Source organism: Salvia splendens, chromosome 20 (assembly GCF_004379255.2).
Source record: "Salvia splendens isolate huo1 chromosome 20, SspV2, whole genome shotgun sequence".
Taxonomy (NCBI): Eukaryota; Viridiplantae; Streptophyta; class Magnoliopsida; order Lamiales; family Lamiaceae; genus Salvia; species Salvia splendens.
Genome location: NC_056051.1, coordinates 17,517,893 through 17,662,071, shown reverse-complemented (window position 1 = coordinate 17,662,071; position 144,179 = coordinate 17,517,893). Strand labels below are relative to the sequence as shown.

Sequence of the window (144,179 nt, the reverse complement as noted above, 5' to 3'; positions counted from 1 at the left end):
TGGAGAGCTTCAAATCAAATCTATATATAAAGCGGTGAGAGCCCACACTCACATGCACTTCTTAACCACTCTCTTCAATTATTACCTCCTTAAGCTTATTCTATCTATAATTCTCCAACACACAGAAAATATCAATTTCCTGCAAAAACTAACAAGTCATGGGAAATTGCATTGAGCCGCAGCAAGAAACAGAGAATCGTGACGAAGAAATGGCGGGAAAATCGGAGAAGGTGAGAGTAAAGATAGTGTTAACTAAGGAGGAGCTGGAATGGCTGATGGTTGAGCTGCAGCAGACACAAGGTAAGAAAATTGAGGATGTTTTGGAAGAGATAAGGAGAAGTAGAGAGAGAAGCAGTGTGGGTTGGAAGCCATCTTTGGATTGCATCATTGAGGAGGAGATGGTATGAACTTTTTTTGCTCCATCTCTACTTTTTTTAGTGTCTTGGTTATTTGGCATGTGCATTGGGAGTTTTATTGTGGCAAACATGTATTGGAGAGAGCCATATTTGTAAGTAAGGATCTATATATGTGTATATTTGCTTTAGTTAATTACTTATGGTGTGCTATAAGTTATATTAATTTACTCTTGGTTAGAACCATCTGCCATTAATTGTCAGATTTGATATGTGTTTTAAGAAATGTACTAGAAAACAAGTTCAAAAATTTTAATGGAATATGAGTCTTACTTTTACATTATTAGTTTTGTAATAAATGAGTTATGGAATGTGGGGTTCGTTACTGAAAATGGACAAGGAGAGATTATTTAAAATGTTTGAATAAGAGCATCTGCAACGGTGGAGGGACGACGTCCGTCCGTCCGTGCCAGCGGCACGGAAGACGTCGTCCGCCGCTGGCACGGCGCTGCTCGATGCATCGAGCACGTCCGTGCCAGCGAGCAGGCGACGTGACAGCGTATGATTGGCCAACGGCATATCCGTTGAAAAAAAAATTTTATTATTTTTTTTTTAAATCGAAAATAATACCAAAAATAAAAAAAATATTTTCTCAATCCCAAAAAATGCCCGTTTTTCTGTATTTTTTTTATTTCCCCAAAATCATCTATAAATACACACATTCATCATACATTTTTCACATCAAATCATCTCTCATTCATCTCTCATTCATATTTTTCATGCAACTTATCTACACCTTCATCTCTCACTCAAAGCCTCAAATGGATTTCACCCATCTCATTGCGGAAGCCGAGCGCGAAGAACAAGAATACTACGAACAACATCGCGCCACTTATGAAGCTTATGTCGCAGCGAATACCCCCGCCCCTCCTCCTCAACCAACTAGGTCAACTCGCCGCTACACCCATCGTGACCAGGAGGGAGCCCACGAAAAGCTCGTTGCCGACTATTTTGCCGACCCGCCGCGGTTTCCGGCAGATTACTTCAGGCGCCGTTTTCGCATGTCAAAGCTCTTGTTTATGCGTATTGTCAACACATTGTCCGCTCGTGTTGAATTCTTCCAAAAGGTCCAGATGCAGCCGGTCGGCAAAGTATCTCGGCGTTGCAGAAGTGTACATGTGCCATCCGACAACTAGCTACTGGGCAGACGGCAGACCTCTTCGACGAGTATTTGCATGTCGGTGAGTCCACTGGAATCCTTTGTCTTAAAAATTTTTGCGAGGGCGTTCGTGCAGCTTTCGGTGATGAATTCCTTCGGGCACCCACCACCGATGATTGTCAACGGTTGCTTCGTCTTCACGAATCAGTCCATGGCTTTCCCGGAATGCTTGGCAGCATTGACTGCATGTATTGGAGGTGGAAGAATTGTCCGACTGCTTGGAGGGGGCAACACTTAAGCAGCCACAAAGGCGGCGGCCTAACACTTATCCTTGAAGCGGTCGCCGACTACCGCCTATGGATTTGACATGCATATTTCGGCATTGCCGGATCCAACAACGACTTGAACGTGCTCTATTCTTCACCCCTCTTCAATGATGTGTTGAATGGTGTAGCACCGGCGATCGACTTCACCGTCAACGGAAATACATACCACATGGGTTACTATCTCGCCGATGGTATCTACCCAAGGTGGTCGACTTTCGTGAAGAAGCTCTGCAACCCGCAAGACCCGAGACGGGTTCTTTTTGCTCAGCGTCAAGAGTCCGCGCGGAAAGACGTCAAAAGAGCCTTTGGGGTCCTTCAAGCCCGATTCAATATTGTGAAGATCCTGGCTCGGCTGTGGTACTTGAACAATATCGCCGACATCATGTACACGTGTATTATCTTACATAACATAATTATAGCCGATGAAGGATCGAGGGCGGCTAGCTTCTACGACGAGGATGAAGCCGGAAGCTCAAGCACGAGGTCTCCCCCACACCGAGGTGTGCATACGACAGTGGGTGAGAGGATCGAAACAAGGCACACAATGCACGATACCCGAACCCACGTTGAGCTACAAGAAGACCTAATCAAACACATGTGGGTGAAATTCGGCAACACGTAGTGGGTTTTTTTAATTTTACGAATTTAATTATGTAATTTTTAATTTTTAGGATTTTAATTATGTAATTTTTAATTTTTAGGATTTTAATTATGTCTTTTTTATTTTATTTGTAATCTGTAATATTATTTTGGTTTTTTTAATGAATTTTAATATTATGGAAATGTTTTTATTTAAATTGAATTGTGCTCGTCCTTGCGGAAGAGCACAGCTGTGGGTGTTGTGCTCTTCCCTAAGAACAGGCAGAAAAAGTGGGGCCAGGCCCACAACCGTGCTCGCTGGCAAGAGCACGTTTGTGGGTGCTCTAATGTTCAAGAGCACGTTTGTGGGTGCTCTAATGTTCGAACTTGTAGTAAACACAACCCTTTAAATTTCTTACGCTGGTTTAGAGTCAAGATTTAGACTTTTATCGGAGGTTGTATATGAGTATTGGCTGGGAAGTCGGCGACAGAGTTTACCTTCATATATGAGAGAACAAACCTCGTATCACTATTCTCAAAAGCCAGGGATTTATATTTAGTTTGAAGTTGAATAAATATCTAAATCTCCAAATTTGTGCAAGAAATTAGGTCATACCAATATACGGCAAATAGACAGTTTAGTGTTAAATAAAATTTCCAACAAAAATCCAAAAGATGGAGATTTAAATAGCTATTTATGCATCTGATTACAATGATCAATTAATTGTTATTTATAGTATTTTTTTATATAAACTATACCCATATAAATACACGACCATCCGTTTATTTTAGTAAAGATTTACAATTTGCCCTTCCCCTCCTTTTTTTGTGTACTAGTTAAGAGCATCTCCCGTGGTTGCCCGTCCCACTCGGACATCCATTAGGACTTCCCAAAAATACATCCTGCCACGTCACTAGGACTTCCCATCCCACTGCCACGTCACTAGGACTTCCCCTGCATAATCCGCCCTTCCCATCGCCCTTCCCACTAGGACTTCCAGCAATAAAATAAATCACAATTATTTAACGGAATTATAATTTTGACACGGAATACGGGAAAATTATGTAATACATAGATGTCCGACTCGGACATACGGAAAAATTACATAATAAAAGGAAAAATTACATAATGAAAGGGAAAAAAGAAAAAAATCAAAAAAAAAAAAACCGGACGTCCGACCAAACGTCCGACCACCCCCCCCCCCCCCCCCCCCACAATGGCGCCCGTCGACTCGGACGTCCCGCGGATATCCGAGGACGTGCAACGTCCTACCTGCATGGGCGTATCCGACCTTATTTTCCACAATGGCGGACGTCCGGTCGCCCGTCGCCGACGTCCGAGCCGGACGTCCGCCGCTGGAGATGCTCTAACAATGAAGTATAATTACAAAAGTAATTCATAACGAGAACACAAAACGTTACCGATGCATCCAGTAAATATTCTTTCCCTTCGTCATTAGGAGTCCCATTTTTTGGCGGCACAAGTTTTAAGAAATGTTAAGAAAAATGAGTGAAAAAAAGTTAGTGTAATAAGGGTCCCACTTGTGTATAATAGTTTTAAATGAAATGTGAATGAAATGGGTTATTGGAAGGTGAGACCACATTACCATTTATGGTAAAAGTGAACTGTGACTCCTATTAACGTACAAACTAAAATGGAACAACATGACTTCTATTCGCGGACGGAGGGAGTAGCTTTTATTTTCTAACTTTTGTGGAATCCTGAGTAGGGCTTCGGTGCGGTACTGAAAATTACGGTATGAAAAATACCGAAATTTACATAAAAAGAATTTTAAAAAATTTCCATGAAATGTGGTATTACATTTTCGGATGCAAGTGTTCTAGTAGGCTTTGGATTATATATTTTGTTTGCTAAAGGATCTGCTCTCATGCCATTTTAGCTAGTTGGATGCACCTTTCATTAAGTTTAATATAAATATAAGAAGTTTCTTTTTATATGTGATCACACGGTTAATTAAGTTGCTAAGAAACAAAGTTATTTTCCCGATGATTAAACTAAACTGGAATTTTGAGAAGAAGCTCCTTCTCTAGTGGCGCGGTTCACGGACTGAAGGGTGGTGTAAGCGATTTTCCTTTCTACTGGACAAATGTATGAATAGCTGACTAAAGTTGCTCGATGAAGATGTTACAATCCAAGAAACAAAAGTTTCTGTCCCCTTTCTGTGTTCGTTTCGCTTTGAGCCTCTCGGCCGAGGGAGGTGTGTTGTGTGATGATAGTTGATTTTTATTTTATTTTGTGATGCAGTAGGTTTAGAGTTTTGGAGCAAAATAGCTGGAATATTCATACCATATAGGGGTGGTTCGGTACAACATATCGTATATCATACCGAAAGTTACAGTATTGTTAGATTCTGGATTACAAGAGATAAATATTAGCCGGGGCGTAATACAACCCAAAAGAAGGAACAAAGAAAATAAACTGAAACAAAATTACAAAGTAGAATTTGAAACAGAAAACTGTGAACATTGTTTAGCCGAGTCAAGGAGTCCTCTTTCCGCAAGACGAGATATGTCCCGGTAGTGCTCTCGGATTGACGTTTCGTCCCCAAAGATAAAACGGCTACGTCTAAGCAGCACCGCTATCAGCAGAGCTCCGGCGAACTGGATGGAGGAGAGCAGAGCTTTCGACAGAAAAACAATGCAGAGAGGGAGAGAGCTTATGATGCAGAATGCTTGTGAATTGGTGTAGGAATGCAAGGAATGACTAGCCTATTTATAGGCTCAGTCCACTGCAGGGGTCAACCAGCCAAGATGGCGGTCATCATTGCGAGGTAGTAACCGCCGACCGTTACATGGCGTTACGAGAGCTGGAGAGGCTGACCCTAGACGGACGTATCGGGACACGCTGCGCGTCTAGGTTCGTTCACGACTTGGACTTTATCACGTGTCAGCCATGGAGGCTTTACCGCGTCATAATGACGAGGTGTCATCTAGATTGGCTCGCTGACGTGGAAATGTTGGTGCTCTAAAAAGAACTAGACCAACCAGCCTTGGGTCGAACCCAAGCACCGAGACCCACGACCAGACCCAAAGAACAGTCCAAAGACCATCCAAAAACCAATTGCCAAGATCTGAGTCCAAGGACACAGACACGGGCACGAGCACGGGATCGGGCTCGAGGCTCGCGGCGGGGCGGGCGGCGGCGCGCGCGTGTGGGCTCTACAGCCCATCTTAGTCCACTAGAATTATTACATGTAATAATCCTTCTTATTAAATACTACTTGTTTAATAAGCTTGTTACTTTCGATGTGGGATAATTAACTCACTTAATTAATCCCATGACTTCTCTCATAGCTCAATTAAATAGCTCGTAATTTTGCACGACTTTAATCCATTATTTCTCACTCACCGGGAATCGGATTTGAGAAAATGAATATACCACAGTCATCTACTCCGAACGTAGATCGACGCTATATCGTTTAATTTCATAAAATTAAATGTCTCGTTGGAAATATTATTGGTCAATGTCCCTTGACCGGGCATACGATTTCAACAGGTATGACAAAACACCATACCGATACCGTTTTTTTTCGGTATACCGGAAATTCGGTAAGGTAGTTTTTGTTATCGTTACCATACCGTGTTTTCGGTATACCGTACTTTTGCGGTATACCGAACTGTGGTACGACATACCGTTATACCGGAAAAAATCTATTATACCCAAAATATTCAAAAAAACAATTCTATATTTTATTTTTGTATAATAGAGAATTCTATTTTTAAATTTTAGTATAAACATAACATAAATACATAGAGTTTGTTTATATCTATATATATATATATATATATATATAATAATCAATCGGTATACTAGTATACCACGGTATACCGAACTGTAGGTATATATCGACTATTCAGTATGACGGTACATACCGGTATACCGTGATATAGGAAATCTAATACCGTTATCGTACCAAATCTTTGATACCGTACCGAAAACTACGGTATACCGAAAAATCGGTATTTTCGATATTTTTTCGATACGATAAGTCCGGTATTCCGGTATTTCGATATAATTCCCCACCCCTAAATTACCATATACATAGAAGCTGGAACAAAATAAAAGCATTTAATGAAATGCAAAGAAACAATAGCTAGCAACCAATTAAAGATAAATCATACTAACACAAAATCAATTGACCTTGGGGTACTTGAATACAAATGAACTGATAAAACTATCTTTTCCCATTAAATAATGTGAATAAATACACAAAAAAAGAATATCATGTATCTTTGTTGGTGTGAGTCAAGTGATTAGCCACATCCTTCAAATCAAGAATATTTCCATGCTTATATTTGGATAGTAATCGAATAGCTTCTTCTTTCGTTATCAAAATCTTCACTTGATGCGAAGATTTACTATCCCCGTCATTTTGAAGCAACGCCTTCGCTTCAAACTGCACTCTCTTCGTCGTCGTCTTCTTGCTCACACCATCTTCAAAATCCATTTCAGTAGTCAAGAAATTAGAAACCTGTATTGGGAAATATCAACAAGATAAAATGTTTATGCACACAGACACATATTTATATACACGAGTCCAGTCTGTCTTTAGAAAAATGTCCTTAATTAGATAAATATTGTTCACATTTACGAGCTTAATCATGCCACCGACAATGGACTGCGTGTTATATTATATACTCCACTTAATTATTTTACAAGATTTAACTATTTAAATACAATATGTTTTGCATGGGTCTGAATTTGAACATGTGGAAACCACAGCCGGAGTTTGAAATCGAGTAGTGGTAATATCAAATTTGTCGGAAACTAAGAAGTATGGATCGAGTAATATTTAATACTAACTCGTTTTCGCTTAATTTGTTTAGTGAAGTAGGTGTATTGGAGGGATAATATAAGAACTGATTTCTCTTTTACCTAAATCCACATTTTGGTGGTGGTTATTATTTATAAATCAAGTCCTTGGTGCAAGGGAAATTAATTAATACGGCGTGCGCAGCAGGAAGGGGCAGGGCCGGATGCCAAGCGGCGCCTATTGCATGCCGAGCGGGTGCCGTCTGGAATAAAAGGGCAAATCATGAGGTGCGAGGAAAGAAGAAGGGAGGAGCAAGGAAGAAAACGGTATGATGGAATTGAATAAGGAGAGAATAGAATAATGATGATTCCATTTCATTCTTGTATTTGGTGAATGTAAGGAATACATATGGAATAGAATGGAATTGTGTAGTGTGTAGTGTGGATTTCTTTTTAATAATTAAAAATTCTAAATTTTAATTTTGTTATAAAATTTAAAATTATTAAATTGAGTGATATTGAATTTAAATATAATAAAATATGTAGTAGAATTTTGTTAAAATCCAAATTAAGAAAAAAAGGAGAATGGGATTGGAATGACCATTCCTTAGCTAAATGGATGGAATGGCTATTCCCATGCGGAATGGAATGGTCATTCCAAATGGAACGGGGATTCCTAAGAAAAAAGTTTACCAAGCAAAGGAATAGAATGGAGATAGGAATGTCATTCAATTCCACCAAAGGCGTTGTTTGTTTCCATTTTATTTCTTTTTATTTCATTTTAAAATAGCTAATGAACTGTGGAAACAAAAAATCATAGTACTATGTAAGATGGTAAAGTTGGAGGCGATTTTTGAGGGCTGAATTTTAGGGATATTTTCCATGTATATTAATTTAACTAGATTGGCAACACGGATGTTGAGGTAACAGAGAATCCATGTTACAAGCATCTCGTCCCCCGTCCGTTGCACGACGAAGTGGTAGAGGGGTACGTTGTTCTTCACACACCTCCCCCTCCTCGGCCAATTAGGTGTTGTTGTGAAGCTCACTTGCAGACCTACAAGTGAGCTTCATTTTTAGACCATTTTATAATTGTTTTTTAAAAGTAGTGTGGCATTGAATAAGTAAGGCACAATTTGACATTGACCCTCAAAATCTATTAAGAACACAACAAGAAGCCTTTCAAGTTTATTTTAACCTAGTTGAGGGTTAAGCACATCGACATGTGGACATGTGGTATAGAGTTTAGTTCGGCCTCGAAATGCACCAAGCACAACTAGGTGGGTCAATATTCAGCAAGTGGCTATGCTGGATGATGAGCCCAAAGTTGCAAAGGTGCCTAATTGGAACGAAGGCGAAGGAGGTTAAAGGCAAGCGATGATGTGGAACTTCGAGCAGTGTGGCCCCAGTACCTTAGGAAATGGCTAAAGTGATTAGAGGTGTTTATTTTCCTTTTCGAATAAAGCATTAGACATAGACACGAGCAGTGGCGAAGCCACGTTGGAGCCAGGCCTGAACCCCTCATCAATTTCAAATTTTGCGTGTATATTATATATCCAAACATAGCTTTATAAATTATTTCAATAGTGCAGCGGGTTGGAGCTGGTGTCTCGTGACCCAGATGTCCTCTGACTTCGAACCCCTTTGGCGACTTTTTTTCTTTTCTTTCTATTTTACATTAATTTTTTATTTTCCCTACTAATTATGTTAATTTTAAATCTCTTTCAGTAATTGTTTTTTCCATAATTATAAAAAATAATAACTATTTTATTCTATTTGTTATCATTATACTCTCGTTATATTTTATATTTTACATAGATCTATACCTACATACATTATAAAAAAATTCGTTTCCATCCATTATACTTACATTAAAATTGAAAATATTGATTATTTTGAACTTCTGACCGTCAACGAAATCGAAAATATCCTATAACTATTAAGAATGACCTGGGCACATCATCAAAATTGTGGTTTTGCCATTGGATACGACCACATGATTGAGCAACAATTGGAATCTTATTGAAAGTTTATTAAGAGACTTGAAAATGATTTGGGTCATAAAAAATGGAAGGAAAGAAGTAGAAGGAGCCCTCTAGCTACATGTGTACTGGAATCGCATCCACAAAAAAAATGTATATTTGATTCATTCTCCCTCTTTCTTTTCATTTAATCCTTGTTCTTGAACCCTACATGCATATAGTGAGTGTACGAATCATAGATCGAAAAGTTTTATTGGTGGGAATTTGTGTTTGCATGAGAACTTGGATGAATATGCGATTTTTGAATGAGTTTGTGTGGAGTTTGTTTTGAATCCTTGGTGAATAATGTGAGTTTATGTGAGAGCATGATTGTGATAAACTTTTAAGCATGATTGTGTGTTATAAGCATGAAAAAAATTGTGTTTGGATGATTGAGGAAGAAACCTATTTTCAAAATTCTTAAGCCTGAAATCTGTGATGTTTGGACAGTGGATTCCGACGTGTGTTTGACCAACCAAACGATTGAATTTTGACACGAAATTTTAACTGAGTAAATTTAAGGTGTTTTCTGTGTTGTGTGTGAATTTCAGCCCTTGTTGATGAAAGATGAATATTTAATAAATATTTGAAGTTGACTGCGCAAATCTTAAAGCCTAACACAATTAAACATGCTCAAACACAGTACGAAATGGAATAAAGTCTTGAGGCATGGTTTAAAAAAAATATAGCAGCGGAACTAAGGTTTAAAGAGAGTCGAGGATAACGCCTATGTATGAAGACACAACGCATCCTAAGTTCTTGGGCCAACTCAATATCCTCCGCAACATCCCGCTCAACCTGCACATAAAGAAAAAGAATATGCATGGCTGAGTACTTGTTGTACTCAATGGGCTCATGCCGAAAACATTTTAATATAGTTATGTCATCCATACCAGTGATCTCTAGTTTTATATGTAGTAAGAAATATCACGAGAACACAAAAATATTTCAAAGTCTGGCCAGACAATTTATCTCCCCACTTTTCTCATCAATCACAATCATCATATCACAGTGCGACGAAAGTGTGGCCACACTATTCGCCCACGAGACCGGCCGACTAGCAAGGACGGCTCACGATCCCACCAGTGTACACAGTCTGATAGGGTTTGCGGCCCTACTCAGACCCGAATTCGTTTCACAACACAACCATATAGCCTAACGGAGCAAGCTCAGACGAACTAGGCATCAGGCAACAATCTCACAAACAAAATAACATGGCATGACTTGTAACACCCGTACTTTTAAGTACTAAATTAAAGTATGTCATGAAATAATTAATAAAATTATTTCGGGTACTATGTTTCTCGTTAATGTGCTTTGGAATGGGGTGTTGTTTTTAATGTGAAAAAGGAAATGTACTTTTTTTATTTAATTAAGAACTTTGGGAGACATGTTGAAGGTCTCGTTGAAAAGAATGATGACGATAGTGCTATGTTTAATAAAGACCCGTGAATTTTAATTATCGAAGGAAAGTACAAAAATATAAAGTATGATTTTGTTTTGGACTTTGCAAATTTAATTAGAGTCCAAATAACTAGTTACAAAAAGGGCTTGGGCCTAACTATTTTAGAATCCAACCAAATAATAATCCTAAAATGGGCTTACCATAACTTGAGCCCAACATCATTGAATTGGAGCCCAATTTCTCTCCAAACAAATGGGAACAAGCCCCACATCCCTTTTTCTTCCATCCCCTTCTTCCCTCTCGGCCGATCACCCCCTCCTTTGGAGACTCTCCACTTTTCATCTTCTCCACTCTCCATCTTCCACCATTACTCCTACAAATCAAGAGTCACCCACCACTTCTTCATTAACCTCTTCTCTAACTCCTCACAATTTACACTTCACAAAAAAAAGAGAGAGAGAGAGAGGGAGAGAACTAACGAGAGAGAGCCGAGAGAAAAGGGGAGAAGAAGGAGTTGCTTCCACTTTGATTCAACCACCACCAAGTTCAAATTCTTGAGGTATAATCTCTCTTCCATCCACAGAGCATGAATTGTTGTATGTATATATTACCTACATCATTTCATAATTCTTCCATAAGGCCATCCACTACGCTGTCTCTATACCGTCCCTTAAACCGTCTCTTAACTACTATTTGAGCACTATTTGAGGGCCCCACTGTCCTTTTTTCCTCCATCCCTTAACTAAGGGACGGAACCTGCAACGCTCCGTCTCTTAACCGTCTCTATACCGTCCCTTAATTACTATTCATTCAATTTCATTTAGAATTTTTTTTCTACCAAATTCAATTTAAACAAACACACTTTATTAAAAACCACACTTTATTAAAAAACACACAAACTAAATAAACACACAAAATAAAAAAAGACACAAAATAAAAAAACACACAAAATAAAAAAAACTACTCCGCCGGCGAATCATCCTCTGGAGGCGGTCGAGGTTTAGGGGGTGTCGGAAGGTCAAGTTGTGCTGCCATAGCAATAATTCCGTTCCACCAGGCCGTGAATTGGGCGTACGAGAAGTGGGAAGTGTCCGCCATTGTGGCGGTCATGTACGCCACCATAAGTGTGTCCGAGCCTCCCCGCGAGCCCGAGGCCGGCTGGCTTGATTCGCCTCGGCCATTCCTTGCTCTAGCCGCTTTCGCCGCCTTCGTCCCTTGCGGCCGACGGCGCCCACGCGCGGATCCTCCAGCATCGCCGACCGTACCCGCAAACTCTCGGGATTCAGCCTCAGGTTGGCTGATGCCATCGGTGTCACCACCAGACGCACCACCAGACGAGTATTGGCCACTCGCCGTATGCTTCGTGCGCTTCGAGGTTGAGCCCGAGCTGGAGCGGAAACCTCCGGCCCACCGTTCCTCGTCCTTGACGGCCTGCCAAACATCAACAAATCTGAATTGATGACCCTCGTCCTGGTAGTAGGCGCGCAAAGCGGACGTCAAAATGTTGGTGGTCGTGGCGCCGCTTTGGTAGCGCGCCTCTTCAGTCGAGTAGATGCCGCAGAATTTTTTGATCTGTCGGTCGACTCGGTCAAAGTGAGAGCGGAGCATTTTAACTTTGCGCTTGCGGGAGCCTTTCGGCTTTATCTGGTGGTAGACCTCGCAGACCTTTTCCCAGAAACACTTCCGGGTTTGTTGATTCCCGACGATGGGATCGTACGAGACCGTGATCCAGGCGTTGTACACCGCCATCGTTTCGAAGTTGTTGTACGGATGCCGGCCAAGATCCTCTTCTTCTTCTTCTTCCTCCTCGTCCTCGCCCGCCTGGGGTTGTACACCGCCAGTGCCACCTCCACCGCCTCGGCCACCTCCACCGCCAGTGCCACCTCCACCGCCACCGCCACCGCCAGTGCCACCGGGAAAATCCTCCCGGATCTGGGATAATCCCTGCGTATACCGCGTGGCGGAGGGACGGACATATGCATCAAGGTCAAAATTGGGTGGTTGGTACCCCCCGGCATCGCCGAACCCTGAGTCCCAGGGGTTGACGAACCGGAACCGCCATGGTCTCCCAATCGCCGAACGCGTTGAGATCCCACCCGCCGGAGCTGGAACCGCTGTAGTTGCCGTCGCCGTCGCCGGACATCTTGAGTTAGTTTATGAAAATTTGAGAGAAAATTTGAGAGAAAATTTAGATGATAGGAAGAATAGATGTGTAGTTGTGTGTGAAATGAGGATGAGTTTAGGAGTATTTATAGAGTAAAAAAATTAATAAAAAATCAAAAAAATTATAAAAAAAAACAAAAAACCGTATTATTACCGTTACAAATTATTTTTTTATTTAAATTTGATTTTTTTTTAAAAAAAAATATTTATTGCGTCAGCACGTGACGACGCCCACTCGCGGGCCGGCGAGTGGGCGTCACGCACGACGCCGGGTTGCTCCACGTCGCCTCGGCGCGTGGCGAGACAGCCCGTCTCGTGGCTCGCCGGGACGAGACGCGGGACGAGATGGAGGCTGCAACGCGTCGCGCCGGCGTCCCGTCTCGCCGGGACGAGATGCAAGACGCCGGCGAGACCCGTAGTGGATGGTCTAATCAACTCAAGCAATTTAACAATCAACTAAACCGAACGAGCGCCGTATGTAATCGAAAGACTCAAAGAACGTAACTTGATTATAAAATTTCACCCTGCGAGTTGAATCGGGGTGGTTCGGAGTGTTGTCGGGGAAGGGATGTCGCCGGCGGGGGCTGGCGGAATAGACAGCAGCGGTTCCCGACGGCTCGGCGGCAGCGGCGACCCCAGCGCTCCCCGGAGACTCCAGCGACGGCTGTCGGTGAGCAGCAGCCCACCGGTGGCGCACAACAGTAGTTTCCCTCCGCCGTGGCAGCAGCAGCGGCGTCGCGGCGAGGCAACAGCGACATCGCTACTCCTTGGCGAGACAGCAGCGGCATCGTGACGACGACGATGGGACAGCCGGCGAGTTGGAGGAAACCGACGGGAATGTGGGAATCGGCTCTGTTGCAGCCGAGAGTGAGAAAGAGAAGGATAGAGAGGGAGAGAATGGTGAAGGAGGAAGAATGTATGGTTGGGCCATTCTTTTGGGCTCAACTTTTATTTGTTTGGACTCTAAAGAAAAAATTGAGAAAAATAAGAATGGGCATTTTTTTTAAATATTAAGGAGTTTTGTTTGGGTGCAACTTTTTCTTGGGCCAAGTTAATTAAATCTTTGGGCCGATGTTTAATCGTGACGAAAGTATTTAATGCCGGAATTTTTTTTCTTTTTTGAAGAATGAATAATTTTATCCTAAGTATGAAATAATATATTTTTTCAACGATAAATAGTAACGAAAAAAAAATTAATTATGCGCCTAATTAATTTTCAAAAATTTTCCCGACATCAAGGGAAATACGAGGAGCCAATGGAGGAAAGAACGAGCGTAAGCGGCCGACCGGCGTCGCACGGGACACCTTGGGCGGCCGCCGAATAATCGAAAATGCACGAAAAACCGAGGAAACGAATTAAAAGATTTTAATTGGAGTGCATGTATTCCAAATATTTTCGTTACCGAGATTTGATGTGAACTTTATGTATTTTCCGAAAAGGTGGTTCGCACGGCCGCTAAAGTCGGAACGAGAAGCTACTTAAGGAAAACTCTAAGCTTTTGAGGTGGGCTTTATTACTTAAACTCCTTTATTTGCAATGATATGTAAATGGTGAGATAAGGGTGGTTTAACTGTTATGTCATGCCGTATTTTATGTTTTGAATTGGCTATCTGATTGTCTACTAGGATAATGTCCTACTAGACTTTGATGGTTAACGAATTCGGGTCTGACTAGGGAGTGAGTCCCTACTCGGACTAGTGCACTGATGGGGATCGTGAGCCGTCCTTTGTGGTCGGCCGGTCCAATGATCGAGTTTGTGGCCACATTCTCGTTTCACCTGATGGTTCAGATATGGTATAATGATGGAGGATGATGATGATGGGCTGCGCAGCCATGTTTTACGATGGAAATGATTTTAGTGTTTCTCGGCATTTTTTTTTAAAGTAAAACCCGAGTTTCACTCAATGATGGCTTGACATAACTTTATTGATGAAATGTATTTTTGGGCACGAGTTCACTGAGTGCATCAAGTACTCAGCCCCTGCATATGTTTTCCCTATGTGCAGGTTGAGCGTGGACGGGAGACGGAGGATGTTGAGCATTGGACGGAGACCATATTCAATAAATGTTCTAGTTGCTATTGTGTCTTCATACATAGTAGTAGCTAACTCTCAAATGCTTCCGCTACGTTAAGTTTTAGAACTCTGATGTTATCTTTATTATGTTGGACAATTTTTCCTACGAACTTTGTTGCTTCGTTATTTCAGACTATAATTTGGTAATAAAGTTCATCTTTTGATCTACATATCGTACCCCTTGATTGTTTTCCCCTTTCTTCCCCGCTTCTTTATTCCCCCATTAGTCGCGACTCACCGTACTTTCTATTCCTAGGAAGTGCGGTCGTGACATGACATAACAAGTTAAGCCACCCTTATATACCACATCGTATTTTCGGAAAATAAAGAGATTTGAAAAAGAAAGCCCACCTCGTTTGCTTAAACAATTCAATATCCACTTAAGGAAACCCTCGTTCCTTGTGCTCACGTACTCACAATAACCCTTGCCAAACCACAATACAAATCAGCCTCCCATCAATTCACATTATCATGCATGTCCTATCGTTCCTTTTATCATTCTCTTAAATTTACCCATCCCAAACATTCATCAACATAAGGAGAACATGTCATAATATTTCTCAACGTGTCACACATAATCACGTCATAGGATACATTCCTAAATCATACATGCATCATATAATTCACTCAAACTTGGCAACAAGTGATATTTCCACATAACAACAAATCTGGCAGAACTGCGCGGTTGGTTTGTAAAAATCACCAAAAATCCATACGACCTCATATGAGACTAAGATTTGGTCACAACACAGAAGACACATTCAAGTTCATCTAGTTAAAATTCCACACCAAAATCACGTCATTTGGTCAGTCAAAACAATAATGTAACTCTCTGGTCGGAACACAAAAATTCTGGCAGCACTGTCAGTTCCATTGAAAAATTTACCAAGAATTCATCCGATATCCAATGAGGCTGAAATTTTCACAAAACTCAAAAGACACTTCAAATTTCATCTAGTTCAAAATTCACATAAAAAAGAGGTCATTTGGTCGGTCAAATAGAAAACGAAACTTTCTGGGCGTGAATATAAGTTTCTGGCAGATTTGCGCAGTCAACTTCAAATATTTATTAAAAATTCATCTTTCATCAACAAGGGCTGAAATTCACACACAACACAGAAAACACCTTAAATTTTACTCATTTAAATTTCGTGTCAAAATTCAATCGTTTGGTTGGTCAAACACACGTCGGAATCCACTGTCCGAACATCACAGATTTCAGGCTTAAGAATTTCGAAAATAGGTTTCTTCCTCAATCATCCAAACACAATTTTTTTCATGCTTATAACACACAATCATGCTTAAAAGTTTATCACAATCATGCTCTCACATAAACTCACATTATTCACCAAGGATTCAAAACAAACTCCACATAAACTCATTCAAAAATCGCATATTCATCCAAGTTCTCATGCAAACACAAATTCCCACCAATAAAACTTTGCGATCTATGATTCCTACACTCACTATATGCATGTAGGGTTCAAGAACAAGGATTAAATGAAAAGAAAGAGGGTGAATGAATCAAATATAACTTTCTTGATAAAAACGAATCGGTAGAAACAAGAATTGATGGATTCGTTGGATACTCTTGAAAAATCAACTCCAACGGATGCAAGAACAAGGATGAATGGTGGATTTTTGGAGAGAATATGGAGAGGGAGAGGAGAGGCGTGTGAGAGAGAGGGAGAGAGGGGGTGGACGGCTATGGTAGGAAGAAAAATGGGGGCTAGGGTTTAGTTTACGTGATTTTATAGTTCTAGGTTAAATCCAAAATTTAATTAATTGTGGGGAAATAAAATAGGGGCCAATAATTAAAATCCCACAATTAAAAGAAGCATAATTTTCGAAAATTATGGCTGGGAATTAACAAGGAATTATTTGGTATTTACTTGGAGAGAAATAGATCCATAATTTAGGAAATAAAGCAATGGATATTCTATAAACAAGGGGACAAAATAAATTAAATCTCCAAGTAGGAAAATAATGAGGGAGGGCGAAAATTTTGATGATGTGCACAAGGAAATTATTTAAATCCTCAATTAAATAGAATAGGATTTAAATTTGATAATTTCTTTATAGGAAAAGACTCCCATAAAATAGGCAACAATTAAATAAACTTCCACAAGGAAATTAAGCAAAAAAAAAGTGTGGGATGGAGACACAATTGAAGGAAAATATTCACATCCCCAATTAATTAGACATAGGCATTAATTTGGGTATTTATTTGAATAAAAGAAATTCCACAAAATAGGAAACCAATATTTTATCCTCTACCAATAGGGGGCCGAAAATTGGCTTAATTAGCCACAAGGAAATAATTCAACTCTTAACTTAATTTGGGGTGAGGGAATAAAATGTGGCAAGATTTAATTGGATTTAAAATAACTAAGGAAATCAACAAGGTACCAATTAAATCAAAGGAACTAATTCATCCTCCTAATTAAAATAGAGAATATTCGAAACTCACAAAAACGATTGGTTAGAGTTCGAATTTCGTGTATCACAATTTAGGGATAATTTGATTTGGATTTAATTTGGATGAATATCCCAAAACAATTAATTAAATCCAAGAAAGAATAAAATTTCCAATAAATGGGAGGGGCCGACAATAGCCACTTTACTTGGCTAGAACTAAATGCATGATTTTATTTAAATTGATCCCCCACATAAAAAAATATAAAGCACTTCATTCTAAAACATCCATGACAATTTATTCCACATAATCAAACTCAATCCCGTAGCAATAATTTAATTCCATAAATGAAATTTTCAATCGACATATTAAAATAAAAGTCGCAAAAATTTGGGATGTTACGCATCACGTCAATTCATGTATGAATACAAAAGAATTGAGCATGGAGTTTACTATAATGCAAAAATTGCATTTTTTTTGCTATCAAAGAAAATACAAGAGGTAACAATAAATTAAAAATCTGAACACAATTAAAAAAAAAGGCAGAACACACGCACAAAAAAAAAGCAGAACACATTCGCCAATCGATTTAATCTGGAGTTTTAAACAAAAATTAAATATTTTTTAAATGCTAGATTGAATTTTCTTTGTCGCTCAAAGTTCCGATTCTGATCGTTAACTATGGCTACGTGAGTTGGGAGTAGCAGAGAATCGGCCATTTGCTAATTGTAGCAGGCGAATTGGCGACTCAAGTTTAAAGAGATCCAAGTATTTTCTTCTTTTCGCAGCTACTAATCAGAAAAACGATCGCCGATTCACTCAATTTTTCGTTTTCAGCTCCGATTTTGATCGAGAAACAGTTCGATTGTCCGAGGCGAAGGAGACTGGTGACTGACCAGGTAGCCTGATTTTCAATTTGATGTGATTTCCTCGGCATTTTTGTTTCGAATTCAGTATTGCAGCGGTTTTAGCGCATGATTCAGATCCGCTCCATGAGTTTCTAGTGTTTGTGAGTAATTGGTTGATGAATTAGAATCTCCTTTTTAGTTTTTGATCTCGCAAAATGGCGTCATCTGACAAGCAAAGCGCTTTGGATTACATCAATCAGATGTTCCCCACAGGTCCGCACATCTTTCTCTGTATCTGTTACTGTGATTTTTTTTATATATTTATTTTGGTTTGGCATAAGCTGTAGTTGGAAGCATTTGTTCAAAATTATCGAGTTAATGGAGATATTTCAGGAGTTGATTTATGAGTGGGAATTTTACTCTTTTTGGCTTCTGGAAGTAGGAATGATTGGAAACTTAGAAAGAGTTAATTCCAGCTCGTATCGTTTTGCTACTTCTTCCTGTGGCATTTTAGCAGAGAAAAGTCCACTTATGATGCCATTGTTTTGGAAAAGGGTGTTTAGAAACAGAAGTAGAATAAGAGCAACTTTTCATTGTTATCAGACAGGTTGAGTTTGCATTGAACTTAGTTCAGCTGATGATGTGGAATCTGGTTGTCATGCAGAGGCCTCTCTATCTGGTGTTGAGCCCCTTATGCAGAAAATACACAGTGAAATCCGTAGAGTGGATGCTGAGATTTTGGCCGCTGTTCGTCAGCAGGTTGGTATCTTTTCTAATTGGTGTTGTGTCCAGTTATTGCTGAAATACTGGTGGATATGGCACTCTTAGACTGTAATTGGATCTTTGGTTTTAGAGGTTACTTTCGCCTGCTTGGACTGGAATATATGGAATCAGTTGAGAGAGTTGTGGCGTGATAAAGTGAATGGAGAATATGTTATAGGGGATTATAAGATTTAAGGCTTGGGCAGGGAAAGGAAGCTCACTCAAGATCTGATCTTTTGTGAATAGTAGTTATAACTATTAATCCAATGTAGCTATAGTACTATCTCAGTTAATTAACTAAATAATGCTAGGTGTCGGAGAATAAAATTCTGGGTTTATTCTATCATGGTAGTGCTAGCCCTTTGCTGCAGGGCATTCATTTTAGTAAAGATGATATGGTTAGTGAACATAAAACTAGAAAAGGCCACTGGTAGCTTTAAAGTTGTTGATGTAAATGTATTACCAAATACAACCCAGACTACACACATCAAAACCTTCCATACTTGCACTTCTAGGTGGTTTCATATGAATGTCAAAAGAAAAATGGTCATCTTTCTTTTGTTGTATTCACCATATGTTTCATTCTGTTTGAAGCGGAACAATTGACTCTGAGGAAATTGTTTGCTTTATTTATTTAAGAGTTAAACACTCTTGCTGTTTTATACCGATGTCTTGCTTATCAAGAAATAAATTGTTTCTTCTCAACAATCTTAATCTATTGACATAATTATGATGTCTATATAATAGAGTAATTCAGGGAGCAAGGCCCGGGAGGACCTTGCAGCGGCTACTCATGCTGTTCAGGTTCGTCCATTACTTTAATTAGTTACTTAATTGACATGGCCGATTTTTTTATTTTCTTAGCACAAATACCCTCTTCTATCTGCTTATCATATTTCTCAAAAACATTATCTTCTCTCTTGCTGCCATTGACTAATTGGATTTATCATTTGAACTTAGGAACTCTTGTACAAAATGCAAGAAATAAAATCTAAAGCAGAGCAAAGTGAAACAATGGTTCAGGAAATATGCCGTGACATCAAGAAACTGGATTTTGCAAAGAAGCATATAACTACTACAATTACTGCACTTCATCGTCTCACTATGCTAGGTAAAGTTTTTAGTCTTGATTATTTTGGAGGGGAGTTTGTCCGTTTGATTCGTATTCCATTCAATCTTGTTTTATTTGGGTTTGAGCTGTAGTCCTATGAATCTTGTTGTGTAAGTTTGTAACTGTAAAGTTCTATTGTATATGAGATGCATTATAGCTTGCTGCTTGCCTACACAACTCTCTTATTAATGCTCATGCAAGCGCTATTTTTAATAATTCATGTTAAAAATTATATTTGGTTAAAATTTTGGTAAGACATTCTATCCGTTATCATCAGTATATCAGTATTTTTGTTTTCTCTATGGTTTCACTGCATCAAAGACAATATGATTTTTGAAAGAGATGGTATGGTTTGATTAATGTTTCCTATTTACTCTTTTTCTTTTTCCTGATGATGTACTGGTAGTTAGGAGATCCTTGATAACATGGATGAGGAACTTGTGGCCTAGTAGTTCACATCCACTTTAACCTGTGAATCAAGAAAGGATTTAACTTTCTAATTGTAGAGAACAAGGCAGGACATAACTCTATGTATAAATGCCGAGGGAGTGGATGGTTTGGGAATTCGTGAATCAAGATAAATATGTTTTTGGGAGATGGAGCAGATGGGAACTAACTTGTTTTTTTGTCACCGTCCCTTGCTTTCTGTGTAAATTTGCTACTCCCAGTCGTTTTTTGAACTACTTTTGTTGAAAATATGGTATTCTCAATACTTATATATCATTTTCCTATATATGGCTCATTGGATGTCTGAGAACTAATTGAAAGTTAACAATATATTAGTGAAGTGATGGTAGTTTCCCAATGAGCTCGTGAAGAAGTCTAAATTGTACATTTAATTGAGGTCACTACTTATGGTTGAAACTTGGAGCTACCTGTTGACTTCTTTGTTAACTATCTATCTTTTTTGGTACTGTAACATTTAATAGGGTCTGTACCACTTTATTTACTCCTCTTTTAAATGGAATCTGAATCCTGAGAAATCATTTCTTCATTGTCTCTTTTTTGACAGTATCTGCTGTAGAACAACTTCAAGCTATGGCTTCTAAAAGACAGTACAAGGAGGCAGCTGCACAACTTGAGGTATTACATGGTGTGCGCATGCTGCAGTTTTTCTTTGTTTACAGTTGATATATTTTCTGAGCTACATTGGTCGCTGCTCGAAGTTAAACTAATTGTTTCTTGCATTAGAAATATTGATTATTATCTTATAAAAACCATACTAATACATTCAGTTACATTTACTTCGAGGTATATGTTATAATTGTTGTGGGGATGTTGATATAATCACAGTTATCCTGATTTTTCTTTCCCATAATTACATGAGTTGGGTATGGATTTCAGGCTGTCAACCAGTTATGCAGTCATTTTGAGGCTTATAGAGATTTCCAGAAGATCACGGAGCTAAGAGAAAAGTTCAAGAGCATCAAACAAATTTTGAAGTCTCATGTGTTCTCAGATTTCTCTAGGTGTGTTAATGATGAAGTCTGGAAATTGACCTGAGACAAAATGCTTTCTATTTGCTGCAGTCAATGGTATTGCTGCATTATGATTGTAAGGAGCACTAAGTGGCTGCTTATGAATCTCTTCTTCTCCTTGATCCATTCTTTTCAGTTGGAGGGGTTTAGGTAGATTCAGAACTTGGAAGATCTAGGGAAAAGATGATCACGGTCACCGTTTTTTTTTGTGAACACATGTCAAATAATATATAGATCTTGCTTTGAGTTTCTAGTTGCTTTTCTGATCATACACTTGAGTTCAGTTTTATTACATCAGGAGTACAAGTTTCTTTGCTCTGACTTACTTTTCAACCTTTCTTTTCCTCTACTTTTTGTACAGCTTAGGTACAGGAAAAGAGACCGAGGAATCTAATTTACTCCAGCAGTTATCTGACGCATGCCTGGTTGTTGATGCCCTTGAACCATCAGTTAGAGAAGAGTTAGTAAAGAATTTCTGTAGTAGAGAGCTTACTTCATACCAGCAAATTTTTGAGGGTGCAGGTTTGTCTTATTGCTTTATATTTTGATTTTTGTTATTGCTTCCCAATTTTTCATGTAGTTGACTTTGATAAGTTGGGACTTGAAACTTGGCTTAATATGTCAGAACTGGCAAAGTTGGATAAAACAGAAAGACGATATGCTTGGATCAAACGCCGCTTACGAACCAATGAGGAGATTTGGAAAATTTTCCCCTCTTCATGGCATGTCTCTTATCTGCTTTGCATCCAGTTCTGCAAGTTGACGAGGTTGGTGAATTATCTCACTTTTGAACTCCCATGCGAAACATATGATTGTGAGTTTTAGCATTGTTTTTAGATAAACTGTTCTCCTAAGTTTACATCCTTGTTTGACCGATGCGATGGACATCCATTTCGAGGACCTGGTTTTTAAAAATTTTGAGATTTGAAAGTGTAGTAGCATAGCGTAAGTATAATTTTGATTTCATTATCCTGTAGGACCTTTTTTTGTTGTTTCTCATTGAATCTGCCATTCTGTTGCTAGTAGAGACACTCCTAATGGGTGTTTCTTCATAATGTTGCAGTTGTCATATTTGTGTTTATAGTTATTATATAAAACTTGGTAAAAATGAATTTGTTCGATGGTTTTATCTGGATCGCTCAGGAGATAACAGTAACAAGATATCATAAACTTCATGACTAATTTTACATCATGATGAAGTTCTTTATGGGATGAGCAGGACACAACTGGTAGACATCCTCAACAATCTGAAAGAAAAACCAGATGTTGGAACACTGTTGCTGGTAAAGTTCTTTTGTACCTTGCATCCTGAAGTAATCCAAAAATTAATAAATATGCCACCACGGTACAGAAGTGCTAGTTTCAATCTTTTGCCCAGTGGTGATTTCCTTGCCTAACATCAAATGATGTATTCCATTTGGTGTTCAGTTGATCATGCTTGTATGCTCTTATGCTACATTATATGTTCCCATATCCTTGCACCCCTAAATCGATCAAATATTAGCTTCTCAAGCACATTCTTAATTGTACAACCAAATAAGTTCTACTATCTACTTTGATATTCATTCTCTCATATACCTTAAGAGTTGCAACAGTAATGCTTCTAATTGATTGGTGAATGTAGGCTTTACAGCGGACTTTGGAGTTTGAGGAAGAACTTGCAGAGAAATTCGGTGGCGGAAGTCGCAACAAGGAATCAGGAAGCGACACTGGGGAAGATACAACTGAGAGTAGCAGTCAGACTATTTCAGACATTCGAAAGAAATATGAGAAAAAGCTTACTGCTCATCATGGAAGTGAGGGTGAGGTATGGATGAATTCAATGTGACTTAGTCCATGAGTTGATATATTCTAATAGTGAAAAATTGATATCCCACGCCATGTTACTCCTGCCTAACTTAGTTATTTGTCTAACTAGGACCAAGATGGCCACAAAGATCTGTCTGTGCCTGATGCTGGGGTAACTTTTTTTATCTGAATTTTCTTACGAGTTACTACATGTGATTAAAAATAGAGTTTCGGTTTTATGGTCAGAAACAAGCATTTCCCCATCATCCATCTTGTATCGATTTGCTTACTTCACATTTAGTTGCCCCATTGATTGAGTAGGCAAACAAAAGATTCTGTTCTTGCATTTTGTGCTTAATTATATTGCAGGTTTTAGGGTTGACTTTATTTTTAGCTTTTCAAAACCTGCATGAAGTTGCAGCTTATCAGTATAACAACTCCATTAGCTGTTTCATTTATGAGAGGTTCACTTTCATGAATTTAGCAACTAATCAAAGTCTTACCTTGAATGTTATTGATTTACCTGGCAGTTCAATTTTAGAGGGATCATTTCATCATGCTTTGAACCTTACTTGGCGGTCTATGTTGAATTGGAGGAAAGAACTCTTATGGAGCATTTGGAGAAACTTGTCCAGGTTTGGGTCACTCTGATTCTCTATTGGTGTTTAACTTTTAGGTCGTTCTACGTTTTTTCTGTGACTAACAAGTATTTGCATCTTATATTACAGGAAGAAACATGGGAAATTGAAGAGGGGAGTCAAACTAATATTTTATCAAGCAGTATGCAGGTATACCTAAAGAGACTTAGAATGAATTGTTAAATAGCGATGATTTGTTAGAATTAAAAAAAAAAATTCCTTAATGCATATGCTTCTGCCTTGTTCATTTCTAACTCTCGTACTAATTAGTCTAAGCAATATCAACTAAAATGGAAAGTTATATGCAATATATATCGCTCTTCAAAATTCATGAAACCAATAAAAATATGAAGTAGCACCCTGGAAGTGTCTATTTGCCTGATTCATTTTTTATGCAATTTTATATGCCTACCTTGTTCTAACTATTTAATTAACATTGCACGTCACTGTCTGTTAAAATCAGTTATTCTTTTACATTTCTAGCAATCATTTGCTTATTTTTGCATTTATTCAACACTTATTGGAGCATGCTTAATCCTAAATCCTTATTCACTGTGTTGTGAAGGTGTTTTTGATCATCAGAAGGACGTTAAAGAGATGCAGCGCTCTGACAAAAAAGCAGACATTGTTTAATTTATTCAAGGTTTGTTTAGTTCACAATGGTATATGCACATGCCTAAACGATGAGGATATTTTTTGTGATTTTTCATTAAAGGAACTATTTTACACGTACTCCGACTACATTTTCCTGTAAATAGGTATTCCAAAGAATTCTTAAAGCGTATGCTACAAAGCTTTTCTTAAGATTGCCGAAGGGTGGTACAGGACTTGTAGCAGCTGCTACAGGAATGGATGGTCAAATCAAGGTACATGTTCATTGATTTTTTTTTTGTGTCCGTGTGTTTTTTACTTTTAAGTATCTTTGTTATGTTTATTTGAATGCATCTTCATTGTGTTCAACTGACCAACCTTTTATCACAGACATCTGACAAGGATGAACGTTTGATCTGCTATATAGTCAACACAGCTGAATATTGTCACACAACGGTTAGTTTTGAAATGCTTCATTTATCTGCAAACCAAATGCATTTAGTAGTTAGATGCAATAAGCCAATAATCTTTAGGATGCAGAAGATTAAAATGGTGGGTTTAATTTAGAATGTTGGTAAGTAATGTAGCTGTTAGGAGTAAAGGCTGTCGATCCTGTGCGAGCACGAGATGTGCTCGACGAATTGTCGCAACAGCGAACTCACACACCAACTGTTTGATAAAATGCCACAGTGAAATAACAAGAACTTTTGGGAATTGAACTCTCGGCTTTATTGAAACTGGAATGAAAAGAACAATAGCAAAGATAAAACGAATCCTCACGCAGGAGGCCTACGATATGAAATCGTCCTAAACCTGATCTCTCCAAGATGATCTATATTTCTAAGAGAACTCCTATATATAACTACATGGAAATTCAAATAAAACAATTAAAACAAATCTGCAAAACAGAAGCTGCCGAGATATTGCCGAGATATTTGTGCCTTGTCATATCTTCCAATTCTTCCAAATCTCTCTTGCTAATCTTCCGGATTTGCTGGCCAAACCACCTCCCGATCTCCTCTCCTGTAAACCCGCCAGTTCGTATCAGTAGCCTGCTTGTTACTGTTTTAGAGCCATGACTTTGATATTCTTGTACTTCAATTTTTTATATCTTATCGACTGGAGTTATATAAATGAAAAATGTCAATTCTGTTGCCATCCGCATCACTGATAAAAAAACCTGAATAGTATAATATGTCTCTAAAGAACTTTGGATCGTCAAATTGCTGCTGTTTCAATAGAGAATTGTGGTACACCAAATGCTATAACTGCTAGTTTCTAGCAAAATAGCAGCAGATTCTGCTGCGGAATTCAGGCCTTCACTGAAAAATGAGAAGTTGCATCAATAATTTAAGTGTCATTACATACAAATTACATTACTTTCTCAGATACAAGTTAAATTGAGCATCATGTTTGACTTAATTGGTGGTTGATTAAGAGATTTATACCCAGTGAACATACATGTCTTCTGCAAATATAGCAAGTTAAATTGAGTATCATGTTTGACTCTAATTGGTGGTTGATGAACAAATTTGTATCTAGTGAACCGACATGTCTTCTGCAGATATAGCTTGTTTGTGTTCTTTTTTGCTTCTTTTTTTTAATCTCTCTTATCCAAGGCTAAGTTCCTTTTTTTGCACACATATCAGTCAGGTGAATTGGCTGAAAATGTATCCAAAATAGTTGATCCCCAGTATGCTGATAGCATCGACATGTCCGAAGTGCAGGTGGAAAAAATCTTCATATACCTTGTTTACTGTTTCTACCTTGCGACCGAAGCCCCCTTCTCTTAGTTTTGCTGTATTCTGCAGGACGAGTTCTCAGCAGTTATAACAAAAGCATTGATAACTCTTGTGCATGGTATAGAAACAAAGTTTGACTCTGAAATGGCAGCGATGGCACGTGTTCCTTGGGGCACACTTGAAAGTGTTGGCGACCAATCGGGGTAAGATGCCTTGATAAATATATGATCGCTGAATGTTTTTGCATAGGTTAACTTACGTATTTTCCTGCAGATATGTGAATGGCATAAATACAATTCTGACTTCAAGCATTCCTGTGCTTGGAAGGCTTCTTTCTCCTATATATTTCCAGTTCTTCCTTGATAAGGTGAATGAGTAATGCCTAAATTGATTCTCTCTCTCTTACTCTTTAGTTGGAGGATAATACTTGAAGGTGTTTCCTATTATTTTCAGTATGCGCAATTGAGTTCCTAAAGGATAATTACTAACATCAGCTTGTGATAATATAACTATAGTCAATGAAATTTTCTATGTAGTAATTTTTATACGGATTAACTTTTTTCTCCTTTCAAACAAGCACATAAATTTTAGTCTTTAAATGTTTATTCTTCTGCAACAGCCATTATTTAAAGCTAATCCTATCTAACCTCTGCAGCTTGCATCATCGCTTGGTCCGCGCTTCTATCTCAATATCTTCAAATGCAAGCAAATCTCCGAAACAGGAGCTCAACAAGTACATAATCCTTTTACTACTTCGTAGATTTTTTTATGAGTTTTTCTGATGGGACGGGTTTAGTTAAAAAGGTCTTTATTCAGAATGATAATTATCTGAATACTTTTGTGCTAGTGTGACCATATCAAAACTGTAGAACTTTTCTTTAGTGAAAAATAAACTTAGCTATTAACTCTTTGGATTTATACTGTTTTTACGTATTGTAATCAGATGCTTCTGGATACACAAGCTGTCAAAACAATCCTTCTGGAAATTCCTTCCCTTGGAAAACAGGTATTATACCGACAACTTTCCTTCTTAAGGTTTTTATACCGTGCCTTCATTTTTGAACTGTCCTGCTTGCTACTCGGAGCAGGTATCTGCTGCTTCTGGATACTCGAAATTTGTGAGCCGTGAAATGAGCAAAGCTGAAGCACTGTTGAAAGTAAGATTTCCCTTTGACACTGAACTTTGTGACTTTAATAAGGTGCTCTTAAACACCATGCTTAGTTTAATGTTCTTTAAATGATCCACAGGTCATATTGTCCCCCATTGACTCTGTGGCCGATACATATTGTGCTCTACTGCCCGAGGGTACTCCTTCCGAGTTCCAACGAATTCTGGATCTTAAGGTTGCTGTTTCCCTATCTTTGGATTCTTGAATTTCATTTTTATTTCAGTATTCATCTTTGAGTAAAAATTCTAAATATTTTCTTATTTTGGAAATGATTTCTTTATGCTTACATGCTATAGATATTACTTCATAAATTTTCAGGGCCTCAAAAGGACTGACCAGCAAAGCATACTAGACGACTACAACAAGCGTGGGGCAGGGACGTATCAGCAATCCATTAAAACAGTCGTTCCATCAGCACCTAACACTGTGGTGGCACCTAATCAACCCACACCTGCTGGGATCATTCCATTGAAGGAAGAGATTGTGGCAAGGGCTGCTGCTCTGGGGAGAGGGGCTGCCACGACTGGAATCCGCAGAATCCTAGCATTAACCGAGTCAACTACCAAAGATCGCAAGGATGGACCTCTGAGGAAACTTTTCATTGGATGAAAGCATAAAGAAGTCAAATGATTTGGCCTACTCTGGTTAGGATACACTCCTTCCTCTTGAGTATTGCATCGATCATTCAAACTTTTTCATCGTCCCCCTTCCCCAACCGTATACATAACCTCTTCCACCTGTGGATGTTTTCCTTTTCTTGGAGATATTATGTTGTGTAGAGCTTCCTAGTTAGTCTGGGCTTTTTTTGGGAACCTTTGGAAAAAGATTTTGATGATATATTCCTGTAGTAAATACAAGGACTCTTCTGCCTCTCTTTCTGTTACTACTAAGTACTAAAAGCTATTCGAATAGAATTTGTATGTATGTCTATCTAGATTCTTTATGTTTCAATACAACATTAAATCATTTCATGTGTTTTATTTCCCAGAAAAAGGCAAGAAAGTGGCTGTTTTCTTGAACAACCACTCTTTTGATACCACATTTTGGCTATCTTTATGGCCTGCTATGGATCAATATCCCTACGTTATGTTATAAATTAATACTCCCTCCGTCCACGAAAAATATGATACATTGTGAATGACACGAGTTTTAATATAGAATTGGTAAAGTAAGAGAGAAGGGAAAAAAAATAAGAGAAAAGTTGTTGAAAACTTTCCTTTTTTTAAATATACTCTATTTTTTGTCGACAACTAAAAAGGACAAATATGCTCTATTTTTCGGGGACGTAAGGAGTATTTAAAAGTAGGAGAAACATTTCATTACATTTTAAAAGTTTGTACTGAGTAAAAGTGATATTTAATTGTGAATGCAAGAAAGATTAAAATATGTTTCGTCCACTACTACCCAGAATATTAGTGAATGGAAGGAAAATGTAATAAGGATTAGGAAATTAAATTTTGTAAATAATGCTAGTATTTTACATTTAATACATCCCCTAATAATATAGTAACACATTTGATTCGCATAGAATTTAAGAAAACGGTTCACTATGTTGAAAAAATTTTATTATTTGGGTAAATAAGAGGTGTATACAATATTGCAATATAAATAGATTGTGAAGTAATGTTCTAAAATGAAAACTGATAATATTGGGGGATTTCAGATATAGTTGTATACTTGTATATTACTCCCTCTGTCCACTTCGATTGTCCATGATTTATAAAAGCATTTATTTAATTCTATTTTTAATATATAGACCTCATATTCCACCAACTTTTTACACTCATGAGTCGCAATCCAATACTACATTCATTTAAAAAAATAGACTAATTTTACTATTTTAGAATGCACACCAAAATTGGATCAATTTTAAATATGGAAAGTTTAAACAAATACTACCCAACCATCATTCTAAATATGGACCCCGCAATCTACTAATATTATTTTCACCACCTTTTTCCATCTCTCTTACTTTAATAATTACGTATTAAACTCGTGTCATTTACAATTTTGTCTATTTTTTGTTGATGGAGATAGTACAAAACTAATACTTTAACTTCCACTCACTTACCCTCTTTATTTTTCTTCACAATGTCAAATACTTTCTTAAAACACATGCCGAGTCAAAGGACTATTTAAATGGTGGACGGAAGGAGTATTATGGAATCGTATGAAGCAGTAGGTAGAAGTTATTCGTGTAGAAATTTATTAATCGTTGTGATTTTCTTTATTCTTTCTACTTATTTTTGTAAATTTTCACAAAAAAGTATTCTATAAGTTCCATTTTCAGAGGAAAATATAGCGATAGGTAGGGGCCGATATAATCCCTATATTATAGAATAGTGTTAGTTTGAGTGGGATGAAAGGAAATGATTAATAATAAGCATATTAGTTAAATTCAATGCATTGATATTAAATTCAAATTTGGCGTGCTCTGCATCTATCATGAGTTCATGACTATCTGCTGTTAGTAAGAGATTTCAGCTTAATTTTTATTAAATCATCGACAAACAGTAAAACAGCAGTATGATGGTGGTGAAAACTATATAGTATATTATCTCTACCTATAAATCTAGTGATCTTTATCGTATAATTGTTTTGAAAATGTGTTTGTAAATTACACCTTGGATCTTGTACTTATATAATCTTAGCTAGGGCTGGCAAATCGTGCGGATTGGGTCGTTATCGGGTCAACCTGATAATGACCCAACCCAATAAGGCCTAACCTGAACTCGACCTGTTAAGGAAACTGTAAATCCGAACACGAACCCGACCTGCTACCTTCAAATCCGAACACGACCCGCACCCGACACGAATCCGTTATCGACACGATATAATTTGGGTTGACACGACACGATAACAACCCGAACCTGATATTACACGATTAAAACCTAATATTATACGATTAAACCTTAATTTTTAACCTAATTTACACAATTAAAATTCGTTTTATACCATTTAAACCTAATTTATAAGAAATTAAAACATTAAAATAATATATATTTTTTTAAATAATAATAAAAATAATAATATTATTTCTTAATGGGTTACCCGCATCCGACCCGCATCTGACCCGAACCCAACCCGAAATTATCGGGTTCTTAATGGGTCAACCCGATAAGGACACGGATCCAATAAGACTTGACCCCAACCCAATAATTTCGTGCGGATTCGTGTCGGATTATCGTGTCGTGTCGAAAATTGCCAGCCCTTATCTTAGCCTATATGATTTAGTGAGTAAACTATAATATACTCCCTCTATTTTAGGAGTTCCGTTTTTTCATTTTAGGCGGTCCGTGAATAGGAGTCTTGGTTCACTCTTCGCATAAATACTAATAGGGTCTCACATTCCACAAACTCATTCTACTCACATTTCATTTTAAAATAATATATATTATATACAAGTGGGACTTATATTCCACTAACTATTTTCCATTAACTTTTTTTAATATTTCTCAAAACTCATGTCGTGAAGAAATGTGACTCTTAATAGCGAATTGAGAAAGTATGATGTAATTAAAAACATTTTTTACAATTATAATTTATAAACGTAAAGACAGTGTACTTCATCGAAGTACGTAAATTGCATGGGAGTTGAAGAAATAAAGTAAAATAATGATGTCTAAAATTAAAAGAGCGCAAATGTAGTGTGATCTCGGTAGATCAACAAGTATTGAAGAGCTACGAACAAGCGATAAACAGAAATGAGAATACACCGGAGTTTACGTGGTTCGGCCGTAAAATACCTACATCCACGGAGGAGACGATCTAATATATTCACTTGACAGCAAGAACAGAAATACAAAGAATTACAATCAACGATCACACTCAAATCACTCCACTCTGATTGAGAAACCTCTAACTCTCGGAACTCTCTAATGTGGAAAATGATCTCACAAAAATAGTGTGTTGTTGTAACTTCTTAACTAACTATGCTATGCTAGGATCTTGTATATATATATATATATACTCCCAGCTTCGCGGTAGATGGCTCGGCTCACACATAAGCCTCACTTCTCATCCCAACCGTTTTAACTAACTTCACATAGTTATTTGCATGCAGGTCCCTGAGCTTTCATACCTTGTTCAATCAGCTCACACCATGCACTAACAAATCTCCACCTTGTGACTAGTGAACAAGTTCTGGTTGCCTCCTCTCTCCCCTTTCTTCTAGTTCTGCTCCAATCCGATCAGCTCCAGGCAATATCTCAACTTGGTGCCGGGGATTACCTTCGTTAGCATATCTGAAGCATTATCATCTGTTGACACCTTTGCTACCCTCACTGCTCCCTTATTCACCTCATCTCGTATGAAATGAAGCCTCACATCCACATGTTTGCTTCTTTGATGAAAAGTCTGGTGCTTAGTCAAGCAGATTGCACTTGCAGAGTCACACTTTATCTCGACAGAATCTTGCTTAACCCCAAAATCTCCAAGGATCCCCTTCAGCCAAAATGACTCCTTCACTGCCTCAGCAAGAGCTATATACTCCGCTTCTGTAGCAGAGAGAGCTACAACTAATTGGAGACAAGATTTCCAACTCACAGCAGCACCATTCAGAGTTAACACATAGCCAGATTGTAACTTTCGAGTGTCATAACTCACTGCATAATCTGAGTCTAAGAAACCAATTAACTGATCTCCACCTTGACTCTTGTTTCTCCTGAACACTATAGCATAATCAGTTGTTCCTTTTAGGTACCTCATCAACCATTTAAGGGCATGCCAGTGCTCTATCCCTGGATCAGCCATGAATCTACTTACCACACTCTTGGCATGGGCAAGATCGGGTCTGGTACAAACCATGGTGTACATTATACTTCCAATAATGCTAGCATAAGGGATCCTGTCCATTTCCTTTCTCTGTGCTTCAGTAGTTGGACATTGTTCCTTGCTGAGTTTGAACTACTGTGCCATAGGGAGTGTGACTGGTTTTGAGTCCTGCATTTGAAACCTCTTGAGCACCTTATCCAGGTAGTCTTTCTGTGTTAGCCTCAGCTCACCTTTGCTTCTGTCTCTAACTATATCCATGCCCAGGATCTTCTTGGCATTACCAAGATCCTTCATATCGAATTCCTCTTGCAGCTGGCCTTTAACCCTCTTTATCTCAACTAAATTGGGAGCTGCTACTAACATGTCATCAACGTAGAGTAGCAGATAAGCTGAGACCTCTCCATCAACCTTTCTGATATAAACACAATAATCATACCTGGACTTCTCAAAACCAATTCTCAGCATATACTCATTGAACTTCAGATACCACTGTTTGGAACTTTGCTTGAGACCATACAGACTTTTTCTGAGCAAGCACACTTTTCCTTCATTTCCCTTCTTGACAAACCCCTCGGGCTGCTCCATGTATATAGTTTCCTTCAAGTCACCATGTAAGAATGCCGTTTTGACATCCAACTGGTGTAATTCCCAATCCCTCTGCACAATAACAGCCAATAGAATTCGTATGGAGCTATGCTTGACCACGGGAGAGAATACCTCATTGTAGTCAATTCCCTCCTTTTGTGTATATCCTTTTGCAACCAAACGTGCTTTATATCTCACATTGTCATTCTGAAATGCTTCTATCTTCTTCTTGAAGACCCACTTTGAACCCACTAGCCTCTGATTCTTTGGCCTGAGAACCAACACCCAGGTCTTGTTCTTGTACAGATAGTCAATCTCCTCTTGCATCGCTCTGAGCCATTTATCCTTTTCTGGAGTTCTTACTGCCTCCTTGTAAGTAGATGGCTCACGATAATCAATACTCTCTGCTACAGTCAGTGCATAATACACCATATCATAGTCTGCAAATCTTACAGGAAGCTTGTGTTGCCTCCTTGGCCTATCAGGCTTTGGTGTTGGGATCATGTCTTGTTTCTCATGAGCCTCTTCAGTCCCTTGTTGTGAATTGCTCTCATCATCTGATTTTTCATCAGCAACTCCATCTGTACCAGGTGGCTCTACCTCAAACCGAGTACTCTCTGGCTTCTTGCATAAGAATGGCATTTCATCTTCCTTAAAAATAACATCTCTGCTGATTACAACCTTGTTTCTTCCCGGCTCAGTGTACCATAACCTGTAGCCTTTTACTCCCTTTTGATATCCAAGCATGACACATTTAATGGCTCAGGGCTCCAATTTTCCTCGTCTCAAATGTGCATAAGCTCTTGATCCAAACACTCTCAACTTGCTGTAATCACCAGATGAGCCATACCACCTAGTATCTGGTGTGTTGAAACCTATGGCTCATGAAGAACACTTATTAATGAGGATAGCAGCAGTAGCAATAGCCTCTCCCCAGAAATTCTTGGGCATTCCTGAACCAAGAATCATGCACCTTATCCTCTCAAGCAAGGTTCTATTTACTCTTTCGGCCACACCATTTTGTTGTGGGTTATTTGGAACTGTTCGGTGCCTCTTGATCCCCTTTGATTTACAAAACTCATCAAACTGAGCTGAGAGAAACTCCAACCCATTATCAGTTCTGAGACATTTAAGTGACCTTCCCTTCTCAGTCTCAACTTCCTGACACCATTCCTTGAACTTCACAAAAGCATCAGATTTCTCTTTCATAACATAGAGCCATACCTTCCTTGAGAAGTCATCTATAATAGTCAAGAAATATCTGCCCCCTCCTATGCTATCACTATATGCATACTCTAGGGGGGATTCTGATGTGTGCTTCCCTTTCTGATAGTTGAGCTTCTTGCTTTTCCCTAATATGCATTGCTCACATTTAGAGATCTGCTCCTCATCCAGCTCTGGCCCTGTCAGTATAACCCCAGACTTCCCCAATTCTTTGAGCCCATATACACCAACATGGCCCAGTCTTCTGTGCCATATAGAAAAATCTTACTTCTCTGTGAGATTAACCTCACTGCACACTGCCTTGGCCTGGAGATAGTAGAGATTATTATACCTCTGAGCCTTCATCATAATCTGCCCTTCCCTTCTGACCTCCATTATGCCATCCTTGGAACCAAAATCAAAACCCTTTTGCTCCAATAATCCCAGAGAGATCAAATTTCTTTTGATCTCTGGAATGTACCTTACATCAGTGAGAATCTTGAAGGATCCATCTTCCATCAGGAACTTTACATTTCCCTTTCCTCTGACTTCGCATACATGATCATTTCCAAGATGTACTAACCCCTTAGACTTCTCAATCTCCATGATCCAATCCTTATGCGAAGTCATATGAAAACTGCAGCCTGAATCCATTACCCAAGAATTGGAGATCTGTCTATCAGTGATATTCATCACTTGAGCAACCTCAACCTGCTCTGCAACATCAGCTGTATCCTGAACTCTCTGTTCTTCAGCCAACTTTCTCTTCAGAGCGTAGCAATCCTTCTTGATATGTCCTGGCTTCTTGCAGTGATAACATGATCTAGTTTCCTTCCCCTCACCTGACTTATCCGTCCAAGATTTTTGCTGCCCTTTCTTCTTTGAAAATTTCTTGCCATCTGCCTTGATGTGTAGGGATTTAGCTGCTGCATCAATAGACTTTGAGTTAGATTTCTGCACCTCTTTCAACTTCAAGGCAGAATACACTTCCTCATATGTTATCTTCGAATCTCTACCCAAGAGTATGGTATCTTTGAATTGCTCATAACAGCTTAGCAGAGAATTCAACAACATCAGAGCCTTATCCTCATCTTTGATCTTTTCATCGATCATTTCCAGATCATCTACACACTTCCCAAACTCCTCCAATTGCTCAAGAACGCCCTTACTCTCAGAGATCTTGAAAGTAAACAGTTTCTGCTTCAAGTGGAGGTGATTGGCCAAAGACTTGGTCATGTAAAGTGACTCAAGCTTGGCCCATACATCCGCAGCTGTCTCCTCTTTGGAGACCTCACGCAGCACCCTATCACCGAGGCTTAGGATCAGAGTGCTGTAGGCCTTATCTTGGAGATCTTGACTGTGCGCGGCTGCCTTCTCATCTGCACCATCATGCGTGGCTGCCTTTTCATCCGCACCACTTTTGGTGCCCTTCAAGATCTCCCATGGCCCCTGCTGCATCATCACGGCTCTCATCTTGAGTTTCCAGAGACCGAAATCATTCTTTCCGGTGAATTTTTCCAAATCAAACTTTGCAGTCGCCATCGCAATCGCCTTCCCACAGACGGCGCCAATTGTGATCTCGGTAGATCGACAAGTATTGAAGAGCTACGAACAAGCGATAAACAGAATTGAGAATACACCAGAGTTTACGTGGTTCGGCCGTAAAATGACCTACATCCACGGAGGAGACGATCTAATATATTCACTTGACAGCAAGAACAGAAATACAAAGAATTACAATCAACGATCACACTCAAATCACTCCACTCTGATTGAGAAACCTCTAACTCTCGGAACTCTCTAATGTGGAAAATGATCTCACAAAAATAGTGTGTTGTTGTAACTTCTTAACTAACTATGCTATGCTAGGATCTTGTATATATATATATATACTCCCAGCTTCGCGGTAGATGGCTCGGCTCACACATAAGCCTCACTTCTCATCCCAACCGTTTTAACTAACTTCACATAGTTATTTGCATGCAGGTCCCTGAGCTTTCATACCTTGTTCAATCAGCTCACACCATGCACTAACATGTAGGAAGAAGGCGTGAAATATAATCGCGGATTTCAAATCATGAATAAAGCTTGTATAAGTTGATGTTAACCACACCATGCATATTGTGTCCATCGGAATTAAAATTCAATGCACTTGAGTGACTGGGAATTTTTTTATTTTTTATCCACTAATTTTTTTATTTATTACAATATCATTTTAATTTGGATAAAGGGTGAGTTTTGTTTCATTGAGACGTATACTTCAAAATATGTCATCGTTTAGGTAATTATCATATTTAACACTTATCTGGCAAATAGAATATCAATGTGTAATTTAGATTGTTGCATTGGATGATACTCCCTCCTCCGTCTCCTAAAGATAGTAACATTTGAAACGACACAGTTTTAATGCAAAATGGATATAGAAAGAAAAGTGCGTTAGTGGAAAATGAGTCACGTTTCATTAGAGAGAGAGAAATTTTCTAAAAAGGAAAGTTTCTATTTTATAGGGGTCGAAGGGAATACTTATTTTGTTATAAATAATGAAACAATATGTTTAAATGGTAATTAATTATCTAAATTGTGGACATTTTCTAGTAAATAATACAAATGATGACACATAATCAACTATTTACCACAAATTTATATATAAGTTGGTGCAACATTTTTTAGTAAATGATATCATGACACAAAATCAACCATTTACCGCAAATTTATATATAAGTTGGTGCAATTACGTCATTATATATATATATATATATATATATATATATATATATATATATAGAGGGATGTATTCATTTCTTTTTTATATCTTTTGTTCTATTGTTCTTTTTAATCTCAGCCCCACGATTTTGTCATCCGACGGTTAGATTGATGCCACGTGTCATTTAATAATGCAGATTTTTAGTTGAATAATGCACACCGACTAATAATGCACCATTATAGTATAATAATGCAGATTTTCAGTTGAATAATGCACACCGACTAATAATGCACCATTATAGTGTAATAATGCAGATCATCACAACCATCCAATTCAAGGATCCAAGGGTTGTGATTAAAAAAAGCTTGGACTGAAAAGCTGCGAAGGACCTTAACACACCCCTATATATATATAATTACCTATATATATATATATATATATATATATAGAGAGAGAGAGAGAGAGTTGTGATCAATGTCGAACCAATTTTAAAGACCGAACTAGAGACCAAATCTGGGCCATTAGATCTAGTTTTTTTGATGAGATGTGCTGCTGTGTAAATTTTTCGGTCTTCATTAGCAGCCCATTTTACTTCATTGTATAGGTTTATTACTTCATTCCGTACGTAATACCTTGAAACTACAACATGTTTTTATTTTCTTCCAGTAGGTTTTGAAATGATTCAACATATGTTTCATTTGAATTCATTGACCTGAGTTTTTACTTTATTTACATTAAAAAATGCAACTTATTCAAGTGCATTTATTACTTCATTCAGAAACGTTATTACTTCATTGGATAAGGTTTTTACTTCATTCCAGTAGGACTTCAAATGCTTCTACACATACTTCATTCCAATAATTTATTACATCATTCCATGTGTTTATTACACCATATTAGCGTTGTGGAGGTGGTGATAGATATTGTAGAGAGAAAGAACGGCACGCGACGGCGAAACCGTATTTACGTACAGGAATGAAGTAATAATCCTACTGGAATGAAGTAAAAACCTACTGGAATGAAGTAAAAACCTACTGGAATGAAGTTAAATCTTCGTAACATGTTAGTATGACTTATTTACCTTCGGATGAATTAAAATAGGCTCGTGATGAAGGCGGAAATAATTGATAAATTTGTGCCTCGCATCCATAAAAAACTAGATCTAAAAACCCTAATTTGGTATGGTTCGGTGGTTCGGTCTTTAAGAGTGAATTTGTGAATAATGAGACTCTATATATATATATATATATATATATATATAGAGTTGTGATCAATGTCGAACCAATTTTAAAGACCGAACTAGAGACCAAATCTGGGCCATTAGATCTAGTTTTTTTGATGAGATGTGCTGCTGTGTAAATTTTTCGGTCTTCATTACAAGCCCATTTTACTTCATTGTATAGGTTTATTACTTCATTTCGTACGTAATACCTTGAAACTACAACATGTTTTTACTTTCTTCCAGTAAGTTTTGAAATGATTCAACATATGTTTCATTTGAATTCATTGACCTGAGTTTTTACTTTATTTACATTAAAAAATGCAATTTATTCAAGTGCGTTTATTACTTCATTCAGAAACGTTATTACTTCATTGAATAAGGTTTTTACTTCATTCCACTATGACTTCAAATGCTTCTACACATACATCATTCCAATAATTTATTACATCATTCCATGTGTTTATTACACCATATCAGGGTTGTGACGGTGGTGATAGATATTGTAGAGAGAAAGAACGGCACGCGACGGCGAAACCGCATTTACGTACTGGAATGAAGTAATAATCCTACTGGAATGAAGTAAAAACCTACTGGAACGAAGTTAAATCTTCGTAACATGTTAGTATGACTTATTTACCTTCGGATGAATTAAAATAGGCTCGTGATGAAGGCGAAAATAATTGATACATTTGTGTCTCTCATCCATAAAAAACTAGATCTAAAAATCCTAATTTGGTATGGTTCGGTGGTTCAGTCTTTAAGAGTGGATTTGTGAATAATGGGACTATATATATATATATATATATATATATATATATATAGGGTTGCGTTAAAGATAGAACCATTCTTAAGTGTAGAACCTAGAACTCTACATATTTTATTCATAGAAAGAGGAAAACATGACGGTCAAGATTAAAAATCATACATATTAGACTATGTTTTCACGACATTCCGGACTCAACATGTGAAAAAACTCACATGTTGATGGAAGAATGAATGAAACGAAGAAGAGTCCATGCATGATTTATTTTTTCACTTATCTGCATTCACCCATTAATAATAGTTTTGGTTGTAATGGGAAGTTGTTGTGCAAATCAACACGATTGGATTAAAAGATCTAACGACCTCCGTTTGGCATTTGTTCTACGTTTAAGAATGGTTCTACGTTTAAGAATGGTTCTATCTTGATCACAATCCTATATATATATATATATATATATATATATATATATATATATATATATATATATATATATATATATATATAGTCGTGATCATATGATAACCCCTAAATATCGTAATAACCCTATAACCAAATCTGGACCACACATATTTCTAATCATGCGGTTGAGATTCAAATTTAGATTTACTTCATAAAAAAAAGCGCGGGGTAAAACTGTTATTTCTCTCATTTAATTTCTGAATTTTTCCAAATATCACGTAAAATGATAAAATGATAAAATGACAGATTTATTGCATAGTATGATAGTTTTGAGATTCTAACTTAGATTTACTTCATAAAAAAAGCGCGGGAGTAAAACTGTCATTTCCCTCATTTAATTTCTGAATTTCGCCAAATATCACGTAAAATGATAAAATGATAAGTTTATTGCATAGAATGATAGTTTTGCCGGATAGAATGATACTCTGAGTTGATAAAATGATACTTTTGACTGACTGATAAAATGATAAAATGATAGGTTTATTGCATAGAATGATAGTTTTGCCGGATAGAATGATACCCTGAGTTGATAAAATGATACTTTTAACTGACTGATAAAATGATAAAATAATAGGTTTATTGCATAGAATGATAGTTTTGCCGGATAGAATGATACTCTGAGTTGATAAAATGATACTTTTGACTGACTGATAAAATGATAGGTTTATTGCATAGAATGATAGTTTTGCCGGATAGAATAATACTCTGAGTTGATAAAATGATACTTTAACGTGACAAAATGACATAAAATTGATAAAATGATAGTTTTGCCGGATAGAATGATACTTTCAGCTGATAGAATGATAGTTTTGCCGGGTAGATTGATACTTTCAGCCGATAGAATGATAGGTATTTTTGGTGTATAAAATGACATTTTTGTTTAATAAAATGATACTTTTACCTGATAAAATGATAATCTAAGCGGATAAAATGACAGTTAGCTTATAAAAATGATAGTTTAGCTGAAGAAATTGCATATAAGCTGATAAAATGATACTTTAACGTGACAAAATGACATAAAACTGATAAAATGATAGTTTTGCCGGATAGAATGATACTTTCAGCCGATAGAATGATAGTTTTGCCGGGTAGAATGATACTTTCAGCCGATAGAATGATATGCATTTTTGGTGTATAAAATGACATTTTTGTTTAATAAAATGATACTTTTACCTGATAAAATGATAATCTAAGCGGATAAAATGACAGTTAGCTTATAAAAATGATAGTTTAGCTGAAGAAATTGCATATAAGCTGATAAAATGATACTTTAACGTGACAAAATGACATAAACCTGATAAAATGATAGTTTTGCCGGATAGAATGATAGTTTTGGCGGGTAGAATGATAGTTTTGGCGGGTAGAATGATACTTTTAGCCGATAGAATGATAGGTATTTTTGGTGTATAAAATGATATTTTTGTTTAATAAAATGATACTTTTACCTGATAAAATGATAATCTAAGCGGATAAAATGACAGTAACCTTATAAAAATGATACTCTGAGTTGATAAAATGATACCTTTAATGCTTTGTGATAAAATGATAGGTTTATTTCATAGAATGATAGTTTTGCCGGATAGAATGATACTCTGAGTTGATAAAATGATACTTTTGACTGACTGATAAAATGATAAAATGATATATGTTAGGTTTATTGCATAGAATGATAGTTTTGCCGGATAGAATGATACTCTGAGTTGATAAAATGATACTTTTGACTGACTGATAAAATGATAAAATGAGCGAAATTCAGAAATTAAATGAGCGAAATTTGGATACGTAAATTTTATCATGAGCGAAGTGACATATTTACCCCCGCGCTTTTTTTTATGAAGTAAATCTAAGTTTGAATCTAGACCACGTGATTTTAAAAATGTGTGGTCCAGATTTAGTTATAGGGTTATTACGGAAATTGGGGTTATCATTATAATGCACCCCTATATATATATATATATATATATATATATATATATATATATATATATGTGATAGTGATCAAGATATAACTAATCTTAAGTGTATAACTAGAGAACAAATCTCAGCCACACATCTTAATGGAACAAATATTATTTATTTTAATAATACAAAATAGGCCAAGGGTATTTTTGGAAGGTACATTATCAAATTTAAATCAACGATCAAATTACGTGATTTGATCCCAACGGAGAGGAGTGGGGATTCCGGCGGTCAGCTCTGCCCCAGCGGTCGCAGATTAGAGAGCGGAGGTGGTGGAGTGAGACGGCGTTGGCGGAGTGGACGTAGCTGTCGCAATTGAGGCACAGGGCGGCGCCGTCGGACTTGCAGTAAACCATGGCCATGAGTCGTGGTTGAAGGAGAGTATTTCGAATCTGGAGAAGGCGTTGGCTGAGGAGAGGGCTGCTAGCATGGAGGCACAACTGAAGTCGCTGGAAGATATGGCAAAGGCTGAGCATGAGTTGAACGAATTGAGGGAGCGACTGAGCCAAGCTTCTCATCGCAGCTGGGAGCTTCAAGAACAGATCAATCGCAAGCCTAATTGTGTTATATTGTAATGTGATCTTCGTTCAATCAACACTGGAGGATGGACCTTAAATGAATTGAATTATTGCTGTTCAATTCAATGTAACATGTAAAATCGAGAAACATTGAAAGATTGGTTGTTGAGAATATATCAGTAGTTGGGTACTTGGGTTTATTGACATATTAGGTTAAACACAACATTTTGATGATAGTGATTGATAAGTATAAACCTTTCCAATGTGTTTTTGGATTATTTTGTTTTCTAGGATCAGAAATATAAATCCAATTATGGATTTTTGCTCTGCCACATGAATGAGTATAAAAATTTTTACTTCACTCTTGTTTACAAAACACATCACTCTTATTATGATTTTACTTCACTCTTGTTTACAAAACACATCACTCTTATTGTGATTTTACTTCACTCTTGTTAACAAAACACATCACTCTTATTCTGATTTTACTTCACTCTTGTTAACAAAGCACATCACTCTTATTCTGATTTTACTTCACTCTTGTTTACAAAACACATCACTCTTATTCTGATTTTACTTCACTCTTGTTTACAAAACACATCACTCTTATTCTGATTTTACTTCACTCTTGTTAACAAAACACATCACTCTTATTCTGATTTTACTTCACTCTTGTTAACAAAACACATCACTCTTATTCTGATTTTACTTCACTCTTGTTTACAAAACACATCACTCTTAGCATGATTTTACTTCACTTTTGTTTACAAAACACATCACTATTCGAATGATTTTACTTCACTCTTGTTTACAAAACACATCACTCTTAGCATGATTTTACTTCACTCTTGTTTACAAAACACATCACTCTTAGAATGATTTTAGAATGATTTTACTTCATTCTTGTTTACAAAACACATCACTCTTAGCATGATTTTACTTCACTCTTGTTTACAAAACACATCACTCTTAGCATGATTTTACTTCACTCTTGTTTACAAAACACATCACTCTTATTCTGATTTTACTTCACTCTTGTTAACAAAACACATCACTCTTATTCTGATTTTACTTCACTTTTGTTTACAAAACACATCACTATTCGAATGATTTTACTTCACTCTTGTTTACAAAACACATCACTCTTAGCATGATTTTACTTCACTCTTGTTTACAAAACACATCACTCTTAGAATGATTTTAGAATGATTTTACTTCACTCTTGTTTACAAAACACATCACTCTTAGCATGATTTTACTTCACTATTGTTTACAAAACACATCACTCTTAGCATGATTTTACTTCACTCTTATTTACAAAAGTGATTGTTGGAATGAATTTGATATTCCTTCTTCTTCTTGGCAGATTTTCGCTTCTTCGCACCTGGTGGCATGATGACCGGATTAGTTGAAATCTACCAGCCGAATATCTTTGTCTCTCTCTCTAAACTGAAACTATAATTTCCAAGTACAGCTTTGCTGGCGCTGTGTGTTGCTATGGTTTTGATTTGTGAAGGTTGAATAATGATGACAGTAGATAAAAGAAGGTTGGGAGACTGGTGACAATCCAGCAGAGGCTATGAAATTGGGCTGCTGTCCATTTAATTAAAATAAATAATTATAGGAATTACACATGTCATAAATTAAAAGGTTCAGGGATCTGGTGAATAAGATTGGTGTTGGATCTTGATTGTAAAAGACATATGATGAATTAAAATCAAAAGACAGAGAGAATCGCTGTGATTGGAGAGAAATCCTTCATATCCTCCAGTTCCGTTGATTTCACCCCACGCGGAGATGAATTTAACGATAGATCTGGCGTCGCCGAGGGAGTGGTGATTGGAGACACCGATGCAGATTCCTTCGTCGGGGAAGAGAGTCACTTGAATCGCAAAAATATTGATAATTTCCAATCGAATTCCTCTTCAATCGGACGAATCGGCGGTAGGAGAGCTGAGAACTATTTTGCAGAAGAAGGAAGAGGAGGAGAAGAGAAGAAAGCGGTTTCTTTTTCAAATGCCAATGATGTAACCTAATTTTGGATGTGCAATGACCATTATACCCCGCCTTATTATTGTGGAGTAAATTTGTGATTGAGGGAACTAATATCTCATTAAATTCGAAAATTAATACTAGCCCTTGATTATTTTGATCTTGTGGCTATTATTTGTTCTCTAGTTATATGGTTAAGAGGTGTTAGCCATAGATCATGACCCTATATATATATATATATATTTTATATATATATTTCGAAGTTAAACGAACATAACATCAGGGATATAAATTCACATGCAAACGATAAAATATTTTTCTTGTTCCAATTCCTGCCCGATAAAATAAAAAAGATTATCACTTGTTTTGGTGAGAAATTCATCATAGAAAATCAAACATGGTGCGAAGCATTGCTCCTGAATGAGACAAGGGCCTTAGCTGCTCCTGCCCTCAATATGAACTGATGGTAGAATGCTGCAATGGCCGCACCAATAAAGGGTCCCACCCAGAATATCCACTGCAAAATACAATAGTAGTAACAAAAATCAATACAAAAAAATATTCAAGAAGTAGGTTCATTTGGAATAGAGTTAGTACTTGATCATCCCAAGCCTTGTCCTGATTGTAAATCACTGCAGCTCCTAGACTCCTAGCCGGGTTGATGCCAGTGCCGGTGATCGGGATCGTGGCGAGATGCACCATGAACACTGCAAATCCGATCGGAAGAGGTGCCAACACCTAATTTTCAATAGATTTAGAACTATTTTTCGTGGATAGAGATAGTTCGCAATAGATAGAACTAATTTTCAATAGATTTTCAATACTGCAGTAACATTTCCACTGCCTTATTGGTATAATAAATAAATTCCAAATCCTATTTATAGACATAGATTTCTTAAAATTGAGACCACCACATGACTTTGTAACTGCTCAACATTTGCTGACTCGGATACACATTAGAAAAGGTTGGATTTAGCTACCAAAAAGGTTGGCACGCATTCAATAAAGTATAAATTTAAGTACACATAACAAACAAGTCATTTAAACTACACCAAATTCCAAAATTATTAGTATCATACATTTATATCTAACTATAGTCTTTTAAGTGAGGAATTAAATTGAGACTAACCGGAACATGGGAGTCTCTAGCGCTCCTCTTGGGATCGGTGGCGGAGAAGACGGTGTAGACGAGGACGAAGGTGCCGATGATCTCGGCTCCGAGCCCGACTCCGGTGGTGTATCCGAGGCTGAGTTCGTTGGCACCGCCGCCGTGCTTTTTGTAGTAGGAGCTTTGGAAGGCCTTCACCAGCCCCACTCCACAAATTGCACCCAAACATTGTGCCACCATGTACATCACGGCCCGAACCAACGACACTTTTCGGGCCAACAGAGCCCGAATGTCACTGCCGGGTTAATGTGACCCCCTGCAACAACACCACCAATATTGTTAACACTGTCAACTGCACATTAGTTTGATTCAAACACACCGCACATATTTGTTTTTTTATCGTCCTAAAAAGCCTCCAACTAATTGCAGTTGACGACACTTATCTGATATAGGATGAGTTTGTAACCCAACAAATACAACGTAAAACAACTACCTAAAACCTAAAAAAAACTAAAACAAAAACAAATGCTGACCGGAGATTCCGGCGGTGCAGCAGACGAGGATGAAAAGCATGCCGCCGAAGGCCCATGCGATGCCGAGAATGCCGACTCTGCCGCAATGGTCCGTGGCGGACTGGGTCTTGTAGCCGATGACTGTGAGCACAGTGATGTAGAGGAAGAGAAGAGTGGCGATGAACTCAGCGATTAGAGCTCTGTAGAAGGACCATTTCGTGAGCTCCTCGGCGTCGATCAGCGGCGCAGGGGGCGGATCGTGGTAGTCCTTGGCGCCGCCGTAGGAGCCGTGCTCCGCCACCTCCTTCGTCATTTGTGGAGAGTGAGAAATGTGTGTAGAGAGAGAGAGATAGTGTGTAGTGAGAGAGGGAGTGCAGTGGGTATTTATGGAAGAAATGAGGTTAGGAAATGATCAGTGGTGGTAATAAAAAGTGATTAATAGTATAATTATTCAATCCAATAAGGCCTAACCTGAACCCGACCTGTTAAGAAAACTGTAAATCCGAACATGAACCCGACCTGCTACCTTCAAATCCGAACACGACTCGCACCCGACACGAACCCGTTATCGACACGATATAATATGGGTTGACACGACACGATAACAACCCGAACCTGATATTACACGATTAAACCTTAATTTTTAACCTAATTTACACAATTAAAATTCGTTTTATACTATTTAAACCTAATTTATAAGAAATTAAAAAATTAAAGTAATATATATTTTTATAAATAATAATAAAAATAATAATATTATTTCTTAATGGGTTACCCGTATCCGACCCGAACCCAACCCGAAATTATCGAGTTCTTAATGGGTCAACCCGATAAGGACACGGATCCAATAAAACTTGACCCCAACCCAATAATTTCGTGCGGATTCGTGTCAGATTATCGTGTCGTGTCGAAAATTGCCAGCCCTAGTATAATACTCCATCCATCCAGTAATATTTAGTTCGTCAGCGAATATGAATCTCGATTCATTTTTACTATAAATCGTAATAGTATCTTACATTCCACTAATTCTTTTTACTCATATACTCCATCCGTCCCACAATAATTGTCACTCTTTTCCATTTCGGTCTGTCCCATAATAATTGTCACACTTCAATTTTTACTATAAATAGTAAATAAGTTTCACGTTCCACTAACTCACTTCACTCACATTTTATTATAAAATCAATATAAAAAAGTGGGTAACACACTCCACTAACTTTTCTAACCAACTTTTCTTTACATTTTTTAAAATTCATGCCCATAATAAGAGTGACAATTATTCTGGGATGAAGAGAGTATTGTTTAAAATTAATATGTACCAGTGGGATATATTTCATTAATTTTTTTATCCGCTTTTTGTAAAGTTTCTAAAATTCGATGCCGCCAAAGAGAATTCTGACGGCTAGAGGGAGTAATAATGGGTTAATTGAAATTGACTGAAGATTGGGCTTCAACAGACTGGGTTTTGATTTTCACCGACCCACGAGTCGGTGGCCCACCACCATTTTCAGTTTAACGGCTAACTATAGTGATATCATTTTCCCGGATTGTCCTTCTCTCGAGTTCTAAGAGCACCCGCAACGCATCTCGCGGGTGCCTCTTATCTCGTCCCTCTGAAACGAGACGGACACGGGACGCGTTGCAGCGTCCCATCTCGTCCCCATCCCGCCGAGACGCCCGTCCCACCGAGACGGATGGCTAGCCATCTCGCCACGCGCCCGCGCGACGTGGCGCGCGCTGGCGCCACGCGTGAAGCCCACTCGCCGGCCCGCGAGTGGGCTTCGTCATGCTGACGCAATAAATCATTTTTAAAAAAATTGAATTTAATAATAGAAAAAATTTAAAAAAGGTAATATTACCATTTTTAGACCGTTATTTATTCTTTATTATTTTTTTAGTTTATAAATACTCTTATTTCATCCTCATTACACACACAAACACACATCTAGAGATGCCCACCGGTTCCGAAACGGAACCGTGTCAATTTTTTCGAACCGAAACCGTCGCATTTGGAACCGCGGTCCGATTCCGGTTCAAGATTTTTCAAACCGGAACCGTCACCGAACCGCCGGTTAACCGGCGGTTTCACAGTTCCGGTGATAAAACCGAGGCGGCAGCGGGGGCAGCTTTTTCAGCCGATTTTGTTGGCCAAAACCGGCGGTTTTTGGACTGGAAACCGGCGGTTAACCGTGAAACCGGCGGTTTTCGGTTCCGGTGCGGAACACGAGGCAGACGGTTTGTTGACAGAATCGACGGTTTTAGCGGTGAAACCGGCGGTTCCGACGGTTTTCCGCCAAAACCGCCGGTTTTCCGCCAAAACCGCCGGTTTTCCGAAATTCAAATTTTTTTTAATTTTGATTTTGAATTCAAATTCATCTATTATCCCCCCATTTCATGTTTTTTTTATTTACGTTCCGACGACACTTGTAAATTATGTTATTGTCACGACCGCATTTTCTAAGGATAGAAAACACGGTTGATCGCGACTAGGGGCAGGGGTATAAGAAGCGGGAAAGAAATAAGGGAAAATAAAATCAAACATTGGTTGCGAGACATGGCTAATTAAGTGCTGATACATAAAAGAAAAGATACTCGATCATGAAATGTCGAGTAATTGTTTGTAAAAATGTCAAAATATCAGAGTTTTGAACAAAATAGACCTGAGCCTTTTAAGATGCACAACGGAAGCAAATGAACGCGGTTCCATGTATGAAGACATGAACCTCCGAGAGTCAAAATCTGACTGAATTAAATGCCTTGTCTCAATAGCACTTCCTCCACCACTTCGCTGCTCAACCTGCACATTTAGAAATATATGCAGGGCTGAGTACAAAAGTACTCAGTGAACACATTGCCGAAAAATACAAATATACATTTGAAAATATTGTCAAGCCATCATCACAGTAACACTCGGGGGTTTATTGAAAATGCCCGAGCTTGCTAAAAATATTCACATTGGACTGCAGTCCCTTTTTCTTGTACTTAGCCACATCTGATCACATTGTGCCGTCGAGATGGTGTTTTCGCACGGTCACCTTCTCTGCCCATCATGTCAGAGGTATCCTTGTGCCCGGAAGGTGGCCACCTTCCACGGTCACCTGCTCTGCCCAACATGTCAGAGGTAGCTTGTGTACACTAGTCCGAGCGGGGACACCACCCTCACTGGGACCCGAATTCGACTTATATCATCATTCATAATTCATTTGACCGTAGCCAACAGATAGGCATCATACACAAAACATTTATGGCAAGACAACATTCTTTAAAAATCACGAACATGTGTTCGTGTTTACATAAAATACGATTTGTATTTTTAGTATAAGAAAGCTCACCTTGATCGTTTAGTTCCCTTAACTTGAATCTTTCGTTCCGACTTTACTTGCGAACGTACCCTTTTGAAAATATCACAATAGGAAAAAAAAATACTAATTTTAGTTTCAAAACTAATCTAATAGAAAGAAAAATCTCAAGCTCAAACCCTATTATTATTATTATTCATTAAGAAATTTCTAAAACTCCCTTACTATTTAATGCTCAAACCCTATTATTATTATTTTTCATAGCCTAATTCAAATTATATTAATGGCCCAAAACCATTTAATTCATTAGCCCAAGAAGAACTAGCCCAACCCTTAGCCCAATTAAAGAAAACCTAAGTTAAAACCCAAGTCTTCTTCTTCCTCCCTCATTCGACAAAATGCACAGCCTCCCTCCCCTCTCTCTCGTCGCCGCCGATCCGCCACCCTGCCAGCGCCGCCGCTCCGGCGGCGTCCCTCTCCTCCCTCTCGTCTCTCTCCCTCTCCTCTCCCTCTCTCTCTCTCTCTTCTCTTCCCTCTTCACCGTCGCGCCGCCATCCCCCTCCATCTTTCTCCCGATCCGCCGCCGTCGCCGTGCATGCACATGCGGCGGCTTCGTCGCCCTCCTCCTGGAAGTCCGCCGTCTGCACGCTCCCCCTCTCTCTCTCCCGGTCGGTCTCTCTCTCCCTCTCCAGCCCCACGCCGCCGCCACCTCCGAGAGCTTCCCCAACCGCCGACGCCGATTCCCGTCACGTAGGGGTGGTCAGAATATTTGTTCATCTATTTCTTCTCTTTTCTTTTGTTTAATCCCCAAAGATTACTTTTTTAATCTAAACCTTGTTAGTTCAACCTTTTCAGATTTTAAAGGAATGGAAGCAGTGACGATTTTCGGAGCGTGGGCTGTCTATTGCCGGCGATGGAGTGCCGAGTTTGCTATCGGAAACCGGCAGATTCATCTTCTAAGGTAAGTTCCTATCATCTTTTGGATATTTGTTATTCTTATGCTGAGAGGCTATAGCAAACAATTATGTTCTTGATTAGCTAATTGTCTATGTGCAACATATTGGGTATTATGGTTTGGGCAGATGATATGTAATGTTTCAATATGTGGGAAAAGTGAGATGTGAGTACTCACCTTTGTGTGATTGTGATATGCAAAAGTCTCGATGGATTGCTTCCTTCCCCTGCTCCGATTTTGTTGTGAGATTGATGTGGGGTTTGTGAAGGGATTATGTGGGGTTTGTGAAGGGAAAATTAGGATATATGATGGTGATATTTTATGGTAAAAGAAAGTGAGTAAATGTACTAATTTATAAAAGATGGCAAACGTATCTTGCAATTATTCTTGGAGAGAATGTTCACCATATGTGTCAGAGGATGATGATTTTTTCCACACTTCATTAATTCCTTCATTAATGCAGCATTAATTGCTGCTGATGACACTTGATTCTCACGGATATGCCCTTTTTTCTTTTTTTTTAAAAAAAAAATTAATTATTTGAGGATTTGTTTACTTACTTTATTTAATTTGGTGTAGGTATAATCGGTTCAAGCTCGTGGTTGTCCACGTTGAAGTACCTGATTTTCTTAGAACGCATGATGTATAGATTAAATGTTGTTGGACTTTAAAATTTTGATTTTGGGATCTTATTTATTTATTTAAATTTATTATATTCATATAGGTGTAATATATTTACGTGTTCTATTCACTTGCCTAACGTCAAAACAAACAACAATGACAATCTATCGTAGCTCGGATTTAATCGCATAAAAGTTACTTATAGATAATCAAGCTAATAATATAGTTTATAATAATATCGGCTTAGCGGGTCGTTACAGTTATATTGTTGTATGTTGTATACTTGTATATGTATTGTAAATTGTAATGTATAGTTGTCCGTTACAACTCAAATTCAATAAAATTGATATCATTTTCACCTTATTCGTCTTATTTCAATTTAAATTATCTGTTGTCTTGTTCCAAATTTCAAATTACATAGAAAAAAAATTGAACCGTGAAACCGCCGGTTTTCGAACCCGAACCGTGTAAACCGTCCGAAAACCGGCGGTTCTGAACCAGAACCGTGAAATAGCCTCACGGTCCGGTCCCGGTTCTGAATTCCTATAAACCGGAACCGCCGGTTTTGGAACCGTGGGCAACACTACACACATATATTTTTCTCAAATCATCTCTATTTCCTCTCTAATTTTCATCTAACCTCTCCAATTTTCATCACAAAATGTCCGGCGACGGAAACTCAAGCAGTGGCGGCTCCGGCGGGTTGGACATCAACGCGTTTGGCGACTAGGGGGCATGTACAATGTATTGGGTGGTTCGGGTTCCGTGTCGTCGACGCCGGGCACCCAACGCTCGTCGACGTCGGTGGGGTACCAACCACCCCATTTTGATGTGGATGCATACGCTCGTCCCTCCGCCCTGAGGTATTCGCAGGGATTATCCCAAATTAGGGAGGATTATCCGGATGAACCCACTCCGGAAGGAGGACGAGGCGGTGGAAGTTCCAGGGCATTTGACGCCGTGGAGGAAGAGGCGGAGGCGGCCGAGGAGGAGGAGGAGGAGGATGTAGGCCGGCATCCGTACAGCCGCAAGGACACGATGGCTGTGTACAATGCCTGGATCAACGTCTCGTACGATCTCATCATCAGGAATCAACAAACCCGGAAGTGCTTCTGGGAAAAGGTCACCGAGGCCTACAACGAGATTAAGCCGAAGGGGTCCCGCCGCCACACATTGAAGATTCTCCGCGCTCACTTTGACTGAGTCGACAGAGAGGTCAAAAAATTCTGCGGCATTTATAAGACTGAAGCGGCTTATTACCAAAGAGGAGCCACGGGAGCCGACATTCTGAGATCGGCTTTCAATACTATTTTGACGACACCGGCAAAGAATTCAAACATGTCGATGTTTGGGAGGTCGTCAAAGACGAGGCAAGGTGGGCAGACGGTGTCCAGTACAGCACGGGCTCGACCTCGAAGCGCACGAAACACACAGCGAGTGGCCAATACTCGTCTAGTGGGGGCGGTTCAGGCAGCGCCGAATAAGAGGTTGTCTCGCAGGAGGTTGATGGCACGCGGACGATGCAGGGGGGGTCCTCCCGTGGGCGCCGTCGGCCCGCAAGGGACCAAGGCGTCGAAGGAGGCTAGAGGGAGGAGCGGCCGAGGCGAATCAAGCCAGGCGGGCTCCCAAGGGCCGCCCTCCTCCTTAATGTCCATGTACTTCACCGCCACGATGGCAGACACTTCCCGCATGACGCCTGCCCAATTTCAAGCCCATCATGCCGGCATTGTGTATCTGGCGGGACAACTTGGTATTCCGTCTTCACCGCTTTCGGGGGATGATTCGCCAGCGGAGTAGTTTTTATAACTTCTATAAATTATGTCTTTTTTTATTTATTTTGCCACGAATTTAATTATGTATTTTTTTAGGATTTTATGTTGTAATTTTTATTTTATTTAATGAAGTTTATTTTTATTAATTGAATTTGTTGGAAATAAAAATAAAAAAATGAAATTGAATGAATAGTTAAAGGATGAGATGGTTAAGAGACGGATAAGAGATGGAGGGTTGCAGGTTCTGTTTCTTAGTTAAGAGATGGAGTGAAAAGTATAGTGGGGCCCATGAATAGTAATAGATGAGACGGTTAAGAGGCGGATAAGAGACTACGTTGCGGATGGCCTAAGTATAAGATATACTATAATTTATTGATTTTTTATTTGTGAAATGGTTGATACAATAAATTTTTTTTTTTTTGAGATGAAACATTATAAAAAAGCTTATTTTTTAGAGACAAAAAATTGAGACACAATTACAAAATTTTTAAAAATAATCATAATGTAGGACGCAAAATAAAACATCCCTAATTTGAAGACAAATTATTTTAATCTTTTGTACCATAACATGGAAAACTAACAATAAGGACACTTTATGAAGTGTTGGTGGAATAATTAGACACACAAATTAGCGTTTTTATCCGATTTTTTTTTTGTTGTATTGAAAGTATAATTTGTTTGGTATGGTTTGCATTTAAACTTAATAATTAAGTTAAGGAAAAGAAGTTTTTTTTGAAATTTTAATTTTCCAGGAGAAAGTTTAGGTAAGCGAGAGGTTAACGTGTATGTGGAAATTGGACCGGCCATGACTTTATAGCATGTGTAATGTTATTGGCTCAAAATTTCAATAATTTTGTTACGAGTTAGGTTATGTGACTTATTTCTGCCATTAATCACACTCTCGTATTCTTCAAATAAATGCATTCTCTTAAATAATACTCCTATCACGCAAATACTAATTAAATAGTTTATATATAGGACTATAAGATTGACAAACTCATATTTTTATCGGTTTAATTGGTCTATTGAAGTGCTAAATGCCGAGCTTATCACTCGAAATCTTCTTTGTCCAACCAATTATTCTATCCTTTGGAGTTTCATGTGTTTGTTGAGTGTTTTAGAAAAAACAGATGGAAAAAAATGCGACTGTTGGTGATATGGAAGCAGAAAGGCTCTGAAAAGCATCACCAGACCGGGTGTATATTTAGTTCAATAATTACACCCGACCGGGCAAAGTGATTATGCTCTAAGAGTCCAGAAGATGGTCGAAAAGTGGCACCCGGCCGGGTGAGTTTCTAGTTCAGAAATTGTACCCGGCCAGGTACTATTGACTGACGATTTGTTTTGCTTCAAACACGATTTTTGACGAGAGGAATTAGAAGAAAAGGCTAAGGTTGCAGTCTAGACATTCTATTCTACAACTACAACCTACCACACTCACACACACCCCAAAAACACCTTTGAGAGAGAGAATTGAAGATTGAAGACTCTAGATCGAAAGATTGAAGCTTCATTCCATAGATTCGTTCCACATGAGTTCTTAGTATCTATCTTTCATATTTTTGATGGAATTCTTTGTGTCAAACTTGGTTTTCTCTATGAACATGAGTAGCTAAACCTTTCTTGTAGAATTCATGGTGATGATGCACTAATTTCATAGTTTTTATTCAATAAATTTCGTTCTTACCTTGCTCTTGTTGTCACGACCGCACTTTCTAAGGATAGAAAGCCCGGTTGATCGCGACTAGGGGAGGATGAAAGAAGCGGGGAAGAAAGGGGAAAACTGTGGCACAACTGAAACTTGAACTGAAATAACTCGAATTTATCTATATCAGAGTGCATGATACAAAGATTGTAAACTCGACTTTTACTTTGCAGCGGAAGAGTCAAGAGCAGATAACATCGTGTATGGAGACACGGCGCATCCGAGTACTATTCTATCGAAGGATCTTCATCGTCTATGCTCAACACCGCCCGCCGTCATCACTGCTCAACCTGCACATTTTAAAAACATATGCAGGGCTGAGTACTTGGTGTACTCAGTGGACACGTGCCGAAATATATTTTCATAAAAACTGATTATGTCAAGCCACTCTTTGAGTGAACTCGGGGTTTTAGGAAAAGTCCGAGAACACTAAAACATTTTCCTTTTCCTTTTTCAAAAGCGATCTTTCGATCTATTTTCCTGGAACATATGTCTGACTAACTCCTGGGGAACGGAAGCCCACTAACCTCCTCGTGGACAGAATTCACGAAACTCGGTGAAACGGAATGTAAGGGCTTTCAACCGCTTACAAACCCGAATTCACTAACTCTTGGTGAAACGGAATGTATGGGCTCACCCCACTACAAACCCGAATTCACTAACTCTTGGTGAAACAGAATGTATGGGCTCATCCCACTACAAACCTGAATTCACAAAACTGAAACTTCTGGTCTAGTAGGGACATCGTCCTTGCTAGTCAGTCGGATAGGCAACGTTCAAAACAAAACATGGCTTGACATAACCTTTGCAACCTTATTTTTCTCATAAAACCGTTTTTTAACATAAACTCATCTTTTTTTTTCATCAAAAGCCGAACACATAACTTTCAAAACTTCCCTTCTTTTCTCGTAAACGTATTTGGATCAAAACTTATTTCTATCGGTCAAAGCCGAACTCGAAAATCACTTCTATCGGTCAAAGCCGAACTCAAAACTTTCAAAACCTTCATTTCCTCATAAAACACTCTTGAAACATAAGCTCACTTTTCTATCGGTCAAAGCCGAACTCAAAACTTTTGAAACTTCATTTTCCTCGTACACATACTTTTAACAAAACTCATTTCTATCGGTCAAAACCGAACTCGAAACTTTCAACAGAGGCTTCACTTCATAAGCACTCGTAAAGCAACACATAACGTCATATAATAACACCAAGCAAATAGCACTTATCATAACACTTCACATTAAAAAGCAAGCTCGCACTTATCATCATATCTTAAATAGAAAGCACATAAAAACACTTCTCGTAAAAACTGTAACTTTAACAAAAAGCCCACGTAACATCTCATAATAAATAGAAAGCTCACTAAAATACTTTAGTTCGAAAGCCCACATAAAAACACTTTAGTTCGAAAGCCCACATAACTGCTCATCATAAATAGAAAGCTCACTAAAAATACTTTCGCAAAAACTTTATAGTAAACTGAAAGCCCACCTCGTTCGCTTAAAACTCCTTAACTTGATTTTTCCTGACTCCGACCTTAGCTCGCGGAGATAACCTTTTTGAAAACAACACAACTTACTAACAAGACTTAAGAAAATTCTTAAACTTTTAATTAGAATTAGAATTAGAATGCATGCCCTAATTAATCATGGCCCAAGAACTTAATTAGAATTCTAGCATAAGACCAACTTAATTTCAGCCCAAGCTCCTTCGTAAAATAATTCCGTCTGACTCAACTGCTCTTCTCCCCCTTTGGTTTATTTTGGCCTAAGGATCAATTTTTTTCATCCCAACAATTAAATACGAATCACAACTTTTTTTCTCTTGCTCCAATCTGCCCAAGTAATTAAATATACTGGCCCAAGTCTCCCTTTAATAATCTGCAGCCCATCATTTTTTTATTATTGGCCCAACAAACAAATCCCTTGGCCGAAATAAATCAACCAAGTAATCAACCCATCGTTCCCTCTCTCTAATCCCATTCCTCACTTTCATTCTTCCCCAATCTGAGAACCCAAATCAAATCTCTGTCTCTCTCCCCAGTGCTCACTGCCGGAAAACAGCCGGTTATCTTCTCCGTCAAGACCCCCAATCTCCCTCTATCACTCTAGAACTGCGCCATCTCATCTCTCTCACTTTCTTTCTCAGCTTAGTTCATCGGCGGCAGCTCGTCGGTCTCCGAGCCATCTCTCTCGCTCTCGGCGAAACGCTGCCACCCCAACAGCACCCTCGGAGCCCGCCGTCGTCCCGCGCCGCTGTCTCCTTCGCGAGGGAGTGTCCTTGCCGGCGTATCAGGCTCTCGACGCTGATCTCTCTGCCTTTCTCCGGGAGTTTGACATTTCCGCTGGGAGTCACACCGTTGCCGGCGACTCGCGTCAGCCCCCTCCGCCGAGCAGCTCCTTCCCCTAAAGCTAAGTCCCTTTTCTCCATTCCCTTTTTCTCAGTTTCTTTGAGTTATGGCAGTAGCTATGTGAAATTTCCATTTGCTTCTTGTGGTTTAAAGTTGAGATTTTGGGGACAATCTATCTTACTGGGATGATTTTATTCACACTGCTATGCTTGAACTACTATATGTGTGCAAGTTCTATCCGCCATTTCCATTCTCGGCAGGGGCTATGGTATCTAATTGTTGGTGATATCTCTATGTTCTTGTTACTCATGTGATGCAAAGAGGGGTTGTTGGGATTACCTTGCTTGGTGATTCTCGGTTGTGGCTGCCCTCTTTACTGCCGTCGCCTTGAGCCGTCGCTGCTCCTCACTCCGTCGCACTCCTCACCTTGTGGAATTTAACAAGTGTAGTTTGGGGAGGAGGCGACGGCATTTATAGGCAAATTCCCTTGTCTTTTGTGGCAGATTTTAGGGAGTGTAACTTGCTACTTTGAACTACATGTTTCTCCTTCTTTTGAGCTTGTTGAATAGGCTTCCCTGCCTATTTTGGTGAAATTCTTGAGGGAAGGGAGTCCTCCCTTGACTGTTCCCTGAGTCTCGGTAAAAGGGGGTTCTAACTTCCCATCCTTGGCTTGTGGTTGAGTTCTCTTATCTTGTGGCAGCTTTGTTTGATTCCTTATTGGTGCAAGTTGAGAAGGGTCAAAATGTGGCTGATCCCAGCTCTAATTTGCAGCCTAATGACTGACCTATATAGCTCTACTATTCCTCTTCTTAATTGAGCTTGGGTCCTCCCTTTCCTTTATTTATAGGTTCCAAACTAACCTCTTTTTTTGGTGTAAACTTTGTAGGTTAGGGGCTGCACAATTGGAGTGTTGTGGGGCTGGAAATCGAGAAGGGATGAGAAGATGACTCATGCTCAAGCTTTCCTTGATTCCAATACCATTTCTAGCTAGAGTCAAACTTGTAGACTTTGTCCTTTAGAATAGCTAAGACATAGCTATTCACTTCTTGTATATAATTAGGTGTAGAGCACTCTATTTGATTAATTGGCATTTCTTCTTTTCAACAATTGTAGTTCATAAAAATTTAAATTCCTTTCACTTTAATTCCAAGTGTCTCTTCGTCCAAATTTTTTTTATACTCCAAAAATCCGTACACAAAAACTCGGGGTGTTACACTTGTAGTTATTTGATTATTCTTGGGTTTATTCGTTCAATTGCTTGATAACCACTTAATTGTGTAGTATTAACTAGACTAATCGGGAGATGAAATAATTAATCTGGAAAGAAGAATAATTCATACCTTAAAACAATAAAACTCGGGAGAGTTGAGGTTTTGAGTGAGGTCTTTGATCCCATCGTGCTTTTGGAAGTTAGGGGTTTAGGATTAGAAGGAGACTTCAATTCTAGCACCTAATCTACAGGTTTCTCACCTCGGGAGGGGGTTTAATCTATAATTGTGATCGACTTAATAACTCTAGGGACACCAAAAGGTAAGGCAAATAGATTGGATAAGAGCTTGAAATTGTGCATCGAATCCTTGAGTTCTACAATTTTCTCCATATTATCTTTTCACATCTTGTTTACTTGTTCTCATTTGTTTACTTGCTTATTATATGTTTTTATTAGTTGTTAGAACAAACCAAAGCTTTTCCGATTGTCTAGATAGTAGTTGATTTTTGTTCGTGATGATTAAGTTAGTACAATTTTGTCTCTGTGGAATACAATATTCTTGCTTGCTAATTGCTACACTAGCCTAGTACACTTGCAGAGGTATTATTTATGTTAAAATAAGTTGAGTCAAATATTGTTAAGTAGGAATCAGATTCTTAACTAGAAATTTCTTCTTCAATTCTTGGAAGATTCTTACAAAGAATTATTTGCAATTTTTCTACTTAACGAACATATGATAAAATAAGTTTAGCGTTTACATATTTTTGGCATAGCTAAATTAATTATGAGGTTTGTTAAATTAGATGTTTCTAGCTATTTTTTTCCACATAGAGAGGCATACTGTGGAAAAAGACTACATTAAAGTGGACCACAAAATCAGATTTAGACGATCTCAAATCGATTTCATTCTGCCGATAACCTGATTTTTTAAATATTCTGCACTAATTATGACATGTTAAATTATTTGATGAGTAGAATCAATTCAATTAATTATTCCTTTAGAATACATCAAATGATTTTTTGAGATGTACAATGAATTGGATTTCCTTCTGGTTGAAGGTCGTTAGCAACTAGCAATTAAACGTGTGGTAATCTAGTTAAACTCTTATCAATCTCGTCTCTAATTCGTTGTAGTAATTAAATTCGCTTAAAATCTAATTACAATTATTAGAACAATCCAGATAAAATTTATCATCACCGTCAATATTTACTTGATTTTTCAAATTAACAATGCCAAAAAAATTTTTATAAGAGATAAAGATATTTTATATAGTAGTTGCTACGATTTCATAATCAAGTCAAAAAATTGAATCTCTTGGAATTAATTAAAGCTAATAAAGTTGTTAAATAGACCACTTTCCCACTATAAAAGGGGACCAAATTCAATTAAAAAAACAGAAACTACAAATAATAGCCAAAACAACATAATTTTGAAATATATATGTATATTATAAGAAAAATATTCCACAAACTCCATCCTACTATAAAATAGCGTACTCCTACAAAGCAACAAGATGGAGAAACATAGGTGACAAATATACAGTTGAAATCGAATCTATTTTGTTTACATGCATATTTTATTTATACCAATAATAATAATAAAATACCTCAATCAGAAATGGAATAAATATTGCAAAGTGCGAGGCTTTTCATGATAAAGAAAATGGTAACAGAATGGAAAATAATGATGCCAATTAATCATGTTATAAGTACAAAAGATGGAACTAAGGAATATTTGGCATGAATTTTTAGAAAAGCAGTGTTGCCTGGATAAATATAAGTACTACACTATTTATTGGCAGAAGTAGTATTTACAAAAATGATTGGTTTTAAGTGGCTAGGTTTAATTTATTTTTTTTTATTTTTCAGTCCATATTTGCCAAAAACTAATAGTTTTTCATTTCTTATATTGCAATCTATATATACGCTTTACTATATTCGAACTTCAGCATAAATAAATAAATAAAAACAGTTGCATTTGAAAATCATTGTGATCGAAGTTCAACGTGTATAATTATGACACGGCAATCAATTCAAATCCCCCCTAGTCTTTCGCTATATATATATTAAAAAGTGCATAGATGTCCAAAATGTGTGGTTGTGTGAGGAGAGTTGATGGTGGATTTGTATATTTTCCATAACAAGATGATTAAAAAAATGGTGGAAGAACAACGGGTTGTAGCGCAGTTGGCAGCATGGAGCTGTGGTGATCTTGAGGTCACGGGTTCAAACTCCACTATGCGCTGGGAGACTTTCGACCTTAATCCGCAAACCCGATTGATCAGGATTAGTCGGATTGAGATCTATTGTCACGCCCGCATTTCCTAAGGATAGGAAGTACGGTGGACCGCGACTAGGGGAGGAGTAAAGAAGCGGGGAAGAAAGGGGAAAAACAAGAATATTTGACCCAAAGACATTTAATAAAAGGAAATTCATTTTAAAACAAGGTACTGTAGCGACATTTCAAAAGTTTAAGTAACCAGAGTTTAAATGAAAACATTGTTTCGGATTACAAGCAGCGGAAAAAGATCAAGAGACAGATAATGCCGGGTATGACGACACGACATTATCCAAAACAAAGTGAAACGCATTTTGACTTTAACTGCTCAACATCCGTCCTCCCCATCGCCGCTCAACCTGCACATTAAGAAAACAACATGCAGGGCTGAGTACTTATTGCACTCAGTGGACACACGCCAAAATCATAGTTTGTCATGCCATAACAGTGTAACATTGGGGTTTTGAGTGTAATGAAAATAACCCAAGTACACCAAAATATATTTCATAAATTCGACTGCGCAGTCATTTTCCGATATTGCCACCCTTATTCCCTCAATCATACACTATCTGATCCAAACGGTGACAAGGGGCGTGGCCACACCCCAGGTCATCTAGACCGGCCAACTTGCTCTCAGATGGCACCCAGTCTCGTGTACACTAGCCTGAGGGTTCGCAGCCCAACAGACCCGAATTCGATTAAACATATGTGGTAAACCACTTCAGATAGGTTTCAAATCAAAACATTTGGCAAGACAAACAGTTCACCTCCATAAACAATTCCGGAACAGAGTCCGTATTAAAAACAACCCACGTAAAAGTAGGGTAGAAAAGCCCACCTCGATTGCTTAGCTTTTAAAAATAATTCCCTTCTTCAACCACACTTTCCTCGTAAACGATCACCCTTTTGAAAGATAAATTGTATCATGATTAGAGTCAGAAGAGACGAGACTTTAAACGACAATGCATGATTCCTACGTGGACGACTTCAACATCTAGCACGTTACACGTACATACACTTAACAACATGTTACAAAACAAACACACAAAGTCACACGTTCGAAACACACCCCGCACGCAAACGACGTACCCAAAACGCGCACACGACACACGAACACAGCACTCCAAGTCCTGGCATACCCTTACTGTGCAAACGGCTCACTTGGCTCGGAAAAGGTTCGGAAAAACTCGGAAAAAGGATCGGCGTCTCGACATGGCTCGGTGTCTCGGCCGCTGGCTCGGCACCTCGGCCACCTGTTCGGCACCTCGGCCGCTGGTTCGGCACCTCGGCCGCCTGCTCGGCACCTCGGCCGCCGGCTCGGCACCTCGGCCGCCTGCTCGGCCCCTCGGCCGCTGGCTCGGCATCTCGGCCGCCTGCTCGGCACCTCGGCCGCCTGCTCGGCACCTCGGCCGCTGGCTCGGCACCTCGGCCGCCTGGCTCGTCCCGTGCACACTCACTTTCCTCCAACTTCCGATTCTCAAACCCTATACAACATTCACACCACACATTCTCCGTCCCAAAACACACCCAGACACCTGGGATCATCCCTTCAAAACCCCCCCACAACACTGCCCTAGGCCGGCCCCTAAAACTCTCGGCCAACCCACGCAAAACCCTCGAACCAAACACTGATTTTCCCGAGCCATCTCTTGGTCAAACACACCCACATTCATCACAAAAACATAGCACTCAGAATCACGCCAATTGCACATGAAAACATCTCCCAAAAACATACAACTCGCGAAACTGCGCAGTTTACTTGCAAAAATCATAATAAATTCATACGACATCCAAAGAGGCTGAAAATTACACACCACACAGAAGCCACATTAACCTTTATACAGTTCAAAATTCGTACCCAACGGAGATCGTTTGCTTAGATAAAAAGGGGTCGGAACCCACTGCCAGTTACTACCAAAAACATGCTCAACCATATCACAAAGCCACAAACCCTATTCAGCATCTAAACCATCCAAAACGTCCTATATGCATGAGTTTTCGAATTAAACAAGGGTTAGAGTTTGGTTACCTTTCTTGGATAGTTCAAACGTAAATTCGATGCTTTCCCTACACCGATTTACAACGTACGAGCGTAACACCTTGAAGAAGCCAAGATGATGATGAGAAGGGGATGAATGGGGAAAGGTAAACCGAGAGAGAGAGGGGCGAGAGCTTACCGTGAGAGCACACTTCGAGAGAGATGAGAGCTAGAGAGCGAGAGAGAGAGAGAGAGAGAGAGAGACCGAGAAGAGAGAACGAATGGAAAAGAGGGGGAGGGAAATCGGTTATGAGGGAGTGGGGGCGGTTGAGAGAATCATGGGGTGATGGGGGAGGTTTTTTTTTCGAAAAAGAAGAGAGAATTGGGGAGGGAGGGATTTAATTTGTTAATTAGGAGTTTTTATTCATAGCTTAATTACTTAATTCCATTTTAATTTGCCTAGGTAGAAAATACCACATCCACAACAATCAAATAAACACAAATAATATTTTCCACACCATATTTTAAACACAAAAACATAAAAATTTCATCCTTAATTAAAAGAATAAAATTCCACAAATTTTCGGGTATTACATTCCTCCCACCTTAACAAAATTTCGTCTCGAAATTTGTTAGATTACTCAAACAGCTCTGGAAACTTCTCTCTCATCTTATCTTCTGATTCCCATGTTGCCTCTTCGGTTCCATGATTCCTCCACCGTACTTTCACCGAAGCAATTGACTTATTCCTCAATTCTTGCACTCTTCGATCCAAAATGGCCTCGGGCTTCTCCTCATAGCTTAGATCGGGATTTAGGACCATCATCTCTTCTTGGTGAACTATGTGTGTGGGGTCAAACACGTACTTCCTCAATTGTGACACATGGAAGACGTTGTGCACATTTCCAAAGCTTGGTGGTAGAGCCAACCTGTATGCTACCACGCCGACTCTATCCAAAATCTCGTATGGACCAATAAATCGGGGTCTCAGCTTTCCCTTCACTCCAAAACGAGTTATTCCCTTAGAAGGGGAAACTTTCAGAAAGACCTTTTCCCCGACCTTGAACTGTAACTCGGTCCTTCGAACATCCGCATAAGATTTCTGTCGATCTTGTGCCTCCTTGATCCTCCCACGGATTTGTCGGACAATCTCTATCATCTCTTCTACAGAGTCTGGTCCGAGAATTCTTCTCTCACCCACTTCATCCCAATAAAGTGGCGATCTACACTTCTTTCCATACAAGGCCTCATATGGGGCCATCTTGATAGTCGCCTGGTAACTATTGTTGTACGCGAATTCAACCAATGGCAACACTTCTTCCCAACCCCAGCCTCGATCAAGCACCACGGCTCGTAGCATGTCCTCCAAGGCTTGTATCGTTCTCTCCGACTGCCCGTCGGTTTGAGGGTGGAAAGCTGTACTGAAATTCAACTTAGTCCCCAACTCGCGTTGCAGGATTGTCCAAAATCTAGAAGTGAATTTAGCATCACGATCAGATGTGATTGTCGCTGGAACTCCATGCAAGCGTATAATCTCCCGTACATATACCTTAGCCAACTGGTCGGATCCATAAGTAGCGCGAACCGGTACAAAGTGGGCAGATTTGGTGAGACGATCTATAATCACCCAAATCACCGTGTTCCCTCGCTGGGATTTTGGCAGTCCTATCACAAAGTCCATTGCAATATGTTCCCACTTCTATTCCGGAATCTCGAGGGGTTGCAATTTCCCATAGGGCCGTTGGTGTAGCGCCTTTACTTGTTGACATGCTAGGCATCTCTCCACAAAAGCTGCAACATGCTTTTTCATACCGTTCCACCAAAACTGTCTTTTCAAGTCTTGATACATTTTGGTGCTCCCTGGATGAGCAGCGTATGGGGTTTCATGTGCTTCTCTCATGATTTCCATCCTCAAGCCTTCATCCTTGGGCACACACAACCTTCCCTTGTAGGTGAGACCGTTATCCGCTGCCTCACGGAAACTTCCGGGTTCACCCGTCCTCACTTCTGAGCGAATCCTTTCTAGTAGCGTATCTCGCCGTTGAGCTTCCACAATTCTGGCTCTTAAGTCGGGTTCCATCACCAACGTGGCTACTATCCCTTCCACAGTCTCGGGCATTCTCACCACTTCCAAGCGCATCTTACTGAACTCTTGGATTATACTCTCCTCGATAGTAAGAAAGGTGGCCAGCTGAGATTGAGACTTCCTACTAAGAGCATCGGCCACTACGTTTGCTTTTCCCGGATGGTAATTTATACCACAATCGTAGTCCTTCACCAACTCGAGCCACCTACGTTGGCGCATATTCAGCTCCTTTTGCTCAAAGAAGTACTTTAGACTCTTATGGTCCGTGTATATCTCACAACGGACTCCATAGAGATGGTGTCTCCAGATCTTCAAAGCATGCACCACAGCTGCCAGTTCCAAGTCATGCGTCGGATAATTCAGTTCATGGGGCTTCAATTGTCTCGATGCATATGCAATCACTTTCCCCTTCTGCATAAGCACACATCCCAGTCCCACCTTCGACGCATCCGTATATACCGCATAGTCAGTCTCTGGCTCCGGCACAGCTAGGATTGGTGCGGTGGTCAATTTCTCCTTCAACAACTGAAAGCTCGCCTCACATTCTGGCGTCCAAATCATCTTGACTCCCTTTTTCAGTTGTTGCGTCATTGGCCTTGCTATCTTCGAGAATCCCTCGATGAATCTTCGATAATAGCCCGCCAGTCCTAAAAAGCTTCGGATTTCATTTTGTGTAGAAGGTGGCTTCCATTCCTGCACTGCTTCCACCTTGGCCGGGTCTACACGAATTCCATCTGAGGTTACTACATGTCCAAGAAAGTTCACTTCCTTGAGCCAAAACTCGCATTTACTGAACTTGGCATATAGTTTCTCGTCCCTTAGAGTTGCTAAGACGGTTCTCAAGTGCTCTTTGTGCTCCTCTTCGTTCTTTGAGTAAACGAGCACGTCATCGATGAAAACCAGGACAAACCGATCCAGAAATGGATGGAACACGCGGTTCATAAGGTCCATGAACACTGCCGGGGCGTTCGTCAGTCCAAAAGGCATTACAACGAACTCATAATGACCATATCTTGTTCGGAACGCCGTCTTGGGTACATCTTCTCGCCGAACCCTCAACTGATGGTACCCAGACCTCAAATCCATCTTAGAGAAGACTCCTGCCCCTCGAAGTTGGTCAAACAAGTCGTCTATCCTTGGTAGCGGATACTTGTTCTTTAGCGTTAGTTTGTTTAGCTCCCGATAGTCGATGCACATCCTCATCGTTCCATCCTTCTTCTTTACGAACAACACTGGTGCTCCCCATGGTGACACGCTAGGTCTAATGAATCCCAATTCCAGTAGCTCTTGTAGTTGCACCTTAAGCTCCTCCAACTCTTTTGGTGCCATTCTATAAGGTGCTTTGGATATTGGTGCCGATCCGGGCTCCAGATCGATCGTGAATTCTACCTGCCTGTCGGGTGGGGGTCCCGGCAATGCATCGGGGAAGACATCGGGATATTCACTCACTATCGCCACATCTTCTATCTTCCTGTCTTTCTTCTCCTCCCCATTCAAATAAACAAGGTACGCTGGACATCCCTTCCTCATCATTGTAGTGGCTTGCAGCGCAGAGATAATGGACTTGCGTCGGCTCATTGGGACTCCGTGAAACTTCATCGGCTCTTTTCCGGGGGTTTCAAACGAGATTTCCCTTTCTCTACAATGAAGGGTAACGTGGTTCTCCGCTAACCAATCCATACCCAAGATTATGTCTACGCTACCCATCGTCATTATTTGCAAATTATGAGCCAACAAACTGAGTTCACCTATTCCAAAGTTCACACATGCACAAGATCGGGATATATCTATAGTCCCGCCTACCGGTGAGGTCACACTCATAGTGGGTTCGGTCTTAACAGTAGGTAATTCCAAAGTATCCACACAAGACGTTGATATAAAGGAATGCGACGCACCCGTATCAAACAAGACAACTATAGGCATATTGAGAAGTGTGCCCATACCTGCCAAGTTTCCTTGCCCAAAGGTTTCTTTCCCGTTTGCCGGCTGTTTCCCCTTCAAGGCGTAGGCTCTTGCTTGCGATGGCAATCCTTGGCGGCGTTGCTGTGGTGGAGGTGCAGGTAAAGCCTGGGGTTGTGGACGGAAGCCTAGCTGGTTCTGTCTCGTTCCCGTTCCCATGTGCTTGTTTGGGCAATTTCGGATGTAGTGGCCACTCCCACCACAGTTGAAGCACCTAGGGTCTCGACACTCCCCGGTGTGATACTTGAAGCACCTTCCACATTGAGGGTTCCTCGGTGGAAAGTTTGCCCTCGGTTGGAAAGTATTCTGTCTCCCGCCATTGTAGGGTGGGTTCCTCATGTGTTGTGGCCTCTTACCACCATACTGAGCCTGGTCACCATCCCACCTCCTCTTCTCTTGGTGGCCTGACTGAGCTTGTAGGGGTGTTGCGTTTGTTGTTGCCACAACTCTTGGCTTAGGGAGTGCATCTTCCACGTCCAGTGCACAAGTCAAGATCTCCGAGTAGGAGAGTTCTCCTCGACAGGCCAACGCGGCCTTTATCTCATCTCTGAGCCCGGCCCGGAACTTCACCGCCCATTTCTCATCGGTGTCCATCAACTCGGGCGCATATCGTGCCATCTGCGCGAGGGCTCGGTCATACTCGGTCACAGTCATTCGGCCTTGGCTTAGCGTGTGGAACTCTACCACCTTGGCCCGTCTGTACGTCTTTGGGACATACTTGTTGTCAATCTCCACCTTAAACTCCTCCCATGTTAGCGCCTCCAGGCGGGCAGGATTCATAGTTCTTTGCCGAGTCTCCCACCAGTAATCGGCAGCACCTGACAGTTGAAAGGTAGCGCCAGCAATGCGCTCCCTATCTGTGCACTCCATGACCCTAAAGATACGCTCGAGGCCGCGTATCCACTCTTCCGCTTTGGATGGGTCTCCTTGTCCGTCAAATTTTGGGGGATTCTGCCTTGAGAACGTAACTATGAATCTTTCTTATTGAGGCGGGGGTGGAGGTGGTGGTGGCGGTGGTGGTGCCTCCACGTTGGGTCCTTGTCGTGGTTGGCGTGCACGTCTTGGCGGCATTCTGATTCAATATCCAAAAAGTGTTACTACCATTCTCATCCAAAAATTACCACTTTCTCAAAATTTTTCCTCACAAAATCTTCATGTAGTATAAGATGCAACACATAGGATATAAATCAAAATCAAATTCTCATTAAAAGAAAGAAGGCCAACATTGTTCCCAAGAGTAGATCGTACTGAAAGCAAAAACTGAAAAGACAACGAACTATTCTAATTCTAGACTACGACTCTATCATCCTCATCCATAGGCCCTTCCTCCGGGTCTTCGTCGTCGTCCTCCTCGGAGTTCCCTGGCAGAGCCTCCTCATAATCATCTTCATACCCTTGTTCACCCTCGTACATGCTCACATACTTGTCCTGATACACGACCCTCTCTTCCACCTCCTGTGGGGGCTGCTCCTCTCGAGAGTCCACCAGTGCACAATACACGGCTTTCCGAAAGCCAGCCATGTCACCCACCTTGTCATCGGTAGCGGGCTCATGCCACGTGTACCTCCTCGCCGTTCTTTCGGCCCACTCCTTCCAGCTATCGGGAAGCAAATCTATTAGCTTCTCAATGCCGTCATGCTCTGTCACTCCGAACTCCTGAGCTGCCCTCCAGAGGGTGTCGAAGTGTGCCACGAACTCGATCAACGGTACGTGATCCTTCTTCCGGTACACTCTATAATCTCTGAGCACCCTCTGTGCCCTAAGTCTATCGCGATCACTCCGTCGCGCGGTTCGGAACATACGCGCCATCTATAGAAAAACAGAAACAACCGCCTCGCGTATAAAAACAGAGTACATAACCGAAGAAGAGAGAGAGAGAGAGAGAGAGAGTGTGTATGCACGTATCGCTGTTCTAACCCAAACCCGCTGGTGTTCAAAGGCCAAAAGCTCTTATCTATCATAGGTCCAAGAAGCACTAGTGAAATTCTATCACGTCTAAGTTCAAACATTCAAAAGGCCAACACATACTCACATAAAAGCTCACATCAACATTCACGTCATCATATCATCACACATCAGCCACATGCTTTCATATAAGTTCATCATACATCAACAGTTCATAACACCATAACAGTTCATAACTCAAATAATTTCCAACTTTTCCACATCACGTTGTACCCTTCCACATGTCTCAACATTTACTTAAACTTTACATAAAAATCATTTTCAACACCAAAATCACAATTTCCTCCACTTCCATATACTTTCCAAAATTTCGAAATTTTCATTACCTCATTTCAGGTTGAGTGCGATGAGTCGGATGTTGAGCCAATGACTCTTTTGAAAACTTACTCCAGTCAGAAAAAGAATTTTTTGGGTCCAGAGCAGAAAGAGAAAACCTAGGCTCTGATACCACTCTGTCACGCCCGCATTTCCTAAGGATAGGAAGTACGGTGGACCGCGACTAGGGGAGGAGTAAAGAAGCGGGGAAGAAAGGGGAAAAACAAGAATATTTGACCCAAAGACATTTAATAAAAGGAAATTCATTTTAAAACAAGGTACTGTAGCGACATTTCAAAAGTTTAAGTAACCAGAGTTTAAATGAAAACATTGTTTCGGATTACAAGCAGCGGAAAAAGATCAAGAGACAGATAATGCCGGGTATGACGACACGACATTATCCAAAACAAAGTGAAACGCATTTTGACTTTAACTGCTCAACATCCGTCCTCCCCATCGCCGCTCAACCTGCACATTAAGAAAACAACATGCAGGGCTGAGTACTTATTGCACTCAGTGGACACACGCCAAAATCATAGTTTGTCATGCCATAACAGTGTAACATTGGGGTTTTGAGTGTAATGAAAATAACCCAAGTACACCAAAATATATTTCATAAATTCGACTGCGCAGTCATTTTCCGATATTGCCACCCTTATTCCCTCAATCATACACTATCTGATCCAAACGGTGACAAGGGGCGTGGCCACACCCCAGGTCATCTAGACCGGCCAACTTGCTCTCAGATGGCACCCAGTCTCGTGTACACTAGCCTGAGGGTTCGCAGCCCAACAGACCCGAATTCGATTAAACATATGTGGTAAACCACTTCAGATAGGTTTCAAATCAAAACATTTGGCAAGACAAACAGTTCACCTCCATAAACAATTCCGGAACAGAGTCCGTATTAAAAACAACCCACGTAAAAGTAGGGTAGAAAAGCCCACCTCGATTGCTTAGCTTTTAAAAATAATTCCCTTCTTCAACCACACTTTCCTCGTAAACGATCACCCTTTTGAAAGATAAATTGTATCATGATTAGAGTCAGAAGAGACGAGACTTTAAACGACAATGCATGATTCCTACGTGGACGACTTCAACATCTAGCACGTTACACGTACATACACTTAACAACATGTTACAAAACAAACACACAAAGTCACACGTTCGAAACACACCCCGCACGCAAACGACGTACCCAAAACGCGCACACGACACACGAACACAGCACTCCAAGTCCTGGCATACCCTTACTGTGCAAACGGCTCACTTGGCTCGGAAAAGGTTCGGAAAAACTCGGAAAAAGGATCGGCGTCTCGACATGGCTCGGTGTCTCGGCCGCTGGCTCGGCACCTCGGCCACCTGTTCGGCACCTCGGCCGCTGGTTCGGCACCTCGGCCGCCTGCTCGGCACCTCGGCCGCCTGCTCGGCACCTCGGCCGCCGGCTCGGCACCTCGGCCGCCTGCTCGGCCCCTCGGCCGCTGGCTCGGCATCTCGGCCGCCTGCTCGGCACCTCGGCCGCCTGCTCGGCACCTCGGCCGCTGGCTCGGCACCTCGGCCGCCTGGCTCATCCCGTGCACACTCACTTTCCTCCAACTTCCGATTCTCAAACCCTATACAACATTCACACCACACATTCTCCGTCCCAAAACACACCCAGACACCTGGGATCATCCCTTCAAAACCCCCCCACAACACTGCCCTAGGCCGGCCCCTAAAACTCTCGGCCAACCCACGCAAAACCCTCGAACCAAACACTGATTTTCCCGAGCCATCTCTTGGTCAAACACACCCACATTCATCACAAAAACATAGCACTCAGAATCACGCCAATTGCACATGAAAACATCTCCCAAAAACATACAACTCGCGAAACTGCGCAGTTTACTTGCAAAAATCATAATAAATTCATACGACATCCAAAGAGGCTGAAAATTACACACCACACAGAAGCCACATTAACCTTTATACAGTTCAAAATTCGTACCCAACGGAGATCGTTTGCTTAGATAAAAAGGGGTCGGAACCCACTGCCAGTTACTACCAAAAACATGCTCAACCATATCACAAAGCCACAAACCCTATTCAGCATCTAAACCATCCAAAACGTCCTATATGCATGAGTTTTCGAATTAAACAAGGGTTAGAGTTTGGTTACCTTTCTTGGATAGTTCAAACGTAAATTCGAAGCTTTCCCTACACCGATTTACAACGTACGAGCGTAACACCTTGAAGAAGCCAAGATGATGATGAGAAGGGGATGAATGGGGAAAGGTAAACCGAGAGAGAGAGGGGCGAGAGCTTACCGTGAGAGCACATTTCGAGAGAGATGAGAGCTAGAGAGCGAGAGAGAGAGAGAGAGAGAGAGAGAGAGAGAGAGACCGAGAAGAGAGAACGAATGGAAAAGAGGGGGAGGGAAATCGGTTATGAGGGAGTGGGGGCGGTTGAGAGAATCATGGGGTGATGGGGGAGGTTTTTTTTTCGAAAAAGAAGAGAGAATTGGGGAGGGAGGGATTTAATTTGTTAATTAGGAGTTTTTATTCATAGCTTAATTACTTAATTCCATTTTAATTTGCCTAGGTAGAAAATACCACATCCACAACAATCAAATAAACACAAATAATATTTTCCACACCATATTTTAAACACAAAAACATAAAAATTTCATCCTTAATTAAAAGAATAAAATTCCACAAATTTTCGGGTATTACATCTATCGAGTAAACAAGGCGTGACAAACTGAAGCTCACAACTACCTTTAATTTCCAGTTTGTCACAACTAAATTCCAATTCAAGCTCTCTCATCCATACTTATTATGCATGCCAAGTTTTTTAAAGGGATAACTGCCTTAAAAATCATCAACTTTGCCTGAATTCCGGTTTTTCTCACGAGCTTTAAAATTGGCGTATAAAGTCACAAACTTTGCATTTAGTCGCCGATTTCCCATGATGGATTTTCCGGCGAAAGAGTGCGCTGACGTGTCGTATTTAATTGATGTGGCGTCTCGTGGCGGCTGACATGTGCAAAAATTATTGACCGTGCAATATAAAAAAAATAAATGTAAAAAACAAAATTTAAAAACTATTAAAAAATTTAAAAACAAAATTAAAAGTTACACATCAGCATTTAGGGATAAATCTCCATCGTCTTCCTCCCACCCCCAAGCCTTCATCGTCTTCCTCTCCATCGCCGTTCGTTTTCATCTCCATCGCCCGCACTCCCCCCCTCTGCTTCCTTGACCGCTCCTCCTCCCCCTCCCCCTCCGTCCGCTACGTCCCGATTCACTCACCCTCCCGGGGCATCCTCCCGACCTATACACCGACGATTTCCCCTCCGACGGCGTCTTCTCCTACGACCTCCCCCACCCCTTCAATCGCGACCTCGTCGTCCCCAATTGCACCGATCTCGACTCCTGGAATTGGGAATGCGGCATCATCTCCAACCACGGCTACGGCCGCGCCGCCTCCGAGCTCCGCCGCACCCTCCCCGCCGATCTCCACAAATCCTGGAGCTTCTCTTCTATGAACGTCAACATTCAATCTGATTTCTCGCCGTCCAAGTCAACATTCAGCTGTTTCTTCGAGAAAGCGATCACTGAGTGTGATTTTTTTATGATTTGCTCGAAATTGTTCAGCAATACCAATTACTGACTGTGCCAGCAGTAATTGTTGTTTTATGATTTCTCCTTCAATTCGGAGGAACTGCTGCAATCGAGAAGGCGCACGAGCACCGGAGGAACTGCTTGCCAGCTGGGGAAGTGGGGGAAGTGGCGGAGTGAGGAGAGTGAGGCGGAGGAAGAGCACGTGGCGAAGATGGAGCGGAGGAGGTTTGAGGAGCGGGGGTTGCTGTTGTTGGCGGCGGTGGTGGAGAGGTCAGAGAGGCGGTGGTGTAAAGATGTGAGCTTGGTGGGTTTAGGCTGTGTTGCTGTATCTCGGAGACGGCAGGATTAATGGCCGTGCTGCTGTATCTCGGAGAGGCGGTGGCAGGATTAATGTTGTATCTCAGGAAACGACGTCGTTTTACGATTTTCCGATGCCGGACACGTCAATATTCAGGCATGCCACATAGGATTTTGAGCTGCCGGAAAACACAGGGTCGGGTCGGGTTGAGAAATACCAGACTAAATGCAAAGTTTGTGACTTTATACGCCAATTTTAAAGCTCGTGGGAAAAACCGGAATTCGGACAAAGTTGATGACTTTTAAGGCAGTTATCCCTTTTTTAAATAATTATATGTATTACTAAAATTGCAGTTCTCTTTAGTTATAAGTAAGAAACTGATTTATAATTAGTATATTTCAAGAAATTCACGTGAACAAATTTGAGTAAACCATGTGTATTTTTTATAAATAAAAATGCTCAAGTCTTACAGGCGAGCCATAAATTGTTACAAAGAATAAGGAAAAGCAAAAGCCAAGCAGCTCGAGCGACACACAAACCAAAAATAAAAACAAGGCCGCCCAATAAGAGTCCCAACAACAAACCTAAAAAAGTGACAAAATAAGCCAACACCAGCGCAAAAACAGACAACTCACACAAGGATAAAGTTGTCAAACCTGAAGACCATACCCCCATCGGTTCGAGCTATGTGTGTTGTCTTTGCCTGAGAATCTCCTCAAATCATTTAACTTTTAGAAATCAAATTTCTTTTATTTAGCTTACTATTTTTGGGTTAATTGGGCTGGTTTAGAGCAATGTGTTTCCCTTTCGAGTCAACTTTATATGTATAAATTCTTAAATTCCCACAATTCAAATAAAATATTCTTATTTAATACGTCATGTGTCTCAAGTTTAGAGAAAAAATTCCCTAATCAAGGAATACCAAGGTGGCAATCATATTTGGTATGTCACACTAATAAGATTTTGACATATGGAAATATTTATTCTCTCAATTCCAACTAGATAAATAAATTATGGAAACACTCTTAATATAACCTCACACTATTAATTATATAGAAAGTTTCTGCATGTTCCATATATAATACATGCACTACATATTTACATATAAAATAAGTATTCCGTTATCGTTTCATACATGCATTCATATAATACAATTAAGGTGCAATAATAAAATAAATCAAGATAATATTTTAAATCTTTCCTTTTGTTAATTTAATTTATAGTATTCATATAGTTCTTAATTTATTTTATTCGTTACACATTAATGATATGAATATTAATATATTATGTTAAACTATAGAAATATAATAATAATAATAAGATAATCTAAAAAAGAGTAGTATTTTATTATATTAATCCTTTGTAATGTACCATGAAAAATTCATAAACAAAATACGACATATGATTATTGTATGACATAGCAATTAAATTTGAAATTATGAAAAAATAAATTACTATAATATAAGTTATCGTGATCCCCAATCAAAAAACTTAAATAAAATAAAACAAGTAATACTTTTACTTAAAAGGTATAAAAAACTCTCTTCCAAACAATAATAAAATATATATTATGTGTATAAACTATCCTCCAAACAATAATATATATTTTATGTTGGTAAAATATACAGTTCTAATTAGTTTTAATAGTTTACTTGCACATTAAATATTAGTAATAGTTCCAATAAAATAAAATAATACAAGTAACAGTACTGACATTAATTTAATTTTGATTAGTGTACATTAATTCTATGAACACTATATGAATCAATTTTATCATTGCATGTATGAAACGATAATTGAATACTTATTTTATATGTAAATATGTAGTGCATGTATTATATATCGAATATGAAGAAACTTTCTATATAATTAAGAGTGTGAGGTTATATTAAGAGTATTTCCATAATTTATTGATCTAGTTGGAATTGGAAGAATATATATTTCCATATGTCAAAAATTTATTAGTGTGACATACCAAATAGGATTGCCACCTTGGTATTCTTTGACTGGGAATTTTTTTCTCCTCAAGTTAACGGCTGATTACATTCCTTTTTAAAGTATCCAAGATCAATTGAGTTATTTTTTCAACAAAAATATAACTCTCTTTTCTCTCTTATTTTAATCCCTTTATCCTAAAAAATTGTCTCAAATAACTTGACACGGAGAGAAGTATAACAAATTTTAACCTTATTTATTACTGAGAAATTAAAACAAACATAAAACTAAAGCACGAAACAATAAGGTATGAATTTTGAACTGCAACATAAGTTTCAAATAGTCTGAATAGAATCTTAATAACTTTAACTAGGTTGAATATCTATTTAATTAATTGTTGGTCTTAATAAATCACTTTGGTTAGGTTGGATATGGGTTGTTGATCTTATCAAATTACATTAATTAGGTTGAATATGTATAAACTGTTGAAAAAATGTGGTAATTTGTAATTGCAATTAAGGACAATAACAGTGTTGACTCTTTTTATTTAGCCCTAATAAAAATATTGACTTATGACCAAAAAAAAGTCAAATGTGCATAATATATTAATGTAGATTACATATTTTTATTAGATCCTGTCCGTATGTTAATAACTTAATATGGCACTATTAATGTCATGCATAATTCACATTAGTGATCAACATTTATTTTCTAACAGGTTTTGTAGTAAGTACAAGTAGGATGACGGCGTTGAGTAAAGTCCCCTTAAATTATACTCCGTATTTTGATTCTTATAGGAAACTAATAGTTAAATTTTATTTATTTCGTAACTGGTTTTAAGATTTTAATACACTATGATTAATATCACTTTTTCTTTCTTACCTAAATAATGAGTGATTTCCCTAATTCTTTATATTACTTTTTAATTTTAAAGAATTCGGTTTAGACTAAATCTCTAGACCAATTGTGTTATTTTTCTTTATTTTTTTTCATGTTGATTTACAATACATCTTATTTATGTACTAAAATAAATTTCTTAATAACTGATGAGAATTTAATTTTTTACATTACTTTTGTTTTTTACGGATCTCATATATTAGCTAAATAAAATCTCATCAAGCTTACGTACTATTCATTTTTAGAAATTTAGAAAACAACATTCAGAGACAGACAGGATGACAAAACTTTGCAATACTGAGAACACCCACAACCGTGCTCTTGCCAACGAGCACGGTTGTGGGACCAGCTCCACTTTTTCTGTCTGCTCTTAGGCAAGAGCACAACATCCATAGATGTGCTCTTCCGCAAGGACGAGCACAAGGGTCCCACCATTCTATTATTTAATTTAAATAAAAACATTTCCATAATATTAAAATTCATTAAAAAAAACTGAAATAATATTACAAATAAAATAAAAAAGACATAATTAAAATCCTAAAAAATAAAAAATACATAATTAAAATACTAAAATGGAAATGAGAATGTAGATGAGAATTGTGCAATGTGGTGTGAATTTAGATGAGAATGAGAGAATGTAGATGAGAATGGAAATGAGAGAATGTGGATGAGAATTGTGCAATGTGGTGTGAATTTTCAGGTGTGAAAGTGGGGGTATTTATAGATGAAAATGTGTTTTTTGGGGGAAAAAATGAAAGTGGGTAGAAAACGGATATATTTTTTTTGGGAAGTGGGAAAATAAATTTTTTTATTTTTAATCGGTTTTTTAATTAAAAACTAATTTTTTTAAAAAAATATTCAAATGCAACGGTTATGCCGTTGCCCAATCAGCGTCGGCCATGTCACCTGCTCGCTGGCACGGCGCTGCTCGATGCACGGCGCGAGCGCAGCGGCGGACAGCGTCTCCGTGCCGCTGGCACGGACGGACGGATGCCGACCTGCTCACCCTTGCAGATGCTCTAAGTAGTAGAAGTTGGGGATTCTATTACGCTATTAATCCTCAATTACACATATAGTATTCATGAACACTAATAATTAGATTCTACAACATAAATCTTATGCATTATCTAAACCACATTTTGTAAAGGATTTTTATTACTACTAAACAGCCGTAAATAAATAAATAAAAGATAGAAATTTCGAATTGTATCAGTTAAAGAAGGAAATTCCAGTTTAAGCATTAACCTTTCAATTCAATTAACAGTAACAGGGGCTTTTCTAGAATAATCACTATTATCACTAAACTCATGTATAGATTGTAGATTACACCATTGACCCTATTACGAATCATGAGTATTGTAACTCTTAACAATTTATAGAATTTATTCGTGCTCTCACAACTTAGCCTCAAACATTTTTAGTTATAGTTGACTTCTTGTTAACAACTTCTATGCTCGAGTCTTAATATTCCTCTCTTGAGTTTTGCACAGACGTAACATATCATTCAATTATTAGCCAAATAATTAAAATCATCCAACTATATGTCAAATAGTCGGTTTTATCGAAAAATTATTAAAGTAAAACCAAGTATAATATGGACAATAAAAATAATATGCTAAACATTCGGAGTCGATTATTATTAAACCATAAAACTCTAAATATTCAATTACTTATAGACAAATAAACTAAAACAATTACAAGATAAACATATGTTTAACATAAAGTAAACTAGATAAACCTCATAGATAATTTTGTTGACTTTGGTCTTCTTTGGATCACTACCTTGCTTTGTTTTATTGTTATTAGGGCCTTCTGGTGGATTGGAATAACATTCCTACCTCAATTCCATTTCTTTGATTGGTATTTTTCATTCTTAGGAATCACCATTCCACATAGGAATAGTCATTCTTTTCACTTAGCTAAGAAATGACCATTCCATTCCATTTTTCTCTTTTCTTTTTATTTTAAATTTTAATTATAAACATAGTAATATTATATTATATTTAAATTTAATATCACTCAATTTTATAATTTTAAATTATATAATAAGACTAAAATTTTAGAATTTTTAATTATTAATTATTAATAAAAATCCACCCTACACACATTGTACACACACTATGCACACTATACACACACTATACATACTCACTTCATACACTACACAAATTGCACACACCACACACACTACACACATTGCACACACCACATATACTACGCATTACACACACTACTCAATTCCATTTTATTTTTATTCCTTACGTTAACTAAGCACAAGAATAGAATGGAATCCCCATCATTCCATTCCTCTCATCATTCCATTTCCATCTTCATTCCATTCTATTCTCTCTTTATCTCATTCCATCGTACCAAAAGCCCTTTAGAGATTGCAATATCTAGACTATAAAATATGACGGGATAGTAAATCTGAATTGATCAAAATATAAATCCTACAAGAGAGATTAGAATAGTAGGTCCTATCACTTCTATGGCTGAAGCTACACCTTAATTTTGGAGAATTATTTTGAGTCAGAGTAGACCTATATATATAGCATGGAAGAAGAGGCTGATATAAATTTTGAATTCTAAAATATATACTCCGTAATATGGAAGAAATTTGGTTTCACAGTAAAAAAAAAGTCCTACTTTCCGTCTTTCTTGCTAGAGTCCATTTATCAAGCCTTCCGCAACGCGTCCCTTAGCCGTCACTTATCTCGTCCCGGAGTGACGGAACGGTTAAGGGACGGGGACGGCGTTGCAGCCTTCCGTCTCCATCCCGTCATGGAGAAACGCCTGTCCCAGAGGGACAGCTCGCGAGACGTCTCGCCACGCGCGTTGGCGACGTGGCGAGCTCCGGTTCGTCCGTGACGCCCACTCGCGTCGTTTTTATCCGGAAAAATGTTTTTTTTTGTTTTTTTTTTAATTTAGGAAAAATTTAAAAATTTAAAAAATCTAAAAAAATATACTAGCCATTTATAGCCTTTTATAGGCATTTTTTTGCAAATTTTTTATTTTTTTAAATTTTTTTAAGCCTCCAATCACTTCTATAAATATCAAATCATTCCCACAAATTAATCACTTCTATTTAAATTATGTATTTTTAATTTTTTAGGATTTTATTAATGAGGTTTTTAATTTTTTTAGAATTTTAAGTTGTAATTTTATTTTATTTTTAATGAAGTGTGTTTTTTTTAATTGAATTTGGTTGGAAATAAAAATAAAAAATGAAATTGAATGAATAGTAATTTAAGGGACGGTTAAGGGACGGAGGGTTGCAGGTTTCGTCCCATAGTTAAGGGATGAAGTAAAAAAGTACAGTGGGGCCCGCGAATAGTAATTTAAGGGACGGTTTAGTGACAGCGTTGTGGGTGACCTCATAGTATTATCTCACACAATTTTCATTAAATAGTCGTAACTTTCTCTAAATGACTCCAATTGAGACGTGTAAGGTATCTACACAAAGTTCATTTAAAGATGAAGTTAATGGTGACCTTAAAAGTCCGATTATAATTTGTTATTTTAGATTTTTTAATTTCAAAACTCAACAAACTCAGTCAAAACAATTAATTGATAGAAAATTGGACAAAAGCATACTATATCATGCAATATTTAATCAAATCAAGCCTAAGTGTGTAAAAACCGTGTGGATCACTGCAATAAAGAAATTATTTTCAAGATCTTCAAAGATGATGCTTTTTCGGAGAGAAATAGATGATATTTTTTGATCACTCTATCAAACTCACAAGGAAAATTTTGTCCAAAAACCATAAATTGACTAAATTTTAATTAAAAGTGTTAATAAATAACTACTCTTATTTTGTATATATATATATATTGACTAGCATTTTTCCTATTGGATAAAACTCTATGGTTTATTGCTGCCCACATATTCTATGACGTCAGGTAAATTAATGGCTTGAAACTAGCACATTATTAATCAATAAATACACTATAAAACTTGCTCTTAATTTTTATTAGTCAGTGCATTATAAACTTGATTAGTCAATTTTACATTATGTGCGGCTCATAACGAGAATTCTCCTGGTCAAAATCAGCTCTATTTGAGCTAGGTTACATTGTTATGTAATATTTCAACCATAACAAGATTACATTCAAATTTATGATTATTCATGACATACTCGCATTTATGACTAATTTATCTCATTTTTATTTTGTACAAGAAACCAAACATCACCTTATTAGACTATCTAGCCAAATTACTACGCACCTTTTGAATGTGTGATTATGATTATGACTAAAAATAATCGTCCGATTAAAATTTCATTACACCTTTTCTCATATGACATTTTAATATGATTAAAAATTTCGATAGAAGAAACATGTGGAACAAGTCATTTTTAGTTATTTTATCTATCCATTATGTTGGAAGATATACAATATCACGGAAGATACACGAAGATCACGGAATCAATTATAATTATTCTTTTCCTATTTCTAGCTAGAGTAAATCGTGTATGTATCTTACCATATGTAGAATACTCTCTGCCTATATGAGGCATGTACTCCCTCTACTTTGAATATACTTGAATATATAGAATTCTCCCCTTTAACATGGCATCAGAGCCATATAACCAAAGGCTCATATTGTAATCTCATCATTGCCCGAATACCTGTCCCGACCAGAAGGCGGCGACGTACGAGCCAGACCTGCAATGGGAGAAGAAGACGATGTCAAGACCGGTGATCTCAGGCTCAAAGCAAGCAAGAATGTTACAGTAGCATTCAAGCTAAAAGGGAGAAATTATGCACTAGGGGCCCGACTGATGCGGGTGGCTATTGGGAGCCGAAGGGCATTACGGCACATCACCGGAGTGCCGGAACCCCCGAAACCAACCGATAAAGACTATCTGGAGTGGGAGGAGACCGATTTAGTGGTCTTCTCCTGGATCGTGGACAACATGGAGATCGAAATCGTGGCAGATTTCGCACACCACCAAAGCGCGAAGGCAATTTGGGATAGCTTGGCCGTGACGTACCAGAGTACGTCCGATTCATACATGATTTATGATCTGGAGGACAAGGCCAGCCGGATTGTCCAAGGGGACACCGACTTGGAGACCTACTGGAGGACCCTGCACGGAGTTTGGATCGAAATCGACCGATGCCAGACCAAAACCATCACTTGCTGCGACAAAGGGATAGGCGAGTATCGGAACATCATCAATCAGAGGAGATTGTACAAATTTCTGGCGGGATTGAACTCCCAATTCGAAGGAACCAGACGGGACATCCTCAAGGAAAGTCCAACGCCTCCGGTAGATGTTGCATACGGCTGGGTGAAACGAGAAGCCATACGGCTAAAGATTATGCCGTCAACAAATCCCGACTCAACCACCGCAGCGAATGGAGTAGGGTTCGGATTTGGAGCCCGACAAACCAGATTCCAAACTCAACTGGCGCCGCTCCGCCCCGGACAACCACTCACCGCCACCAGCAGCCGCCGTGGAGCCACCAAGCCAGACAAGACAAAATTGTGGTGCTCTAATTGTGGAATGAACAAACATACCCGGGAGAATTGCTTCAAATTGATCGGATTGGTGGGACGAGAGTCAAAAAGGGAAGGCCAAACTGGCCATCGGAGTAGGGGAAACCGGCGGAACAGACAACACCACTCGAGGATGGGATGCGGACGGTGTCCCTCCACACGGCGGCGACGGCAAGCGAGTAGAGGAGGTCGGAAAAGCGCCTTCGCCGGACGACTTGGGGGAGTGGAGAGCGGCGGATCTGTCGACGAATGAGGTAATGGGCTAGGGTTCTTAAAACCTAGCCCATATGATTTATTGAACTTTAACCCCCAAACTACCATAAAATTGCAGTCTGACCCCAGAATTATGCATGCAGCCCCCATACTTTGAGTAATTCGAAAAAGGACCCCATACCTTGTGATAATTTATTTGTTAGCCCCAACATGTTTGAAATATTGCATGAATTACCTATTGCATGTGCGGTGCAACATAAGTCTAGGAAGAAGGATAACTGGTGGATTTTTTACTGTGGAGCAACCGATACTATGACCCATGATAGACAGGATTTTGTGAATTTTTGTAGGACTGTAAAAAGTCAGATACAAACTGCGGATGGGGAACTTACGTCAGTAGAAGGGAGTGGGACAATTGAGATATCCCCGACATTGAAACTATCAAACTGTCTTTAAGTTCCCAAATTGTCGCATAAATTGATGTCTATTAGCCACGTGACGAAGGAATTAAATTGTACATTACTGATGCATCCCAATTTCTGTGTATTACAGGATATCAGGACGAGGAGGATAATTGGGCGTGGCACTGAGCGTCAAGGCCTCTACTATGTCGATGAGATGGCTCACCAAGGCAGTGTCGCGATGCTGGCTCACGGATCTGCAACTCGAGACGCTTGGTTGTGGCACAGACGTCTAGGTCACCCATCTCTTGGTTATTTTAAATTGATTTTCCCGAATTTTTCGCATCTTAAGGATTTTAAGTGTGAGTCGTGTGTTTTGGCAAAAAGCCACAGACAGTCATTTAAACCTACTGAAACTCGTGTTAAGAGTCTTTTTTCACTTGTGCATGCTGATGTTTGGGGCCCCGCGCCCGTTACTGGTGATCATGGTTTTAGATATTTCTTATTGTTTGTGGATGATTGTTCAAGAATGACGTGGGTACATTTTTTAAAAAACAAATCAGAAGTTTATGAAAAATTTGTCATTTTTTACAAACTAATCGAAACTCAATTTCAGACAACCATAAAAATCCTTAGGTCTGATAATGGGAGGGAGTTTGTTAATAAGGAAATGTCAAATTTTTTCATGGATAAAGGGTTAGTTCACCAAACCTCATGCCCATATACCCCCGAACAAAACGGAGTAGCTGAACGGAAAAATAGGATCATTATGGAGATAACTCGTGCTTTGTTTTTTGACTCTAATGTTCCAAAAATTTTATGGCCTGAAGCGGTTGCTACGTCTGTGTATTTGGTGAACCGTCTCCCTACAAAGATCTTGAAAACGAAAACCCCGTTGCAGGTTTTATCTTCACTAGCCGATGTGCCTGAACCTCTTACCCTACCCCTTAAAATTTTTGGATGCTCTGTGTATGTTCATGTCCCTAAACACGAGAGAACAAAATTTTCCGCGTGCGCAATAAAGTGTGTTTTCTTGGGGTATGGAATAAATCAGAAAGGATATAGGTGTTATGATCCATCGTCTAGGAAGATTATAATGACCATGAATTGTAACTTCTTGGAGTGAGAGTACTACTACACCAATTTTAGTGGTCAGGGGGGGAGTAGAACTATTGATCGGTCAAGTGGACCCCTAAATTGGTTTGTGCCATCACCAAGCGAATCTGCGGCGGAACTAACAGAGACAGCTAGCACTGCCGCCGAGCCCGTCTTGTCACCGGCAGAGCCTCCTCAGTCACCCGCACCCAACCATTCTCCTCCAGTGATATCCGAGGTAACCACTGAAATTGGTGTCAATAGTGCAACTATTCCTAACAGTATTGATGTAGAACCCACGGAGAACGATGTGATTGATGGGGACACTGGATAGTACGTACTCCCCGACAGGAGCACAAGGGGTGTTCCACCTAAAAGATACAGTCCCGAGAGTATATCAAAGAAAAGCAGATATTCAGTGGCGAACTTGGCAGCGGCAAATCTGACCGAAATGGCAAAGGCTTTTATGGTTGCATTATACGAGGAAGAAGAGCTTCCCCGGACAGCAGAGGAGGCGATAAAAATCCCACATTGGAGGGAAGCAATGCTTGTGGAAATGAAGGCACTTATGAAGAATAAAACGTGGGAAGTATGTATGAGGCCAGAAAGATCTAGACCCGTGGGATGCCGCTGGGTTTTTACAATCAAGAGGAAACCAGATGGATCGATAGACCGTTACAAAGCAAGACTGGTGGCGAAAGGTTATACTCAAACCTATGGAGTCGACTATGCAGAGACTTTCTCACCCGTAGCAAAGATGAACACTATCCGTGTACTGTTCTCTATTGCCGCGACGAAAAACTGGCCACTACATCAGTTTGATGTAACTAATGCGTTCTTGCATGGAGAGCGAACTCGGCCAATCTATATGGAAGCTCCACCAGGGTTCGATGGAGAGTTCAAGGCAGGGGAGGTGTGTAGACTCACAAAGACACTTTATGGTTTGAAGTAGTCACCAAGGGCATGGTTTGGAAGATTTACTGAGGTAATAAAGAAATATGGATACAGACAGAGTAATTCCGATCATACTCTGTTCATAAAAAGAAAAGAGGGAAAGATCACTTGTCTAATTATTTATGTGGATGATATGATCCTTACTGGGGATGATGAGGAAGAAATCAGACAGTTGAGGGAGAACCTGTTTACCGAGTTCGAGATGAAGGACCTGGGACTATTGAAATATTTTCTAGGTATTGAAGTAATACGATCAAAGAAGTGAATATTTATCAACCAACGGAAGTACGTTCTGGACCTCTTGGCTGAAACAGGAATGCTAGACTGCAAGCCTGCAGAGACCCCGATGGTGCAGAACCATGGTCTGCGACTGACTGAAGGAGCTGAACTCACTCATCAAACGAGATATCAACGACTGGTGGGGAAACTCATCTATCTCTCCCACACTAGACCTGATATTGCATACGCCGTGGGAGTAGTCAGTCAATTCATGCACAAACCCCAAGTTGATCACTGGGAAGCAGCCCTAAGAATTGTGCGCTATCTGAAGGGAACACCAGGGCACGGGATCCTATTCGAGAACCACGGGAACTTGGAAGTGCACGGGTTCACAGATGCAGATTGGGCAGGAAATCCGAATGATCGAAAATCAACTGCAGGGTACTTTACCTTCGTTGGGGGCAATCTGGTGACTTGGAGAAGCAAAAAGCAAAAGGTGGTAGCCCTATCAAGTGCAGAAGCAGAATTTAGGGGGATCAAGAGTGGGATAACGGAGATCCTATGGCTAAAGAAATTACTGACAGAACTTGGCTTGATGTCAAAGGAGCCGTGCAAGCTTTTTTGTGACAATAAAGCAGCGATCAGTATATCTGAAAATCCGGTACAACACGATCGAACGAACATGTTGAAGTAGATCGACATTTCATCAAAGAGAACATAGAAGCAAGAGTGATAGATCTCCCATATGTCCGTTCAAAGGACCAGCTAGCAAACATCCTCACGAAAGCAGTGGATGCAAGGAGTTTTGGTGAAGTATTAGGCAAGTTAAGAATGAGAAATCCACTTACTTAACTTGAGGGGGAGTGTTGGAAGATATACAATATCACGGAAGATACACGAAGATCACGGAATCAATTATAATTATTCTTTCCCTATTTCTAGCTAGGGTAAATCGTGTATGTATCTTACCATATGTAGAATACTCTCTGCCTATATGAGACATGTACTCCCTCTACTTTGAATATACTTGAATATATAGAATTCTCCCCTTTAACACATTAAAAATATTATTTTTTTTTCAAAAACATTTTCATCACGCGTTAAAATACTAGTTATGCAGATCCAACTATATCACAAACACCATTTTAAAACTCATTTCCAAAGTTTTTATTTTTATGGGGACCGTAAAAATTGCATGTTTGTAACCATAATATAAGTGTCGATTGACATGTAAGTTGTTTTTCTTAAAATATCGAATCGACGAATATGTATATTGTGCTAACATAAAGATAGCGCATTATAATTGAAATGGTAAGATGCCTATCTTATTTTCGTGCTAACGAAGGAACTGATAAGCAATTACAAAGAAAATGGTAGAACTGAATATTTCAAATATTAGAACTACTATTTTTTGTTCTAAATAAAAAAAAGAACATATTCGTTAATCTTTAGTAATGAATTACTCCAGTGAAATTAATTAGGAAATTAATAAAGAGCATAAGGACAGAGATGAGAAAAACTTGCCTAAAAGAAAGGTGTGTTCTTGGTCAAATTCAGAATCCTCTCTAACCCCTCCATCTATGAAAAATGAAGTCCCTATAAATTCATATAAATTGACAAATGAAAATCCCCAAAAACCCAACCCAGAAACCGGCCAGCACACAGCCCACAGGAATTTGATCATACACGATCATTTCTACTATTTCATTGTATGTATCTTCGTCTATATTTCCTCCTCTCCATGTCTCTTGATCTATCCTTTATGCCATTATTTATCAATATATGTTAAAAAGATGCAATTTTTTGCTCCCCTTTTTTGGAATTTCAATATTTTGTTGAGCTAGCTTTTGATTGTTGGTTATATTTTTCAATCTTTTAACTCTACACTTATAATTTTGGAGTTGTTATAGTTTGTTGGCTGTGGCTTATGTTGTTTATTTGCAATGTATTGATTGTGTTTGTTTATTTACTTAGTTAATTTTTGCATGATACAGATTGATGGTGCTTACATTTGTCTGCATTCGGAAATTGTGAAATTGGATTTGATAATAAGGGTCGAGGTTGGGGGCAGATTTCATATATCTGATTTTTGTACTAAAAAATATTTATTAGGGCTAAGAATTGGTCTGGTGAAGAGAAGAGTGATAAATTGGGCTTATGAGTAAAATGGGGACAAATTCATGGAGAAAGTATGTTTCCCCTTGTTGGCGGCCCTCGGTGGAGAGCCGGGCAGTGAATTGCAACAATAGAGGGGGCAATCCTAGTGGTTGCGTGGACGGGTTGTGGTGGTACAAAGATATAGCACAACATATACACGGGGAGTTTTCAATGGCGGTTATCCAAGCAAACAATGTATTGGAAGATCAGTGCCAAGTAGAGTCGGGGCCGATGAGCTCTATGGAGGCTGGCCCTCGAGGGACATTTGTTGGAATCTACGATGGGCATGCTGGCCCTGAAGCTTCCCAGTTTATAAACAACCATCTATTCAAAAATATTAAGAGTATGCACATCATCTGCGTTCTTTGTTGCTATTTTATCTTACAATGTGTCGCGTTTAGTGTTGTTCGTATGTTTGTGGTAGTGCTGTTTGATATGTTAGACTTATAGTTGATGTTTCTTTCTTTTACTGTGGAAGTGCTTTCGATGAAGTTTTTGGTGATATTCTGCTCTTTAGGTCGATCACACTATGACTAATCCGACGAAAAATTCATGAAAAATGTGGAGTACTATGTTTTCAACTAGTCGCATTTCGAATATTGTGTGTGTACGTGCTGCTTATGTCGGCCTTTACGTGTAATTTTAGATAAATGCTGTTCCTATGTTGAACTCTATCCATGTATTTTTTTCGTCTAGTACAAAAATATAAGTAGAATTCCAATCTGGAAATGTCATCTAAGCTTCAAATGATTTATGATGAGATATAAGCTTCTTGATCTATTGTTTTATTGTTTCTTGGAAGAGTTGCTGATCTATTGTTTGAAGTCCCTTTCACGAGTTGATCGAAAACTTGCTAAAACTCGTGGTTTACTCACTTTCCAGCTGTCTGATGCAGGATATACGTTAGAGAGTCAAGAAATGTCCGCGGATGTTATAAAAAGTGCATATTTAGCAACGGAAGATCAATTTCTTTCTATGGTTAAGAAGCAATGGGAAATCAAACCACAACTCGCGTCTGTGGGTTCGTGTTGTTTAGTAGGCATAGTGTGCAACGGGATGATATACACTGCAAATGCTGGAGATTCCAGGGTGGTGTTAGCAAGACTAGAAAAGTCTGGTAAAGAGGTCAAAGCCGTCCAATTATCAGACGAACACAACGCCAGTTTTGAATCTGTTCGGGAAGAGCTGCGCTCATTGCACCCTGAAGATCTGAATATCGTTGTTCTGAAGCACAAGGTTTGGCGAGTGAAGGGTCTCATTCAGGTAACAATATTGCTTTAAAGAAAAACACTAAAACAATGGGGATTCTTGTGCAAGACGGTATATGCTTCCCTAACTATATCACAAAATCGTGCACGAATCTAACAGCGAACGCAATTAAGTGGAGGCCGTCAATTGTTTTCATTCCTTTTCTTTGCAGTAATATGCTTCCCTAACTCTGTGTTTCCTCTCCTTGTTCCATCCCAGATTTCGAGATCAATAGGTGACGCCTACTTGAAGAAAGCAGAATTCAACAAACCGCCTTTGTTAGCGAAATTCAGAATTCCAGACCCTATCGAGAAGCCAATCCTGTTGGCCGAGCCATCAATACAAGTTCAGAAACTCCAACACGAAGACCAGTTTCTTATATACGCCTCGGATGGCCTATGGGAACACCTTAGCAATCAAGAGGCAGTCGACATTGTCCACCACTCTCCGCGCAACGTACAGTTTCTAAACTTTCAAAAATTGCTCGTTTTTCCCCCACGTAAAATCACACTGTACACCCATTACAGGGTGTTGCCAAGAAGCTAGTAAAAGCCGCGCTCCAGGAGGCTGCATTGAAGAGAGAGGTGAGATATTCGGACCTGGAAAGGATCGACAGGGGAGTGAGGAGACATTTCCACGACGACATCACTGTAATAGTCCTCTTCCTTGACTCCCATTTGATCAGTCGGAGCTCGTTTCAGGGGCCGATTCTCTCGATAAAAGGAGGTGGGTAGCACCCGGAGACGCCAACACGTAGACTAGATTGGTATAAACATGTTTTGTTCTTGATTAGTTTCATCAAAACTGAAAAAGAAAAAGGGGAGATACTTATTCAGATGTACAGAGCTGCCTTTGGGCATCTCACAACAGTTGATATATGTTAATGATTATGCCAGGAAGATGCAGAGGGACTCATGTTCTTTAAATTTTCTTGCTCACTGGCATATGAAACACACCAATTGACTGGGAAAAAACAGAAGGAATTATTGATGATGAAATGAGATAAATTCAGCGTTGAATCTCTGCATTTGTTCCATAATAGTGCCACTGAGTATATTGATAAACAGCATCATGATCATGCTTCATGATTTTATCATACCATCAATCTATATAGTACATTTGATAGCAGAATTAAATTTGATTTTGTCCCAACTATTTTAACTAGCATTCTCACATTTTAGCAAATCACTAGCCTAAATTAGGCACCAAGCTGCTAATGCAGTGACTCTTAACAAAAATAAAGAAACCTGCCTGAGCAACACATGGAAATGTCATCTATTGCTGGTCGCTCGTTACATCGGTGATGAGGGGTCACTAGAGCGACAGACATTATTTCGTCTAGTATATTTTTGGATAATTGGAACACAGAGCTCCTGGAATAGAACCCAGTTGATGCTAAAGAATCTTAAACGGAGCACCACTTGCTCACCCATATTTCGAACAATCTCTTCATTGTACGGGTGGGGATGTCTTTGCTCCTCCATTCTTCGTTATAATTGCTACAGGCCATGATAAAAATTGATACGCCAAAGTTACTGGCTCAGAAGCACTTTCCATATCTTACTCATGTACACAACCAGTGACCATAAGGCAAGCCATGCCGAAATATAGAGCAACACAACCCCAGAATAAGCAAAGGTTTTGGCTCCGATGACGCTGCATGAATAGGAAGGTGGCATACCAGTTTAAGAAAACAATAATGTGTGTATATATCCGACTTCAATTGAAAAAAGCTGGACTATATGAAAGAAAAGAAGAGAATTGAACCTGCCATCTCTGGCAGCCAAAAGAATGGTTAATGCACTCATCTGTGAGGCTGTTTTCCACTTCCCCAAATTATTGACTGCAACAGCCTAGAAAGTAAAGTAATAAATTTGGATGAGTTCTTCTTTTTCATTAATTTTAATTACAAATTTACAATTCATGGCCATTGGTTCAAACCTCAAGAAGCTTTCTGTCCTGAGCAGCAGCCCATTCCCTGACAGCGGACATAGTAATCTACATGTAGACATAGTAAATATGTAAATGCTAGAACTAAACCAAATTGAAACATGGCCATGTATCAAGATTTGAATATAAGGATCTACAGTGCAAAATTAAAGGTGAAGAAATTAAAGAAATGAGATTTCCAACCGATGAAAAGAAATCACTTGCCCCCAAAGTCAAAATGAGCTATCCAAGTCTATTAATGACATCTAAATAAAGAGAATGAAGTTAATTTTTTTTTTCTTGTTTGTATGCTCTATGTGCATTCCAAGCTGGTAGCTGAATGTTTTCTCCCATATGAAGATTAAATATGTCTTATGATATTGTTTTAATTCATATCTATCAATTCTAATATAAGCTCGATTGCATATCGGTGCGAGAAGAGATTCAGAAAGTGTCATCCACCTCTTTTCTGCCATACAAAGATTAAATGTCTTATGATATTGTTCTAAAGCATATCCATCAATTCTAATTTAAGCTCGATTGCAAATCAGTGCGGGGAGAGATTCAGAAAGTGTCATCCACCTCTTTTCTTCTCTTAGGAGGCACAGCTAAGAGACTCAGTTGATTCCTCCAATTTACAATTTTCAGAAACTCATAAAATTATAGAGTTGCAGGGGATAAAAAATAACCATGTATCATTTCCCTATTTCTTGGAGAATTAACTCATTGTTCCTTGCAACTGTAACAAACATCATGGATTAGAAGGATTAAAAACTTAAATTTCCGACTGCATCCCTATCTCCCTTCACTTCCTCTTCTAGGCACAATAACAGAGAGAGAGAGAGAGAGAGAGAGGTTGAAGTATTATTGATGTAAAAGCTTTGATATCAATATTGAATACAATAAATAAACATATTAATTTCAATGGCAGATGCACCAGTAGCTAAGCAGGAAAATTTTATCTTGTGTATGGATATGCCTGAAAAGGCACAAAATTTGTTTCTGTGAGAAGAAAGTACTAAGCTCTTACCTCTCTGCCAATTACAGCAATAGCAGGTATAGTTAACAGCCATGGCGCATGCCCTAACCCACCAGCTTCAAAATGTCGGGTACACAACAAGATCAGTGTGGCAGCAACCATAAGCTGCATTCATTTTACGAAGAAAGAAGATGAACATGTAGCAGTCTTCATGTATTTCAACATAAGTCATGCAACAGTTGGTCCCATAAAATAAATAGAGGACAATATACTTCTATAGCAAGATATATGTATCTCCATAGGTTAAAGTGTGCCCCTTATGTTCAAATTTTAAATTAAGTGTACCCTTGGAAAAAAATACCTGGGTTTTCCTCTGAAAAATGTAACCCTATTTTGTCATATTGGAAGATATTTTCTTATTCAAATTTATTTACATCTTCAATGTATTTATTGAGACTTATTTTTCTGCCTGAGTGAGTGAGTCCAATTGCTCTAAGTGTTACCTTATCTGCCACTGGATCCAAAAATGCGCCAAACGGAGTTCCCAAATCCATCTGTCAAACAAAAATATCATCAGAAATGGATAAACAAAATGAAAATAAAGATAAGCATGACAGGATAACTCAAAGGCGCTGAGTCTAGACAGACCGCACCTTTCGAGCCAGGTATCCATCAAGCCAATCTGTAAAGGCTGCAGCAATGAAAATCCCAGTTGTAACAGCGGGTCCCCACCAGCTCTCAACATAAAATGCTACACCATGGAAAGTAGAGTGTCAATCACATGACTTCGATAATCAGAGCAAACTGAAACCATAAAATAGATAGAATGCACACTCAAACCAAATTTAGGACTTGTGCCACCAATCACTAAAATCACCTAAAACTAATTATGCATTTCCAAGTAAATTTACAGCTCAATTAACAATTCCAATAGACTGTGTTGTCATCCATGAGATGGTGATGTTATATTATACCACAACCTTATTATTCAACAGAAGACACGAACCTTCAATCAGAAATACGGAATCAGGATACAATAAATTGTGCACAATTGCATGATTCGAGATTAAACTGCAGAGGTTTCTAAAGGATGTCCATAATCAAACCATACCACATAAACACCCAAAAATAAACACATGAAAGGCACAATTTACGATGTGCAATCGATACATACTGCCTACAAGGAGCGGCACCGCGGCGACGCGCCCAATCGTCAATATCGTAGGCAATGTGAGCAGCTTCGCCGGTGGTTTTCCGGTTAGCTTCTGCGTGGGCGGAGACACGTCGGATTGGCTCTCGGCCTTGCCATTGTTGGTGACGCGCATTTCAGAACCAAAATTAGTATCCGAATTGCGAAACAGCTTTCTATCTACTTCTCCTCTTCGAGAATCCGATGCGAATCGGTGATGTTCCCAGCCACTCCGCGAAGCGATTCTACGGCGTGCAGGAGGAGAGAATGTGGTCGTCCTACGCCACCAGCCGGGGGAGTCATTTAACCGGATTGATGCCGTCGATTGGCCGGTGGTGGTGGCGGAGGATGAGGGGGCGAGAAATGTGAAGGATTGGTGTGGGTGTAGGATAACGGAATTGGTGAATTTGAGAGCGCCAGGCATAGTCTGGTGCGGAGTTAAATTGTCTCGGGAAGCTCAAGTTAGCGGGGGGGGCGTACGATAGCAGTGGGGAAGATCGGAATTTCGCAATCTTACCGAATCGATCGATTTTCCCTGTGCGATAAAATAGTGACCTATTTTTTCCCTAGACGTATTTCATGTTGGAGTTTTAGTGTCACGTGTCAATAGAGAGTTGCAGGATAATGGGCCTCGAATTTTATCGGGTTAAAATTTTACAATCTTAACTCTTAACGTACATCCAGTTTTGGATTTGCCTAGCGAATTAATCGAGTTACAATTAAAATTATCCCCAGGACAAAACTTGCATGTCTTACATACTAAGAAAATTTATCCCAAAATCCATCCTAAAAAAATCTGTTTAGAAGAGATAACTTATTTAGTCTATATACTCCATAAGACAAACTTGCATATATGTCACAGACCAAACAGGAGAACTCATTTTAGGTTCTCCTCCCAAACCAAACAGTTGAACTCATCCCTGTAGTGTATGCACATGGAAACAAGAGGGTACAACTGTACCCCCAAAACTTTGGGGTTTAATACTATATGTAGTACTACTTTAACAAAATCGATCTCTGTCCCAGTGGAAAATGTGCTCGCCTTCCATATTAGAGATCCTAGATCGACCCTTCTCAACCGCATTCCCTGTTGCTTTTGTTTTATCTTCTCAAAATTAACTTTATTTTAATCCATATGACCTTTTTATCAATTTAATTTGTTTTTAATCCATATCTCCCTCACAATTCATGTTTAAGTTTCAGTATTTGTTTCGTTTTTAACAAACATTTTTTAGTTTAACCACTAACTTGTTATTTTAAATTTTATTTTATATTCTTTCATATTCAATTTTCATTAATTATTTTTAATAGATATGACGAGTAAAATATTTTATAAACAACTCAGGTTTAATTACTAATTTGAAATAAGTACCATAAAGTAATGTTTATAAAATTAACCTCCTCATTATATTATATATATATATATATATATATTAATATAATTAATATTGCTAAGTAACAAAACATGGATACTTGTATTTCATATGCATAATGACTCTCTACGTAACGCTATAAAATAATTTTTTATTTATTTAAAATGAAGTTTTTTGGTAAAAAATAAAGACATATTTCATTTTAAATATTAGAACAATTAAGAAAACATAACAAAGAGAACAAAATTGATTAGTCACATTGTGAAATTTTAAGTCATATTTTTTTCGCACCCCCATATCGAAAATCCTGGATACGCCACTGACTCATCCCAAAAGACTAGTGGAGAGAGCTCATTTAGTCTATATACCCCACATCAGTTGTGAGAACCCATTCTAGGTTCTCCTCCCAGACCAAACAGGTGAACTCATCTCAAAAGACTAGTGGAGAAAGCTCATTTAGTCTATATACCCCACATCAGTTGTGAGAACTCATTCTAGGTTCTCCTCCCAGACCAAACAGGAGAACTCATCCCAAAAGACTAGTGGAGAGAGCTCATTTAGTCTATATACCCCACATCAGTGGAGATAGCTCATTTAGTCTATATACTCCACATCAGTTGTTCTCATCAGCGCGGCTGGTTCTTTGTCAGTCCACCACTCCGAGTTCTCGTTGGTCACGACGAGTTCATTGCCCGGCCACCACTCCGAGCCGTTTGAGATCTCAATGAAAGCACCAATTGATACAGACCAAACACGAAAACTCATTCCAAAATACTAGCTTGTTAGGAGAGAGAACCCATTTAGTCTATATACCCCACATCAATTGTTCTCATAACCGATGTGAGAATTGAGTCCGTAACAATATGCTAGATTATAAATATACATGAGGTTATGATTGGTTTAAAATCAACGAGACTAGTTACGGATTCATCAGTTGTATAAACAACTGGTATGGGATACATCTATTAAATGAACTATCTCTCCTAACATGCTAATATGGGATACATATATTAAATGAACTATCTCTCCTAACATGCTAATCTTTTAGGTTGAGTTCTTCCGTTTAGTCGGTAACATGATGAATGGTTGAAATCTCTCAAATTGGGCAAGCCCTTGCTGATAAGCAGGAACAAGAGAATGCCATGGTTTAGGTAGACTATTGCTAGATTGTGTGAATTTTTCTCTTTCTCATATCCTGTTTCTACTTTTTTGTTTAAAATCTTTGAAATTGTGTCGTCGTTTCCATTTCAAAGATTTTAATGAGGGTATATCTCACTTTTTTTTCATAATAGCTGTAGCTTTGCTCATCTTCATAAGTTTCTAAGCAACGAATCTAGTACCATAAAATCTCATCTATATCCAAGAAAAGTGTAGTTTGAATCAGTGCCTTTTTTTAGAGGGAATTTACAAACCTCTTGACAGTGAATGTTGTTACATAGACATCATCATAACCAATGAAATATATGTTCAAAGTTGTGGATTATCAAAAGTTAAGAAATAATTCAAGACTTATGAAAGCAATATGATGCTTATAGATAAATAAATTTTAATTTCTTATTATCATCTACAGGATAATAGTAAGTAATATCTAATGTACAAATAAATAGAGATTAAAATATTACCTTTATTAATGAATTTTGTACGTTAAACTTATTTGATATTGTATGTGATAAAAATGCAAAGTATAATAGTATAAAGACTATTTTTATGCTTGATAGGTGAGTAGATATGAACAACTTAGAAATAAACCTTACATTAGCTTAAACAATAATCAGTAGCGTATTGCTACAATCGGCACACCCTAAAGAATCATAATCCTGAAACCAACAATTTTAACGACGAAAATGAACAAGAAAAAAAAATAATAGGAAGAAACAAGACTGGGATTAAGCAGTTATATGCGGTTTCAAGAAATCACTACATCACAAAATACAAAAATACATATTCATCTTATGTAAAATCACTTGGTACATTGTTGGAGCAGCAAAAATCACCTGCGGACTATGTCAAAGATCAAGCAGTTATACGCCGTTTACTCAGCTGGTTTCCTCAGACATTCCATCACCAGCATGCCTGTCCCCAAATCAATGAATCAAGATTAGAGATAATAAAACAACACACAACAAAAAAAAATAAACCCAATATGTTAACATGTTTTCACAATCTTGGACAGGAAGGCTCTATTGTATGTGCACCCATCCATACCCTTTATTTTTACTTCATCCTTCCCAATTTGAAGGCCGAATTCTCCCGGATATAAAGACCGAGGGTTCAGAAAATGGTATTTAAATACAAGAAGGGTACATGTATTACAATGATCGAGTTTTTCTTATGTTGTAACTGAAAGATTACACTTTCAACTTACGAGAGATGATGAAACACTAGCAGGATTACTAAAACTTTTGAATTATGATTCACGGATCTCTAGCATGGTGTAAAGAACCATAAGCTCAATGTTCAGATTTCAGAAACAAACCTCCATGAGCTGGTTAAATTACGAGCTTTTCTATCCAACTGCAGATTTTCCAGTGCAGCTGAAGCCCGGCCTACATCTTCTGGAAGTTCATCATTATCATATCTCCAACTGTATTCGTCTTTCCTATAGCCAGATGTAGATGACCCAGCTCGGCGATCTGATAGTCAGACATTTAGAAGGTACATCACATTAAATGGTTCTGCAGAACCAAGTTTAGATGCTTTAGCTACTTACCAGATGGTTTTAGCTACTTACCAGATGGTTGTGAAGCAGGAAGAGGCCTGAAACGAGCACAGCATAAAGTAGATGGTATGATGGGAAGCTTCAAATCAAGTTATAGAAAGTTGGCAGTGAAATGATTATTGACAACAAACCTTCCTAATGGAGGTACACCGCCAGCAAGAGATGATGGTGAAGTCCTCCTCATGTTTATAGGATCAACATTTGATAGAGAGTCGGCATCTGGAATAGTTGATCTCCTGTTGCTCCCCCTTCCTTGGGATAAATTCTGCAACATCATGTATTAAAATTGAGAGGGAAAGCTAACAATTCCTCAGAAACATATAAAATAATATTCTATGATTTCAGATTCTTTACAATCAGCAATGCTCATCAGTGTTATTTGTTCAACCCAACAAGCTAAACACCTTTAGCAAGTAGATAGAACCATTTGTAGAATTTCCCGTTTGCTTATGTAATAAATTAATAATTATAGGACTGGACTCCAGCATACCTCATACTTTAAGAACCCCTCAAGTACGTCCAAAAGCAAAGGCCCACTGTCACCATTACGATTAAGGTCATATCCATTTTTGCTGCTAAAGTCTCTTACTTCCGATTTCCATGAATCCTTTGGCTGAAACAAAAGAAAGTAAACAAATCTGTTTAGATAAAGCTCACAACGGAAGATTACAAGGAAAACATGTCAAAAAAGTACCAAATTGCACTCTGGCAAGTAAACTTTCAAGGTATGGTTTAGTTGGGCCCAATCTAGATATTCACATATCAATGCAGTTAGAAGTCGTCCTGCAATTACAAGATAATACAATATTAATATCATGAAGTTCATAACATAACAGAACATCTGTGTAAAAGTTAATGTCTCTCCTGAAACTTTTAAACCCTGTTGGAACATATGATTTACTTAATGTTTAATGCAAAAGAAGAGTCCTTATGAGAACTATAGTCCAGAATAAAGTCTGCACCTTTGAGGTCATTGAGTTTTTTTTCTTACAGTCTTACTCAGTCTCTAGGTAAACATAAGTTCACCAAATGGGAGGACTTTGTTTATAGATTTCTATTTCAAAGTACATAACTGCAACCTAATGAAATGAGATGTAAATACATAACAACATAGGGCAAGAGGACATTTTTATGATAAGTACCAGAAGGAGAGTTGTGGAGCTGCTTTGCACGATCATTGCAACTACCAAGAAGAGCAGGAGGCAGTCCATCATCTTTCTCTATAACTCTATCCTCTTCTTCTATCGCTTCAAATACACTAGCTCTCAATTCAGCCTAATAAACCAGAACACACATAACTTTCAGAATTTAAGATGATATGTGCACAAAGAAACGGATATAAAATGTAGTAGCGATGCAGTCATCGGGATCACATATAAATAACTATAGATAGTGTGATGAACACCACTTCTTACTTAACTCTGACTGGCACTATGAATCTTTGAAAAAACCAATTATGAAATGCTCATAATGCAATGACTGATGTGTAATTTATCATTTTTCAAACCAAATTCTCATATAAATTAAGACAATAATTCAAGTCCAACCATCAACACAAAAAAAGGTCGTAAAGCCTAAGACCTCTTACTAGAAATCTAATAATAATCCAAATGCGCTACATCCTCAGCAAATACTATGTTACGGACTCAATTCCCACATCGGTTGTGAGAACAACTGATGTGGGGTATATAGACTAAATGGGCTCTCTCTCCTAACTGGCTAGTTTTTTGGAATGAGTTCTCATGTTTGGTCTGTATCATACTACCATTACATGCAATTAACATTCCATTCCTTTACCTTTACCTTTACCTAACCATTCAAAGCTGATTATAGCAATATAAGCAAGAAAGCAAGTAACAGGCTACAGTCTTCACTCTTCAGACAACAAGTAATTACACTCAAATTCTGAACAAATTCCACCACCGTGAAAACTCAATTCCCTAAAAATGACAATCTGCCTTGATAATTCACTCAAAATCACCAGATCGCCCGAGCAATTCGAATCCCAAACACGCGAACTAAAAAGAGCGATATGAATCAGAAAATAAGATAAACAATAAGAGAATGGCAATGCTCACACGGATCTTGGCGAGAACGCCTTTCTTCTCGAGAGTGCGTGTAACAAGGGTTTTCAAATCCATCATTTCTCGCGTGTAATCGTCCATTGCTCCCCCAATTCTTTGGCCCCGTCGTGCTCAGCTCAAAAATTGAAGGACCTCGTTATTCTTCAAGCTTCTTCGGTTTCGATTTTGCAGAATTTGGAGCTAAGTGGTGAAGATAAGAGTGTTTGTTTTCCCAAATTATGAAATTTTCTATTAAAGTTTGGTGAAATTTCACTATTGGTTGCTAATCGTGGAAATTCACACTCATAAGAGCATTAGCAATGGGCGCCCTATGGCGCGCCACGTCAGCAGTTTTATCATCTTACCTCCCCACCTGCAGTGGGGCGCCCTAAGGCGCGCTCGAAGGTGCGCCCTATGTCGCGCCACATCATCATTTTATTATTTTGTTTAATTAATTTAACTGTTTTCAAATAACAAGTAACGAGTAAATAAAAAACGGTATAAATAACAAACGGCGAAGTTTTAATAAAAAAAAGTTACATCATTGAACTAATAAAAAAAAAAACTAAGTCGGACCAATTCTCAACTTCCGACGCAGCTCATCGAGTAACGCCCGGAGATATTCGGCTTCGTCGAGGTCGGTACACTTCTTGAGGGCCCTGTGCGTCTGCAACATCGTCCTTGCCATCGACACTGTTGCTAACGACTCAAACGCGGTGGCCGTTTGGGTCGGGAGCTCTACCGGGACCGGAGCTTGGGTTGCAGCGGTCGACGATGAGGTCGCGGTCGCCTTCCCCTTGGCCTTCGCAGCCTTGACGCCGGGAGGACGCCGGAAGGACACCGGTGTGCCGGAACTCCCTTCATCCACGTACGTCCGGTTGAGGTCAACCGGGTGGTTGCCGCTGCCGCTACTCGTGTAATCACCAGCTTCAGTGGTCTTCGTCCTCTTCGGCACACCAGTGTACAGAATTCCACCTTGGAACTTCTGCTTGTCCCTCAAGAGCGCCCAGATGGCCTCGTGCTTGAAGTCGCTGTACATCGACCGGTACGACAACAGCGCTTTAGCGCGCACGTCGCTCAAGCTCTCGCCGCTCCCATGTGACCGCGTGAACTTCTCGAACTCCGCCGCGTACAAGTTCACTTGCTTCTTGACTTGATCCCAGTGCTTGCGGAGTTGCTCACGCTTGCGCTTGTACGCGGTCGGCGGCTTGACCGAATTGTAGAGGTCCGCGATGCGTTCCCAGTACGCGATCTGTCACTAGTTGTTCGCGAATATCGGATCTTCCGATATATCTACCCAACACCGGGCCAAGGTGAGAGTTTCGTCGTCGTTGTAGTTCGTACGGCCGGGGGCGTACTCATCGCAATCACCGGGAGGCGGCAACTTCTGCGCCCGCTGCCGGTTCCGCTTCTTTCTGGCTGGGGCGGAAGCGGTCGCGGCGGGGTCGGGATCGGCCGCTGCGGTTGGGCGGTGCGGAGACGGCTCCATGTCAGACAACCCATACGATTCCGTACTGAAATCGGGATCGTAATGGGTGTTGGTGTCGAACGAACGATAATCGCCGGGTTCTGTACCCGGCCAATGCGCCCCTGCGCTAAACGTAGGACTATTGGGGCTTGAATCCATTTCATAGTAATTATGTAATTGTAAGTTTCGAAAATGAAATCGAGTGAAATGAAATGTTACAAATGAACGATATTTATAAAAAAACGAAACCGTGTGCCATCGTCCGCGGTTGATCGTCCGCGACCTCCACAATGGGGCGAACGATGGCGCGGACGATGGCCATCCTCCGCGGGCATCGTCCGCGACAGCAGCAATGGGGCGGACGATGGCGAGGACGATGACCATCGTCCGCGACCGAAGTATAGGGCGCGACTATCGTCCGCGCCCTATGGAACGCACCCGCAATGGGTGCGGACAATGGATGGCGCGGACGATGCGCGCCATCGGGCGTGCCATCGTCCGCCCATTGCGGATGCCCTAAGTATCTGCGGTGGCGCGAAATTCCCAAAAACACCTCCTGCCACGTCATACGGACTTCTCACTGCACCGTCACGTCATAAGGACTTCCCACTGCACAGTGACGGACATCCCCAAAAATTTAATGCAATAAACGGGAATTCCGCGCGGACGTCCGTGGGAGTCAACTCAATAGTGGATGTCCGCACGCCCGTCGCGACGGAATTCCGCGTAACGCCTCTGAACTGCGGTGTCCTCGGCGGAATTCTGTGTCCGTACATACCATGCACAATGGCGGACGTCCTCCGCGGAATTCCGGCACGCCGGTCAGAATTTCGCCGGGACGGGCGCCATTGCTGATGTTCCCAAAGCAACAAATGTGACTTCGGCAGGTAAAACATCCATAGTGGGATGGATGTCTCGGGGACGTCCCGACGAACTTCCCAAAAAAACCTACTGTCACGTCATAAGGACATTCCACTGCACTGTCAACTCATAAGGACATCTCACTGCACAATGGCGGACATTCCCGACGAACATCCATAATAATAAAAATTCACAAATTCACCAAATTAGAGAGGAGATGCAACTCATGGTGCAGCTTCTATTTAATCTACATAAGTGGAGTATTTATTAAAGACTTCGTTTCATCAATGGAATTACACAAAAAATTTCTTAATTATATTTCTTATGAAATTTTCATGTATATTTAATTATTTTTAAATGTTATAAATTAAAAATAATTACATTTGAAATAAAAAAACTAATACTTATTGGTTGATTATAGAATGATTTTAAAATATTATATTTTATTTATTACTCCATCTCGCAATAAGAGTCCACATATGACTTGACACGAGTTTTAAGAAATGTAAAGAAAAGTGGATTGAAAAGGATAGTAATAGAATACGAGTCTCAGTTTTATAATGGAATATAAATGTAATGAGTTATTAGAATATGAAGTATTACCGATTACTAAATTAAAAGTGCAAATGGATTTTTGTTGTAGAACACATCAAAATAATAAAAGTGGATTTTTATTATAGATATGTTGTGTCCAAACATTTTTTTTTTTGCAAAGTACTTAAAAGATTCAATTAGTTTTCAATTTACTTTGCAAGTACTTAAAAGATTCAATTAGTTTTCAATTTACTCAATGATCGCACATGTTGTAAAAAAACGAAAACAAGTTAGTAAAAAAAATCTACAATAAGCTACAAAATTAAAGTATATGTTTCAATTAATTATACTTGAACGTAAATACTCTTACTAGCACGCTTGGGACAAGGTTGTTTGCAAGTCTTAAGGAGTTGAGGGCCAGTTTAGGAGTCGGTTGGTTAGCATGATATCTCCAGTTAAATGTTTGTATCATGACTTAACCCAGTGTTTGGTTGCACTGATGGATAACATGAGGCCCGATGTTGGCCCGGCAAAGCCCGCACTATTCACACAAACAACATGAGTTCCGTATCAGCACTTGAGCTGCCGATTACAATCATACCTCGACTCTCGTGCCCGATACATCAACAACATTTCCATTTTGCCCGCGGTAGTTGATTTAAATTTTGGAAACGCCTCCTCCAATCATTCATCCCCAAACCTTGTGTGTTCATGTGCAGGCAAACCCTACAATTGAAGCCGGAGTTGTTACAACAATTGATGACTCCATACCCCCACACACAAACGGTAGGCCAAAATTGTTGTATTATTCCCCTCTATAACAGTTTGGATTGGTGTGTGTATATGGTCACAAATCTCGTCTGAATGTTGCGCCCACATACAGGGGGTCGTCGTTAGGGCTCCAATCCAGCTACCGGAATCGGTCGACATAAACATCAGCAAGTTTTCTCCCAATTTTGGACGGTTAGTAATTGATGTTACAATCGAATGCCTCCATTTGTGTTTTTATTTTTTATGTGCTTGATTTTCCTGATCTCATTTTGTGCTTTATTTTTACGTGCTTGATTTTCCTCATCTCACAGTGTAATTGATCTCACAATGCAAAAATTAGAAATTGTATCGGTTCATACTTTGAGTTTTTCAAATTTGTGCATCACAGGTGTGTGTTTTTGCCGCAAAAGAATACATTACTGAATCTATATTTCTTTAATTGGAATTTTATGTTATGTGGTCCATAAATTATTGTGCGATTTGGGTCTGCGCAATTAGGTGTGCCCAATATTTATGAATTTCATTCTGATTTTGTAACATTTCATTTCTAGTTGTAATTGAATTGCTCGTGATGGCCGTATTGTTCGTGTACCCCCTTCCGTTAACCTGATGGTGGAAGGCATACTTTTTTTTGCTGCGTATTCAACAAATCATCATTCTGTATTTATACTTGAAAAGAAGAAGGCGTTTTGCACGTCGTGTTAGAAATCACCAAGTTAGGTATTCACTAATAGACCGAATCCCTCCACAAGTGAGGCATATGAACAGGCTCACTTCAGTTAGTGATGTCGACTGTTTTTCGAACGTCCGTATGGATAGGAATGCATTTGGACGATTGTGTATTCTTTTAAGAGATCATGGTGGACTACGGAATGGTCGATTTGTGTTACTAGAGGAGCAAGTAGCAATTTTCCTAGGCATTTTAGCCCATCATAAGAAAATTAGACCTTCTGGATTTGAATTTCGACGTTCGGGTGAAACCATTTCTCACTATGTGCATCTTGTACTTAAAGCGGTACTCAAATTGCATACTATTTTATTGTCTCGTCCTGATCCAGTTACAAACAATTGTGTTGACCCACGATGGAAACACTTCAAGGTAATCTAACTTTAATTTGCACGATTTGCATTCAAAACTTGCAGTTTGTTGGTAGTAATATACTGTTTTTATAATGCTGGTACGGAATTGCATATAGGGTTGTATTGGCGCTTTGGACGGCACTTACATAAATGTACTCGTCAGGACCTTAGATAAGCCACGATATCGCACGCGAAAGGGCCAAATCGCAACCAATACTCTTGCTGCTTGTGACCACAATATGAAGTTTTTATATTTTTTCCCGAGTGGGAGGGATCGGCGGGTGACTCTCGAGTGCTTAGGGACGCTGTCACTAGAGAAGGTGGATTGAGAGTAAACAAAGGTGTAAAAACAGTATATTGTGATTTCTCATTATTTACACTAGCTAAAGACCCCATCGTATTTTGGCACTTTTATAGGAACTTATTATCTATGTGATAATTGATACTCAAAGAGTGAAGGATTCATTACTCCATATAAAAACGCGCGCTATCATTTGAATGAATGGGGAGTCGGGACCCAGCGTCCGCAAAATGCACGAGAGTTGTTTAATCTAAGGCATACTAGAGCTCGTAACATAATTGAGAGGGCATTTGCAGTGCTAAAGATGAGATGGGGCATCTTACGGAGTGCTACTTTCTATCCGATTAAGATCCAAATCCGGTTAATCATGGCATGCTTCCTGCTACACAAGTTCGTACGGGGTGAGATGCAAAATGATCCAATTGAGCAACACGTTGACGCAGATACACAACCTCTGGAAGATGAGGAGGTTCATGGTGACCTAGAATTCGTAGATCAAGTAGAGCCAACTACAGAATGGAATCAAATGCGGGATGACTTGGCTAACTCCATGTGGAGTAATGTGTGTTTTTATGTGGCTTTTCCAAAGTTAATTTGGTTAATTTTGCCTAAAATTGTCATATACATCTGTTATATAAGCATTATCTTATTGTGGGCCTATTATAACTAATTACATATTTTCCTAATGTTTTGTTTTGTAGCGAGCCAATGTCGACGGTAACGGAAGAATTTGACATGATACCCGAGTGTCTTTGCGGCGGTGGCAGGATGAAGTTGTTATGTGTTGGGAAAGAGGCTACACACGCCTGTCGTTACTTTTATAAATGCCCAGCCAATGATAAGTATTCCGGGTCTTTCTTGTGGTGCGATGACTACCATACTCGGAATGGGGATGGCTAGCAACCGACATATGTGAAGAGTCAATTGTATCGGCCTAATAAACAAATTTGGTCCAGTGAGGCAGCGAAAAATAAAAAAAAAACATCAAGATCGGTAGTGATTGTGGGGTCTGCGGCCGCTGTCGTGTGGAAGCTTGGGTGAACCTCTTGTTGGCTGGCATGGGTTTAGTTGTATTATTGGTTGGATTTGTGCTAGGGAAAATGGTGTAGTTTGTTTATGCAAAATGTGCGACAAAGACTCCTACTTATTCTACAGTTTTCTACTCATGAATTATGCTTTTGCTATGACATTTGTCAAAACCAAAATCACCCGGCCAGGTGTTTTTGCTGAAAAAATCATTTTGTGTCCAGAGACTTCACCCGGGCGGGTGTTTTTCAAATAAAAAACACCCGGCCGGGTGTTGTTGCCGAGACAACAGTTTTTGTCCAGAGACTTCATGCCGGCGGGTGAAATGAGCCGTGGAAAACACCCGGTCGGGTGTTTTGTCCGGAATGTGACTTTTTGACCAATAATTATGGGGTAGGTGTTGTAGCATTGATTAGTAACTTCTTTTGCGGGATATGCCAAAACACTTCATTTAATTATCTTCAATGCTACAAATGGGGGATTTGATATGAATCTACCACATCAATCGCCGCATAGAAATGAAAGAGGGGTAGATAACAGTGATGGAGTGTAGGAAATGTGCTCATAAATGAGGAAGAAGAATGGATTCTATAAATATGAACCAGCAGCTTATCATTCTCGTCGAGAAAATGAATGGAAAATGAATGGAAAATGAAGTTTGAGATACTTAATGAAGAATTGAGGGAGGCAGCAGCAATTGAGATATATAGAACTTTGATATTGTCTAAGTAATTAAGAAGATAGCACACAACATTTCACTTCATAAATGATATGAAATAGTGTCTGAAATGCCAAAAAAGGTCAGCTGCAAAAAAGCTATGACAAAAACCACCAGCTGAAGTTAGATTACAGAAATGTCTTCATAGTAGATAATATATAAAAACTAGATTAATTAAGTCCAAAAGACCATAGTTTTTGATTACCCAAATCAACCGGCAAATGTACGTTCCACCCATCGCATGACCCAGCGTCTAAGTAAGACCTTCTTTCTCAATGATGCGCCTCACATATCCCTGCTTCGAGGCGTCAGGGAGGCCGGTGAAGATCTCCAGCCTCGAGTTCTCCTTACCGAATGATGTAGCAGAGATCGTAGCGCTGAGACTCTGTCAGCTCCGGGATGTTTCCCAAATGACGGAAGATCTCTTTCCTAGCTTGGCCCAAGTCGATCTCATAACCAATACGAGCGGTCAATTTATCCAAACGTGCATTCGTTTCAGCATGCAGGTTGCCAAGGAGATTGAGCAAAGCAGAATCATCATCACAGCTCTTGCGTTTACGCATCATTATTTTTGGAGCAGGAGCAGGAGGCGCATGAGTGTTTGCAGCCACATTCTGCCCACTCTGAGCGATGTTGTCATCAACAACCTCATTTGTGTAGGTGGGTTGGACTTGATCAGACCCTAGAAAGTCTTCAAAGCTTGGATAGTAATCGGCACTTTCCCCGATAGATGTAAATGGCTCATCCGTGGAATTGTTTGCCACTGCCTCGCCAATACCCTCAGCAGTCCCTCCAGTGGCCCTATCGTTTCCAAATATCATCTTCCAATCATCCCAGAGAGGCCAAGCTTTGTGCCGCATGGTGCGGGCATTGGGATCTTGCTGCAACGAAAAATGAGTGTACGTGCACACAAGTGAAGACATGGTAGACCAACAAATTTTAAACGATGAATGAGTTAAGAATATACGGCTATCACATACCCTCACGATTTGATCCCATTGGTCATCCGAGCAATCAATTTTGAAATCATTGTGTACGTTGAAACCAACCTCACTACGGTCGAGTATTTTTGACAGCGGGTAGTAGTTCCTTTTCCAGGTAGTAATCTTGGATTGAATGTGTGGCGTTGCCTTCAACGCCACACATTGTCCATATCCACCTCGGAAATCAGTAGATGGGAACTCATTTTTCAACCATTCCTCTATCTTCTGTGCATATCCACCTCGGAAGCCATTGTCTGACTTCCATCCTGTGGCAACCAGTTCCTTCAAAGCGGAGATTAGTATTAGCTCTTCACGATCAGACCAAGATCTACGAGGGCGGTCGCACAGGCGAAGGCTTGAGCGGCTATACTGACTGCGGCCTAGAACAGAGAATCAGAATAGAGGCAAATCAAATTTATTAATGTTGTTGACTACTGAATGTTCATAAATTAGGTGAAAACAGAGTGCTCTAAAACACCAAACCTTGGGTGCCTTGGCTGCCACCGGAACTAGGTGCATTTGTCCGTGCCTCAGACATAGCTGTGAACAATTAAAAACAGAGACAAGTGTTACATACAATCGGCCATAGCTTCAAAGCATTCAAGAAATAACATGATTCACAAGTTAGAGTTGGCCACAGTAACAGTTTGTAAATCTCAAAATCCAGCAAAACAAAGTAGACAAATTGCTAAACAAGTGACTCAAGAACCGCAGAACTAACAAATTAAGCTACCACCACCAAACAATCAAAGCTACAAATTGGTAGGATTTCAATTAAGCCACAAAATCAATGACATACACATCTCTTAAACCATAACAAAACCAAACATGTTTTCGTCTTCTCACATTTAACAAAGGAACATGTTACCATTACAGAAAATAAGAATGAAATTTCAAGTCGAAACATCATGATACGTATCCCGCAATGAGCAAAACAACGAAGGAGACACAAAAAAATTATCGACAACCTGGAATTGGTAACCTTGGAGAACCTTGCGAAGTCGCCGATATTGGAGACAAGTGTTACGCCCAATGAAAAACCCCGCGAAACTGCTGAAAATAAGGAGGGAGCTACGTTTTATATTGTTGCTTTGTTGAGAAGGAGAATAAAACCGTAGGGGCATTAAAGTCATTACATCTTATGTATATCCTGAAATAAATAAAACCAAACACCTGAATAAGTATTCATTAAATAAGTGAATGTTGCAACCAAACAAGTTTTATGGTATGAATATTTACATCTGCTGATTATAAACCATTTTGAAGCCCGAACGTACTATAAACTCATGATGAGAACCAAACGCACCCTTAGTGTATTAGATATGACAAGATTTAGAAAAACATTTCATGCATTTATGAATGTTGAGTGTGAAAGTATCAATTTTTGTAGGTCCTCTGATCAATGCTCGCCCGCACTATTCCACACGGTAATAGTGAGAAGTTATTTCTGCCGCTTTTGGTGGTTTATGAACATGCTTCGGGAAATGAATCGTGCTTTTCCATGTCTACCCCTCCCCACTTTCTCTACTTCTATAAAAATTAGGTGATAAGGCCATCCGCAACGCTGCCACTATACACTCCCTTAAAACACTATTTGCGGGCTCCACTGTACTTTTTTACTCCATCCCTTAACTAAGGAACGGAACCTGCAACCCTCCGTCCCTTAACCGTCCCTTAAATTACTATTCATTCAATTTCATTTTTTTTCCAACAAATTCAATTAATAAAAAACACACTTCATTAACAATAAAATAACATTACAACATAAAATAAAAATACAACTTAAAATTCAAAAAAATAAAAAAAGACATAATTAAAATCCTAAAAAAATAAAAATGACATAATTTAAAATATAATTTTATAGAAAATAAAAAAAAACTACTCCGCCGGCGAATCATCCCCCGAAGGCGGTGGAGGTGCCCTGAGGCCACTTGGAGGCGTGATACCAAGTTGTGTCGCCATAAACAGGACTCCGTTAAGCCAGGCTTCGTATTGGGTGGGGGTAAAGCGGGAAGTTTCCGCCATTGTGGCGGTCATGTACATGGACATAAGGGAGTTCGAGGGTCCCCCTGAGCCCAAGCCCGCTTGGCTTGATTCGGCTCGGCCCCTCCTCCCTCTAGCCGCCTTCGCCGCATTTCTCCCTTGCGGCCGACGGCGCCCACGGGAGGACCCCCTGCATCGTCTACCGGGGTCTCCTCCTCCTGCGAGGTAAACTCTTGTGGCCTGATGCCCAAACCGCCCTCACCAGAAGAGTATTGGCCACTCGCCGTGCGCTTCGTGCGCTTCGAGGATGAGCCTGAGCTGGACCATACACCGTAGGCCCACCTTTCCTCGTCCCTGACGACCTCCCAAACATCAGCAAATTTGAATTGTTTGCCGGTGTCTTCGTAGTAGACCCTCAAAGCCGACCTCAGAATGTCGGCTCACGTGGCTCCGCTTTGGTACTGAGCCGCTTCATTCTTGTAGATGCCGCAGAATCGTTTGACCTCTTTGTCGACTCGGTCAAAGTGCGCGCGGAGCATCTTATATGTGCGGCGGCGGGTCTTTTTCGGCTTAATCTCATGGTAGGCCTCGGTGACCTTTTTCCATAAGCACTTCCGGGGTTTTTGATTCCCGACGATGGGATCGTACGAGACGCTGATCCAGGCGTTGTACACCGCCAACGTTTCTTTAGGGCCGTATGGATGCCGGCCTAGATCCTCCTCCGCCTCCGCCCTGAAGCCTCCCCCACCTCGGCCTCATCCCCCGCCTCGGCCTTCTTCCGGAGTGGGTTGAACCTGATAATCCTCTCGAATCTGGGATAATCCCTACGAATACCGCAGGGAGGAGGGACAGGCGTATGCATCAACATCAAAATTGGGTGGTTGGTACCCCCCGGCGTGCCCGAACCCTGGGTGCATGGCGTCGACTATCCGGAACCACCCAATGTGTTGTACATGCTCCCCCAGTCGTCGAACGCGTTGAGATCCCACGCGCCGGAGCCGCCACTGCCGGAGTTTCCGTCGCCGGACATTTTGTGATGAGATGTTAGATGAAAATTGGAGAGGAAATGGAGATGAATTGGGAAGAATAGATGTGTAGTTATGTGTGAAATGAGGATGAAATAGAAGTATTTATAGAGTAAAAAAATAAAAATAAAAATAAAAAAAAAAGGAAAAACGGCTCTATTAACAGTAATATTACCGTTTAACATTTTATTATTATTATTTTTTTATTTAATCAGATATTTTTTAAAAATGAATTATTGCGTCAGCGTGACGATGCCCACTCGCGGGACGGCGAGTGGGCGTCACGCATGGCCTGGGAGCGCGCCACGTCGCCTCGGCGCGTGGCTAGCCATCCCGCGTTTCTTCGCGGCGGGACGGGTTGAGTGACGGGACGAGACGCTGCAACGCGTCCCGCCCCGGTTCCGTCACTGCGGAAGAAAACACGGGCCACCCGCGTGACGCGTTGCGGGTGGCCTAATGCGACGGGTATTTTGGTCAGCTCATAAATTACTATTTATAGGCCTCACTATACTTTTTTACTCCATATTTTAACTAAGAGACGGAACCTGCAACCCTCCATCTCTTATATATCCCTTAACCGTCTCTTAAATTACTATTCATTCAATTTCATTTTTTATTTTTATTTCCAACAAATTCAATTAATAAAAAACACACTTCATTAAATAAAATAAAAATACAACATTACATTCTTAAAACAATAAAAAAAAACATAATTAAAAATCCTAAAAATGAAAAATACATAATTTAATTTCTACCGGCGATGATGTGCGGTTGCCAAGCATCCCGGGGAATCCGTGCACTTCTTCATAAAGGCGCAGCAGAAACTGACAATCTGTCGTGCTTGGCTTCCGGAGAAATTCGTCAGTGAAGGCTGCCCGGACACAGAATTGGATCAAGCACATTCTCCTAGTGCTTTCTCCAATGTGGAGGTATTCATCGAACACATCAGCCGTTTGTCCAGTCGCAAGCTGACGGATTGCTGTAATACATTTCTGCAGCGTCGTGTGGCTGGGACAGCAGACGGCGTCAAACCTTTCTTGGAAGAACTCTTCCCGGGCCGCCAATGTATTTGCGATGTGGAGAAATAGCGGTCACCGCATGCGGAAACGGCAACGGAAGTAGGTATCTCCCCATACCGGGTTATCGCAGAAGTAGTCGCGTACTAACCTTGCTGCGGCTTCCTCCCGGTTACGATGGATGTACGTCCGGGAGCGTCTTTGGGCGGCGCGGCTTCCTCCGCCTCCCGGCGTCGATCTTCTTCAAGTGATCTTCCATTATTCGACGCATTTGCTCAAATGGATCCATTAGATCGATTAACTTTGAGATAAGAATAAAAGAGATGATTTGAGATGAAAATTGGAGTGGAAAGAGAGATGATTTGAGAGGATTAGATGTGTGTTTGTGTGTGAAATGATGATGAAATATGAGTATTTATAGTAATAAAAAAATTTTATAAAAAGGGAAAATGGTCGAAAAAGGTAATATTACCGTTTTCGAATTTTAATTTTAATGTTTTTATTAAATTCAAATTTTTTTAAAAAATGATTTATTGCGTCAGCGTGACGAAACTCACTCGTGGGCCGGCGAGTGGGCGTCACGCATCGCCCCGGAGCGCACCACGTCGCACAAGCGCATGGCGAGACAGCTCGCGCGCTGTCTCGGCGTGACGGGGGTCTTGGCGGGATGGTGACGGGACGGGACGCTGCAACGCGTCCCGTGCCCGTCTCGTCACGGAGGGACGGGACTCGAGCCACCCGCATAACCCGTTGCGGGGTGGCCTTAGGATGTCTATTTTTTAGTCCGTTACGTGTATTCTTAACACAAACACTTTAAAGATAAAACATTTGCATAGTACTAGTGTAACTTCAAAATGAAATATATGTAGATCATATTCGTGTCACTATTGCATATTCCAAGCTCCTTACATGTCCGTTTGTTGCAGTCAAAATCCCCACTTGCATATTCCAAGCTCCTTAGGGCATCAGCAGTGGGGCGCCCTAAGGCGCGCCCTATGGCGCGCCACGTTATCAGTTTTATCCTCCTTCCCCCCACCTGTAGTGGGGCGCCCTAAGGCGCGCCCTATGGCGCGCCACATCATCATTTTATTGTTTTGTTTAATTAATTTAAATGTTTTCAAATAACAAGTAACGAGTAAATAAAAAACGTCTAAATAACAAATGGCGACACATTAATAAAAAAAAGATACACCATTCAACTTACAAAAAAAAACAACTAAGTCGGTGCAATTCCCAACTTCCGACGCAGCTCATCGATTAACGCCCGGAGATATTCAGCTTCTTCGAGGTCGGTACACTTCTTGAGGGCCTTGTGCGTCTGCAATAACGTTCTCGCCATCGACGCTGTTGCCAACGACTCAAACGCGGTGGCCGTCTGGGTCGGGAGCGTTTCCGGGAACGGAGATGGGTTTGCAGCGGTCGAGGATGAGGTCGCGGCCGCCTTCCCCTTGGCCTTCGCAGCCTTGACGCCTGGAGGACACCGGTGTGCCGAAACTCTCTTCATCCACGTACGTCCGGTTGAGGTCAACCGGGTGATTGCCGTTGCCGCTGCTCGTGTAATCACCAGCTTCGGTGGTCTTCGTCCTCTTCGGCGCACCAGTGTGCAGAATTCCACCTTGGAACTTCTGCTTGTCCCTCAAGAGCGCCCAGATGGCCTCGTGCTTGAAGTCGCCGTACATCGACCGGTACGACAACTGCGCTTTAGCGCGCACGTCGCTCAAGCTCTCGCCGTTCCCCTGTGCCCGCGTGAACTTCTCGAACTCCGCCGCGTACAAGTTCACTTGTTTCTTCACTTGATCCCAGTGCTTGCGGAGTTGCTCACGTTTGCGCTTGTACGCGGTCGGCGGCTTGGCCTCATTGTAGAGGCCGGCGATGCGCTCCCAGTACGCGACCTGCCTCTGGTTGTTTGCAAAAATCGGGTCTTCCGATATATCTACCCAACACCGGGCCAAAATGAGGGTTTCGTCGTCGGTGTAGTTCGTATGGCCGGGGGCGTACTCATCGCAATTTCCAGGATGCGGCAACTTCTGCGCTCGCTGCCGGTTCCGCTTCTTTTTGGCTGGGGCGGAATCGGTCGTGGCGGGTTTGGGATTGGCCGCTACGGCGTCACGGCGCTTGGTCGGTTTGGAGATGGCTCCATGTCAGACAACCCGTACGATTTCGTACTGAAATCGGGATCGTACTGGGTGTCGGCGTCGAATGAACGATATTCGACGGGTTCTGTACCCGGCCAACGCGCCTCTCCGCTAAACATAGGACTATTGGGACTTGAATCCATTTCGTAGTAATTATGTAAATGTAATAAGTTTCGAAAGTGAAATCATGAAATGAAATTACAAATGAACTCTATTTATAAAAAAACGAAACCGCGTGCCATCGTCCGTGTCGATCGTCCGCGTAGCCCACAGTGGGCCGGACGATGGCGTGGACGATGTCCTATCGTCCGCGGCCATCGTCCGCGTAGGCCGCAATGGGGCGGACGATGGGCATCGTCCGCGCTATACTCCGCGCCCTTAGTATACGGCACGACGATCGTCCGCGGCCTATGTCACGCACCCGCAATGGGGCGGACGATGGCGGGCGCAGACGATGCGTGCCATCGGGCGTGCCATCGTCCGCCCCATTGCGGATGGCCTTAATGTCCGTTTGTTGCAGTCAAAATCCCCACAAAATTAGGGGCAATTTGGTGGGCGTGCCATCGTCCGCCCCATTGCGGATGGCCTTACATGTCCGTTTGTTGCAGTCAAAATCCCCACAAAATTAGGGGCAATTTGGTAGCTATGGTACGCCTAGATAAGGAATTTATCTGGGTTTATTTGTGTGTTTGGTAGTTATGTTACCAAACTTAATAGCCCGTGTTTTATATCCGGTACGCACAAAGCCCACTGAAAATCCTGTGTTTCAATCATATTTGTAACTACCCAAAATCCTATGTTATTTATCATGGAAGCCTAGTTAATTTTAGCAAAGTACAATTTTACCCATCAAAATTTCTAACCCTAAACCAAAATATGTGTTGGTTTTACTTATGTTGTTGTATTGAAAGACGTCGTTTTCCTATTAAATCATGTTATGATTTTTGTGATGTCAATTTGTTGTTCTCACTTTATTTTCATTATATTATATTCTAATTATAATTACGTAATACTTGAAGGCAATTGTTTTTTTTTAAACAAAAATATACAATTTTGTTCAATCCACAAACGCTTTTAACTTCAAAAAATTTGAACATCCAAAATTTGACACTTATTAATATTTTCATATAGAATTTGTCCAAAATAATCGATGCTTATTCATAAAATTTGACCAAAATAATCAATGCTTACAAAAATAGAATACCAAAATAAAATACGTTTTTTTTAGAATAAATATACATTTTTTGATAAGTAAGGAGTTTAACCTGAAAATATGATATTTTTTGTAAGGAGTTTAGCTTGAAAAGATGCTAATTTTTGTAAGAAGGATAGTTTAGTAATTAACTTAAATTAATGAGGATAATTTTGGCAAACATAATTTTAATCCTTACTTGTGACTTATTATACCAAACACTACAATAAGATAACTCACAATTATCTTAATCTACCAAACACCCAATATATGTAAATTAACTAATCGAAACTATGATAACTATCATTATGGTATCATATCTAGTCGAAACATGACATAGCTAACAAACGAGCCCTTAATGGGCAAAATTAAGGCTTTGCCATCTACTAATCATAATTTCACCAAGAATTGGACTTACTAAACTTGTAAAACTAAGTACATTACTTTTATAATAAAATCGATCTAGAAATCCATTCCCAGCTATGAATTTTGTTTTTATTTGCAGCCTACACTAACGTTGGGAAAGAATTGAGTAGATTCTCTAAATGTTGAGTCGAAATCGAGTTCATGCCTCAAACAATTAGGACCAAAACAAGGAACTAAATATTTATGCAGATTACATATCATATGTCATCGCCATATAAGATAAATGATAATGATATATGTCAATATTAAGGATTGACGCAATTATTTTTGCCGGGGATTGATGGATCACGGTGCAGAATACCTTATTTCAGTGGAGGTGATTTCATGCATTTTCTAATTTTTCAACAGTATCTTTCTTTATTCCCTTCCTCATTTTTTCTAGAGATTTGTTATTGTTAATTGGGATAAATAGGGATATTACACCTAGAAACATTATAGTATCCAAAAATTATTTCCTTTTTTCTATTTGCTAGTCAAATAAAGTAATACTCTACTATATGAGTAAGAGCATCTCCAGTAACGGCGTCAAAATCGCGACGCCGATTTTTCGCCGACGCCGGTTCTGACGCCGAACCATTGGAACCGGCGTCGGCGAAATCGGCGTGGCCATGCCGATTCGCGCGATGACGCCGATTCCGACGCCGATCCTCACGGCGCCATTGTGGGTCCCGGATCGGCGTCAAACCGGCGTCAGATTTTATTTTTTATTTTTTTTTCTTTTGAAAACACTATATATACGCGCTTTGAACGTCATTTTCATTCGCGCTTTGAAGAGTTGTGGGTGCGGAGGATTGCAAGGCGTTAGTTTTTATGTAAATTTATGTAATTTTTTAAATGTATTTTTTTTAAATTATTGTACTTTTTGAAATTTTAATATTATTATTCGAATTTTCCGTATTTGTCTCGTAAATTAAATTCCGTATGTTGATACGAGTGTGAATTAAATTATATAATTGTTATTAGTGATGTGGATAGGTAGTGTGAAGGCTATGTGAGGTCTATTTGATGTCCAGTTGATGTGGCAAGCTGATGTGGCAGGAGAATTGTAGTGCTGATGATGTGGCAGTGTGAAGGCTATGTGAGAGCTATTTGACGTCCAGTCTTACTGAAGATGCTCTAAGTTCTCCTTTTCGAAGGGCAATAAAACTACAAACTTATGTTGTGCCTTTTTTTTCTTTTTTCAAACACTTTGTTTTCGTCTAGCTGCGGTAGACAACAGGAAGAGAAAGATTATAAAATAAATTGTATATGAATATATAAAGAATAAGGATTAAACCGGTCAGAACTCTGTTGTTGACAATGAAACCAAAAATTGTAGTAGGTGGTGTTTAGAGCTGATGCATTGGCTACAACTACAAAGCATCCTCCCTATTTAGTATAAACGCCACCGCATCTTCCACTGTATCCACAACCTGCAAAATCAGAAACCGACATCACATCGCAAGCTCAGTGGCACATAGGCTTCATTGTTGCATATCATAAATGGTGCAAATGCAGGTTTGCACTGACATAGCAGAATGGATCGAAGCTCAGCACTTTTAATGGTTAATCAAAGAGGAAGAAGAGAGTAGTATTGCGTACCAAATCAGCTGGATACTTCGTGTGGTTCTCTCTTTGTCTAAACACACCAGTTCTTGTCAAGATTGAAAACCATGGATACCCTGCCTGTTGGGCAAGAACAAGTTACCTCATCCATAATGTTTCTTAACGAATTTGAGAGAGAGAGAGACCTGTTGAGCTCCTTTGATGTCAACTAAAGGATTGTCACCGATCATGTAAAGCGTCCTGAAAGACGGCGAACCAGAATCACCATTTCCTGTTCCAACATCACCAGGACTGCATGTTTGTAGAAGATGTGCTAATATGGTTTCAGCATTTCTGAACACAAATGGATTTGGCTTCCCAAAGCACGTGAACTCTAAGGGTTTGTCATGAATTCTGTAATTGAGAGAGAGAGAGAGAGAGAGAGAGAGAGTAACCAATTTCAGTTCAGACAAATTATTATCCAGCTAGGATATGTATCCTTTTTTTGTAAGATTTCTCACGCACTACATTAATCATTATCAGTACTGCTAAACCAATGCAATTAACCACACAATTCAACGCTAAGTCACGTCTAAACTTGGTTGATTGCAGATCTATGGATTTAGGTGCATCCAGCATTGCATGATTAGAGCTGTAGAAGATGTTCAAGTACCTGTTGAAGACACTCTCAAGGGCTATCCGGAAGGCACCCATGCCAAGACGTTCTGAGGGAAACGCAGCCTGTAGCAAGTTGGCAACATATTGTTCAATAGATTGCTAAGGTCACTGCTACAACACAACAGATAATTAAGAGAATTGCTTATGATCACCAGACATTAACACATTTTTCCTTCATATCAGTTAATAACCAACCTGGTATTGGAGATCATCTGCAGCAAAATATAAAGGTGGTTGATGCCAATCCTTTTTGCCAGGAATGCCTCCAGATGTCAATATGTCGCAAAGAACCTAAATTTGTCAATTACACGTCTCAAGAAGATCCTTTCTGAGAAAGAATGTGCTAATATTGGCAACTTTTACATTTTAAATATAGCAAAATACCTGTATATCCCTACCCCAGTCGACAGGATCACTTACAACGAACACAGCCTTAACATTTTTAGAGTAATCATGATGGATTATCTTGTCCGAGTTTTTTGAGCAGTTTGATTCTTGTATAGTTGTCCACCGCTTGTATTGGGCCACAGGATCAATGTTACTGAAGTGTGACGCATACTCATCTAGTGAGACAACTCTCCTGAAAGTGGGATCCGGCTTAGGAACAAATAAATGTACCAGAACAACTCAATTTCAACCGAAAGTAACTAAGCTAGAACTTACTTAAAACCATATTCTGACATCACAACAGCAGGTTCCCCTTTTCCAGTGGCAACAATGAATTCATTTTCATATCTAGAAAGGGAGACAGGAAAAATATTGGAACTCATGACGAATTATAAAAAGATTTAGTAACATTCTAATATCTGCAACAAAGAACTTTCAGTTTTGTCCCTAGCTTGTACAAACTTTCAAATAGTTTCAACACAAAGTGACGATGCATGGAAATCGATTTAAAAAACCCAAACAAAATGAGAAAGTAAAGAAAATGATAAAAGAGCTGGGAAACAGTTGATCAATATTCAAGCCTAAGTTCACTTCCTATTCCATATCATGGTAATAAAGAACCATGAAGGAAAATCCATCAAGAAAAATTGTATACAAGTACAACTGTACAGAGAACTGGAAAACGACACTAAATTATGCTTCGAAAATAATTGATATAAAGATGACGTTGAATACCTTTTCAGCAAAGTACTGAAGGGTGAGTGACCCTGCACTACCTATACCCAGAGCATGGTACTTAACATATCCCATTAACAGATACTTGTATGCATAGGGCAACCTTCACAGTTTGTAACCACACCTGAGAGGGTAATATTTTCACGCCAAGAATATCGCTCAACTCAAGGGCTCTTCTCGACTCCGGAATACCACCACCTACAATTAGACGATGATATTTTACTTGCTTTCTACCGCTAGGACTTTACATGAAACAGGAACAATGGAAATTCAACATGTCCCAAAGTCAAAAATATGTTTGAATCTAGAGTATAACAAATTATGAATCATGCAATACAGATCTCTGCCAGTTTGACGAAGCTACATTGATGATCAACCAATTAATAACTACAGAAGTAAAGAGTCCTGTTTCTCTACACAAAGATAAGCAGTTAAGTTCCAAATAGAAGCACAGGATGAAACGTATGAAGACTCCGAATACCTACCATTTGTCAGGAACAAAAAGGGAATCTTCAATGAACCTGCAAAAAAAAAGTAGTGTATAAGGGAGATGCGAAACTACACAGACAATAAAATTCTATCTGAGAAATACATCATCAGTTATACACCCAATTGATTTACATACCAAAGATGGTACAGAATCTAACTACACAACTAGTTAATTTCCCCAAGATGTAATTAGTGAGGTTAAATCCAAGCATATGATATGACTAATTGTCCCCAATCAGACAATTTCAGCTTCAGAGAAACGCATATGATATGACAATTTTAGCTAATTTACAGAATTGCATCTGTTTGAGAGCCAGCCAGAAACCCTAATTCTAAAGAGAAAGCAAAGAAACTAACAGCATCGTGTTAGGAAGGCAAATTACCGGAGTCATTGTAAAATTTTCTGAGCGCTCTCGGCGAATTCCCAATTGGATTCGCGCCGTGAAGTATCACCCCATCTATATCAAATGCAACCCCAAATGATGAACTGCAAGGAGAAGACTAAATTAGGAAAGCTGAATCGAAATTGAACCAGTCAAAGTAGCAGTTACACAACTGTTGGGACACTGAGCGAAACTTCGCCGACGCCGACGCAGCCTGCGGCTGCCGGAGTAGTGACAGTGGTAGTGGCTGCTTGAATCGGAACCTCATATGCCCTATCTTGATCTTCTGTTTTTGCTTCAAAAAATACTATTCTTAATTTTAGTTGAATGTGTTTTTATTTTATTTTTTTATTTCAATAACCACTTTATTTTAGTAAAAACATTGTTGATTTTCTATTTTTGAAAGATTTACTATAATTATGAAATTAAAAGTGGTGGTTGTGATTAGAGGCTATGATTGAACAAAAATGAAATTTCATCTTTCGTTTTTATTGATGCAACAATTTATTGATACAACAAAATAATACAAATAGAGTGTTGAAATGTCTTTTGGTTTCTTTGTTTGTGGCATCTCACTCTTTTTGGGGGATAGATCCCCTGATGTGCTGAAATGCACAGCAAGGGCTGCTGCCTCAAACAAATAATTAAAATAATATTATAGTAGATTAATTTATTTATTTAATTTATGTAATTATTTTACTTTTTTTAGAAGCAGTAGCCCCTGCTGTACTGAAATGCACAGTAGGGTATCCTATCCCCTCTTTCTGGATACAATCAAACTGAAAGTTTCTTTAATATCAGCAAGAATTTGGCTTTTGATCTTGTTATGTGCTCTGTTTTGTAGAAAGGTTGCCATTTTTTGTCTTCCTTATCCATCCAAAAAAACTTGTGCAATATGGAAGATAGGTGGATTTTGAAAGTACAAATTTAAGTTATATTGCTTGAATTGAACAATAGAGAAATAGTACTACTGTATATTTATAGTAAAAACAGAATTTAGAGCATCCATAATGGTCTAGGATCTCCCATAGCCCTCACATAGCTTTCCCACTGTCACATCATCAGCACTAAAATTCTCCTGCCACATCATCTTGCCACATCAACTGGACATCAAATAGCCCTCACATAGCCTATCCACATCACTAATAACAATTATATAAATTTAATTTACAATTGTAGCAACATACGGAATTTAATTTACGAGATAAATACAGGAAAATTGAATAATACTATTAAAATTTCAAAAAGTACATTTTAAAAAATTACATAAATTTAAATAAAAACTAATGCCTTCCAATCCTCCGCGCCCACAACTCTTCAATTAAATCCTTTTGGAGTCAAATATTAGCCTCCGTCTGACGCATGTCGGCATGTGCTTGGAGGAGGGCTTCTTCATCGTGAGGTACCCCACCTCGTACGTTGGCGGCGGCGACGCCGTGGCTTGGACTGGCTTCATCATCGTCATTGGCACAATCAGTCAGTTGTACACCTTCATCTTCGACAATCATGTTGTGCATGATAATACAGGCGTACATTATATCAGCAATGCAGTCGACTTGCCACAAACGCGTTGGTCCCTTAACTGCAGCCCATCGCGCCTGAAGCACACCAAATGCGCGCTCCACGTCCTTACGCGCCGACTCCTGCCGCATCGCAAAGTAGGCCTTCTTCGCATCTGATGCGCACCGGATCGTCTTCACAAAGACCGGCCACCTAGGGTATATCCCATCCGCCAAGTAGTAGCCCATATCATGCTGGTTGCCGTCGGCGACAAAACTGATGGCCGGACCGACGCCCTGGCACTGCTCGTTGAAAAGGGGCGACGAGTTGAGGACGTTTAGGTCGTTGTTCGAACCGGCTATCCCAAAATACGCATGCCAAATCCACAGCCGGTAATCAGCTACGGCCTCGAGGATCATCGTGGGATTCTTTCTCTTGTACCCGGTCGTGTAGAACCCCTTCCAGGCAGCGGGACAGTTCTTCCACTCCCAATGCATACAATCTATGCTGCCTAACATTCTCGGGAACCCATGCTGCTCCCCGTGCATCCGCAGCAAATCCCGGCAATCTTCGGGGGTAGGCTTTCGGAGATACTGATCACCGAAGACTTCAATCACGCCTTGACAGAAATACTTCATACATTCAAGAGCAGTCGTCTCACCGATGTGGAGGTATTCATCCCACATGTCTGCCGAAGTGCCGTAGGCCAACTGCCTGATTACCGCAGTGCACTTTTGAATAGGGGTGTGGCCGGGTTTGCCTGCCGCATCGTGCCTGAAGCGGAAATACAGATATCGCTGCTCCAAACCATTAACAATACGCACAAACAAGTCCCGCCTCATCCTAAAACGACGCCTGAAATGGTTGGCGTTAAAACGCGGCTCCTCTGCGAAGTAATCTGTGAACAGTCGTTGATGTGCAGCTACATGATCACGATCAACCACTTGTCGACGGTGGACAACTGGTCGTGGGCAAGGTACTTGTGGCTGCATATAACTCTGCATCCATCGATCAACCTCACGGCTCGTATAGGCATCTAGCTCTTCGTTCAGCATACGCTCGTACTCATCAACATCCCCATCACTACCACCACCACTACCACCGGCATTACTCATTTCTTAAATTGATCTTGTACAGAAAGAAAGATAGAGAGAGTACTCGTTAAAACAAGTGGTGCGAATGAAATGACGTTCAAAGCGCGTATATATAGTGTTTTCGAAAAAAAAATTAAAAATTAAAATCTGACGCCGGTCTGACGCCGATCCGGGGCCTACAATAGCGCCGTGAGGATCGGCGTCGGAACCGGCGTCATCACACGATTCGGCATGGCCACGCCGAAATTGACGCTGATTTCGCCGACGCCGGTCGCAATGGTTCCGCGTCAGAACCGACGTCGGCGAAAAATCGGCGTCGCGGTTTTGACGCCTCCACTGCTGATGCTCTTATGATGTCCCAAGAGTTACGTCATCGAGGTGATGTCATCCTTTGATCAATTCCACACATGCTTGCAATAATTGACGGGGTTGCAAATATTTGTGTTTTACTCTTTTAAACTAGTCTCGCTAAGTTTTCCACTTTTGTAAATGGAATAAATTCTTGGATAAATTTTATGTGACACCTCAACCCCTCTGACGTATACTCTTATAATAAATAAATCCCTTATCATAAAAGTAATCAATACACGTGTCTAATTCATAGAACACCCATATTATATAAGTTCAAACCAACACTTTTCTGATACATATTTCAAAATATCATGTAAAGTAGTGGAACCCTCTCACCACTCTATATACTATACATTTATCTACATGCAAAATGATGAGGAGGAGAAGGTTGCCAATATGAGTCAGCCGCCGAACCTGATAACACGTGGAGTTCCTATGACCCATGTCAGTCAAAACTTTACTGTTATCTTATTCCTGAAAAATTTAGTGGTTTATATGAGCCACAACTCAGTATATATAAATTTCCACATTTAATCTCACATGATACAAACATCAAGCATATTCTTTTATCAATACATATAATCAGAAACAATATATAACATAATTTAAAAACAAACCATTTCATATGCATATGCATATGCCACTCTATTCAGTTTATTATTCTGTAACAGTCAAGCCTAGTATCTGCCCGGGATTCCTCTATGATTGACCCGTAGGTCCCATTATGATTTGGACTCATAGGTCCCTCTGTATTTGGACTCATAGGTCCCTCTATATTTGGACACATAGGTCCCTCTGTATTTGGGCTCATAGGTCCCTCTGTATTTTCAGATCCAGTACAAGGCTGTCACAGATCCTCTTTAATCACATGATTCATGTGCTTTCAATACCATATGTAAAACATCAATTACATATTTCTATCATATAATTCATTTACAACATCATATTCATTGCACCAATCACATATCCATATCATATTCCACTATGTATATCAAATAACACATAATCAAATAGAATCATATCACATAATCAAATCATTCATTTTGTTTAACACCTAGCAAGGAAACAAATAAAACATGTAAAATTAAAAGTGTGATTTATACACACCTGATTAAAGGTAATCTAACCGAATTCCAAATTCCTCTTCTCATTCTACAATCTTGTATCTGTCGAATTCACATGCTCCCATTTTTCTTATCCACAAATATTTCTTTTGCACCGCTTAAATCTAAAATGAAATTTAAGTTTATGCTTTAATTTTTCATTCTCTCCTTCTTCTCTTTTTTTTTCGAAAAACCTCTTCTTCTTTTTTTTTCGGATAAAACTCCCCCTCCTTCCTATAAATTCATCACCTATATACTACACACGTCAAATGCATGAGACAACATGGCCAGCTCCTCCTCTTATTTTCTCTACACGTGTCCCACTTTATAGCCAAGTACATATAACTATATCAAAGTAAACAAGCTACATATATCTAAATACATTAACAATTAAAATATTGAATAAAAGTTCTAATACAAACACATTCACGTATATATATAAAATATAGTTTTATTAGTTAACTATTTAATCGGTATATACATTTATAGTACACATAATTAGTTTAATTATCCTGAACATAGTTTTAATATGATACCATATTTTATAGCAATCCATTTATATATCTATACTTCCAATAAATATAAATGCTAATATGTACAATAAAGCATATTTTGGGTCATGGATGTCACAATTCTTCGCCTCTTTAAGAATTTTGTCCACAAAATTCATTTCTTTCTAACATCTGTATAATTCTCTTTGACTTAGCATCTTTCTGTTGGTGAAAAATATTACTAAAATATAATCATGTCTCCATAGATAGTAATTTGCGGACCTCTGCTAGACATAAAAGATAGAATACCATATAATCGTGCTGCATCTCTCGCGTGCTTTTCAGCTAAGTGATATAACGAAGAACGCCATCTTATAGGTAAGAAATGTGCTATCGGTGACCTTGTAGGTACACATTGTTCTGCTTTAACCTGTTGACATGTCAAACACCTTGAAACAAACTCTACGACTTTCTTCTTCCTCTTCGACCAACAATAATACTTTAATAATGATGTTATTTGCATATTTGTAATCACTCTGCTTGACTTGTAACTCAAAGTATCTGTAGCAAATTCACCTTCTTAAGTTGGTATTTGATGGTGCAATCATATTCTGTAAGAAACTCCATCCAATGTCTTAGCCTTATATTCAACTCCTTCTTATTCTTCAAATATTTCAAACTCTCGTGATCAAGCAGAATTCGACTTAGTTCTCCATACAAATAATGATGCCAAATCTTCGAAGGAAAACCACATTGTTAAATCCAGATCAGAAATAGAATAAGAAGCTTCATGTACTCGTGATTGTCCTTGACGCATAAGTAATAAACTTTCCATTTTTTTAATAGAAGAAAACCAAATCCATGTTGTAGTGCATTACTGTAAATAACATAATATCATGTACATATGGAAATAACCAATATAGATGACATAGTCAATCAATGCTTTAACTCATTAAAACTGTTTTGACTTGCTTCACTCCATATAAGAGGAGAACTCTTCCGTAATAACTTCTTCATCAATTCAACCATAATCGAGAATCATTCTCAGTTGACAAATACTTCAATATTTTGTATAACCATTTCTATTCTTCAACCTGATACCATGCGTCCCAATAATACCATATGATCTAGCTAGACTCACACTTACCCAACCTTGCAATAAGATATTTATCTCGCAAAACTTGTAATACTGACTGCAAGTGATTAACATGCTCATCTGTACTTCGTGAAATATAATAGTAAGTCAATAAAAATAATCACTAAGTGATATAGGAATGGTTGAGAGACTTTGTTCATCAATGCCATAAATAATTGTAGGTGCAATAGTTAATTTGAAAGGCATAACCAAAACTCATAATGGTCGTATAGAGTTTAAAATGGTGTCTCTGCAATATTCTCTTTAGCTATCTTCAACTGATGGTATCTTGATCGAAAATCAGTACTCGAAAACAGTTGCATACCTTGAAATTGATCAATAAGTCTTCTATTCTCGGTAATAGATATTTATTCTTCACAGTCACTTGATTCGACTTCCAATATTGTATATAATGTCGCAGTGTGTCGTCTTTCTTCTTCAAAAATAATATTGGTGCTCTCCAAAGTAAAATATTGAGTCATACATATCTATTGTCTGATAACTCTTGTAACTATTGATTCAACTCTTGAAACTCTAATCAAGACATTTGATAATGATGAATATAAATATATGTAGTACCTGGTAGTAACTCAATAGTGAAGTTTGTCTCTTGATCAGGTGATACTCCAGAAAGATTTCCACTTCGAATAAATTGAAAAGTCGATGTAGCTAATATAAGACAAGTTGCAATTGGTTGATACCATTAAATATCCCTCGATCTTGTCTCGATGATTATATTACCATTTCTTTAACATGACAAGCTGCCTTAGTTCGATGAAGTGACAACAAATTTATACCCGGGATAATATCAAATTTGTATATGAACAAGAGAATCAATATTCGCTGGCAGTTCAACTGAATTAACTCGCACCATGTAGTCTAGATAAACCGTGTATACTAAAACGTCAGCTCATAATCAACGACAAACATAGTTCCTTGTTTAAAGACAAAAACTCTCTATACTTCTCATCACAATACACTTTTTGCATATATTTATCATTAAATTCTCAAGGAAAATCGTCTAAACTGAGTACCAGATGTTGTATCATAGCTTGTGAGACTGTTTCTCACCAATAGTAAGTGCTGCTTCAAAGAAGAGACACCGTGTAATGCTACTCTGACATACTACTCATCTGATTGAACACATGTTCTGACCTTTTCAACTATATCTCAGCCTTGGTCGTATTAGTAGTCGCATAAAGTCAACAATTCCATTTTTCAGTGCTATTTAATGCTTCTACCTCTTTGATTCATCATTGGTCCATGTATTTACTGGAAATCACCATATGATGCAATATGTATATGAGATGTTTCTATAATTAATTGATGATGCAGGGCGGCTGACCCTTCTCTCCTCAGTGAGATATGTTCATGGCAATACAAATGCAAATGAAACTTATAACATAAACGTATCATATGGTATACATGGATATTATGTCCCAACGGGATTCTATCCCCGCTCTGATACCACCTTAAACTGTGACACCTCAACCCCTCTGACGTATACTCTTATAATAAATAAATCCATTATCATAAAAGTAATCAATACACGTGTCTAATTCATAGAACACCCATATTATATAAGTTCAAACCAACACTTTTTTGATACATATTTCAAAATATCATGTAAAGTAGTGGAACCCTCTCACCACTCTATATACTATACATTTATCTACATGCAAAATGATGAGGAGGAGAAGGTTGCCAATATGCGTCAGCCGCCGAACCTGATAACACGTGGAGTTCCTATGACCCATGTCAGTCAAAACTTTACTGTTATCTTATTCCTGAAAAATTTAGTGGTTTATATGAGCCACAACTCAGTATATATAAATTTCCACATTTAATCTCACATGATACAAACATCAAGCATATTCTTTTATCAATACATATAATCAGAAACAATATATAACATAATTTAAAAACAAACCATTTCATATGCATATGCATATGCCACTCTATTCAGTTTATTATTCTGTAACAGTCAAGCCTGGTTTCTGACCGGGATTCCTCTATGATTGACCCGTAGGTCCCATTATGATTTGGACTCATAGGTCCCTCTGTATTTGGACTCATAGGTCCCTCTATATTTGGACACATAGGTCCCTCTGTATTTGGGCTCATAGGTCCCTCTGTATTTTCAGATCCAGTACAAGACTGTCACAGATCCTCTTTAATCACATGATTCATGTACTTTCAATACCATATGTAAAACATCAATTACATATTTCTATCATATAATTCATTTACAACATCATATTCATTGCACCAATCACATATCCATATCATATTCCACTATGTATATCAAATAACACATAATCAAATAGAATCATATCACATAATCAAATCATTCATTTTATTTAACACCCACAACTAGAAAATTAGCCTAAGACTACACTAAATTTGTGGCACTTTTTTAAAACTGCCACTACAGATAGTCACTTAGTACTCCAACCTTTAACCATACTTATATCCTAAACTAATATTGCATCTCCAAATAAATGCCATGAAGAGATTCATGTAGTGGCACTTGTGCCAAGTGTCATACTGTATAATAGGTATAATGTATTTTGATAAAAAAATATAAGAAATGAATAAAAGAAAAAAACAAGAAAAAGGAAATTAAAAAAAGGAAGAAAGGAGAAGTAACTCCCTCTAGAACTTACGGGAAAAAAATCACTCCATCTCTCCATCTCTTCCCCTCTTTCTCTCTTCTTCTTCAAGGTAAATCCCCAATTGAAACTTAACAACCATTGCACTCTCATTCTCGGCGTTAGTTCGAAAATGGCCCGTCGCCGTCTCTCGATTCTGCGATTCAGCGCCGTCGCCCTCTCTCTTCTCTCTCGAATCTGTCGCCGCCCCTCCGCCAAATTTCCGCTCTCGGCGAGCATCACTGATTATACACAAAAGTTTTGATTATACCCAAATCTCTGCGCTCAATTCTCTCCCTCTCGGTTTTACAGGTGGTGCTTCTGTTCGATTAGGGCAATTTGCGATTCATTTCCTTTTCTTTTTTCTCGTTTAATTGTTTAATCGCATTGTGATTTTCGCCTGTTGTATTCGTTTTGAGCTGACCTGATTCCGTTTTGAATTGCCCGCACAGAGTGATTTCTATCCTTTGGATTTCTGTTTGAAGAAGAGGAGTTAAGAGCTGGCGTAGGGCGTTTGGGATTGAAGCTGTACGGTGAGCTCACGGCTGAATTCCTTGTAAGTTTTCGGCCTCACACCGTTTTTCTTTGTGGTGTTTGTTTCTGGCGAATTCTGATTGATTTTTGTGATGGAATTGACCATGCAAAATGTGAGATCGTTGAATTGGGTGATTTTCAATCAGTGGCGTCAGTGGTGTTATTCATTAAGGGGTTACAACTTACAATTTAGGGATCTGTTGGAGTATGAAGGATTTTTAGGGGTTCGAGTAAGCTTTGGTATAATGTTAATCTTTGTGTAGATATTCTCTCCTGATTGCTTTTATTCATTGTTATTTTTCAAAACTTTTGTGTATAATCAAATACTAGGTACTTTCAAGATCATGAGTTTGGGTTGATTATTTGCACAATTCCTAGATTACTTATAATTAAATAAAGTTAGTTAAAACTGATGATGATAATCCTGAAATAGGGTATAACAGAGGCACAGTAGGAGGTCGTGTGGCAGGGAACGAAAGGTCATTTCTACCATCAGCCCCATTTCAAATGAGTCAAATGGACATGGAATACGAAATACATAATCTGGAACAGATTGCATACGATGTTGTTTTACGAGCTTTCAAGGCACAATCTGATGCACTCACATGGGTATATTCTGCTACATGTTTATCAATTATAAGTTATGTTTTTACTATGTTTGGGAAGACTGTCTCATCTGATTGGATTTGGTTGTTTCTTGATATATTTGTTTCTCAGGAGAAAGAGGGTCTTATAACAGAATTGAGGAAGGAACTCAGGGTGTCAGATGATGAGCATCGAGAACTACTTAGTCAGGTCAATGGTGATGACCTCATTCGCAGGATCAGAGAGTGGAGGGAGGCAGGTGGTAACCGAAATATAGCCCCCAGTGCCCAGCATATAAACAACGAGTTACCAAGTCCTACAATTTCAGCTTCTCGTAATATGTTGGGCACTTTTGGAATAGATTAGCACTTTATAATTTTTAGTACTAGTATTGTTTGTGTAGTTTAAGTCAAAGATGACCAACACTTAATATTGTTTAGTTTGTGTGTTCAAACACGTTACATTTTTGTGTAAAATCATTTGATGGTTTGAATATTATTCAAATAGTTGTCATTTTATTTGAGTGAGTAGTTTATTAAATTTGAAGGATTAAAATGAATTTATAAATATTTGAAAGATAAAAATATAAATTACAGAAATATGTAGGTGAAAAAGGTAAATTAAATAAAATGAGGGAAAATTGTAATAATAAATATTTATTGGGGTATATTGTATATTTTTCCAAAAGTTAATGTAGTTTAAGAAAATATATCGTGGCATTTTCTAGTGACATTACACGTCATGTTTCATGGCACTTTTTGATTGCCATAATACAAGACCTATCCTTACACGTTACCTATAACTACAGCTACCGATAATGCACTTGCATGAAGTGCCATTACAGGCAAAGTGCCACAACAATAGTTTTCTAGTGACAATTTTAGGTGTCATTAAAGGCTCATTTTCTAGTAGTGACCTAGCAAGGAAACAAATAAAACATGTAAAATTAAAAGTGTGATTTATACACACCTGATTAAAGGTAATCTAACCGAATTCCAAATTCCTCTTCTCATTCTACAATCTTGTATCTGTCGAATTCACATGCTCCCATTTTTCTTATCCACAAATATTTCTTTTGCACCGCTTAAATCTAAAATGAAATTTAAGTTTATGCTTTAATTTTTCATTCTCTCCTTCTTCTCTTTTTTTTCGAAAAACCTCTTCTTCTTTTTTTTTCGGATAAAACTCCCCCTCCTTCCTATAAATTCATCACCTATATACTACACACGTCAAATGCATGAGACGACATGGCCAGCTCCTCCTCTTATTTTCTCTACACGTGTCCCACTTTATAGCCAAGTACATATAACTATATCAAAGTAAACAAGCTACATATATCTAAATACATTAACAATTAAAATATTGAATAAAAGTTCTAATACAAACACATTCACGTATATATATAAAATATAGTTTTATTAGTTAACTATTTAATCGGTATATACATTTATAGTACACATAATTAGTTTAATTATCCTGAACATAGTTTTAATATGATACCATATTTTATAGCAATCCATTTATATATCTATACTTCCAATAAATATAAATGCTAATATGTACAATAAAGCATATTTTGGGTCATGGATGTCACAATTCTTCCCCTCTTTAAGAATTTTGTCCGCAAAATTCATTTCTTTCTAACATCTGTATAATTCTCTCTGACTTAGCATCTTTCTGTTGGTGAAAAATATTACTAAAATATAATCATGTCTCCATAGATAGTAATTTGCGGACCTCTGCTAGACATAAAAGATAGAATACCATATAATCGTGCTGCATCTCTCGCGTGCTTTTCAGCTAAGTGATATAACGAAGAACGCCATCTTATAGGTAAGAAATGTGCTATCGGTGACCTTGTAGGTACACATTGTTCTGCTTTAACCTGTTGACATGTCAAACACCTTGAAACAAACTCTACGAGTTTCTTCTTCCTCTTCGACCAACAATAATACTTTAATAATGATGTTATTTGCATATTTGTAATCACTCTGCTTGACTTGTAACTCAAAGTATCTGTAGCAAATTCACCTTCTTAAGTTGGTATTTGATGGTGCAATCATATTCTGTAAGAAACTCCATCCAATGTCTTAGCCTTATATTCAACTCCTTCTTATTCTTCAAATATTTCAAACCCTCGTGATCAAGCAGAATTCGACTTAGTTCTCCATACAAATAATGATGCCAAATCTTCGAAGGAAAACCACACTGTTAAATCCAGATCAGAAATAGAATAAGAAGCTTCATGTACTCGTGATTGTCCTTGACACATAAGTAATAAACTTTCCATTTTTTTAATAGAAGAAAACCAAATCCATGTTGTAGTGCATTCCTGTAAATAACATAATATCATGTACATACGGAAATAACCAATATAGATGACATAGTCAATCAATGCTTTAACTCATTAAAACTGTTTTGACTTGCTTCACTCCATATAAGAGGAGAACTCTTCCGTAATAACTTCTTCATCAATTCAACCATAATCGAGAATCATTCTCAGTTGACAAATACTTCAATATTTTGTATAACCATTTCTATTCTTCAACCTGATACCATGCGTCCCAATAATACCATATGATCTAGCTAGACTCACACTTACCCAACCTTGCAATAAGATATTTATCTCGCAAAACTTGTAATACTGACTGCAAGTGATTAACATGCTCATCTGTACTTCGTGAAATATAATAGTAAGTCAATAAAAATAATCACTAAGTGATATAGGAATGGTTGAGAGACTTTGTTCATCAATGCCATAAATAATTGTAGGTGCAATAGTTAATTTGAAAGGCATAACCAAAACTCATAATGGTCGTATAGAGTTTAAAATGGTGTCTCTGCAATATTCTCTTTAGCTATCTTCAACTGATGGTATCTTGATCGAAATCAGTACTCGAAAACAGTTGCATACCTTGAAATTGATCAATAAGTCTTCTATTCTCGGTAATAGATATTTATTCTTCACAGTCACTTGATTCGACTTCCAATATTGTATATAATGTCGCAGTGTGTCGTCTTTCTTCTTCAAAAATAATATTGGTGCTCTCCAAAGTAAAATATTAAGTCATACATATCTCTTGTCTGACAACTCTTGTAACTATTGATTCAACTCTTGAAACTCTAATCAAGACATTTGATAATGATGAATATAAATATATGTAGTACCTGGTAGTAACTCAATAGTGAAGTTTGTCTCTTGATCAGGTGATACTCCAGAAAGATTTCCACTTCGAATAAATTGAAAAGTCGATGTAGCTAATATAAGACAAGTTGCAATTGGTTGATACCATTAAATATCCCTCGATCTTGTCTCGATGATTATATTACCATTTCTTTAACATGACAAGCTGCCTTAGTTCGATGAAGTGACAACAAATTTATACCCGGGATAATATCAAATTTGTATATGAACAAGAGAATCAATATTCGCTGGCAGTTCAACTGAATTAACTCGCACCATGTAGTCTAGATAAACCGTGTATACTAAAACGTCAGCTCATAATCAACGACAAACATAGTTCCTTGTTTAAAGACAAAAACTCTCTATACTTCTCATCACAATACACTTTTTGCATATATTTATCATTAAATTCTCAAGGAAAATCGTCTAAACTGAGTACCAGATGTTGTATCATAGCTTGTGAGACTGTTTCTCACCAATAGTAAGTGCTGCTTCAAAGAAGAGACACCGTGTAATGCTACTCTGACATACTACTCATCTGATTGAACACATGTTCTGACCTTTTCAACTATATCTCAGCCTTGGTCGTATTAGTAGTCGCATAAAGTCAACAATTCCATTTTTCAGTGCTATTTAATGCTTCTACCTCTTTGATTCATCATTGGTCCATGTATTTACTGGAAATCACCATATGATGCAATATGTATATGAGATGTTTCTATAATTAATTGATGATGCAGGGCGGCTGACCCTTCTCTCCTCAGTGAGATATGTTCATGGCAATACAAATGCAAATGAAACTTATAACATAAACGTATCATATGGTATACATGGATATTATGTCCCAGCGGGATTCTATCCCCGCTCTGATACCACCTTAAACTGTGACACCTCAACCCCTCTGACGTATACTCTTATAATAAATAAATCCATTATCATAAAAGTAATCAATACACGTGTCTAATTCATAGAACACCCATATTATATAAGTTCAAACCAACACTTTTCTGATACATATTTCAAAATATCATGTAAAGTAGTGGAACCCTCTCACCACTCTATATACTATACATTTATCTACATGCAAAATGATGAGGAGGAGAAGGTTGCCAATATGCGTCAGCCGCCGAACCTGATAACACGTGGAGTTCCTATGACCCATGTCAGTCAAAACTTTACTGTTATCTTATTTCTGAAAAATTTAGTGGTTTATATGAGCCACAACTCAGTATATATAAATTTCCACATTTAATCTCACATGATACAAACATCAAGCATATTCTTTTATCAATACATATAATCAGAAACAATATATAACATAATTTAAAAACAAACCATTTCATATGCATATGCATATGCCACTCTATTCAGTTTATTATTCTGTAACAGTCAAGCCTGGTTTCTGACCGGGATTCCTCTATGATTGACCCGTAGGTCCCATTATGATTTGGACTCATAGGTCCCTCTGTATTTGGACTCATAGGTCCCTCTATATTTGGACACATAGGTCCCTCTGTATTTGGGCTCATAGGTCCCTCTGTATTTTCAGATCCAGTACAAGGCTGTCACAGATCCTCTTTAATCACATGATTCATGTACTTTCAATACCATATGTAAAACATCAATTACATATTTCTATCATATAATTCATTTACAACATCATATTCATTGCACCAATCACATATCCATATCATATTCCACTATGTATATCAAATAACACATAATCAAATAGAATCATATCACATAATCAAATCATTCATTTTGTTTAACACCTAGCAAGGAAACAAATAAAACATGTCAAATTAAAAGTGTGATTTATACCCACCTGATTAAAGGTAATCTAACCGAATTCCAAATTCCTCTTCTCATTCTACAATCTTGTATCTGTCGAATTCACATGCTCCCATTTTTCTTATCCACAAATATTTCTTTTGCACCGCTTAAATATAAAATGAAATTTAAGTTTATGCTTTAATTTTTCATTCTCTTCTCTTTTTTTTTCGAAAAACCTCTTCTTCTTTTTTTTTCGGATAAAACTCCCCCTCCTTCCTATAAATTCATCACCTATATACTACACACGTCAAATGCATGAGACGACATGGCCAGCTCCTCCTCTTATTTTCTCTACACGTGTCCCACTTTATAGCCAAGTACATATAACTATATCAAAGTAAACAAGCTACATATATCTAAATACATTAACAATTAAAATATTGAATAAAAGTTCTAATACAAACACATTCACGTATATATATAAAATATAGTTTTATTAGTTAACTATTTAATCGGTATATACATTTATAGTACACATAATTAGTTTAATTATCCTGAACATAGTTTTAATATAATACCATATTTTATAGCAATCCATTTATATATCTATACTTCCAATAAATATAAATGCTAATATGTACAATAAAGCATATTTTGGGTCATGGATGTCACATTTTAACCTTCTTATTCTCCCTCAATTTCAAAGAAGATGGCTCATTCCTTAAACGGCATAAGAATTTATGCAACTTTATTTTGGGTGTGAAATGGAGAAAGTTTAATAAGAGAGAGACAATAAAGTAGACATAAGGGCATCCACAATAGGAATAGCCCAGCAATAGCCTAGCCATAGCCTAGCCACAAACACCTCCTGCCACATCATCAATACTAAAAATCCTCCTGCCACATCATAAATAGCTCAGCCATAGCCTAGCCAAACCATAAATAGCCCAGCTACATCAATAGCCACATCACTAAAATGAAATAATTAAAAATCACACAATATACGGACTTTAAATTGCGAGACATATACGGGAAACATTTATAATTCTACTAAAAATTTTAAAACGTACAATAATTTAAATATCCTAGAACATTTGAGAATTTTGTCATCATGTTGCAAAACAAATTATCTTATAAATATCTTTTATTCTGAATTATGGAGTACTGTGAATCGTCACCATTAGCAAAAAAATATACTCTCTCCATTTCTCAAAAAATATAAACTTTTAGTATGACATAAATTTTAATGTATAATTGTTAAAACAAGAAAGATATAGATTAAAGTATTTTTAGTGAAAAATGGACGTTGTATAATGAGGAAAGAGGTATGTGAGTTAGACTAACATTCTGTTGCAGCCAAAAGAGATACCTTCCATTAGCAGCGTTGTTGTGTTGTTTATTCCATGTATTCGTCCAAGCTCTAATGTTGCTCCACTCGTCATAACGCTTTCCTTGTAAGATGAATCACAAATAAAGTTATGGTCGAGAACTCCGCTGCCATCCCGGGCATCATCTGCTGCCATGGGTACATGTTGTAGTATGGAGGCATCTGACTCCATCCACCTCCCGCGGGGATCGGGGGAGTTTGAGACCCGCTACTCCGTGACGCTGGCTCGTTGTTGAGATCCATTTACCGATGTTGATCTTGTACAGAAATTTAGTTAGAGAGAGTACTCGTTAATACAAGTGGTGCGAATGAAAATGACGTGCAAGTCGCATATATATAGTATTTCGAAAAAAAAAAATCAAAATTCGCGCTAGGCAGTGCGCTAGGCGATCAGGACGCTGCAATAGCGCCTAGCGGATCGCCTAGCGCACCGCCTAGCGCCGCGGAACCGCCGAGCGCTAGGCGGTTTTTTTCGCGAAATCCGCTAGGCGGTTGCAATAGATCGCCTAGCGCACCGCCTAGCGCCGGCGCTCGGCTAGGCGGTGCGCTAGGCGCTATTGTGGATGCTCTAAAAGGTTGTGTCTGGGACATCTTAATTGGGGCAAACCAAAAATGAAAGCGAGTCATCTTCACTAGAACGGATGGAGTATAAATGTCACACTAAGTTTGTCGCATTTTACCATTTTCGTTCATCCCATAAAGTTGTCACACTTGCAATCTTACCAAAATAGACATTAAATACACCCACTATTCTTTCAATGTGGGACCCTTATTCCGCTACACATCTTCATCTAATACAAAGTCAAACAATTTTTTAAATCTCGCGCCGTGTCAAAATGGGACAAACTTTGTGGGACATAGGCAGTATTTTTTTTTATTTTGATCGTACAATATAAATAGTCTATTTTTATTTTTTGGTAACGTTTTTCTCTAATAGAATGAGCCATAATCTTCACTATCATTACTTCAACTAGTCTTACCACCCGTGCTATGCACGAGCCAAATTATTTCCAAAAAATAAGGAAATATATTTAAAAGAAATGAAATAAATAAAAAATATATAGAAAATATGTAAAATAAAATTCAAATCAAGAATAGAAACTATATAAATTTTGTATTCATAAGATTATAAATATTTATAAATATACTTCTACTTCTAGATCTATCAATTTATCAATCCATTGTAAAAAAGGACATGAGGGAAAAAATAGAAATAGAAGACGATATACAAACAAATGATTAAGAAATACTAAATACTAAAATGAAAAAACAGGACTCATATTCCCAGCCGGAGGGAGTATTTCTTAAAGCCTGTGCCGCAAAGAAATAGGACTCCTAATGACGGAATGAGGGAATAAATTAAAAAAAGAGAATAACATTTGTGTTTATGTTAAAAAATGTGATAATTAAACTAAAATAGCGAACCACAATGCGAACAGGAGAACAAAGCATCACCGATATCCTAATAATCTACAAATAAAAAAATTAATTAATTTCATTCATTCAAGTAGAATCTAAAGTTTTATTAAAAATCTAAAAAAAATTAATAAAAGTAAAAAAAACATGATTGATATAATTCAATCTCAATACTGATAGAAAAATACCTCCAGATTGAAACAAAGATGACAATACAATAGTGTTCCCTTCTGTATTAGATGTATCAAGTTCATCACGAACAACATCGTTAATAATAGTAGGATTCTCAACAGATCACCAAGAAAGCCTTAAAAAAAGAATATTAGTAGAATAAAGTTAAGAAAAAAAATAATTCATAATTTTATTTATCTTAAATATATTTTCTTAAGTAAATAAAATCCTTTGGCCCGTGCATAGCACAGGTGGTAAGAAAATATATTTAAAATGAATTATAATAAAAAATAAAAGTTTTTTCTTAATCCTTTTAGTTAAGAATATTTTCTCAGTAAAAAATAAAAGTTTATTATAATATCTTTGTTTCCTAATAAGTGTTTTATTTAGATATGATATAGGTTTTGAATAATGTAAAAGAAAGTGTGTTATAAAAATTAGCAGTGTATGAATTCTAATTTTTTTATATTAGTTTTATACTATAATGTGAACGAAATGAATTAGTTGAATATATGTCCATCACTAAAAGTAGTAAAAACGAATTGAAAGAATTAATAAAATAAAACTTAATATTAACAAAAAATAAAACTTAATATTAATAAAATAGAAGTAAATTACAAATGATTATATTGATTATATTTAAATTATAAAAACATATCAAATATAGGAAATAATTAATAAATTTACAAAGCAATTATATTAGATAAAATTACAACACCAAAGAATTTGATGTTTCAGATATAACAATAATGGGCTGCAAATAAAATGAAAATGTGGCCCATTCTATACACATATTAATACAGGCCTGCCAAATTTCTTTGCTCCATTAAAACGACCCAAAACAAATAAAAGTACTAATAAAAATTGATAGTACAACAATTTAATGAAATCTCAATAACTTATAACCTAGACTGTTTATCTAAAATAAATCTGATAATTAAATTACATTAGAAATAATTAAACATAATAGACCATATAAATACCAAATTCTTTCACTTGGTGCGCCGCCCATCGACAAAAGTCACAAAACCCTAATCTCTCTGCATTCACCAAATGTTCGAAACGAAGATGCGACGACTCCTCCCCACTCTCAGTCGCCGACGATGCGATCTGGGACACTGTGGGTAAGGTGGAGACACGGTGGATGAGTCGCCGAGGCAAACCGTTTCGATTTGGTCAAACCCTAGCTCTCGATCTGCTCCATCCCACCCCGAAACAATAACTGCTGGCCGACGACTCCATCCCACTCCAAAACGGCGACAACACTACCACCTAGATAACATAACCTCGATTCCAAACCACGGCTACAACAGGCGTACCTATTCAATTTCTACAAACCATACCCAAAATCGGTAAAAATTACATCGTCCCCCGGAACCGTGACTCCGTCGTCTCATGCTGCAAAGGCTGATTCGCCCCTTCGGCATTTAAAATTCCGAATCGGCTAATTAAAAACCCCCATCGAACCCACCGCCTAGCTCCTCCTTACACCGTCTGCCTCCTTCACCATCTCCAACAGCAAGAAGATACAGTTAGAAACTCTTTGCCGCCACTGGCCAGCAAGAATCGGATAATGGATGCTCCATCTCTGTGTAAATCCATATCTTGGCCCTTCAATCCCACACTGATTTTTTGCGTTCAGATTTCGTTGATGGGTAGTGATTTCTGCAGATTGGTGAATGAATTTATTTGATGGTATTTTTTTCATTTAAGTTCAGCCCTAGAGATGCAAGCTATATTTTTGAACTCTTCGATTCAGTTGTTTTCTTTTGCTTTGATTAGTTTGCGTTTATAAATTTGTTCCAAATATTTTTGCATGTTGCATGTTGCCTTATCATTTCAAGGTGAAGGCTTTTGCAGTAAAATTAACTCAGAAAGATTGATAACTTATTCAAGATAAATTTGGGGTGAAAAAGCTTGTAAAATTTCTCATAGGCTTATCCGGTTCTCTACTTTTATTATTCTAAATGCATATACATCATACTAATTTGCTTATATTCAGCTGGCTTATGAGATGCTAAAAATTGGTCAACAAAGAAAAATCTTTTGGTTGTGCTGAAAAACAAAGCGGAGGGCAATTGTTCAAAGAATTGGAGAGGGCATTAAAATTGAAAAAGAGGAACAAAGCATTCATGTCAAGGTTATAATAAAATAAGTCAAATACCTTGTCAAGCTTAATCTGTAAAAATCATTGCATAGTGTATATATATTTAAGGTTTTAGTCTGATGGTGATTATCAAATGCCAGGAAAAAACAGGTACTACTAAAGTTTTGAAAAAAACAGCTACAGATCATGAGGACAATATTAAGACCGTTGCAAGGTACATTCTTTACCTGAATTTCAAACTGTTTACAGTTGAGATGCATAACTCTTAACTATTAATGATTTCTAACTTCTTCATTGGTTCAGGAAGAATAAGTGAATCCAGAAAGTGAAAGAAGATCATGTATAAAGAATAGTAGTAGTAAATTTAAGAAACCACTGAGGACTACTTCATTATGGGAAAACTTCAAATTTTACACTTTTGAAAATTACATTAACCAAGATGACCTTTCAGTTTATACTGAGATGACTTTTCAATAAAAGTTCATAAGAGGACTTATACTGAGATTAGGTAAGTTAGTTGGGCTTATAACTATGATAAAACATGTTCTCCCAAGGGTCTCGAAGATGCTAAGTAACTGCACATCAATAAAAAAAGGTTAGAAATTAGGTGATATATTAATTGTCAACAATGGAATCCATATTCAATATTTGCTTCTTCAAAGGTGTGAGTTTGTGTATTACATGATTGTATTTAATTGTGTATGTGTGATTTAGCTTTGGTTGGTTGCTAAATGTACTTTAATAATGATTTACAGTGACTATTGTTGACAATGGAGAAGAACTCTGCAGTATATGGTCAAAGATGGGGAGTAAAGCTCTCTTGGATTACAGGTAAGCATTTTCTCTATGGTTCTTCCTTTGATGTGTTTAATCTTTATGAAGTTTATGCATTTTAAAATAGGAGTTCTTGAAGAAAATCTGAGACAGAAACTTAATCTAATTACTTTGTGCAAGGACTAATCTCAAAAATAGTGGTGGCAGATAATGAAAGCAAAGTTAAGACAAATATTCATAAGGTAATCAATAATCTAATTAAACTGAACTCAATACTATTTAAAAATCATTGGAACTACAGCAATAACCAACAGCACATGACGAACTTTCTCTATCAAGATATAACATAATATCCATGGTTTTTGCAGGAAATGATCTCCAACAATAACAAAAAGCATCAAAGACACAAACCAATATTAAATCTTGATACTTGATGAGGTAAATAATATTACAGATTAATGGTACAAACTTTTTTTCTGAAATGCACAAAGAGTAGTAAATGAAAAAATGTACGGAGTAATTCACAGTCTATTTGCAGGAGATGAACTAAAAGAACAGACATCATGAAGGGGCCATGGCAGAAAGAAAAATAAGAGATAGCAGTGGATGCGCTATGGCAGGTTAAAGGTATGAACTTTTTCAGAAATAGGAACATTAAATGAATTCTATATAAACACGTTAGTATAAACATATGAGATACAGATGATCCTCCTGCAAATATCATTTAAAGAAGGTAAATGACTTTATATTAGAGCTAATGAACATATAAATATAGTAAAAGACAGAAAAACAACGAAGTGCAAGAACAATAAATGAAGAAGAATGGATGGAAGAATGTACAAAGAAACCGAAGTAATCTTTTTGGCTGATAATGTTAGAGTGATTTAGGTTGAGAGAGCTTGATAAGAGATACCGATCATCTTCCTACAAATATCATTCAAAGGCTAATGAACATTTAAAATTAGATCATCCTCCTGCAAATATCATTTAATGGTGGTAAATGACTTTATATAGGAGCTAATGAACATTAAAAAATAGTAAAAGACAGAAAACCAAAGAAATGCATTAAGAACTGTAAATGAAGAAGAATGGAGGGAAGAATGTTCAAAGGAACCGAAGTAATCTCTTTGGCTGATATTGTTTGAGTGATTTAGGTGGAGAGAGCCTGTTCAGTGATATAGGTAGAGAGAGCTTGATAAGTGATTATCAAGTGTTATAACTGGGTATTTATAGGACACACTGGAGTGCATGCTGGTTAAAAAAGTGTAGGTTCCCAAGAAAAGCACAATCATCAAAGAACCTGCCATATAAGAAATATAAATATTGGACCAGTTAATAATATTCACCAAAAGACCTCTTAGAATAATATGCAAAAAAGTTAAAATTATAATTTTATAAACACACATTGTTATAGGACATTTAAATTACTGGAAAAAATTGGTAAAGCTCGGCCCATTTAATTTCATAAATTTCAAAATCATATAACTTCATATAAAGCTCATTTCTTCTATTATATTACTAACTTACACTTGTGTATACAGGTGACTCATTCACTTGTGACACAAAACAAACCCTAATATAAAGGAGTCGCCTCTCACTCTACAAAATGAGATAGAGAAAGTCCTAGAGAACTGGAACGCCACAATCACAGAGAGCACGAATGACATGGCAGGCGTGGGTGCCTAAACTCTACTCTACTTCATCAACACAAAACAGAAAAGGTATCAAATTCTTTCTTTATATATGAGTCCAAATCAGCTCAGAGATGTAGTTGTTATATATCAGTAATCACCTTAACATATGCATATTGATTATTATACATGATAAAATTAAATCACCCAATTCTGTTTTTTTCAGACCATGCATAAATGTATATTCACCTAGAGTTAAATTATTAGTATTTCAGAATTAAATTAAAGATCTTAAATATTATTATACTATTTTTCAGATTAGATACATTTCTATTTTGTGTTTTAACTGTCAGATACTAATAACTAAATTGTTTGCAGGGAAAATTATTGAATTTAATTGGGTTTCCCTTTTTGTTCAAAGAAAAAAAGTGGGGGAATATTCATATAGTTGTATTCAATAAGTCTTGCACTTTTTGCATACAGAAATTTACTATTTCACATATTATTTTGAAATTATATACTCCAAACGATATATTTTAATGATTCCTAACAGTCCTTTTGTATTTATTATCAGGGACAACATCTCATTGGAAAGAGACAAATGGATCACTGACAACTTTCTCTCCCATTTCAAAAATAGATTTTGTAATAGAATAAATAGATTTTGTAATAGAAAGTAATAAAATACTACAACATATTAATACCTGCAAGGCTGCAACGCATAGTCACATGTGCACACACCAATGAGATTCCAATAGTAGACTGGATATATTGTGTGCAAAGAGAAAATAGGTCTGCAACTTAAAAAATGAATTTTTAAAGCCTACAAAAATTAATTAAAAAAAAGAAAGAAAAGCGATAACATTTTCCCGCCAAAACTGTGCCAGGTGGCAGTCCAAAAAACTGCCACTTTAGATATTGATAGATTTCTTTTTATCTATTATAATTAAATAATAATATATTAAAATTCATATTATCTCAAAAGTATCTCTTTTATGTGACGAAGCCAGTATTTCGTGACATTATATCTGCATGTGTTTGTTATAATGAAAAGGCTTGAAAAGCAGCTTTTTAAGCCCCCTTCCAAGTGTTTAGTCGCATGAAAAGTTCTTTTTATTGATCTAATTTTAAGTACACGACCCAACTCTAAACTTTGAAAACTAATTCAGAATTTGTGTTAACTCAACCCCAACCCCACCATCTGCTGGTATATAGATAGAAATTATTTCAGTTTTGATATGATTCTATGTCGCTTTGATTGAAGAACAATTAAGAACCAGGGCGAAGTCAAGAATTCAATTTTAGTAGGAAAAAAAATTAAAAAAAAATACATAAAATTTTTTAGAAGTTTAAGGTGGGATATTTATAAAGAAAATTTAAAATTTTTTAAAATTAATCAACAAATTAGTATAAGTGAAATATATTGAGATGGTGCAATTGCCCTTATTACCACCAAGTGGATCTGCCCCTGCGAAGAACCATCAAAGAACAAGGTGAAAAACTTGATACTTGAACTTGATATTCTGAGTTAGATGAAGAGATCAAGAAATTCAATAACCTAAAATCTATACTCATCTAAAGTGACAGTTTAATGAAAAGACTTATTTGCCCTTTTTGGCGGGAATTTTTAAAGCTATTTTGTTTGCCCTTTTGGTCATTTTGAGAAAAAATGCAACCCTATAGAGCAATAGTGACTTCTCAAGTAGTCCAACCAAATGCAAACTTCTTGAAGAAGATTTGAAACAATTTTAAATAGATGGACTAGAATCTGCATTTTGTAGACTAATTTATTATATAAACTTAGTAGTTTAATGAAAAGACAAATATTATTGAATAAAAATTGGTCCAATGAAATTGAGGAAAAATAGCTTTTCCAAGAAGTTCAACATATTTATATAGACTCACCATTAATTGAATCTGCATTTTTGTGGACTGATTTTCTAATTTTTGATGGCAGCATAGCAGGTGCTTGGAATCCGGCGACAGCTCCGACTAAAGGGAGGCAGGCTGAGGGAGATGAGGCAGCGGCGGCTGGCCGAGAAAACGTGGATTCGGTGCGAGAGAGATGGAAGGAAAGTTGAGAAGACGAAAAAGAAGAGGAAGAAGAGGGAGAAGTGTGGCAGCGGAGGATTCATTCAAAGATCCGATCTTTACCCGTCGGAGAACAAGAAAAAGGAGAGGAAAAGAGAAATCCGGCGAGGAAGCGTGGTGGCGCGGCGAGGCAGCACGGAGGAGTGGCGAGGAAGTAGCGGTGGAGCGGTGGAGGAGTGACGCGACAGGGAGGAAGTAGCGGCGGTGATGGAGTACGAACTAAACAAGCCCAATAGCGGGGACAGCTCGGCTAGCCCAAAGCCCAAAGCCCAAGAAAGAGTTCAGTTCGGCCAAGAGTTCAGTTCGGCACAACCAAAGAGTTCGGCCCTAGCCTATAGCTCGGTAAAAGCCAACTAATCAAGCTCTGCTCTCAGGTCGGCATCAAGCTCTACTCTCAGATCGGCAAAAGCTGCTCGGCAATAATTCAGTAGTTCGGTCTCAGCATTCGACCGAACTAGGAGTTAGTGGACTCATGAAAGGCCTCCACGACCTCCACTACACCCACGATCTATTTAGTGGTGTCAAGCAGTCATTAACTCAGGCAGGATAGTGGACCCATGCAAGGTCGTCACGATCTCCACGACATCCACTACCTAATAAATGCTGCATACCACGATCTTGGTTAAAAATATAAATAGAACCTAGGTCAGATAGATAGGGGATCTTCTGTTAACTTCTAAAAAGCTCTCTAGAGATAAAACACCATATAGCGAATAGCAAGTTTGTAATTGTAAGCTGTAGAAAACAGATCAAGCAATACAATCTTGCTCTCCCTTCTTCCCGTGGACGTAGATTTACCTCAGTAAATCGAACCACGTAAATTCTCTGTGTCGTGATCTGCATTTTCATTCTCTACCAGCATTTTACAAAAATCAGAAATTCGCGGATTCATCACTGGCGCCGTCTGTGGGAAACTCAGAACCAAATTTGTGATAAAGCGAGTTTTTGATCCTCCCCCACCAAAAAAATGCATTCCAGATCACGTAACACCCATAATTCTGTCCGTGACAACCGTGAGGAAGTAAGTCTAGCTCGCAGGTCTGAAAAACGGCCTCGGGAGACATCTACTTCCAGTTCTCACGAAGGAGCAAGCCACTCCAGGAGTCATCGCACAGAATCTTCCCAGCAGCCCGATTTAAATGAGGTTGTCAAGCTGTTTTTGGCCGAGAAGCAGGAGGAGTTCTTAGCCTTCCTGCAAAAAAGCCAGCAGCCGGAGAAGAAAACGGGGGATTCTCCCTCCTCCTTCAGACATGAAAGTCACTACCACAGTAGTGACGTGTCCTCCAGGAGAGAGAATCCTCACCCCCGACATGTTCTTCCTCGCCGAACTCCTTTTGAAAGAATTCAGAGGGCACCGGTACGAAGTAGATTGGGACCACGTCTCAATCCTGAGACGCCACCCGCTCAGTTCGTACCATTGAACAAGTCAAGAGCGGAAATTTTCGAACTACATTCCGAAATGTTCGAAAAACCAAAACGGATGACGAAATCGGCCACACGCCGAAGTCTTGATGCATATTGCTCCTTCCATCAAACCCACGGTCACGATACCGAGGAGTGCCGAAATTTGGCTGCAGGTATTGATGTTCTTGTGAAAACAGGAACGCTAAAAAAATACCAAAGCAAGCAGCCGAAAAACAAAAAACAAAAAGCAGAGGGGTACGAGCTGCTTTCCTCAGAATCCGAAAAGGCAACAGGATCCCGAAGACGATGACGAGCAACAATATGATGGAGTAATCCTGACCATTGATGCTTTCCCTGCCGGGAAGACTAAATCGTCCCTGAAGCCGTAATACCGGTTGAGATCGGCATACCCAGTTTCCGAACTCTAAACTTCTTCTCAGCAGAACTGAAGGAGGACGGACTGAGAGCCGAGCTAGATCTTGCAGAAGAAAGAAGAGAACTGGCCTGCATAAAAGCAGCCAAGTACAAGGAGCAAGTAGCCCGGTATTACAACCAAAGGGTGAAGAAGCTGCAACTTCAAGTGGGAGATCTCATCTTGAGAAACAACGAAGTCGGCCGAGCAGAAAAGCTGGGCAAACTCTAACCCACCATCAAAAATTTCCATATCGGGTGTCAGAAGTCCTCGGCAAAGGGTCTTATAAATTGACTCTCAAGTCAGGAGAATAAACGCCCCGAGCATGGCATATTTCCAACCTCAAAAAGTTCCCTTTGTAAGAGACAGTTCAGTCAGTCTTATGTGTTTTCTTTGTTTTTTACTTGTTCTTGTCTCTACGTGCGTTGTGTCTGTCTATATGAGTGTCGTCTCTTACAAATATAACTGAGGTATCTCGTTCTTCAAAGGCTAATCCCCTTTTTAGAACACAACAAGCCAACAATTGTGCGTCAAAGCTTCTAAAGAGGATACAAGACCACAATTCAGCTTAAACAAGCAGTTCGTCCGAAACGAGCTGCAACAAGCCAACAATTGTGCGTCAAAGCTTCTAAAGAGGATACAAGACCACAATTCAGCTTAAACAAGCAGTTCGTCCGAAACGAGCTGCAACAAGCCAACAATTGTGCGTCAAAGCTTCTAAAGAGGATACAAGACCACAATTCAGCTTAAACAAGCAGTTCGTCCGAAACGAGCTGCAACAAGCCAACAATTGTGCGTCAAAGCTTCTAAAGAGGATACAAGACCACAATTCAGCTTAAACAAGCAGTTCGTCCGAAACGAGCTGCAACAAGCCAAAGATTGTGTGTCAAAGCTTCTAAAGAGGATACAAGACCACAATTCTGCTTAAAAATCAAGCACTTCGTCTAAAACGAACTGCAACAAAAGTCCGATTCTCGCGATAAAACTTGCCTGAATTAGGACAAGGGAAAGTCCAATCCATGCGATAAAACTCGCCGAATTAGGACGACCAAGTTCGGTCAAAGCAGTTTACCTCATAAGACCGAGGACGACCATGTCTAGTCAAAGAGGTTTACTGCATAAGACCACTTCGGTTAACTGGGAAAGTCCGATCCACGCGATAAAACTCGCCGAATTAGGACAAGGGAAAGTTCGATCCCGGCGACAAAAATCGCCAAATTAGAACACAGACCAAAGACGAGTCCGGTCAAAAGATGTTTATTTCATCAGACCAAAGACGAGTCCGGTCAAAAGATGTTTATTTCATCAGACCAAAGACGAGTCCGGTCAAAAGATGTTTATTTCATCAGACCAAAGACGAGTCCGGTCAAAAGATGTTTATTTCATCAGACCAAAGACGAGTCCGGTCAAAGATGTTTATTTCATCAGACCAAAGACGAGTTCGGTCAAAGATGTTTATTTCATCAGACCAAAGACGAGTCCGGTCAAAAGATGTTTATTTCATCAGACCAAAGACGAGTCCGGTCAAAAGATGTTTATTTCATCAGACCAAAGACGAGTCCGGTCAAAAGATGTTTATTTCATCAGACCAAAGACGAGTCCGGTCAAAGATGTTTATTTCATCAGACCAAAGACGAGTTCGGTCAAAGATGTTTATTTCATCAGACCAAGGACCTAGTCCGGTCAAAGAAGTTTACTTCAAGGCCATTTTTCATAAAGGAAGAAACCAAACTAAGAGAAAGGAGACGAAATCATACTTCGCCAGCTTCGTCTCCACCTTCTCGGTGAGGTTCAGCTTCCTTCTCCTTATCTGCTTCGGCTTCAGCCTCCCCCGTATCCTTATCCAGAATGCCGAAGTGATTCACTTCGCTTTTTCGGGGGGGTAGTGATGGAGTACGAACTAAACAAGCCCAATAGCGGGGACAGCTCGGCTAGCCCAAAGCCCAAAGCCCAAGAAAGAGTTCAGTTCGGCCAAGAGTTCAGTTCGGCACAACCAAAGAGTTCGGCCCTAGCCTATAGCTCGGTAAAAGCCAACTAATCAAGCTCTGCTCTCAGGTCGGCATCAAGCTCTACTCTCAGATCGGCAAAAGCTGCTCGGCAATAATTCAGTAGTTCGGTCTCAGCATTCGACCGAACTAGGAGTTAGTGGACTCATGAAAGGCCTCCACGACCTCCACTACACCCACGATCTATTTAGTGG

The 144,179-nt window shown here is 38.9% G+C and overlaps 7 protein-coding genes, 1 long non-coding RNA gene and 1 pseudogene across 11 annotated transcripts; 3 read left to right on the top strand and 6 right to left on the bottom strand.

The window, feature by feature from the left end:
• The first annotated feature begins 17,816 nt into the window (after nt 1–17,816).
• Nucleotides 17,817–28,379, top strand: LOC121782409 (vacuolar protein sorting-associated protein 53 A-like). The gene is made up of 26 exons (XM_042180241.1): nt 17,817–18,040; nt 18,110–18,171; nt 18,320–18,393; nt 18,785–18,879; nt 19,630–19,686; nt 19,843–19,993; nt 21,006–21,076; nt 21,338–21,462; nt 21,833–21,993; nt 22,097–22,238; nt 22,691–22,754; nt 23,096–23,278; nt 23,390–23,431; nt 23,790–23,894; nt 23,988–24,047; nt 24,463–24,540; nt 24,656–24,763; nt 24,879–24,944; nt 26,138–26,215; nt 26,300–26,433; nt 26,504–26,597; nt 26,886–26,963; nt 27,174–27,236; nt 27,319–27,387; nt 27,479–27,574; nt 27,718–28,379. The coding sequence occupies exons 3-26, from the start codon at nt 18,336–18,338 to the stop codon at nt 28,006–28,008; spliced, it is 2,469 nt and encodes an 822-aa protein (XP_042036175.1). The 5' UTR covers nt 17,817–18,040; nt 18,110–18,171; nt 18,320–18,335; the 3' UTR covers nt 28,009–28,379.
• Nucleotides 28,380–31,569: 3,190 nt separating this feature from the next.
• Nucleotides 31,570–32,253, bottom strand: LOC121781578 (secreted RxLR effector protein 161-like). The gene has a single exon (XM_042179301.1). It carries the CDS (start codon nt 32,251–32,253, stop codon nt 31,570–31,572), a length of 684 nt encoding a protein of 227 aa, XP_042035235.1.
• Nucleotides 32,254–43,889: 11,636 nt separating this feature from the next.
• Nucleotides 43,890–45,531, bottom strand: LOC121780719 (annotated as a pseudogene).
• An 8,114-nt stretch (nt 45,532–53,645) lies between these two features.
• On the bottom strand, nt 53,646–57,063 carry LOC121780906. Its single transcript, XR_006046112.1, has 2 exons — nt 55,044–57,063; nt 53,646–53,839 (listed from the first exon to the last, which is right to left on the bottom strand). It is a non-coding gene; the product is annotated as an uncharacterized LOC121780906 (long non-coding RNA).
• A 27,273-nt stretch (nt 57,064–84,336) lies between these two features.
• On the top strand, nt 84,337–87,117 carry LOC121782639 (probable protein phosphatase 2C 38). Its single transcript, XM_042180569.1, has 5 exons — nt 84,337–84,522; nt 84,808–85,313; nt 85,866–86,233; nt 86,438–86,674; nt 86,746–87,117. The coding sequence occupies exons 2-5, from the start codon at nt 84,971–84,973 to the stop codon at nt 86,950–86,952; spliced, it is 1,155 nt and encodes a 384-aa protein (XP_042036503.1). The 5' UTR covers nt 84,337–84,522; nt 84,808–84,970; the 3' UTR covers nt 86,953–87,117.
• A 157-nt stretch (nt 87,118–87,274) lies between these two features.
• Nucleotides 87,275–90,904, bottom strand: LOC121782640 (CDP-diacylglycerol--glycerol-3-phosphate 3-phosphatidyltransferase 2-like). Its single transcript, XM_042180570.1, has 7 exons — nt 90,301–90,904; nt 89,780–89,877; nt 89,630–89,680; nt 89,178–89,291; nt 88,160–88,216; nt 87,986–88,071; nt 87,275–87,874 (listed from the first exon to the last, which is right to left on the bottom strand). Exons 1-7 carry the CDS (start codon nt 90,737–90,739, stop codon nt 87,751–87,753), a joined length of 969 nt encoding a protein of 322 aa, XP_042036504.1. The 5' UTR covers nt 90,740–90,904; the 3' UTR covers nt 87,275–87,750.
• A 2,521-nt stretch (nt 90,905–93,425) lies between these two features.
• LOC121780701 (protein TONNEAU 1a-like) lies at nt 93,426–96,733 on the bottom strand. Its single transcript, XM_042178330.1, has 8 exons — nt 96,486–96,733; nt 95,550–95,682; nt 95,102–95,190; nt 94,898–95,020; nt 94,539–94,672; nt 94,420–94,445; nt 94,165–94,321; nt 93,426–93,761 (listed from the first exon to the last, which is right to left on the bottom strand). Exons 1-8 carry the CDS (start codon nt 96,570–96,572, stop codon nt 93,725–93,727), a joined length of 786 nt encoding a protein of 261 aa, XP_042034264.1. The 5' UTR covers nt 96,573–96,733; the 3' UTR covers nt 93,426–93,724.
• Nucleotides 96,734–113,336: 16,603 nt separating this feature from the next.
• Nucleotides 113,337–116,517, bottom strand: LOC121781164 (haloacid dehalogenase-like hydrolase domain-containing 5). Its single transcript, XM_042178879.1, has 11 exons — nt 116,359–116,517; nt 116,186–116,289; nt 115,799–115,834; nt 115,438–115,511; nt 115,314–115,354; nt 114,855–114,926; nt 114,576–114,771; nt 114,387–114,482; nt 114,187–114,254; nt 113,571–113,927; nt 113,337–113,401 (listed from the first exon to the last, which is right to left on the bottom strand). Exons 1-10 carry the CDS (start codon nt 116,451–116,453, stop codon nt 113,678–113,680), a joined length of 1,032 nt encoding a protein of 343 aa, XP_042034813.1. The 5' UTR covers nt 116,454–116,517; the 3' UTR covers nt 113,337–113,401; nt 113,571–113,677.
• Nucleotides 116,518–124,492: 7,975 nt separating this feature from the next.
• On the top strand, nt 124,493–126,147 carry LOC121780843 (protein EMSY-LIKE 3-like). 4 transcript variants are annotated; one of them, XR_006046104.1, is made up of 5 exons: nt 124,493–124,822; nt 124,963–125,066; nt 125,163–125,274; nt 125,478–125,653; nt 125,762–126,147. XR_006046104.1 is itself a non-coding variant. In XM_042178483.1 (3 exons), exons 1-3 carry the CDS (start codon nt 125,137–125,139, stop codon nt 125,993–125,995), a joined length of 558 nt encoding a protein of 185 aa, XP_042034417.1. In that variant the 5' UTR covers nt 125,073–125,136; the 3' UTR covers nt 125,996–126,147. The 4 variants fall into 4 exon arrangements, 1 of the variants encoding a protein (XP_042034417.1); XR_006046103.1 differs by having other exon boundaries at nt 124,494–124,822; nt 125,163–125,284; XR_006046102.1 differs by lacking the exon at nt 125,163–125,274 and having other exon boundaries at nt 124,504–124,822.
• Nucleotides 126,148–144,179: the final 18,032 nt, after the last annotated feature.

Bases quoted from the DNA above. Each gene is read 5' to 3' on its own strand.
- LOC121782409 (XM_042180241.1), top strand. From the start codon at position 18,336: ATGGCGTCATCTGACAAGCAAAGCGCTTTGGATTACATCAATCAGATG. The intron at 26,964-27,173 runs GTACATAATCCT...TATTGTAATCAG, and splicing joins CCGAAACAGGAGCTCAACAA to ATGCTTCTGGATACACAAGC. The intron at 27,575-27,717 runs GTTGCTGTTTCC...ATAAATTTTCAG, and splicing joins AACGAATTCTGGATCTTAAG to GGCCTCAAAAGGACTGACCA.
- LOC121781578 (XM_042179301.1), bottom strand. From the start codon at position 32,253: ATGGACAGGATCCCTTATGCTAGCATTATTGGAAGTATAATGTACACC.
- LOC121782639 (XM_042180569.1), top strand. From the start codon at position 84,971: ATGAGTAAAATGGGGACAAATTCATGGAGAAAGTATGTTTCCCCTTGT. The intron at 86,234-86,437 runs GTAACAATATTG...GTTCCATCCCAG, and splicing joins GAGTGAAGGGTCTCATTCAG to ATTTCGAGATCAATAGGTGA. The intron at 86,675-86,745 runs GTACAGTTTCTA...CACCCATTACAG, and splicing joins TCCACCACTCTCCGCGCAAC to GGTGTTGCCAAGAAGCTAGT.
- LOC121782640 (XM_042180570.1), bottom strand. From the start codon at position 90,739: ATGCCTGGCGCTCTCAAATTCACCAATTCCGTTATCCTACACCCACAC. The intron at 89,292-89,629 runs GTAACACTTAGA...AAATGAATGCAG, and splicing joins TGGATCCAGTGGCAGATAAG to CTTATGGTTGCTGCCACACT. The intron at 88,217-89,177 runs GTAAGAGCTTAG...GTCTACATGTAG, and splicing joins TTGCTGTAATTGGCAGAGAG to ATTACTATGTCCGCTGTCAG.
- LOC121780701 (XM_042178330.1), bottom strand. From the start codon at position 96,572: ATGGACGATTACACGCGAGAAATGATGGATTTGAAAACCCTTGTTACA. The intron at 94,322-94,419 runs GTAAGTAGCTAA...TCTGACTATCAG, and splicing joins TCCTGCTTCACAACCATCTG to ATCGCCGAGCTGGGTCATCT. The intron at 93,762-94,164 runs GTTTGTTTCTGA...ATTTGGGGACAG, and splicing joins AATTTAACCAGCTCATGGAG to GCATGCTGGTGATGGAATGT.
- LOC121781164 (XM_042178879.1), bottom strand. From the start codon at position 116,453: ATGAGGTTCCGATTCAAGCAGCCACTACCACTGTCACTACTCCGGCAG. The intron at 115,835-116,185 runs GTAATTTGCCTT...TTTTTTTTGCAG, and splicing joins AAAATTTTACAATGACTCCG to GTTCATTGAAGATTCCCTTT. The intron at 114,483-114,575 runs GTATTTTGCTAT...TGACAAATTTAG, and splicing joins ACTGGGGTAGGGATATACAG to GTTCTTTGCGACATATTGAC.
- LOC121780843 (XM_042178483.1), top strand. From the start codon at position 125,137: ATGGAATTGACCATGCAAAATGTGAGATCGTTGAATTGGGTGATTTTC. The intron at 125,285-125,477 runs GTATAATGTTAA...ATCCTGAAATAG, and splicing joins AGGGGTTCGAGTAAGCTTTG to GGTATAACAGAGGCACAGTA. The intron at 125,654-125,761 runs GTATATTCTGCT...TTTGTTTCTCAG, and splicing joins AATCTGATGCACTCACATGG to GAGAAAGAGGGTCTTATAAC.